The sequence below is a fragment of the Chenopodium album genome, chromosome 27, assembly GCF_948465745.1.
Source record: "Chenopodium album chromosome 27, dcCheAlbu1.1, whole genome shotgun sequence".
Taxonomy (NCBI): domain Eukaryota; kingdom Viridiplantae; phylum Streptophyta; class Magnoliopsida; order Caryophyllales; family Amaranthaceae; genus Chenopodium; species Chenopodium album.
This window is the reverse complement of record NC_137860.1, coordinates 27,638,840-27,754,008: the sequence shown is the minus strand read 5'-3', so window position 1 is coordinate 27,754,008 and position 115,169 is coordinate 27,638,840. Positions and strand designations below refer to the sequence as shown.

Sequence of the window (115,169 nt, the reverse complement as noted above, 5' to 3'; positions counted from 1 at the left end):
TTTATGCAACAAACACAAGTCACGGTTAGAAGAACCTGTGTAATAGTCTTATACCTGTGTAATATAGTCCTTAAAATAAAATTCAAAAAATGAGACTAGAGAGTACAATAATATTTTAACTCACAACTATATTGTACTGATTTTGTATATGCAGAATACTATTTATGCTCTTATAAATTCATACTCCATAGCTACTTAGCTAATTACGAGTAAATTGTACAAAATAATTAGCATAAAGAAATAACATGCAAGTTAGAGTAGAGGTGGTTATTGGACAAGGTAGCCCAATGATAATAGGGTTAGGGCCAAGCTTATAGGGCTTTTAATGGACAGGGTCCATATAGGGCCAACATGTTTTTCCAATTTAGTTGATAAAGAAATTACATAATATAAAAATAATTATATAGATTAATTTGTATTCATATGTATTTAATAATGGCGGGCCAACATGTTTTTCCAATTTAGTTGATAAAGAAAATACATAATGTAAAAATAATTATATAGATTAATTTGTATTCATATGTATTTAATAATGGCTTTGTCCAATATTTATTTTAATTGATATTTTGTAGGCCCGCCCATTATCGACCCGTGACCCGCATTGGCCCAATCCTATATTGACCCTATAAAATGCGACCCTCTTTGACCCTGACCCGCAACCAACCCGCACCGACCCTAACCCGACCCGCCCAATAACCAGGTCTAAGTTAGAAAATTAAAACCTAAATATGAAAGAGACTTGGTAATTGGTATACATTCTAAATTTCTAATTAAGGTTATATTAGTCTTCTAAGTAACATTCGACTTGGTTATTATCCATGAGCTATCCCTTTGTCACATTTTGCTATTAAAAACAATTAACTTGACTGATTTTCCACAAAGGTTAGCAATCCTAAATAAACTACGGAGTACTAATTTAGAAGTCATTTATCACTATAATGATGGAAATTTAAAAGATAGATAATTAGTCTTCAAATTGCCCCAATCCTTCATTATGAAAGACATGACATTTTATATATTTCTAATGGTTACTTACGTCTCCTCTCTCCCGTTATTTAAAAAAGCTCTATCTCCATGTTTATATGTGACTATTAAATCCGGACAGGTACATGGTGTAAAGTTGACACAAATTTACTTTTTTACGATGTAAAATCAAACATAATTGAACTTATGAATTTAAGTAATAGCATCCTAAGCATATTTTGCCTCTATAGTTTCTTGTGAAACGCGAATACCAGTAAAATCAATAAGGTTGTGATTATTGTGAAGAATGTAATCCCCTCTTTTAGTTTTGTTGCTTTTGCATATCTGCAAGTTATCTGAATTCCATTATCTTGGTCTTTGTTATCTGCAAGATCAAGCCTACAGGGCTTACTTACACTTTTTCTCAGGTTCTGTTTCGCATTGTTATCATCTAATCTCATCGAAATGTCTTTATATAGAGTATAGACCGATGAACTATACATTATAAAGGGTCACGACGAAAGAGGGGGCAAAACGGCAAGTATATCAAGGTAGAAATTATGCACACTCTGCATAAATCAAATGATAAAAGTTTAAACACGAGCACGCAACAATCAGAAAAATCATACATCAGAGATAATTTTCTGAAACTATAAAAAAAAAAGGTTTAATTGTAAACTATGTAACAAGACTTATGTAGTAGCAAGCATTTGTAAAACTTTTTAAGTTCTAAAACTATTAAGCCACACTTGAAGCATATCCATCTTCATTCTGAGCTGATACATACACCCTCGCGCATAGCCTTGCTTTGGAAACGACTCACTCTGCAAAATAACAGGACAAACAATGAGAATATATACACTGTATCACTCTATGTATATCTTTAATTGTTGAATCCTTTGAAGAATATATGAATACTGATAAAAAAGATTATAAATATTGAAGATCTACCATAGTCTTGAAGATTAGGATGAGTGGGTTGAAGGCGGTAGGGATAATACTGATGAGGCGATGAAGATGAAGTACCAAGCTGGAGTACAGTACTGCTACTTGGCTGGTCTTCTCCATAGATAAACGGCATCTGCCCCATTAGTTGCTGCTGCTGCTGCTGCTCTTGAAGTTGCCCACCTCCCATCAACTATGAGAATGAGATCAAATTAATTTCTTTATAAAGATAAACGCGGTCTAAAAGAGTAAGTTTTATTGTGACTTGCTTACCCAATGATACATGTTTCCATTGTCAGTCTGCAACAATTGTTCCTGCAGTACAATAATAATAACCCAAAATGAATATATAACAACATTATGTAATTAGTTTTAAGAATATATGGTTAAGAGAATTAATCCTAGCAGAAATGGATTTAACTAGAATTAGTACAAACATAATCATTTATTAATTTGAATAACCTTTCTGCGAAGATTTTCCATTTGCTGTTGCATGAGCTGGTTCTGGAAGACCAGAAATTAAACAGTATTTCAGATAATTTTTTACATGATAATAAAAACATTTTCCTTATCAAACAAAATTCTAAATAAAATCTCAAACTAGTCCATTTCTTCAAGTACATGAAAATAGATATGAAACAGCAGTGAAAGTCAGACTAAAAAGACAACCTTTCGTACTCGAATTACATTCAAGGAGGATTCAAGCTTTTGTTCATGTTTGTGCAGGTCCTCAAGGGGAAGAGGACCCAAATCCTCACCCAAGTAGTTCCTTATGCTTAGCTCGGCGTTGTGAATCGCTTCCCTTAACGCTTGCAGCTCTGAAAATAGTTCTTCCTGTACAAGATATTACCAACATATATCCTTTATGTTAGACTTATAATAATTCATGCAAGTCATGATCAATTTGGATTAAAAACAAGGGATTAAACATCGAGTTTGTAATTAAATATTACCCGATTATCCTGTACTGGAAGCTGAATGCCTTGAACATTCAAATACCTCTGTATGGTTTGCTCTAGACTGCTGTCATGCACACATACATAACACCTTTATAAGCTCAATCACACTAGGTCAAAATTAAGAATACCTTAGCTCGTACGAAAAACACTCGGACCGTGACACTAATGCCATGTAGTCAATATTAAGTTATACACAACTGATTTATAACCATTTCATGAAGTTCTTAAACATAAATAATGCCTTTTTTATTTTTATTTTTTGATAATCAAATGCCTTTTTTATTTAATACTAGGCCAGCTAACGCGCGCGTCAAAGCTAGTCATATCTAGGAAGTTTTTTTTTTTGGTTTGACTTTTAAATCACAAATTTAGTTAAATTAACCATAAGAGAAAATATATAAACACCTATATTTAGGAGGTATAAATGTTCATGATAACTAACATTAAAAACAAAAAAAGTAAATAAATATTTTAGAAGGTATTGTTGTATAAACATTATTCATTAAAATTAACTTGTACATATTAATGAGGGTATGTATGTAAATACACATTTTGAAGGGTATAATTGGCATTACACTATTCATAAGAGTAGCTTTCCACTTTTTATAAGGTAGGGATAAGTACTCATGCATTTTGCTATTTAACACAAAGTAGTTGACAACTCAAATTTGTGCATAACATAAAAACATTTCTCTTGCTTAGTAGAGGGATTATCTCTTTGTCATCCTTACAAGAAACTCGTTGAAAGGTCTACGAATTGAGTAATTAAGAACCGATAATTAATAAAAACACAAAGAGAGGTCAAGAAAGCACTGAGGAAGGTATGCTATTCAACAAATTAATTGAATGTGTGAAAGTTACATGATTATAACATTAAGCTTATAGCAAATTCAACAAATAAAATGAAATTATATAATCATTTTAATTGATTATTAGAGTAATGATCTTCCTACCACCCCATCAAAATTAATATTTGGAAATTGAGTATAGGGAGAAGCATGTAACCTTTTTTCAATATGTTTTATTAAGGCCGATTTATTTTTTTGAGGCCATTTTTAAGGTCGATATTAGACATATAAAACGATTACATATAGCTAGGCAACTAAATTACCAATTGATCGAATTACAACTTAGGTTCATCGCACGGAATAATCATTCTTAAGTCAAGAATCTCAAGATTAACCAAAGTATGCTATCATTACAAAGCGGTATATGCAGTGGCGGATCCAGGATTTTTAAGATGCTGGGTCACTGTCACCTATCGATCATCACCCATCGACCGCATACTGGAGGTGGATGATTTTGTGATAGAGGATGATTTTGTGAAGGAGGAGGATGCATATTGGGGCTAAAGAAACTTGTTACTACCTCCGGTCCAATTTACTCGCAACAAAGGAATATTTTATGTCTCATAAATAATACCCCTTTGTTGCGAGTAAATTGGACCGGAGGTAGTATATCATATGTTTTTTATGAAAATTAAGTCACAATTTCAATTTAATTACAAAATCCAATATTGTCAAAAATAGATTAATTCAATCTTTTTGCAACTTGTCTATTCTATACCCAAGTTAATATTGGTTTTACAAAAATAAAAAAAATACCCAATTTAATTACACAAACATAATATAAACAACACAAATTAGAAAAACCACTTAATGTAATGTCTTAATGTAATGTCTTAACAACATTGAAGGATAATTAAATTAATCACATGATAATCAAATAAGTTCATGATCATTTCAAAAGGAAAACCAAAAAAATAATTCTATTACTAGCTAATAATGTAATGTCTTAACAACACAAACATAACAACATTGAAGGATAATTAAATTAATCACATGATAATCAAATAGTCATAACTCATAAGTTCATAATCATTTCAAAAGGAAAACCAAAAAAAAAAATTATATTACTAGCTAATGCTGCTACAATGAATTAAATGAAAAAAGAAGGAAAAAATTCAAATGATAACATGAAATTCAATAAATCACATAACCATAGGAAGGAGAAAAAAAAACAAAACAAAAAGATATAAGGAATACAAAAACTGCATGTACCAATGCTCGAACCCAAGACCTATGTGACTGGGCCCTTTGCTTATTGGGCTTTGTCTCAATCCCTTCCACCACTATGCTACAAGTTTGTATTGTTAATATATAACCAAAAATAATCATTATATCTTATTTTCAAATGGGTGCCATTTTTTTTAAAAAAAAGTTTTTTTTTTTTTTTTTTTTTTTTTGTGCTAGGTCACGTGACCCAGCAGGACCAAGGCTGGGTCCGCCACTGGGTATATGTATTAGAAAAAAAAATATATAGGGTAAGAAAAATTAGATTAATTATTAGAACATAGTTTTTTTTTTAAAAAAAAAACATCAAAAAATTGGTCAAAGATCTCCAGAGATCTGCAGCTAAATTAAAATAAAACTGAGTAAAAGTAATCATTTCAAAACCACATGAAAAAACATCAGAAAATTAATTGATGAGAGGAAAACCCTAGCTAGCTACATACTTACAATCAGATGCACAAGAAAATCAAGTCAAATTATATCTAATACAATTAAAGTTAAAAAAACTTTGAATTCTACTAACTCTAATTAAATAAGAAAAATCCACATTTTTTGAGATTAACCTGTTGGAAGATTCAGGAAAAGTATGAAGTTTTCCAGTTCCAGAAAAGATGATGAGACCAATTTGAGCATCACAAAGAATGGCAAGTTCTTTAGTCTTCTTCATTAGCCCTTGTCGTCTTTTCGAGTAGGTCACCTGCCTATTAGTCCTGTTCTCTATCCTCTTCATCTCTATTTTTCCCCTTCCCATGGTGTATGTGTTGCTCAATTTTCTTCCTCCAACAAAAAAACAAAAACAAAAAAAAAAAAAATGAAAAAAAAAAAGAAGTCAGAAATGTATGTTATCATTATGTATGTTAATAATTCAAGAAATAAACTTAGCTCTTCACCAAAATAAAAAAAAATTAAAATAAACTTAGCTAGCTTCGTTTCGAATTTATTTGTGGGAAATATAATGTTACTAAGTACATAAAATAATGCTGAGTAAATATGTCAAATATAACCACAAAAAATAACTCACATATTACAAGGTTTAAGACAAAGCCCATGTTAAGTAAATTTGTCAAAAATAACCATCATCCTCCAAAAAAAATTACAAGAAGAAACCACCACATTTAATACCTTACTATATATTATGATCATAAAATGGAAATATAAAGAAACAAATGGTGTTTAGCAAATTAGGCCGCATCTTGTAGTTAATTAAATCACGTCTTGTACTAATGGTGTGATTGATGAAGAATCTTAAAAACAGGAATATAAAGGGAAAGGGATCAAATTCTAGGGTTAAAAAAGGCAAAAATAAACATAACAATAATTAAAAAGCCCTTTCATTAACACCATTTGAAGAGATGATCAAGGTAGCAGAAAAGTCTTAGAAGCTTACTCTTTTTTTCCTGAATTTACACAAATCAGCCCTAATTTGGATTTCTTGATTTCTCTTTCTTACTTCTTAAACTCACTTTCTACTCCTCAAGCAAGAAATCATAACTATATGTAATAAGAAAAAGAGTTTATTTTCATTTATTTTTTTATATAAAAAAGGGTTTTTTTAATAACAATAATTGTATGTGTTATATATAGTTCATATTGTCTATTTTAAGTTAACCAACTTTTAAGTTTCTGAAATATAGTCTTTCTATTATAGGAAAAAGTAGGGTTGAGTTCAATAACCTAAGTTAAATTTAAACCTTTGTTTTGCTTTCACTTTATGTGAGAAACTAAGAATTAACATCCAACCGACCCACTCTTCCCTGACTAATTATGTTAATTTGTGTGATGAAAGACTTATAAATGGAATCATAATCAGACGAGATTGTTCATATATACTATCCTCTTTATAATAAACGCGTAATTTTTGGGTTTACTACTTTATGCTCCGCGTAACTAATAGTCTTATACCTTAGTGCGTTATGACCTGTAACGCAACAAGTCATACTAATTACACTATTTCTATTTATGCAACAAGTCAGTGTATTAACTTGTAATTTTGGGTTCAAAAATATATTCTTGTTGCATATAGTCTTGTACCATAAAAATGTGATCGAAAAAGTTCAAAATACAAAGAAAGTGATTGTTGATTAGAATGAATTTTTATTGAACAACAATGCAAACTACAAAAACATGGAAAGAAACCTCCTAAAATTGGTCTAAGAAACCACTTTAGAGGGGGTATTAAGCTCAGAAGTCTCTTAGAGAAATCACCTTTTTTAGGGGGTTTGTTTGCTTAACATGAGAAACCCCTTTTTCACCCAATTCTGAAATCTTTTTACTGATTCTTTTGGCCATTTTTGTAGTAGTACAATGAGATGAACGAGGTTAAAGAGTACAATCAATTAACTCATAGCTACATAGCTAGTTACAAGTAATTAATTTTAGGTAGCAATAATTAGCATATAAAAATATATAACATATTAACATGCATGTTATAGAGAACTAAAACCAAAATATGAGGATGACTTGGTATACACAATAAAACTTATTAGGCTAAAAACTTATTAAAAGTTTGTACATTATTTTTTTTTTTTTTTAGTTGTTGTTGTAAAGATTTGTACCATGAATTATAATTGATAATTTTGGTTGATAATACACTTTTTTTTTTTAGTTGATTGACGAAGGATATCAGTTTACACCTTTCTTATATTCATCTCCAAATTCCAAGCACGAGACAATAACATGTAATTGTGGTGGGGATTTGCTTATCGTCTTCCACAAAAAAAATATCATCCAAGCCTCTTCACTTACTAATTACATTTTAATCGACTTAATCCTTTATATAGTTTAGGTCTTAATTTAGAGTCAACCAATTTCATTTGATCAATTTTATTGTAATCAAGTAATTTTTATTTTTATTTTTTCAAAAGAGCAATAGTTATACTACCTAATTAATTTATACGCTATGAGTATATGTTTCATTTTATCTTTATAATTACAAAAATTAATCAAAACACACAAAAGACATTACAGAGTATTACTATATCTTGAGAGGGTGAAATTAGGTGAAACATAAGTCAATATCATAAACATGAAAAGCTAGTGGTAACATAATAGTAACATGCATGGTAAAAAATGATTGGAAAATTCAGAAGAGTTAGTGGAGAATAAAGAGGTAAAAAACATGGGACTTTCTAAATTTAGTAATTACAAAAATAAAGGGTGGTCCTTCCAACTAGAGGAAGCTGGCATACATACTTCAACATAATTTGCATTCTATTTGTAGTATGTTTGCTTATCTCTTTTGTCCCTCCAAAACAGTTTTTTCACATGCACCTATCCTAATCTTCTTTTCAAATTTCCATGGCGATAATACTATGGTTAATTACTAAATCGAGTAGCAACAACAATAAGACATCGAAACCTAAATCTCTCAGTGATAGGCCGGGATCGGCTACATAAACCATTATTTTATCATGAAGTCCTTCTAAAGTACTCATTTATTTCAACTAAAATGTCGATAAATTAAATTACATCCAATACAGTTGATTCAATAATCAATAGTCATAGTAGAAGTAGCCTCTGTAACTTGAGTGTACCAATGATATTTAGCGACATTTATAACCAGATCGAAACAAGCTTAATTTTTACTTATCTCAATAAATAAGTATTTGAATGTGAGTAAAATCATAAATATGATTAATTTACTCCATAATAACTAATCAAAATACTGTTTACATATATATAGATAAACCAGGGCAAATAAATAGAATATAAACATTTCTCAGGACACTGCAAATTCCTCGATCATTACTTGAATCCAACAGGTGATAAAGGCCGCTGGAAACTTCTGCAATTTGCACTCAAGTTCAGGCGCTTGAGCAATTCCTCCAAATCTACACTACTTGAATTGAACAGGTGACAGAGGCACGCGGTAAGTTTTGCAATGTGCTCTGAACTGTCATCATTTGATCTACATTTGCACTGGGATCCGGGTATAAGACCAAATTCTCCAGAACTAAAGCATTTGTCAGGAAAAACTGGATCAAATCTATTTCCCTGTCATATCCCAAGAAATTTTTAATCACAATTTTTGTAAGATGATATCTGCAACATGTAGGAACATCTACCAGAGCTGTTCTACAAAACTGTTGTTCTGAAGCAAGTTCCTCCTCGTCATATAACTCAGGATATATAGTTAATCCCTGCAAATTAGATGACAATAAAAGTAAATTTGTTAAACTATTCCTGAATTCAATCCATGTATGTGAAAATATATCAAGTTAGAACAAAGCGACATGTACACTAACCTCAGGGAATACAAGTGTTTCCAAGACAGGCGAACGATTAAGAAATCCCAACAATACACTATCCCAAAAGCTCCCTTCATTGAAACCCAGTTCTAAACACTTCAAATAACAAAAGACGGGCAGTTGATCCTTTAACTCTTTATGGTTTAATTCCTAAAATCAACAGATAACAAGCAGTCAAGTCAGTTAATCAATTAAAATCAAATTGATGACAGAATGGAGGCAAGATCAGAAATTGAGACAAATTAAACCTCTAAGAATGTATCGTTCACAGTCAAATGCTGAACATTAGACAATGGCCTCAAAAGGCTGAGTTTTACTTGGCCAGAAACCTCAAATGCAATCTCCAAGGAGTCATTTTCAATAACAAGGTCTGCTTTGACAAGGCGATCCATGTTTGTGATGTTATAATGTGATGCTAAATCACCACCGTAGTAAAGATACTCCAAATTAGGAGTATGAATAAGCACCAAGTCACTGCTGTGATGCTCCTCATATTTGTTCAACACTTCCAGAAATAGTCTCCTAAGAGAAGGCGAAGAGATACTTATATAAGAGGCATGTTTCCAAGTTGCAAGCAAAGTGAGATCCTCAAGTATAGGGCAGCTTGAAACAAGCCTTGTCACAAGGCCATCATCGGGAATCATAGCAGCATGTAAGGAGAGTAGTTTCAGGCTAGGAAGACGGAAGGATGTATAGGTTGAAGCTTGATCAAGACCAAGGTTAGTATCAAGCTTCAAAATCTCCAATGTCTCACACTTGAAAACTTCTGGTGGCAGCTGAATAACCCCTTCTTCCCTCACATGAATACGGAGGTTGAGCTCCTTGAGTCCAGAAAAGGTTAAAGGAAAAGAAATCCACGCATTAATATGCGTGGATTTCAAGTCTGGACAACAGCCGTTGCAACACCTATATTCTCTATGCTTGGGATTATCCCTGGACCTCTCAAGAAAGGGTGCACCCACTCCGAGACTAAAGCTTGTAAGATAGCGAGAGTGGTATGATTGGAGAACGGAGTCTACAAAGGCGACAAAAGTGGGGAAACGTTCGATTGCATAGGGTGTCACCGAACAATGACTTATAGGCGAATCATCAAAGTTGAGGTGAGTAAGGGAATGGAATATATTGGTAATCATCCTCTTAGAAGAAGCGCAAGCAGCAGCAGCATCCTTAGTAGGAAGTGAAGAAATTATATAAATTAACAATTCATCAGATAGGCAAGTAAGTCTATCAAGGTTTCTATTATCAACGTCCTCTTGCAAGGTAGTAGTGGTGCTGGTACAACGTTTCAACCTCATATCCATATATGTCAGATTGGGTTCGCCTCGTTTAACAACAACAACAACAACAACAAATTAGACAACAATAACAGCAAAAATAAAACAACAAAAAATTCAACATCTTGTGCAATAGCAACCAGAACTATTATACTGTGATTGAGATTGGAGATGAAAGATTAGCAACATTAAACCAAAATTCTGAAATTAAATTTAGAATTTCTACCCCTTTTCTCGAGATACCTTAATCAAGTATAAGATTTAAATCAAACTCAACCACATTATCAATTCCTTATAAAAACTCACAAGATCAAGGTAAAAAAACAAAATCAAAACAATCCAGACCAACATTAGCACAAATTAAACAACCAAGGGAAAAATACATAATTTTAGGGATATTTGATTCGATAATCGAATTAGGCTAATAATTTTGGTTATGATGTTTCATAATCTAAATATTTTAAAGTTTTAAACCCTAAACTTAAAGCACTGATGATTAAATTAGATTGTGAAATTGACATGATGATAACAACAACAAACAAGTTACCTTAGAAGCTGGGATACAAAAATTAGATTCAACGGAGAACGTCAACTGAAATAACTCTGAGAGGTGGCCTTGGATCCCTGTTAAAAGCAATGACCAGCTAGTTATAATTAAATTAGATTAGCACAAATTCAACAACCAATAGGAGAGAGAACAGAACAAGGGCAAAGACTTTAACTTTCCTAAACTCAAACCAAAATTTGATACTTTTAAAAAAAAAAAAAAAAACAACTTTAAATTGATTTTAGGAAAGTTTAGAATCTTTGTCCTTGTTAGAGTCTAACAAAGGCAAAGACTCTAACTTTCCTAAGAAAAAAAACTTTAAATTTCAGATCTGAAATTGAATTAACTTCTTTACTGCTCATATGATGTTGATTATCACCACCTGTTTCAAGTATTTTTTTAAAAAACCAGACAAAATTGCTAATTATCAAATAATTTGATTATCATCACGCCAATTACCTAATTCGATATTCTAGGTACATGGCGTGAATCAACAAATAATTTGATGATTTAAAAAAAAAAAAAAAAAAACCCCAATTCTATAAGACAGTAGCACTAATCGATAATTGTTGATTGAAATGAAAAAAACTCACCAAAAACGGAGAACACGGACAACGTTTCAATGGAGAACCAGCGCGGAAAAATTAAAATGGAGTTTTATTGCTAAAATTAAAATGGAGTTTTTTGACGGGCTTGTTAAATCTTTTCATGCTTAAAATTTTTTTCATGTTCGTAAAACAGGCAATACGGCAAGGTGGGATGCCCGTGATATTTCATAGACTTGGCGGATCTTGACTACTTGAATTAAATGCCTGCTAACGTCTTCCCTAAAAAAAAAAAAAGACATATCAATTTAAATTTTTAAATGAGAAAAATAAATTTTTAAAACACAAAACAAAATTAAATTAGGATATTCAAAAAGAGGTAAGATTTGTGTAAAAAAAAAAAAAAAAAAAAAGTAAGATAAGTCCTTAATTTTTTTTGGTGCTCTAAAACAAGTCCTTAATGTTAGGGTATAGATAAATAAGATAAATTATCATAATATATATTTTTTTTACATCATAAAATTGGTCAACACATAAAGGTCAAGAGATTTGCAATTTTTTTTTAAAAAAAAAAAACTCAAGAGATATACCATTAAATTAAATCAAAACTAATTAAAAGTAATTATTTCAACGCGTAATTTTTGGGTTTACAACTTTCTGTTCCGCGTAACTAATAGTCTTATACCTTAGTGTTACAACCTTTATTGCAACAAGTCATACTAAGACCCTGTTAATAAGTTCAGACAAGATAAGTTTAGGAAAAATAAGTTAAGATAAGTTGTGATAAAGAGTTAATCAGGGTTACCAAGTTTAATGTATAACTATAATAAGTTTTAATAAGGGTTAATAAGATCAGATAAGTAAAATCAGGTAAATAGAACACACCCTAATTACACAATTTCTATTTATGCAACAAGTCATAGTTAGTAGAATAATCAAAGTACCTTGTATAGTGTTTCATCAACCTTCATTCAAAAATAAAAGTTGCTTTTATATTAAATTTAATTACTCGTAGCTTGTAGTCTTGTATTATGAAAATGTGATCGAGAAAGTTGTGATTATTTATTAGAATAATCTTATGGAACAATAAGACAATGAGATGAGCTAGATTAAAGAGCACAATCAATACAATCATGAGTCATAGCTACATAGCTAGTTAAAAGCTAAGTTACCTAATTTGCTAATTTCTAGGTAGCAATAATTAGCACATAGAAATACTACGTATAAAATATGCGGAAGACTTGGTATACACAATAAAAACTTTTTTTGTTTTTTTGTGTTTATTTGACAAAAACAATAAAAAGTTTTTAATAATTACCTCATAATTTTTTATGTACCATGAAATATACGGAGGTAATTAATAATTTTTTTTTTGAGAAAAGGAGGTAATTAATAATTTTGGTAGATAATACACTACTTTTTTCTTTTTTTTTTCTTTTTTTTTTTTCTAACTAGCTAGTTGATCGTTGAAGGATAATGGTTTACGCCTTTCTTATATTCATCTCCAAATTCCAAGCACCAGACAAAAACATGTAATTGTGGTGAGGCTTTGCTTATCGTCTTCCACAGAACAAATATCATCCAAGCCTCTTCACATACTAATTACACTCTATTTGACTTGATGCCTTTAATTGTTTGATTTTGAAATGTTGTAGTCGAATAAATTTATTGTTAAAAAAAAGAGGGATAGTTATACTGCCTTATACGCTACAAGTATATGTTTCATTTTTTAATTAATCTAAACACACAAAAGACATTACGGAGTACTACGGACTACGGAGTATATATATATCTTGAGAGGGTGGGAAATTAGGTGAAACATAAGTCAATATCATAAACATAAAAAGCTAGTGGTAACATAACAGTAACATGCATGGTAAAAACAATGATTGGAAAATTCAGAAGAGTTAGGGGAGAATAAAGAGGTAAAAAACATGGAACTTTCCAAATTTAGGATTTACAAAAATAAAGGGTCCTTCCAGCTAGGGGAAGCAGGCATACATACTCAGTATAATTTGCATTCTATTTTTAGTATGTTTCCTTATCTCTTTTCACATGCACATACTCCTAACTTCTTTTCAATTTTCCATGGAGCTAATACTATGGTTAATTACTACAGAGTATATCAAGTAGCAACAACAATAAGACATGGAAAACTATAACTTAGTGATAGGCCGAGGTCGACTACATAAACCATTATTTTATCATATAGTCCTTTTATTTTTTTTAATTTTTTTAAGGGAATATTGTCCTTTTATTTAAAAGTGCTTAATTATTTTAACTATAATATCGATAAACTACCTACATAGCCAAATAGGGGTGTAGGTAAAAATTTGTAACTATTGTTGGGTCATGGGTTTACAAGCCCACATTTTAAATGACCAATGTGAAATTTGAATCATGAAATACATTTAAAAGGGAAAGGAGCTGGGCTGCTGAGGTATAGTATAAAGCTTCTCTAAGCTACGTAAGCCTGAAAACAAGTGCAATATATTACCGTATCAGCATAATGGCCAACTACACAACTCCAAATAAGATGTAATTAGAGAAGTAAAGGCAACTAACAAGGAAATGAAATCATCCTTATTCCTTAAATAACATTACAAAACCTATTAAAATCGCCTCAATACTACAAAATTAGGATAACTCCCCAGAAAAACACTAAACCCGCACAGGACCTGAAAAAATTGACGTCATAAACTCCTGTTCTTAAGCCAGAGAGTTGATGTGGATACCAACCTTAGCTCTGTTATATGCAGGATCCATGCATTTGACTATGCTACTGAGGATGTCGAATATGAATTGTAATGACTGCCTAATAGCAAGACATTCATTTATCACTGTGGTTTGTCTGGGTTTTCTTGCTCTTCCTTTTCCGGATCTTCCTCTTCCTCTTCCTTCTTTTCTTCCTCATCCTCATCTTCCTCTGGTGGATCAGCAGGCATAGGAGGTGGTAATGGTGTTTTCATAGGGCTGAATTGAGGAAATATATCAGGTCTTCTCCCAGGCTTGGGCCTCTCCCACTCCTGTCAAGCAACAAAATGTTAAACTTGCAGTGATTAACAAGTCTTTAAATGTAAATGTGAAAGTTATAGACAATTTTCCCTTCGACGACACAATTAGAAACAGTGATGTCATGGATTGACATAGTATTATATTAGAAAATAAATAAATAAATAAATAAAATTATACAAGACATAATTGGAGCATACAATTTTCAGTTCTCATCCTTGACTAGGTCTAGGTTCACTTAAAAATGCTAATGAATATGAATATATGACCAATTGAGAGATTTGCATCCAATTTAGTCACACCTTTTACAAAATTACCCATTTGAATTGCAGTATTGCACCATTAACACATTTACCCTTCAGAATTCACACAGCTACACAAAAAAAAAAAAAAAAAAAATAACTACCTTAACAAGGCTCATACTATTGCCCTAATTTGCCTCTTAACCCAACTTCGTGCTCAAAAGCCTCAATGACTACTCTCACAATACCATATAATAAATGAAATTATCAGGAAGCTTTATATTTTCACAGCATCATGGAATCAATGATGATTCAAAACACTTATCTGAAGGCACCAAGTATTCCCTGTCATCACATTTGAACTATGTAATAAAAGTGAATCTTCCTTTTCAGTATTCTAATTCAACTTCCCCTCTCATCCCTTGTACACTCCTCCTTTGTTCTCAGTTTCACTCGAACAGAAGCTAAGGAATTTAATTAGAGCTTATGTACTTATCACTTATTTTCTTAGTTATTTGAATAATTGAAGGTACAAAAAACAACACAGCAAGAGCAAGCATAGGTCTTCTTAGGCTTGTTCTATTCATCAAATTCATCCTCACCCCTTGACACAAAAGACGGTATCCCCATTCTCCTAAGGAAAAATCACCACGGGATCACCTCAAACAAAGAAAATCCTTCTTTTAGGGGAGGGACAAGTAAAATAAAATGCTAGATTTAGAATTAGTAACTAAGATACCTAAATGGCTGGTTGCCAATATTGCCAAAGTCACGTCAAACAAACTTTCAAGACTGCGTGATCAAACTTTGATGCATAAGGACTAAAAAAATGTACGAAAAAAAGAGCACACAAGCGTAATAAATAAATAAATATATATATATATATATAAATAAATAAAACACTGAAGCTACAATCCTATCCTCCTCCTTTCCCCAAGCCACAAAAGAAAGTACAGAAGGCTGTAAAGTAGATTCTAGGCATTAATTAAAAGGATATTGGAGCTAAAGAATGGGAGTGAGTGATTGAGAATTCACTTAATGCAATAACAATCCTATGTTTTGTTTGCAATGTATATATATAGAAATATGTAACAAATTTACCAAATCAAGTGAACAACCTTCATGAATCGTCTCCCCAACTACAAAATTGGCATTTCAAACCACACCAGGAGCGAGGGCAGGGTGAAATCGAAGGTATAAAGAGTCTTATAGTTTGAATCTAATCCCCCATTTGATTCCTAAACCCATCAATGAAATATAGAGCTTGTAATCTTTGAATATCAATACCCATTTTGATATTCTTATAACCTGGAGTAAGACAATACGACAATTACTGCACGGTGCTAGACAAGTTATTGATCACAACCCTAACTAGTAGATAACAGGAAAGGGGGGAAATACCAAAACTAAGGTAATAGAATGATTGCTAAAATTCTAAGACCTAAAACCTTATCCTTTAACCATTCTTCAAAAAGAGAAATCCAGCCATTCTAAGACTTCTAACTATACACCTCAAATTCTTTCAATTGCTTTGTGAACCTTAAAAAAGAAATTTTTAATCATGAAAACTTATTGGAAAAAGCTCAGCAAACAAAAGTGCAGATTTATTATATTCTCAATTCTCAAACCAATAATTTCAACTTATTTTCCCTAAAATCACAAGATTGACATTGTAAAAACAATCAATTATCAAAATCAAAGTACTAGGGCAGCAATTAACATCAGAAAATGCCAGAAATTGAAGCAATTACAACAAATCAATTGTTCCATGATGAAATCAATTCGAATTCAAAACCCTATAACTTGATTCAAATTCTAATATTACCCACAATTCAAAAATTAATCAAAGAAAGAGGAACATACGATAGGAAAATCGAGAGGAGAACGACGAGTCATCTTCTCTTCATCAGGAGCCATACAAACAACCATAGAACGACGAGATTTCACCTTCAAAGAAGAAATACGAGTAAGAGAAAGAGGAGAGAGAAAACATCTGGGCCCAGTAAGCTTGAAACTGCTTGAAGAAGAAGACGACGACGAAGAAGAAGAAGTGGATACGTTTGAGGATGAAGGTGTAGGTAGAAAGGAAGCCATGGGAGCAGTAGTAGAAGCTGAAAAACTCAGCGACGCCATTGTTGAAGTAGCGAAGGTTTTCTCTCTCTAGAAATGGAGGAGTGAATGGGTTGGGGTTTGAGGCAGAGGTTTTGTGGTTGGTTGGTGAAAGGCGAAAAAAGAGATGATGTTGGTGTTGTGTTTGGGGATTTTATGTTTTTTTTACTTTGCCAATTGTGTCAAAGTAGTAAAACCGACTCAAATCCTTGGCAACTTGACTAAGGAATTGGGCTTGTTTTGTTGTGTTTCTTGTATTTGATGCTCGTACTTTGGGGCCGTTTGATGCTCGTACTTTGGGGTCATCTGTTCTCTTCAGATTATTTTCAGTTCAGCTCACTTCAATTTCAATAAAATCTGTTTGCTTTATAATAATCTTTTCTTATAAAATATTCAATTAAGTTCAGTTCCAATAAGTTCAGTTCAGTTCCAATAAGTTCAGTTCAGTCAATCAGAACAGGTGCTTAGAAACTCGTATTATAGTAGTATATTGACAACCTCAAATTTAAGGGCTTATAGCTTGTTAGAGTTTGAATTTTGAGTGGAATGGATTTACAATCTTAGGGGTGCATATGAAATTTTAGGGAGTTGGAATGGATAATGGAGTTAGATACCATTGGTATCAGATTTCATAGCAATAAAATAAATGTTTAACCGGAATGTTAACTACTTTTTTTTAAAGGCCCAACCAAACACCCCCTATCGAAAGGCCCTGAGGAAAAATAGTATAAGCAGTATTGCGACTATTATTGCCGATATTAAATCTCATATTTTCAATTTTGAATAACCTCTAATGACAACTATGCCAAAACTTGAGAAAAATCAAACCTACTTACTCGAGGTTAGAGTTTGTTCCACTTTTTTTCTTAGGCTATTCAACTCAGATAAAGGTAGTTTTCGAGAAATAAATATTGTTTCACTCCCACAATTATTAACTGCAAGTTTAAAATTCTTTATTATTTTCAAGCATATCCTATAAGAGTGCCATTGGAATTACTCTTACTAATGGTTGTAGCTAGGGACTTGATTGCAATTTCAAAGTTCTTAGCTACTAGCTTGACCAATAAAATTACCTTGTGCAAGCTAATTTGCTGGTGAAAATGTTTTCTAAATTTGTAAGATTAACATATTATTATAATTAAATATAAAAAGTCAATCTCATAAGTCAATTTCATTTACAAACCAAGCAAATTGAGGACACAAGCTAGTTACAACCAATGGCGGATCTTGGGCTAAAAAGTTTGGGGGGGCAAGGTTTGATCCTCCAACCTTTTGCTTAAAAATAACAATACTTAACCACTATGTCATAACTTTTTAAGTGTAATTATTAGACATTATATTCCTTAAAACCAATAACTTAGAAAAATTGAGGGGGGCCAGGCCCCGACCCGCCTCAACAAAGGTCCGCCCCTGGTTACAACTTACAAGGGGGTTATGAAAACAATATATGTACCTAATGTTGGGGTGTCAACCTTAAACCCACACATGACACATCAATGAAAAAAAAAAAAAGTTTTTTCAATACCAAACGTTTTGTGCTTTAAACCATAAGTATGTATTAATTTTCAATTTACTTGATTAATTATTTCTTTGACCAAAACTAGCTAACCTTCAAGTAATTAAAAAGATTAATCTCTTTTTATATAAATTAATAGATTACTACATATATAACTTTATTTAAAGCTAAACTTCAAGCTATTTAAAAGAAAAACTTTCTCAACTATCAATTATCTACTTAACTCCACAATAAATTTATGATATATTTTTTTTTTTTTTTTTTTTTTGAGGAACACTAAATTTATGATTAACTATACCCGGGAAAAAAAAAAAAAAAAAAAAAAAAAAAAAAAAAAAGGCACAAATGAGCTAAACTTAAAGTCTTCATTGTATGGTGTTTATTAAAAAAAAGGAGAAAAAAAAATGATCTGTTGGGACCAGGATATTGAACCTGACGTGAATCGAACACGCAACCTTCTGATCTGGAGTCAGACGCGCTACCATTGCGCCACAGATCCCCGTTGTTTAAAATTATACAACATTATATTATTATACGCTTTAGTAACATAGAGCTGTTATCGTGGCATCATAAGACCTTATCCAAATGGGATTTTGGAAGCATCTTTTCATTTTTTTTATTTTTTATTTTAATAGAAGCATCTTAGCTTTGCGTGAAATGTTAAATGAATCGTTTTTGGCATGTTCAATTGATTTTTTTTACTTTTTTTTTTTTTTTTTTTTTTGACAAAAGAAGTATCAAAGAAAAAACAAACTACAACAGAAAGAGACAAAATTAGAAATGAAAAAACAACAACTGCCGTCGTCGAGCACAACGAGCTAACCAATGAGCCGGAGAAACCCAGGATCGAGGAACCTTACGAAGTTCGCACACCAAAAACGAATTAGGTTTGGTGGCTCATTCTGGATTTGTGGGCGGTTGTTGAGTCTTTTTTTTTTTTTTTTTTTTTTTTGATTTTTTTACTTGACAGCATGTTATTGACAATTTAAAATACTATCCCTTTAGGACTTCGCACTCTATATTTTATAAAGTGTTACACTAATTAAGAGGGTGTTTGGTATAAAAATTTGTAAGGTAGAAAACGTAAACGTCTAAACGAATAAGTGTTTCCATTTCTAATAATTTTGTATGATCCACAAGTAACAAATACCATTTTCAAAGGGTACAAAATCCCCTAAATTGTTACCCTTGTTCAACTAGTGGAAACAAAATATGTTTCCCCCTTCAATCACAAACTCCTTAAATTGTTTTCATTCCATCAATATACCAAACATATATTAAAGATAACGTATATCATTACCCTTTCGCCTACTTATATAAATCCTTTCCATTCCATTTACATAATTTATACCAAACGCCCCCTTAATGTACGTGTAAGTTTTTAAATTTACACTGTTTATTTTTTTACAAAAAATCGTGAAGTAGTGTACTTTTTAAGTATTATATATTTCTACTTTCACGGTCATTATTTTTTTTTCACTCACCGTTATAGCCTTATAGGACTATCCATTTCAAGGTATGGAACTTGAGTCCCACATCGGCCATATGGGGGGTTGATGTGGAATTTATATAGGACAATTGGCTCTCCTGCCCTTGAGCTAGCTTTTGGAAAGGCTCTCCTATTGTCCTATATAATTCTCACATCAACCCCCCATATGACCGATGTGGGACTCAAGTCCCATACCTTGCAATGGATAGTTCTATAACACTCAAATTCATTGACAAACTTGAAATAATTAATCTTTTTAGTACAACAAATTTGAAATAATTTTACTATTATTATTAATCTTTTTAGTACAACAAATTTGAAATAATTTAGTGTTACACCTATGAAATTACCTTTTTCGGCCTTTTTTAAACGTTAGAATCAAAATTTGACAAATTATTATTCTGTAAAAGATAATCATGTTACAATTTAGGACTCAAAATATGGTTTACAAAAAGGTTGATGAAGTTACTATAATTTGAGGAAAAATTAAGTAGTTATGATAAGGTATCTAGGTTCGATTAGATCTGAAATAGGTTTTAATACAATCTAACAAGTTGAAATATATTCAAAGAATATGTGAAGTTTATAAAAGTTCACATAAAATAAGATAAATTCAAATAAGTGAAAATTGATTGAATTAAGACAAAATTTCATTTTTTTTTTTAAAATAATGGTCAGGCTTATTTGGTCAAAGGTTATTCACTCGGTCAAGGATTACTTACTCGGGCATGGGTTATCCGGTCAATTAAGGTTTACTCGGTTGGTTAGAAGTTGCTCAACTAGAAGTTACTCGATTAGTCAGAAGTTATTCTGTCAACAATTACATGGTTAGTGATTATTCAGTCGGTCAGGGTTACCTGATTAAGAGTTATTCATGTGTTAGCTGACTAAACGGCGTGACCAGCCACACACAAAAGTTACGGAGTACTGTTGAATTGAATACACACCTTAAGATAGCTTTAATTGAAATATTGTGTACGAATACTAAACATAACTTTAATTGAAACATGATCATCGATATATAGTGAAGGGGTAATAAAGATTTGTGAGTAGCTTACTTAATAAGGAGAATCAAGATCATGACATCTCGTCATCATCAACCCATCAATTCACCCAATCCAATTCAATCACCAAATAAAAAAAGTTTGTGATGGTCATTCTAAATTAATATTTTTTCAAATACTTTGAAGGTCCGTATTATTACGTGTCTTTTACAATTGGTCCACGTGCCACAAATTGTGGTGCCATTTTATTTAAAGAAGAAAATCTTAAATTGGAGCAGTGTCCTAGTCCCAACAAACTTGCACCGTGTGATCAATTTTGGTTTCTTTCATCTTTTTTATTCAAATTCCCAATTAATTTTCACCCTCTTTTGAATGCACTACTCTCACTTTGAACCAATTCCTTCAATAACAATCATTATTTTATATCTCGAATTTTATCGCTTGGAATTGGGATTTATTTTTTTTATAAAAAGCTTGAATCTTTGGGATAAAAGTGAAGAAGATTCACAGAACCCATAACCTAAACAGAGAGGGAAAGTTCTGAAACTTTTTAATTTGGCCAAAAAAATTTAAGTTTGGTGTTCCTTAAATTTGTTGAATTAACTCGGAAAATAAACACCATCTGAAAATTCTATCCGTATTCTCCTTAATTTTGCAAAAAGAGAGATTTTGCAGAATTACATTAATTTTGATTTTTTATTTGTAAGAAAAACACCCTGAATTTTTCAAGGAAAGTAAGGGTGTTTTGATTAGGTGGGTCTTCTGCAATTTGTTAAAATAACTCAAAAGAAAGAATACCCATCTGAAAAATTCAATTGGGTAACCTTTAGATTGAAAAATTCCTACCAAAAAAATAAGATTTTTTTACAGAAAAAAGGAGGATAGATTAAAAATTTGATTTTTTTGAGGATTGGGGGATGCAAAAGGAGATAAAGATGGATTTTTGGCCAGAATTTTTAGCAAGTAATTGGGGAAAAGAATTTGTAGCAGGTGGGTTTGGTGGAATCGCCGGAGTTGTCGCCGGATATCCATTGGATACGCTCAGAATCCGGCAACAGAGCTCAAGTTCCGGCGGTGCAATCAGTATTTTCCGGCGAGTTCTTGCCACCGAAGGACCCTCTGCTTTTTACAGAGGCATGGCTGCTCCCTTGGCCTCTGTCACTTTTCAGGTTTGCATAATTTTTTTATATTTAATTTATGTATTTTGGAGTTTTTTTTTTGGTTTGATTAAAATTATTGCATGTTATTGGTTTTGGGATAATTACTTATTTTGGTGGTTCTTTTAGGATACTAATTGATCCTGGGAAATGGGAATCCACCGTTTTTTGGGGAATCTTATGCCAGTTTCTGGGTAAGAATGGAAAAGGTCCAATCCCCTGTGTTTTAGCAATTGCATACAGTATATTATATTTTCATGTCAAAAGTGTATGCATGACAAGTTGGTTCTTAGGATACTATGATAGGATTTTTATTTCACCTCAAGTATTCGTGTAATTTGTATGTTTCGAATTTGATCCTTAGACGTGGGTATGACACTTAGACGCTTCATTTGGAATAAGAAGCATGCAAACATTTACAAGTTGGTTGTGTTATTGACACTTGTACATGCGCTTGTGGCTGTGTGGGACACCACGGACGCTTATGTATGAGTCCGAGTAACATAGATAGGTTATTATGCATTTTGTTCTGATTTTCAGGCTAGTAAAAAAGTATAGTTTTTGGTTTTGATGTTGTTATCAACCCAATTTCATGCCACTAATTATGAATTTGATAGAATTGAAACTACCACCATAATGTCATAACTATGTGTCTATGTGAGTGTAAATCTAATTGGAGTTTTACATGTTTCTGATGATCTATCTGATTCACTTGGTGTTTTTTGTGACATCCTTAGGCAATTAGAAAAGCTTAATTTGACAGCAAACAGTCTCAAGCATTCAATATTAAGTTCTATCATAACTTGGAGAAAACAAGCTTCATTTGTGGTTGTGATTTTATGTTTCAACTTTAAAGAATCCTGTTTTCATTTGTTTGATAGGTTATATCTTTTAAGTATGTGTTTTCTTACCTTTGGTTTGCAGAATGCCGTGGTTTTCCAAACATATGCAGTCTTATCTCGAGCGTGTGACAAATCTGTTGATCCAAGAGAACCTCCTTCGTATAAGGGGGTGGCCCTGGGAGGATTTGGCACCGGGGCACTCCAAAGTCTTATATTGAGCCCCGTTGAGCTGCTTAAAATCCGTCTTCAATTGAAGCAAAACACCCATTTGGTATCAAACACTGAAAATGGTCCCAAAAAATTAGCCAAAACCATACTTAAAACCGAAGGTCTAAGAGGGTTATATCGTGGTTTATCCATCACGGCCCTCAGAGATGCACCCGCTCATGGGTTATACTTCTGGACATATGAGTACATGAGAGAAAAGCTCCACCCTGGATGCCGAAGGAGTGGCCAAGAGACCCTAAATACAATGCTTGTAGCCGGGGGTTTAGCTGGAGTTGCAAGCTGGGCCACATTATACCCATTAGATGTGATCAAGACTAGACTCCAGGCACAAACGAAAGAGTCAATTAAATACAGTGGAATTGTCGATTGCTTTAGGAAAAGTGTCAAGCAGGATGGTTATGGAGTTCTGTGGAGAGGGCTAGGAACTGCAGTTGCTCGTGCTTTTGTTGTGAATGGAGCGATTTTTGCTGCCTACGAGCTTTCTTTGAGGTGCCTGTTTAGTGGTGTTGGAACTGTTGGTAATGAGAGTCTTCAGACTGAAAGCACATTGAAGGCCTCAGGACCATAAGGTTAATTCCCCTGAAATTCTAGGGTGGCCAACAATTTGGGCAATTGAAGCGAATTATTTCATGGATGATCAAACTTGGCACATCGAATTATATGATTAGTATAGGTAGAGAAGTTCTGTACTTCATTTGCTGCTTGTACAGAAATCTCAGCTGGACCTATTGTCTGTTGTATGAACATGTAAGAAATTGCAAAAGAAAAATATTGATGAACATAACCAGAGAAAGTGGCATATCAACACTTTAGTTGACAACAATGTATGAATTATTGATTCATGAACAACATGCCTAAGACAATTCTGATATCTTAAAATGTTAGTACAGGTTCACAATGAAACTGATAGATTTTACATGTAAGTTTCAAATACTATTACCCTCATCCGTAATTATCATACAAACAAAAACAATTCAAGAAATCCAATCATCAACCATTATACTCTGTAGTAGAAAATAGGAAAAATTAGAAAATAACACCCAAAAATTGTCACGATTTTGATAATAACACCACCAAAAAAAAAACTTTTATTATAACACCACAAAAAAAACCAAAAATTTGGTTTCACCACCACTTAACTTTGCCATCCAAAAAAACCGTTAAGTGGGCCCCACACAGTACACGTGTCACTCAACTATTGGATTAAAAAATTAAAAAAAAAAAAAAAAGAAAACCCCTACAATCCTAACCCAGCCACCACCACCACCACCACCGACGCCAGTTTCCACCGCCGTTAACTCGACCCTACCACGGCCGGCACCCCAACCCAACCCCCTACCGCTGTCTCCTAGACCTGTAATCGTCGCCGAACTACCCAGACCGCAACCCAAACCAGCCCAGCCCCCATCATCGTCTCTCCGACCCGAATCCATCGCCAAACCACCCAAACCTAACCCTAACTAGCCCAGCCACCGTACTCCTCTAACCAACCCCACCAAAAGTCGCCGCCAAATCATAGAAACCCCGACCCACCCATACCCAAAACCACTAATCGCCCTACTCCTCTCACCCACACCTTGAACCAAATCGGGGGTGGTTTATTTCGTGGGTACGTTAGGGCTGATTTCGACAGTCCAAGGGTGGTCAGCTGGCTGGTTTTGTGGGTCGAGGGTGGTCGGTTGGGATTGGTTGACGGCGGTGGAGCTGGGTTGGAGAACGGCGGTGCCGGTGGTGGCTGAGTATTTAAAGGGTTTTCCTTTTTTATTTTTAAAATTTTCTTTTTTTTTTTTGTTTTTTTAATTTATTTTAATCCAATGCATAATTGCCACGTGTACAATGTGGGACCCACTAACGGTTTTTTGGATGGAAAAGTTAAGTGGTGGTGAAACCAAATTTTTGGTTTTTTATGTGGTGTTATAATAAAAGTTTTTTTTTTGGTGGTGTTATTATCAAAATCGTGACAATTTTTGGGTGTTATTTTCTAATTTTTCCTAGAAAATACGATAACTTGTAATGTTGTTTATGAGTAACTTGTAATATACGTAATTACCTATCAAATCATGGGTGTATAAAGATGGTGTGAAATTACCTAGAGATTTATTTTTGACATCAGCTTAAAGATAGCAAATATATCAAGTGCACGTATGGTTGAATGTTTTAAGGACCACAAAAGGGTTGAGAAAGAAGTTGTTTGAAAGTAAACAAGTTCTGCTGACAAGATAAGATCTTTGTTCTTGATGACGCAAGTAAGCTGTTGGTTTCCATGATGTAAGGAGATGTCTAAGATCTAACCTATGCTCAACCGAATCCTGATTGATCTTTCAACTTGGCTCCCATATCATATTCCTCCATACAGATCACCTTCTGAATTTTAAGTGTGGGGAATAAATAAGATATTCAAGAGGACACTCAAAATCTTTTTTGATGGTTGGCTAAAGACTTGAAGTGCCATGCAAGTTATTAGGTGTACATGAGAATATGGCCGTAGATACGTGATGGTAAATAAAGTATGTGGGTAAAATATATAGACATACATGGTTCTTTGTAAGAGTTTAGCATAAAGCATTAAATCTTTAGATAATACGGAGTAATAGATTGATCAAATAATAACGGGGGAATCGACTCCACTCACCTAAGTTACAAATATGGATTGTCAGTTGAATCCTTCATAAAATGCTACTATAATCATCAAAGATTGTCACTTGCACCTATATAATTAGTAATTTCCAAACAAAATACCAAAATGCTCAAAACAAAAGCATAAACCATTGCCTAAAACAAGACCCTTTTTTTTTTTATTTATTTATTTATTTTTATTTTTTTTTTATGTTCTTTTGCCACCCCAGTTGATTGAGAGGATTAAATTCGGCGGAAGTAGATCGATCATTTGCTGCTACTGAAAGGTCTGAAATTGCATGCAAATCCACCAATATCAATACACCATCATCTAACCTCTGCTTCACCACTTAAAGTTGGCCACACTATCTAACCATTCAGAGGCCAATTTCCTAGATATACCGCATTTAATTCTGTAATAGTCTTGCGTTATACGAGTAATACCGAGTACAAGATTTTTATGATGTTCATAAATTAGTGTCCCTAAAATAAAAATAAAAAATGAATAGAGGTTTCTTCGTATAAGCTTATAGTGTTATACTCGGAGTATATACAATTCTTAAAAAAATGCAATTCAATATGGTTTCAAAATCACACATCGATTGATATAATGTTAAGATATCTAATTACTACGTATTAAATGCTTTTAAAAGACATATCTATCTATACTCTATACTTAGTATTTAAAAACACAAACCATCATCCTCATAATGCCACATGTAAATTAAATTTTTCACCAATGCCACAAGTCATCTCATTTAACCTTTCTCATATTAAAAAAATACACTAGCTTTAATTCAACACATGAATGAATGTTTGGTTCACTTTCCCCCAACTTAATATCTTCTACAATTACATTCAATTTTCACCATTTTTCTCCTTTATAAACTATTCATTTTCCAATAAAAAACATATTATAAAATTAAAAATTATATTATATACCTATAAACAATCCGTGCATTGCACGGGCCAGAAAGCTAGTTCTTAAATAATGTAGCAATAATGTAAGAGACGATAGCAATAATGTAATAGACGTACGGTCATCAACTTATTATCTAGGGCAAAGTGTGTCAAGAAAGATCTCTTGTCTGAAAGATTTGGTCCAAAAGTCTCTGAAACTACAAAAATATAAGCTTGTCTTCTTGTGTATAATTCCGGAAGATGCAGAACTACCAACTACCCATGTTACGGAATTCTTCTGGGTTGATCAGCACATTGGACATACCCGACCATACTCACTTAGGACAGACTTCTGAGTACTACTCTACTGAACTTGTAACAAGTTACAAAAACTTGAGAGATCTGACTGTCTTAAGTAATTATTGAAACTTGGAATTTGGATTTTTTTACGGAGTCGTGCTACTGAGGGCACTGACTGACTGAGTATGATTTTTCATACTGCAGATCTGCACCTAATGGCTAATATTTAGAAGATATTTGCAAGTTTCTTATAATGAGGCAAAACCAACAGCAACTACTGTTTCTAGACTAGATCAAAACAAAACGTACCACCAGCTTTTATTATTGGACTAAAAAGTTGTCGTCGACTACAGACAGCAAACTGTACAAGACTACAAGTTACTGCTACATACTAACAATGAGGTGGGAGTGGGAGAGCGTAGTGAAGCTATCAGCAAGATCATAATCCCAATAAACAGATTCTTAGCTGCGGTAGAGAGTTAACTGAGCAAAAGCAAAACAACAATCTCTAGTTCATCATCAAGGGTTTTTCAGAGCGTGTTACAGGCAAAGCATAACAGCAACTGTTTATTAATCCCAATAGGCTTACTCTCACACCATATACAGAGTAAGAAAGAGATGCCACAACGGCCCACAAGAACATTTATCTGCATTACACGGCCATTCCAACTTCCCAGGCACATTAGCTTGACATTTTGACAGCACCAATGCTTACAAGAACTCTACTATCCCTTGCACCCAAAACAGGTAAGCCGTGAAGCAGAAATAAAGAATTCAGAGCCTCTTAACTCAGTGGGTAAATGCCTAAATGGTATTATCACCTAGCTATGTATGCATTTGCATAAAATATGCCAACCTGTCAAAATTCATAAAGTTACATGAGAGACAGCATACAGAATAACAACATGATCTTGATTTTTCTAATATGCTCCTGCACAAGCTCTAAGCCAGCCAGGGTAAAGGAGAGTCCAATATATACAGCCTCAACCTAGAATTCACTCGGTTCAGGATCTGCTGCCACTGGCCAAAGAGGAGAGGGAATATACTTACAAACAATGCATGAGATTATTGGCAAGTATTAAAACAGCTGAACAGACTAAAACACGTGCTAGAGATACAGTAGCCTAAAACAGTCACAAGTCACAATTAACATCATATTGGAGGAAAGAAACATATTTTTCTACATTCTACTAGATTTGAGAGAGTGCTTTTTTTTTTTTTTTTTTTCCCTTCTTCATATAAATTTTGAAATTTCAAAATCAATAATATAACTCCATAGTGAAACCCTTACTATAACTATTTAACAAAACAAGGGTCACCGAACCAACAATTGTTTTCATCAGCTAGTACTTTCAACACGACTCTTCTAATCTCCATCATTGCATCATCAGCAAGTCCTTGTAAAACCACTTCAACATCAAATTAGTCATCAAGGACAAGAAAAAAAAACTCACACATTCTTGACTTGTATGATCGAATTGTTAGTAAGACTATCACCAATCCTCGTTGCTAAGCTCATAGGAATTGAGTAAATCATTGATTGAGAGATACAATCCTTAGCATCTCTGGCCTTTAGATCCAGTTTTATTGCAAAGATCTTCAGCTTAGATTTGTTTATGTTACTCTTATTTTTATTGAACAAGCTAATTTAAATATTCGAGCTCTTTAACTAAACCATTCAAGTATCTACCAAAGATCCCATAAAATTTAACCAAGGATCGTGCTTTCTAAAGGGACAAGGAGCTGGTGTTTTCTGTGTTCATGTTTAAAAGAACAATGTTGTCACAGCAGCCTACAACTAGATGTGCCATTTGGCATCAAAAATCAATGGACTAGTATGTGTAGCAGTTGATAATATCAGTCCTCCAATTGGGGTGGAGACATTACTGGTGAGCTCCCCCCCCCCCCCCCCCCCTCTTTTTCCTTCCTTACCCCACAACCCCCTCGCTGGATGGGGTAAAGATGTTGTTAGTACTGACCATGATGTGATTAGGACAATCTCATCTCCCTATCCCCCACCCTTCAATGGGGTTGAGATGTTATTGGTGAGCTAACCATGATGAAAGTAGGACAACCCCCGTTCCCCGATACTCTATAGGATCTAGGAGATGCCTAAGGAGTAAGGACATTATATAATGGCAAAACTTTTAAGAAATCTATGAAAGGGTAAGATTTAAAAATCAAAGGGGCTCCAACATGGCTCAAATCCTTGAGATGAGCCTGTATCCTAAAACTAATCATATCTTCTTTACACAACATTCCAATGATAAAAATTGCACCACAAAACAAATCCTTTCTGAGCAAGTAAAATAAGTTTCAGCAAAAGAAAATTGAACAAGAACAAAGACAAAGACGGCAACATACACAAAGAGTAACTATTTTATTCATCCATATCTCTATATTTCCTCATATTACAACAACAGTCTCAAAAGTACATAACCAAGTACACAACACAACTACAATATGATTCATGCCTCATGAAACCACATATTTTTCTATAACATCAAACAAGTCAACAAGATCAACATCTATGAATTCTACCATAATATTTCTCAACTCTTGATCAATAAAGTCAGAACAAGATACCTTCCATTCATTCAAACTTCAACCACCCTGTTATCATCATTGATATTCATCCTCGCCATTGCACCACTCAACCCGGTACACGCCTCGGCCAACACAGCCGGATCATTGTAGTTCCTGACCGCCTCCACAATCGCCCGAACACGCTTAAACGGCTCCGCCCCATCGAAAACCTCACCCCCAATAAACACCCCATCACACCCCAATTGCATCATCAGGGCAGCATCAGCAGGAGTAACAATCCCACCAGAAGCGAAATGAACAACCGGAAGCCGACCCATTTGCTTAGTTTGCGCAACCAAATCATAAGGTGCCCCAATTTTCTTAGCAAAGGTGAAAACTTCATCATCATCCATGTTATTCAATACCCTAATATTACCCATTATTTGCCTAACATATCTTACAGTTTGCGCAATATTACCAGACCCAGATAAATCCCCTTGAGTCCGAATCATAGCAGAACCTTCTCGAATTCTTCTCAAAGCTTCACCCAAATCTCTCGACCCACAAACAAATGGGACCCGAAAATTGTGTTTGTTGATGAAATGATCTTCATCTGCAATTGATAAGAGCTCGTTTTCATCGATGTAATCGGATCCAATTGATTCAAGAATCTGGGCTTCGACAAAATGCCCGACCCTAGATTTAGCGATGACAGGAATCGAAACGGTGCGTTTAATCTCTTTGATGATTGATGGGTCTGCCATTCTTCCGATACCCTTTTGATCTCCGGCGACAGAAATGCAGCAAGCGCCTGCACTTTCAGCGATTTTAGCTTGCCGTGGATCGGAGACTTCGACGATTGCGCCACCGCGTAGCATCTGGGTTAACCCGGCTTTGATCGAAAATGGGTTTGGGTTTTTGTTGGCGTCGGTGGTGACAATGGTTCCATCGTAAAACACTACAACGCCGTTGTCCGCCATTGATGCACACTAAGTGTTTGATGAAATGCCTGTGAGAAAAAAAAACAGAGATTGCTGATGGTTGATGGGTTGATGTTGATGGGGTATAAGGGTTTTTTCGAGATTTAATAAAAATAGGGGAATTGAATCTAGAGGAAGAAGATGGTGAGCCCTGGATTGTTCTGGAAAGTTCTTAGGAAATGGGGGTGTTTAGGAGAGAGAGAAAGTTATTGTCATACTTGTAAGGTTGTCCTAGGGTGCTAATTGAGTTGAGCAGCTCGCGAGCAACTCGTACTCGACTCGGTCAACGTTCGGTCAAAACTCGACTCGAATTCGCCTCGACTCGAGATGTTAACGAGCACGAGTTGAGCACGCTCTGACTCGACTCGATAAGCTCGTGAGCAACTCGATAAAATATTATTAATATTAAATTTGCAAACAAAGTTACTATCTTTAAACAAATTTGACATTAATTAAGCCTTAATTTATATCATAAAAAAACAAAGAGTAAATTTTTATTAATATCTATATATAATAAGGATTACAATATAAATTGAACAAAAAATAAATAAAGACATATAATAATAGAAGTACCAAAATTTTAACGATCAAAATGTGAGCTACTCGACTCGAAACTTTAAAGAGCACGAGTCGAGCATGCTTTATTTGCTCGAAACTTTAACGAGCACATGTAAAAAGTTTTCGAGTTGAGTCGAGCACCCCTCAGCTCGTGATCGACTCGCTCGATAAGCACCCCTAGGTTGTCCATGAGAGGAGTGTAGAAACTTCGTGTATTAGGAAGATGATGAATGAATATTACAACGTGCTTAATTACTTTGGTTTGGGCTCTATAATGTAATAATGATGATTTTATTAGGAGTTTGGGATTTGTGAAAATTGATGTCCAAATTGATCAAGGCTTGAATTTTAGTGTACAAACAAGCCCAACCAATTGTCACCAATCTTAGGACAAGTGTTTAGAAAATGTGTTTTTGACTAATAAATTGTTTTGAATTGAGGTGTATAAGCGGGAAGAGTTTTACAAAGCAATTAGATTAAGCACCAAGTAGGACGGTTTAAACTCAAAACAATAATCTACTTTGAAAACTTTATACAAACACATTAATTTTCAATGGAGAGAGCGAATCTACGCATATATAAACTAATTATATTTTGGCACACCTATTTCACACGAAAAATTCCTTATATTTTACTTTTAAATATCAAGTGCATGACCAATATCTCAAAGTTTGACCTCATAATCAACTCTAAAGTACTTTCTTAATCTTCCCATGTTGCAAACTTGCAATCAACAACATACCTGTAATAAATACACAGTAGTCATTAGCTTTGGTTTTCTTGCATTTCACTTCGACTATGCTCTAGGCTTTATGGGTAAGGGTGTATGTTAAAAGAAAAGATTAATAATGACAAACCAAGGCCAAAAAAAAAAAAAAGGAGGAGAAGAAGGGCAAAGTTGGCAACGGTAGTGATGTTAGTTGGTGGGTTTGAGGGAGGTGAAAGAAAGATTGAATTGAAGCATGAAGTTTGCTCTTCACCATTGAAGTAGCTTTTGAGGTAGGTTGATTTTGATTCTCTATGTTACAATATGGTGTTAATAATCGAAGTTTGCTCTCCAAAAGTTTCGTTCATTAACATTCTTGTGGTAATCGTTAATTGGCGAACTTCAATTTCTTAATTTGATAACATAACAACTTCAATCTTGGAGAAGGGAAAGCTAACAAGATAACTTTAGACACCCACCATTATGGGTTAACCCATGGCCTTTATTTCTTTAGTTTTATCTAGGGCTTTTGTTGATTTCGCCGGCAAAGCCGCCAAAAACGAACGTCTGAAATAGCGGTGTTGGGGCTCGTATTTTTTTTGGTGAAAACCGGCCATTATAATTGAGAAAGGAGGGAGGAGGAAGAAAGGGGAAGGAGGGTGACTGGTTCAACAACAAAATTAATAAAATATTGTCAAATTTAATATTATTTACAATTTGTGCCATTTGAGTAACAAATTAAATGTTGTTGCTTAGAATGAGTAATCAGGGCTTGCCCGTTATGTGCAAAGGAGGGTGTAAAAGATCGTGGATAGCTTGGCAACACATCTAAAGTAGCATTTGTGGGATTATATTAAGGAAAGGAGGCTAAAGCCGCAGTTGGTGGTGAAGGTTTGGATTTAATTTGGGAAAGCTAACAAAGGTGGAGAGAAAAGGTGGTTTTGGAGCAATCACAAGAACCTACACATCAAATGTCCAAAATGTTTTTTCCATTTATATTTTTCATTTACGCACAGTCTAAACACAATGTTCGACTGTGATCAAGTACCTCCCCCCCCCCCCAAACCTACCCCCCCACCCCACCCTCGAATTGTTTATAACCTACCTTATTTTGAATCTCATATGCAACCCTATGTAAAACTCTCACTATAAATCTGTTTGGTGCCGAATAAACCCCACAAAGATCATTTAACTTAAATTATGTTTTGAATTCTCTAACTTAAAAATTGATGGTGAAGTAAATATGTAATGCAATCAACTATTTGATGAGAAACTCAATGGGAGAGGCAATTCCAACCAACTCCATTAGTAACGATTTCTGACTATTGGAATCTATATTTGCATTTTGTTGTTGGCTTTTGGTTTGGGCAATTAGTAAGGAAAACAAAGGGCACTAGTAAGGAAAACAAATGTTGAGCTAATTAGGACGGATGACATAGATCATAAAAATACTACGTAGTAAATAAGTAAACATAAAATAATAGCAAATTTTCGCTACATTCAATAAATTTATTATATTAGGTCATATGGAGTACCTTTTATGATTTTGCTACTTAGTTGTGTTATACATGTTATAACAATTACATGCTGAAAAAGTGAAAATATTTAATGATCATAATATCATACTCCGTACTACATAGCATACGGAGTAAGATACAATCTTATAATAATGCTTTTGTAAATTCATCAAGACCAACCCCAAACTTCATATCAAGGCTCTATTCAATGCCTTGTAAGAAAGGAAAGACAAGATTCAAAGATCATGCAAAATTAAAGCTTGATCAAATTAATAATCAAAGTACCCTCAAACACAAGCAATTAGTACATTAAATAAAAATTATTAAATCCCTAAAAAGTCTCAAACTCCATACTTCATAATTTTGGATAATGAACCATCTTAAAACGGTGATTATTTAGCTCAATTTAAAAATTGGACCCCACCATGTGCAACGGTCAATATATGCCAAAAAATTCAAAAAAGTGGGCCCTTTTTCCTCAAGAATGTCTCATTCCCATTTCTCAACCAATCAAAAACCTCACATGTGTGCAATGCATTTCGCACGTGCCACCTCCCCCTCTTCAAATTTTTTTGAATCCTCTTTCTTCTCTCTCCTCCACAAAAGTGAGAGTGAGACTGAAATCTGCAAACAATCAATTGAAATTTGGAGTAAATGCTAAGAAATTTCATGGTATTATTGATTTTCTCTCTCTAGAAAATTTAAGAAGAGAGAAATTTCTTCAGTTGGTTTATACACTGATAAATTGAAGATGAACAACAATAGGCAAACGCAGAGATCTGGGGTTTCAACTGCTCATCATCAGAGACAACATTCTGATAATTTTTTGGATAATGGGTTTTGGGCTCAGTCTAATGGGGCTCAACAGGTTAGATCTGATTCCTACATTTTGCAAATTTGTTAATTTTTCAGTTGAATGTTATGGATGCAAATTTGATATTGTTTGAGTTAATTTTTTATTTTTTTTTATTCCCTTCAAATTTAAGTGGTTTTAAGTTGATTTAAGTTTCTGGGTACTGGATATTTGTGGTTATGTTGAAATTATCTGGGTGTTTGATTTTTTGAATAATTATAAATAAGTAGGATTTGGGGTTTATAATTGTTTGAGTTAGTGCAATGCTATAATTTTAAATTTATGTGATTTTGACTTAATTTAAGTTTCTGGGCACTGAATTGCTGGGTAATTAAGTGTCAATTTTATCTGGGTGTTGGAAATTTTGACTGAATATAGTTAATCAGTAGAAATTAGGTTTTTATGGCTTCAAATATTCTGGGGTAATGTGAATTTTAGGGAAAGTTTAGGGATTTAGTTTGATGATTAGGAATGGTGAATGCAGGACTATGGGTATTATGGGCAAGGAACAAGGGGAAGTAGGAATGGGCAGAGAGGTTATGGCAACGGCAGTGGGGACTTTTATACCGAGCCATCAACGCCACCGGTGAATTCGTCCCGGATTTCGAGGAAGAACAGTGCGGACCAGATTTCGCCGAATGAGTTCAGTCCCGGTCTATTAGATCTTCACTCTCATGATACTGAACTCCTGACCGAGGTGGGTGTGTAATTAATCTCCCTGTCTCTCTCAATGCCGTTTTTGGTTTCGTGTTGGATTGCATTCTACATTTATAAATTACATTGTTTGGTTAAAGAGTGAAATTCAAGTAACCGGGATGTTGCTTTGAGAGATGTGGATGGTGTGTTGTAAGGAGTTATCACATTTCGTAACACCAGTTGGTTGTTTTCCAATGCACACTACTTTACATTATTGATTGATATTGATTATTTTTTAAGGGGATTACCTTATAATCATTTTTAACATTGTTTATTCTAAAATTTGATCTTTTAATTAAAAGGTCAGAAGTTTTAATTGGAAGGTTCATTGGACGACAATTGTAGAGTTTTCTGTAGACTAATTTGCAGGGCATGTGTTTCTTTATTGGTAATCTTTCAGGTCTGCCACCTTGCTTCAGTAGGTGAATTGAGGTCTTTCTTGGTAGTTGGGTGTGTTTGTTAGGGTATTGTAAGTTTGTAACATGGTAGGGCATTAGTTCTGAAGTGATTTATCAAATTTGTTTTTCAAAAGGTCATTCTGAAACCATTAGCTTTCCTGGGTCTACAATCCTTGTTGTCTGAACTCTGCAATTAGGGATAGCAGATCTTTCAAAAACAGCATTTAGAAATACTACGGAGTCAATCAATAGCTGAAATTGTTGTCATTCCTTTTGGCTTCAAGGTTTTGATCCATCCATGCTTGTACAATATGGTTTGTTGTTAGTTGGCTTGCTGAGAGCCTGAGATGTGTTGGTAGTTAGGAAAAACTATTCATGATAACATGCACATTTCTTTTTCATGTTTCTTCCAGTAAATGCTTTATTGTCTGTAATTTTGCAGATGCCTGCTCCTGGTCAGTACAATGGTTCTATGTATCAATCCATCCACAGCCGAAGTTTTGACGACTTTGAAATTTCCACAAGCAAGCAGAATGGGACTAATAGGGCTCGTGGTATGCAAGAGAACAATCTTTTGAAAAGTGTTGCTGTGGAAAAGGATAGAAGTAATTCTGTTGCAAAAATCAAAGTTGTGGTATGCCTTTTTCACCCAACCTTAGTATAAAGATCTCACATAGCTTGGGAGACATGTTTTATAACAAATTGGAAACTGTGAAGTACAATATGAGTGAGTGGAATGCTTGGTGTGTATTGGAAAAATATCTGTTTCACAATGTATTGGTTGAAAATCCCAGAAAGACTGAAGTTCTGGATAATTGACTAATGTATTCATGTAGTATGGTAACCATTATCATTAAACTAGTGAGTATAATGCATGCTTAACAACTTCTGAAATCGATTGGCTATCAACTTGATTAATATTCATACTCTGTTATTAATTAATACAATCAGACAACAAATTTGCAGCACACCTTTTGTTTTCCGGTGTTGGGCTTGTAGAGATGCATGTCTTTTTGTGTTGTTATTGTTTTTATGTTTGGGTGGACTTATTATTTTTTTGCTTTTCCTTATGCATGTGTAGGTTCGGAAGAGGCCTCTTAACAGAAAGGAGCTGACTAAAAATGAGGAAGACATTATTGATACACTTGGCAACTCTTTGACAGTTCATGAAACTAAATTGAAGGTGCATGTTGCTGATAAATTGCAATCTTTGATTGCATTTTTCTTTTTCTGTTTTCTTAAGTAAAGGGTTAAATGCTGTACAATCTGGCCCTATTTATGTTTTTGGCTGGAAAAAGTGATCTTTCATTCACATTAATACATAATCATCTGATGCTGAAATGGCAAAATTTACGGGTCTATAATTGTTCTAAGTTTTCTCTTGTTGTTTACCTCTGCCGTTCTGACCCTGTCTCTTTTATTACTTTGATGAATATTAAGCAGGCTAGATGAACATTATTTTTCATGAAAGTGAAATGATGATTATATTGATCTATGATTGCTCTATATTTTCTTTTGCTGTTCGCCCTCTGCCATTCTGACTCTCTCAATCACTTTGATTACTTTGATGAATATTAAGCAGTCAAGATGAGCATTTTCTTCTGTTTAAGTGAAATGAGGAATTTATTGCACACAATTCATGCATTTATTTAGTAAATATCAAGCGTAACAAAAACAAAGGACATAACGCACTTGATGTTTATTTGCTTTCCACTTTTTTTAAAATTATGGATTTTCAAAGGACAAAGTAAGCATCACTCATCATGCTTCTTCTTGTGTTGCTTGCTTGCTTCCCTATATTAATAAGTATTGCAACCGCTTAATATTCCTTAATGACTTGTGCTTTGTACATTTGACATGTTTGTAGGTTTGTATGCAATTGCTAAATCTGATGTACCAAATGCAAAATTAAACTGTTTTGACAGGTTGACCTGACAGAATATGTGGACAAGCATAATTTTGTCTTTGATGCTGTGCTGGATGAAGAAGTTTCAAATGATGAGGTGAGGTGACACAAGTGAGATGATAGATTATTAATTTATCATATTATACTTGGTGGTGGCTTTGATATCTTTTATAAATCAATCCTATATTTCTTTTTGCTCCAGGTCTACCATGAAACTGTGGAGCCCATTGTGCCTATTATTTTCCAACGCACAAAAGCCACGTGCTTTGCCTATGGACAAACAGGTGAGTTGGTGGTTCCTAGTTTAGGATTGACCGTTTGTCTACTATGTCATACTTGTAAATCCTTGAATTCTAGCTTTATGTTTAGTCTATTGTTTTGAATGAATTTTTTTTATGTTTTATTTTGCTGGAATCAGTTAAGGCATAGTTTTGGTTCTTATGCTTAATAGCTCACTGTGATGAGCATGTGAGATTCAGTAGACATATTGTTCAGTTTCTGCTTGGATGAGAGCTTGATTCTTAAGACCAGCTTTGGAGCTTGAATCTTGTGATATAGTAGTATAAGGAAATATCGAAGGAATATAATATTGTGAAGTATAGAAACTTTATATCTTGAGTCTGAAGACCAGCTTTGGAGCTTAAAATAGTGATGTAGTAGTATAAGGAAATGTTGGAGAAATAGACTTTATATAGCTTTTCATTCTCCACCTTGTCTTGAGTTGATAGGATACTGATTTTATATCTGCAATATGTTCATAGGTAGACTCTGTCTCTGAATTTGCTTGTTTATGTTTAAGTGGCGGTTCAAGGGCTGAACATTCATGTGGATTGTAATGCTGCATTGATACGAGGGTGCTCAACATGAATGTAATCATTCTATGTGCTTCTTTTGCATTCCAGGAAGTGGAAAGACTTATACGATGAAGCCTTTGCCCCTTAGAGCTTCCAGAGATATTCTACGGCTAATGCATCACACTTACAGAGATCAGGGTTTTCATTTGTTTGTCAGCTTCTTTGAGATATATGGTGGAAAGCTTTTCGATCTCCTTAATGAGCGAAAGTGAGTTGCTTCATGTTTTCATTTAAGTTTGCACTTCTTGCATTACCTGCTTAGTTGCTTGAATCTGTTCTAAAGCTAAAGCTCAAATTTGTAGAAAACTTTTCATTAGAGAAGATGGAAAACAACAAGTGTGCATAGTAGGATTGCAAGAATATAAAGTGGCAGATGTGGAGATGATTAAAGAGCTCATAGAGATAGGAAGTGCCACCAGAAGTACTGGGACTACTGGTGCTAACGAAGAGTCCTCCCGCTCACATGCTATACTTCAGCTTGCTATCAAAAGATCAGTTGATAAAGCCGATACAAAGCCTCCACGACTAGTTGGAAAACTTTCTTTCATTGATCTTGCCGGGAGTGAACGAGGTGCAGATACCACAGACAATGATAAACAGACCAGGTAATGCATCTTACGGTCTTACCTCTTATTGATTAGTTATTCTTTCCCTTGTATAACTCAAAGAGCTACCCACTGTTAGTCATTGTTACTCTATCTCTTTTGTGTGTATTTGTTGTACTTTTGAAAGTATGTCAGCTTCCGATTTAGTGATTTACTTGACCGTATTTCTTGTCTCTATGTATGTGGTTGCTTTCAAAAGGATGTCAGATTTTTTATTTACTTGAACAAATTTTTAGTTCTGGTTCAGACCCAAATTGTGCTTCCTTTCAGACTTTGGTGCATTGCATCCATATCTTAGAAAAAAAGCCAGGTCTTACCGATAGCTTGGAGTTATTTGACTTAATAACTCTAGAGGAATTGACCTGAACCTGTTAACCTTAGATTTTTGGCCCAAGTGAATTGATGGAATGGTGTAGGCCCCATTGCATTTTAAATTATTAGTGTAGTATCGTACTGTTGTGTCTTGCAAGCATAACATACTTTCTAGATTTTTGGATTCAAAGCCTATAAAGGTCCTATCATGGCTGGTGGTAACTTCTCGATTGAATTTAGGGCATGTGGATTATATTAATACTTGATTCTTTTTACACCCATAACCATTGTGAGCTGTCAATAGAATAGAGTTGTGTAAGTGGCTAAGCAGCACAATATCATTAAAATCTATGCTACCACTTGATTGATTGGCTGGTTTTTGAGTCTATTCTTATATGAAGCACAACTGTGAGTCAGTGAGTGTGATATAGTTTTGTAATGTCAGATAACACTACTTCAAATGTGCAGTTTTGATGTCCCGAGTTTAAATTTAAAACCATTGGTGACTACGCCATTATATAATCTTAATCTGTTGTATTTCATGCATTTGTTCTCCATCTTTTTTGCTTGTCTCAGTCTTTTTTCCACCCATTCAATTTTACAGGATAGAAGGAGCTGAAATCAATAAAAGCTTGCTTGCCTTGAAGGAATGCATCAGAGCTCTTGACAACGACCAAAATCATATACCTTTCAGAGGGAGTAAATTGACTGAGGTGTTGAGGGACTCTTTTGTTGGAAACTCAAGGACTGTAATGATTTCTTGTATTTCCCCAAGTTCCGGCTCATGTGAACACACTCTTAACACACTGAGATATGCTGACAGGTATTTTTTTCTACAGATAGAATTGCACCCACTAGCATGACTCTCTTCCAATTTTAAATAAACTGGTTTGTTTGATTGAATGGTAAACATCATTTTATATACTTTGTAAATGGTAGATATCATTATAATTAAAAAAAACCGTAATATACTTGTACAAAAAGTAGTATATCCATATAGACAATATACTTTTTCTCAACACTAAAATTTTCTTAGCTTCATCAACCCTATAATACCTTGCCCTGTCTTTTGGCCAAGTAGAGGCAAGTTTGCCAACACAGAACTTTGACTGTCATTATTTACAATTATTCATTAGCAAAAATTATAACAAGTTGATATCTGAAAATATACGTCGAGACTGTATAACAAAATGTCAAAGTAAGGTTCCTTGGGATGCAGGGAATAATTGTTTTGATTTGTTTAATACGGAGTTGTTTAATACTGAGTACTTCAAAAGATTAACTATCTTTAGTATCCTAGGAAGTTAAAAATATTTCCCCTAAACAGAATTAATGTGATTGCACAATTATGTTTTTCACTACAAGAGTCTAATTGGAATCTCCAAAGTTTGCCTCCAGCCACAGGCCCACAGGAGTTTAGTTTAAAAAAACAGAGATAATGTGTATCTGACTCTCTACAGGGTGAAGGGCCTTTCTAAAGGAAACAATGCGAAGAAGGACAATTCACTTCCTACTGCAAATTTAAGGGAATCGACAAATTTTCCATTATCTTCTGGTTTACAAGCAGTGCTCAAGGATGACAGCAATGATGCTTGGCCCCAACCTGTTGAGAGAGATGAGTATGATATTCCTGAAGAAACGTATGATCATCCAAAAGTTGCCATGAAGAAAAATGGAAAGCTTGATTCAAGCGCCTATGCTTCTGAGGATAAAATAAGGACTGTCAAGGGTCAGGCAAAATGGAAAGACATGCCCAAAGTCGAGACAAAGAATCTTGATTCAGATGATGATGACTTGAGTGACCTCTTGCAGGTACAATTAATAATGTTGATGATGGCTCTAAATCTGAAGCGAAAATCTTTTCTTGACCAGAATATGATTTAATTTTATACAGGAAGAAGAGGATCTTGTCAATGCTCACCGAAGACAAGTTGAGGAGACTATGGATATTGTAAGAGAGGTATGTACATGAGCAATGTCATGATCTAGATTGGACCTCTTAACATAATTTGCTATGTTGTTTATGAGCGCTCAAGCCTGAGCCTCATTGCACTATATCTTCTCTACTTTAGACTAGATAAATCCTGAATCCTTCAATATTTTATTTTTTTTGAATCGCAGGAGATGAATTTGTTGGTTGAAGCAGACCAACCAGGGAATCAGCTTGATGATTACATTACTAGACTCAATGCCATTTTATCTCAGAAGGCTTCTGGCATTATGCAGCTGCAGACACGCTTAGCTAATTTCCAAAAACGATTGAAGGAGAATGATATTTTAATGTCATCAACAGCTTATTGATCTCATTGTGTCTATTGAAGAAGCTGGATTTCATGGAGTAGCTTTCTGCATAGTGCAACTCCATCAATTGTTTATCGACAAGCTTCTGATGCAGGATTGTTGTGCCTTGTTGATATGCCTGCTGCCTGCAGGAATTTTTTTAACCCTCCTGCTCATATGTTGCAGCTGCTACCAAGTTGGAAATGATTTTTGCTTTTGGAGAAAGCCTTGCTCATTCTCTTCGTGTTATTGTTGCGAATTATGGCCAGGAGAGGATATGTTACGCATAAACATACTATGAGAAAGAGGTGTTTCATCATAGTTAAGCATGCATTTGTAAAGATTTCTAGTAAAATAACCTCCCTTGACCACTGTATAATATTTGTCAGCTGAGCTTTTTTGCATGATATTTAAGATAGCTGATGATGGTATAGCAAAATAACTTTTAGCCATGGCCATTGGTGATATGGTTCAATGTGTATCATTTCCTACATCACTTTATAATATGAAGTGCTATTTCTCCATGTTTAGCTGAAATTGCTTAGGAGTGCACTCTTTGATTAACTTCTGCTTTATACAATCCCTACAAATTATTTAGGAATGACTTCTCACAAAAACTCTTCTGCAGAGAACTCTGTTTTGAAACATGCATCAGTATTTATTCAACCACTGTTTTTTCTGCCATTTTTAGCACCTGAAGACAATTTGGACAACACAAAAAATTATTCCTGTTATTCGTTCATTCTGAAGTGCCTTGTGCCAATGCCCCATATTCAATAGTTCCCACAGGCTATCCCTTCATCTTTACCCTTATCCACAGTCACTCAGTCAGTCCATCTGCCAAAGAATGTAATGGCATTGCTCACTTGTATGTAATGGCTACAAGTCTACAGCACCTCCGCATGGATCCTATAGGCTATAGTATTGCTTCCCACATCACACCCTTTAGTGTGTATTGTCATCACAATTATCTCAATCTCTTAATTTTGTCGTCACAGTAATTCCTTAAATATATAAACCTGATGTTCAACATAAAGGATCTCTTAAAACGGACATCAGGGGTAGGGCTAGGTTTAGAAAAAGAACTCCAGTCACTCGTTCCTCTGTCCAGGCCTACAATTAAGCCATGGTCGGATGGTCCTAGTTTGGCATCGCTTTCTAAGCCATCCATACATAGCTGTTCCGAAAATTTCTTAGTAGTAGCTCCAATTTTAATATTCCCCTGTGTTCAAACCTTAACTATTATTCCTATTGCAAAACTCTTAATTTGTACCTACTATCCTATGAGGTAGTGACTTCTTCCCTCCACTCCCCTCCTTTGACAGTTGCAAGTACTTAACTTACATCTTTATTACTCGAAATAGGTATACCTCTATCTTCACAACTCAGACCTGACACTAAAATATCTTCATCCCTTTTTCACTCCCTACTTTGACAATTTTGGGGAATATTTAGCATTAGCATCTCATTTCACCATGAGTAGATTTACTCATCACACTGCCCGTCTCCATATTCCCAGATGTCGCTATCAAAACATCATTGAAACTGTCAACCAACTCTGATGCCACCATATGTGAATAGAATGTTCTGATGTCATATAAAAAACAGCAAACTTTCATTTTCTGTAAGTTGAAGAATATATATGAACTTCTTTCTTCTCTTCACTGTATTTGGACAACCACAACGTACCATACACTGAGGACTGAGTTAATGGGCGAATTCAGGCTTTGTGCCTTTGAAATGACATAGTGAAAGTTTCGCGAAAGGATTACACCTTTGTCTAATTGTCTTATCAATTTTGTATCCTGAATCCTGATGTCAAACCCCTTTCTGACCCTTCTAAGAATTATTGGTCCAAGATTTTCAAACCAGACAACAAAGAAATTTGTTATCAAACTCTTATGTGTAAAGTAGCGAAACCAGCTTGTGATTTGAACTTACTTTTTCTGTTTATCTAAAATCCAGGAGAGCTCACAGCATTGAAGAGATTCGCTACACATTCTTCATTAGTAGCCTTTACTATGGAGCTAGTTCGTCTGATTCTTTCGTGTCTATTCAGTTCTTTAACTTCTGAAGTCAGGCTCATTTCTGCTGCAGATAGTTTGACTGTCTGGTATTTATGCCTTATGATTGCAGCTAAGTTTCCATGCTAAAAAAAAAGATCCATATTCGGTCAATTTATTATCAGCAGTGTATTTTAGAGGATTGAGACTTTCTTTTTACACCAAAAAACACAGCTTTTTGTTCATTTTCAGCAAGAAATTTAAATATTTAACAAAAAGCTTTGATTACAGTTTTTTTATTGTAGATTTTCATATCGTTTCCTGCAATACTGAGCACATTATTATCTTAGTACATAATAAAAGTAGTACAATAACATACACTGGACCATTTAGCACACAAAACTCAAGGGGTTGAAATTGAAGGAAAAAAGAGGAAATAGACAATCAGAAGAATATAATGAGACCTTGAGATGAAGATCAGATCATATATATGTAGTAAACAATCTGGTTAAAGTGCTAAGGGACCGAGTCTCCTGCTGCTCGAAGAGCTTATGCTGATTGAAGGTTGTGGGAGGTGAAAATCCGCGTACATGTCCATAAAGAACTTGTTGACAATATCTACATACTCTGGACAAGTAAGGCGTGAATAGTAGTGAAGAGCTTCTTCAACATCCAATGTATGATCCACATCCCTTACATCCATCATATCCAATTCTTTCATTTTTTGTGCTAGTAAGTAAGCATCACCATTTGCAATTGCATACCTAAAAGAAGTTAAAGTTGTAGTAGATGGCTGATTTTTTGTAGGACCTTCAACTTGTTTCGCCGTCTCATCAGCTGTATCCTGTGCATGGCTGATTACTTCATTGCTGTCATGAGCATCAGTGTTGGTAAATTGCTTGATTGAACTGTCTGCATTGGCTCGGTCAGTGTGGCCGGAAACTGATGATTGGTTGCAGTTGAAGAAGTCTGGATAGATGTGATCTAGGTGATGGCTTCTTTGATTAATGCTGCTGCAAGATAAAGGGTTTAAGAATAAGGTTCTGGGTATCTTATCATAGCTTCCAAAGAGGAAGTTTCTGATGTTTTGCAGAGATTTTTGGAAGAAATTTTTAGTTTTTTGCATGGTTTTCTTAAACAACATTTGCTCTCTCTTTTCTTTCTTTCCCTCTCTAACTTCAACTACTGAAGTATTATGCACAAGGCTAAAAGGAAGAATGAGTCCTGTACTAAATAACCATCTAGTCCTCTGGAAATAATGTTATAATTTAACTAGTATAATTCGGAGTATATTGATTTACAGTAACTTATAAAGTTATCGACGTAATAACCCTTTCTAATACATAAGACAAAGTACTCCCTTCGTCTCAAGATACACATTAAAAAAAGATACAATAGGTACACGCGATGACCATGCATCCCAAAAGTTGTATCCGATATTTTCCTATCTACAGTGAATGTTTAGTACTATGTACCGTGTACGTATAGGAAGTTTCATTCGAATTGTTATCTCTATTATAACAAGGGATCATATAATCACCAGTTTTTTACCTGAAGGTTAATAATAAATCTGTTTAGTAAATTTGTAAGGAAAAGATAGTGGCATTGATTAAGGAAGAAAAGCTAAAGGCAATAAGTGGAAGATGGGTAAAAGCTTATAAAGGTTACATAACAGCTCTCAAGCACTAAGTAAATCATGATCAATTATTTGTTGAAACCATGCGATTCCCGAAAATGTAGGGGCAATTTTCATGGATTGAAAGCAACAATGAACAGGGGATTCTGTTAATAATCTGATAGAATTTTAGGATTACAAACTTAATGTTTTATACCTTCTTTTATTGTTTTAAAAGTAGGATTAATTCATTCATTAGATTGGCCTAGTTGTTTGCTGGTCCCAAGATCTTTGTTAACAAAAGGCTTCAATCATCATTCAAGTTTTGTTGATGGGGCTAATTTATCTTGCTCATCTTATAATGTGGTGTCAAGATGTAGATGTTTGCATTTAACCGATGTTAGATGTATAGCTCGTTCATTCAGTTAGTTGATCGATGATATTAAGTGTTTGGTAAAATAGTTGTTTGTTAACACGGGAGTTTTGGGTTTAAAGCTAAGGACGTGTTGTGCAACATTGGTTCCTTACTGATAGAAATCGATCCCATGATCCTGAACCAATCGTACTTGGGATGCTGATAAGATTTTCAATTAGCATGATAACAAGAATGTATGAAATAATGTAATGAGTACATACAATAGGTGCAACATGCTAAGATACTAAGGCTAGTCACCTAATAGATTTTGCAGGCATTATGTAGGATAGTGTTGGCACTAAGCTAAGCATAATTTCATTTTCAGAGTTGTTATTAGCAATATGAAACTCACAGGTTGTAAGGAAATTGGACAAATATGGACCCAAAATTTTGCTAAATTCAGAGGATACACTTTAGAAAAGCAATTTATGGACCTGCAGCATAGTAGTAGTGTGGTCACTTTCTTACACTTGCCATAATCAATTCTTCGTCCGTTCAAATTTGTCACGTATACCATATACTAATATGTCCAGAAAAAGTTGTCACATTTCTTAATTAACCATTAGCTTTAAGTCGGGTGGTTATTTTTATAGGCACTTATGATTATGCAGTGATAGAAGGATTTCAAAAATAACATAGCCATTTCATCATACAGAATATGAATGTTTAGCGAAATCATAGCACACTCCATCTGTCTCTTTTATTAGAAGAGATTGAGACAATGTGACAACTAGTTTTCAACTAAAGAAAGTATTCGAACATTCATTAAAAGATTACTCTGATACATGTTAATCAATGTTCTTGGCAGCTAAAACTAAATTAATGAAACATCAGTACTTAATCAGATAAAAGTGTCTGGTGCATGTCATTTAGTAGACAAAGGAAATTTTAGTACAGTGGAAGAGGCTTCCTATGTCAGTTTTTAGACAGTACACAAAGTGACATTTCAAGTAAGTTTTGGCAGGTGACATTATGTTAAGCTGTTGAGATTGAATTCTTGCTCTGATTTTACAACTGAATTTGTTGAGAATCATAATTAGAATTATGAAAATGGAACCCACTTTGCAATTTAATTTCTAAGTTGACATACATGTGGCCACATGGGATATCACTATACAATTGAATTTAACTCGATAATCTATGCAACACTACAAACTTACAAAGTATACTAGACAAGCCATAAGCGCCGATAATTCCAATAAAAGTTTACATCGGGGCTAATAAATAATAACATTAGAGATTTGTTCAATACGGATTATAAAGGCTGATCATACATAAAGAATATTAGGTCATAGATTTTAGGTTTGACTTTCATGTATACAACTTGAAAATTATCAATCTGCATCATAGGTTAGACTAACAGACATAAATTGAATACATATGCCGATAAGCATAAATAGAATCATAACATATAAAAAACAGTTAAATAGCTACTTTAATGATAAAAACAAGATTAATAAAAAAGAAAATAAAAAATAATATTGGGATTAACAGAGAATTATATTAACAGAGGAATTAACAAGAAAATAACAGATGAGATAAACAAAAAGATTATAAAAGATTAAAGAAAACGGTGTAGAAATTAAGTAGTGGTGTATTACGGTATATTGGAATTAACAGAGAATATAACAAGAAATTATCTAATGTCTCAATACTTTGAACATGACTACATTAACAAATATTAACAACAGAAAACTCTTCAAACTAAATTGCTTTACAATTTGTCAACAAACTAACAAGTTTGACTGAATTATAACTAATCTGCAACATAAATGTGCCTTGCTTAGCACGCCTCGTAATTTCAACACATCGGCCGCTAGTATTTAGGAGACGACGGCGTGTACTCTGGTGAATCCGGTGAGTAATAAAGAGTAGACGATGCAATGTAGCCGTATGAATATTTCGGGGACGCCGGGGTGTACTCTGGTGAATATGTTGGTGATGAGTACGGTGAATATCTTGGAGACGACGGAGTGTACTCTGGTGAATAAGTAGGAGACGACGGAGTAAACTCGGGTGAATCCGGTGAATATGTAGGAGACGACGGAGTATACTCGGGTGAATCCGGTGAGTATTTTGGAGACGACGGAGTGTACTCTGGTGAATAAGTAGGAGACGGCGGAGTATACTCGGGTGAATCCGGTGAATAAGTAGGAGACGACGGAGTGTATTGGGGTGAATCCGGTGAATATTTTGGAGACGACGGAGTGTACTCGGGTGAATATGTAGGAGATGAATAGGGTGAATATTTTGGAGACGACGGGGTGTACTCTGGTGAATCTAATGAATAAGAAGGAGAAGACGGAGTATACTCGGGTGAAGCCGGGGTGTACTCGGTTGAATAAGAAGGAGACGACGCCGACGATACGTGGGATGAGTATGTAGGAGCCAACGAGTTGTACTCGGGTGAATCTGTCAAAGAAGGCATGTAATGAGATGAATAGGGTGAATATTTAGGTGAATCCGGGGTGTACTCGGGTGAACCCAAATAATCAAGAGGAGACGACGGACTGACGGAGACAACGGGGTGTCCTCGGGTGTATATTTGGGAGTACAAGGGGTGTACTCGGGTGAGTAATTAGGAGACGACGTCGATGAATAACGAGTCGAGGGGGTGTACTCCGGTGAATAAGATGGAGGAGACGGCGAGGAGTACTTGTATCGAGGAGTTGAAGGGGTGTACTCCGGTGAATTGCACCGGCAGTAAGGGTGGTAACGACGGTGGTAGGGTTGTTGCGAAGAAGATGATGGAGGGTTTTGAGGTTTCGACATTTTTGAGTGTTTGATTTTGATTTTAGAATAATGATTGATTGAGCTAAAATTGAGGAATAACGTAAACCCTTGTGCATTTGCAGGTTATGTAGGCGACAACAACTAGGAGTAGCCGACTAGAATTGGGATTGTGGCGGTGCCGCGTTATTTTTGTATATTTCTGAATGCTGATTGGCTGATTTTGATACGGGAGTATCTTAAAAATTTTATCTTTTACGCTATTTTGATCTCCTTAGGATATTTCATTCTCTTTGTTAAACTAGTTTGTTGGATAAATTTTGGCATTTTACGCGTATTATTATACATCATAATATCTCCCTTTTGTGTTAAACCAATAATTTTTAGCTTTGTTCAAAATAAATAAATAAATAAAGTTTTTATCTTAAACTTTGTATAATTTTCATTGTTGTAAACTTGTAATAGTTGATTATTTATGTCTTGTCAAAAAAAATACTCGTAGTTGATTATATGTGGAATCTTAGAAGATGAAATATATAGATGAATATCCTCAGGGAAAATATAATTTTATTCTTTAATAAACTAAACTTTAATCTTATCTGTATATTTTTAAGACAATCTGAATCTCTAGCCTTACTTGGTGTTGTTCTTTATTTTAACCTTAATTTAATTTTTAGTAAACAAAAGATAAACATTAAAATTTCAAATTAGGTGTACAAAGTGACAAATACGAGTATTAGATTACTAGTTCATATAAAGGTTACAAAAGTTCAATTCACGACATAAATTTATTCAAATGACTAAATCGACATGTTTGGATTTAGCATACGGTGTAGCTTAAGGTTGAAGATCTTAGCATTGACTTACAATTTTTATACCATGAAATTTATGCAGATTTATAGGCATTAAAGCTTTGTATACTATATCATGAACACTTATACAACCTAGAAGTACAATACTATTCTATCTCATGTAGCTGAATGGGCAAAAATAAAAAAAAATATAAATAAATTCCTAAATTAGGAGTAACAGAGAAAACAATCATGACTAGAGTAACAAACTTGTCGTCGCTGAATCTGGCCAAGAAATCTATTGTCTTACATCTATCTATACAAGGGAATGATCTCAGAGGCAGACAGGTCTTGAGCAGACTTTGGGTGTGCTAGTGGCTGTACTCGGTTTTGCTAAGTTAAAGAATGATTCTCTAGTTTTGAACATTACCTTACTTTATTCTTGTTAATCTTAAAGAACTGATGTAGCAGTCTGTGAACTTCACCATAGTGGGAAGAAGAAGAGATAAGACGGTCTTGAATCCATTGTGGTAGTTTGCTAGCTGGGTGTGAAGAACTTCGCTTCAAAGGGTCAGACACATACCGTGAATCAACCAACAAAATAGCAGCATAATCATTTATGTGACGAATTGCTCTGCCTGCAAGTTGAGAAGAAGTATACATGTATGAGGTTAAAACTGTGTTTGGAATACATGATATAAACAAAGATTGAAAAGCAAGCAACTAATTATAGGTCAAGTTCTAATATTGCTTACCAATTGACTGATTCACAGCTTTCATACAAAGATTTTCATAATACTCCTTGCCTCTTCGCTTGCAACGCCGTAAAATTTCAAACCCAGAGTTAACATTTCCTCCAATATAGGTGTCATTATTTGAAACCTGTAATGAGTTGGTAGCTTCTGTGTCACCAATGCCTTCCATGTGCTTGATTCTCTCAATCAATTCAATATCTGATGGGCTAGGGTAAGGAAGCCCGACCATAACTATACATCTGCCCATTCCATCACTGAAGTTGATGCCTTCTGATATCTTACCACCAACTACAGCCAATAATACTGCACCATTTAGAGATGTTTTGCTTTCACTTAGGGCTTTATTATAAAGCATGTCAATTGTATCTTTGTACTCCTTCAGAACACCTTCAATATCTGAACTGCTTCGAGGTTCTCTGAACAAACGCTTCTTTTTTGTAATCCTGTTTAGAATCCCACTTGTTCTCCATGCCTCATAGACCTTGTCTTCGTAGTCAAATGAAGAGAAAAAGACAACTATTCCTTCAGGAACTATGCTCACCAAATTGCAAAGCATGAGACCAAGCTCCTCAATCTGCACTTCCAAAACACATAAACAAAGAACAACTTTCAGCATTCAAATATTTGGCTTAGTTACTTGTAAGAAGAATGTACACCAACAAGAAAACAAAAGCAACTCCAGAGAATTTAAATTAAGGTCACCAAGAAGACTACACCAGAGCAGCTATGTACTTTAAAGAATCTATATGAATTCCAATTCAGCATAATGTCCTCAGGATTAGAAAAAACACAATATAGCAGTCTTGCGAAATGAAATAGGAGGGCATATGACGGACCACTTTTGGCGAGCTTCTGGATGCATAGCTGAAATCGAATGACAGGCCAGATGGCCCACTTGATACAGCAATTGGTAGAATACTCTCAGGAGGGATGATATGACCACATGAAAAGAATTGCAAACTCTCTGATGGTAGCCTAGGGAAGAGTCTCTCCCTCGTCTCCTCTATAGGTTGCAGAGTTCCTCCAGCCAAGACAACTGCATGAGCTTGATTTACAATCTACAAAAAGGCCAACATTCTTTTAGAGGAGCCAACTAAACCTATACAACCATGAATTCCACCACACAAGGTAACAGTAGAAAGGAATGGAAGGTGGTAAGATAAGCAAACCTCAGAAAAAATCTTTTCACCAGTGAGCATAACATATTTGATGAATCCATCTTGCTCACACTGTCCTTTTGATCTCAGCTTTGATACTATTATCCTACCATCAACATTTTTATTTGTCAATGATAATAGCATATCAAGTAGTGCCCGAAATCCAGACAAAGTACTTCCCCCTTCTTTACTGATAGAACCTCCAGGGATCTGCTTCTCTAAGCATGTTACCTTATCTCCATATCCACTGACCTGAGCATTAAACTATGACAGTAAGCTACACAGAAAATTGCAGGGAAAACAAAAATATCATGCATAAGATAATGCTGCAAACATTTGCGCACCTTGTGAATGATGTTGCTTTCCTTAACGTAATTTATGAGCTTTACAAAATTGATGTTGTCGATATTCAAAGCAAATAGAAAATCATTTATTGTCACTGATGATTCGTTTGGACCTTTTGTAGCTCTTTCAACAGCATTGCTAGTTACATTATCATTTGTTTCATCGTCATCGAATATAGCTTGCATGAAAGCTCGGGTCAAGATCATTAAGATTTGGATATATCTCCTATTTCCAGGCCCCAAACGGTTACGGAATTTTTCAAGGTAATTCTCCAAGCATTGATGCAAGTTTTCCAACTGAATAGAAGACAATCAAAATTAATTGAATTTTACAACCTAAAGCAATTAAACTGATGAGAAAAATTTGTTTTTCTTTTTCATATATATAAAGAGCTCCAGTAGTCCAATTCAAACAATACCAAAGAATGGCCAATTCATGATAGGAATTCTGCTGCTTATACTCTAATAGGGATATGAATGAGGAAAAAGTTACCTGTGACAAAGTAATCTTTGCATCATACATGCCGATAAGTGAATCAGCTAAATTATGAGCCTCATCTATTATAATGATATTATTCTTCAAATTTATACCAAGGGATTCACGAGAAGATTTTGATAATAGAGATTGATAAGGAAGCACAACAAGGTCCGCTGCTGGAACCATACGTCTTGAGCCATAGTATGGACAAGTTCCTAATCTGCTACCAAGATCAACAAGATCTTCAATATCTAAAGCCTCTTGCTGAGAGACATCACTCACGAAATCCTTTTGCAACTTCTGTTTTCTAAGCATTGGGCAGCCTGCTGAAGCCTTTGTCCGCTGTACTCTTCCTCCTGGCTCCAGCTTCTGAAATCAGCAGATGCCATGTCAACAGATTTAAGCATTAAACTGCTGGAGTTATGAAGAGGTTACAAATTAACCTATTTCTATATATGGCTATAGACCTTACAGCCTTACAGGTAACTACAAAAGTGTGCAAAAATGTACAGAACTTTCATTCAAACACAATTCCTGCCAAACAAAAAGGCTGTATATATTGAATTGGAAAGCAGTAAAATGTGCAGCAGGTTCAGACGCTTGCCCCGGACAAAACACAAAAATTGAACATAAAGTAAGAGGCCCTGCAGATTATTGATATTGGAATGATGTTTTATTGTTTCATAGAGAAAAACACACACACGGAACTTTCAAACTAATAATGGATGATTAAATTATCCACAAAGGGGTAAAAATAAACCATACATATAAATCTTATCCAGTAAACTATCTGCAACTTAGTTGATTAATATCAAGTTTGACACAAGTGTACTTAGTATAAATCAAAATGGATATAATATTGGATAAGTCAACTCCGTGATAATCATAGATTCATATCAATCAATCAATCAATCAATCAAAGCCTTAATCCCAAAATTGGGGTCGGCTAACATGAACCAAATTTGATTATTCCGTGTAGTCATCAACATAAATCTTTCTCCTCCATCCCTTACGATCCAAAACTTCATCCTCACGTAAATCCATGCACTTCATATCCTTCCTCACTCCTTCCAACCAAGTATAACCAAGTATAGATTCATAGTGCCATCATAATCTAGATATTCAACGTTAGTACTCTGTAGTAGATTTTTAGAATGAGTATAATTATCATGCTATTTACCACCCTCCTACTCTTAAAATCAAGGAAGAACATTTTAGCCAAATAAACTTTTTCTCTTAAAATCAAGTACCAGAACATTCAAAAGTGAGGTTGTATACCAATGTGACAGTATCTGCTCTAGAAAACCAAGATCATATAGTTGCCTTCCACATATAAATGTAGACTAAACATATGACCAGACAATTGACATGTCCATTACAAGTGACATTCAAATGTTCAAATAATAGAGTACTATAGCGATATTACTATACTACCGATGAGTTGAGGAGGATTAATGACAGCACAAATTAACTGTTCAACGATCTCTAGTGCAGGATCAACAGAAAAAGCAAATCCAAATAAGCAAGGTATCACACACCTTGATCTTAGAACCTCCATTTTTCTTACTATTGTGCAGCTCCAAACAACGTTCATTGATGCTAGCAGGGTTACCAATCTTCAGCACCTCTGAATTAACATAAATAGAGAAAATCCCAAAATGCAAAATATTAAGAAACAGGGAATACAACTTTGCCACCAGGCAGCATGAATGTAACTACAGGCCACAACTAAATATAAAATGAACAAACTTCCTCCCATTATCATGATACAGTTAAAAACACCAATGCCACAAAACTCCATTTAAGAAAAACTGATTCTTATTGATTTTGTAAAAGTGATGATGGCAATTGGCAAGAAATATGTCAATAAATTGTAGGTTTCAACAACATTAGATGGTGCTAGAAACTCATACATATGATGCACAGCTGCTCAATGTAAATTAAAAGAGAAAAACCTTCTCAATTTTTGCCAGGATTCAGGATCAAAAAGTAAATTTTAATAAGAAATTATAAGATGAATATGGATGTAACTCAGAAGATGTAAATAATCATGGACTATATTGTCTATATACCTTGATTGATGCAAAGATTCTTCCTAGAACCTAAAGAGACAACCTTCAACTCAGAACCAAACACAGTCTTATTCAACTCTTTTATAAACTGTGAAAGCTGTGAATGTGTTCTACTACAAAAGAAAACCTTCAACCCCTCGTCCTCTCCATCCAACTTATCCTCTTCATCCTCATCACTCGACGAGTTAATCGAACCCTTCCTCTTACACATCCCACCCTCTTCCCCTTCTTGTTCACTCTCATACTCCTCTACCAAAAACTCATCATCATCATTCAACAATTTTCCATCATTCCCCTCAACATTTCCCCCCTTCTCAACCCTCTCATTCTTCCCAATTCCACTCTCATTGCCGAACAAATCACCCACACCACCTGTTCGACGATTTGCCTCAGTGAACTTTTTTGACTTAACCCCAAATTTCTTCTTCTCCTGAACTGGGTTTTCTTTAACTACCACAAACTCACGCATCCAATCGGGTTCATCATCAGACGGACATGAATTCCCTAAATTGGGTTTTCGCTGATTTTTCCGATCAACTAGCCACTGCAATGCGCTGCAAATAATGCTTAAAGTTTTCCCAGTACCTGTAACACCCGAAATTGTTGAGATTTCGAGAAAATTCTAGGATTATCTAGAAAGAGATGAAAAGGGGTTTTACCAGTGGGGCTTTCGAGCATGGAAATGCCGCCATTGTCGAGAAATTGATAGAGTGAGTTCATGAATTCGAGTTGAATGGAGTAGGGTTTGTATGGAAATGCTGGAAATTTCTGCTTCCATTGTTCTTCCTTAGCTTCTACTCCCATTTCTTCTTCTTCGCTTTTTTATTTGGGAGAATTTCGGGTTAATTTCTCTCTCCTCAAAATCTTATGAGCATTTGGGCAGTGAAAGGCGCCATTTTGGTTGAGTTAAGCTTGAAAGCGCGGGAGATGCCCAAAGTCTAACGTTAATGAAAAAAAAAACAAAAAATTGCAAAAAACCACCTTTTATAACAAATTTTTTGTAAAAAAACACCTTATAAATTTTTTTTTGTAAAGGAACACCTAAAACCGCTTTTTTTTTTTTTTTTGCGATATCACACCTTAGTCCGGTTTCCGTCCTTTGACTTGGTTTTCAGACATTGACTTGCACGTGAGAAGCACGTGTTCTGGTGAGTTCCCCCTTTATTTTTTTTCCCCAATTTACCCTCCATTTCTCCAATTTCACTTTCTCTCTCCTCCCTTCTTCTCCAACAAAATCCCAATTATTCACCATTTATGAAGAAATCTGCATTCTAAAGCATGAATTGTTGCAATTAATCTAATTTCGAGTAGGGTAAGTTGTTGAAATTACTGAAATTTCTTGTAAATTATGTTGGGTTTTCGAATTTTCATAAATTAGGGTTTGTAATTAAAAATTAGGGTTCTTTTTTTTGCCCACAAATGATGAAATTAGGAGTAATTTCAAAAGGCCAGTGTACACCAATGTGGTCTTTAATTCTTTTTTTTTTTTTTTTTTTTGGTATGTGCTTGCTCTATTGGGCTTCAATGGAGGAAGGGGATGAAGAGGTGAAGTGGGGTTTTTGGGTGGATGGGGCTGAATGAACGGGATGGAATTTTCATGGGAGCATATTGGGTGAGATGGTGTTGGTGAGAGTGGTAGTGAATTAGTGGTGGCGGTGAGATGGTGTTGGTGGGGGTGGCAGTAAGATGGTGGTGGCGGTGAGGGAAAAGAGAAAAAAATAAAGGAAGAAGATCACGTGACCCACACGTGCAAAGTCAACGTCGGAAAACTAAGTCAAACACCGGAAACCGGGTTAAGGTGTTACTTTGCAAAAAAAAAAAAAGCGGTTTTAGGTGTTCTTTTACAAAAAAAAAAATTATAAGGTGGTTTTTTACAAAAAAAGTTGTTATAAAATGTGGTTTTTTGCAATTTTTCCAAAAAACAATTGTGACTTTTTCATAACAAAAATCAAACCCATCAACCACTAGATTTTTTTTTTTTTGGTGTTTAACTTGGTTCACCCTTTGGGCTAATCCGGATTCGGGATCAGTTTTGGGTAGTTAGGTTCAGTCCCCTCCCAATTATTGTTGCGAGGGATCGAGTACGGACCCTCCCTACCAAGTGTAGTCTCAATCACCACTACACCAACAATCAATTGATTAGACAACTAGATTGTGGCATGGTTACATATACCAAACTAAAGTTGGTCTAAATGTCTAATGCAAAGAAAAGTGCTATTTAAGGTTCAATCCTTGTGACAATTTGGGAGAGGAGATTCCCTTACCCAGTTACCCTCCTCGCCCAACTCTTCTAAATTGTCTAGTCTTCTTATTTTTTTTATTTTTTATTTTTGTTTTGTTTTTTTTAGAGAAAATTGTCTAGTATATTGTTTTAGGTCGATTGACTACTTTATGGTGGGTGTAATTTGTTCTCTTTGTAGGTCATGGTTAGCCTTATAATCGTATACCTTTTATACCTAATTTGGTGTTGTTGCTCTTCAATCTAGCGAGAAAGTTGAATGGTTGTCTTTTATAATTGTTGAATAGTCAACTTCTTTCAATTATTAAAACCAAATGATTCATGATTGCATCTCTTACTTTAGCCAATGTATTACTCTGTAGGGAGTACACCCTTTGTCCCTAAATGATGGTTTGTTTCTCATATCTTACAGTAATCAAGGAAATAAAAAAAATACATAATATTTTTGAAAGTAGAGGAATATTATATAGAAAAGATTAAAAAAAAATTTAAAAAAATGTAATGATATTTTGGAATATATATATATGTAAATGGGAAATGTTGAAAATCATTTAATGGCACGGAAGTTTATGAATGTGTAATAGAATTTTATATGGGAATGGTAAAAAGAAGTTGTGTGAATTATATTGAGTGTAACATTTTTAGAAACAAGCACATCATTTTATGATACAGTTTTAGGAAAACATACACATTATCTATAGATATAGATAATAGTAACCAATAGGCTGGATTAATTAGCTACACACCTTAAGCATACAAATATATTAAAGGTGATCAAAAGATGGGAAGGGGTAGGCCAAATGTTAAAAAATATGCTGATTGGGTTGAGTCGGGCCGGGATATATATTAGGCCGAAAATGCTTGCTCAAAACCCGCTAAATTAGATAGAGTCTAAAATACTTTTTGGGCTTTTTTGGATTAGGCAGAAGATACTTAAAATTCTTTAATTATATATTCCTACACTAAAAGTGTAGGAAACACTGCCTACACCCCCACTATCCACTTTCCCCCAAAAACACACTGTTATAGTTTACTTTCTACACCCCAAAAAATATAAGATTGAAGTATTGTTTTCTCTCTCCTAAAATTAGTGTACACTTTTAATCTTCACTCTCCATTCTCTCTTATCAAAATTTGCAAAAATATTTACTTAAAAACTCAAAATTCTCTATAAAAATCAAGTGCGATCTTTGATATAAGAGATGAAGTCACACAATTGCAAGGATATAAAATCAAATTGTAAGTTATTTTTTGAAGAAAAAAAAAGTGCAAAACCCTAACTTTTTGCTATATTATTCAATTATTTTCTGTAATCATATCAAAATTTTGATAATAGCTCTTGAATTCTTATACTTTTTTTTATCATAAAAGTGTTTTATTATAATTATATTTAAATAATTTTTGGTATATATATATACACTCTTCTGTGTTGAATTAATTTATAGTGTGTTGTTTGATTACAACATTGTTGGACATAAAAATTGAAAACAGAGTTCAATTGTCCTTAATTTATGGATAATTTGATCTATTTCATAAAATTATATAAATGTAAATTTAGTTCGTAGTGAAAATTATTTTTTATGAATGTTTAGTTTCATTTACATAAACGTTCATTTATATATTAGTAAGCGGTCATTCACATACTAATAGACGATCTATATAATGAATTATAATAATCTCTTAGTGATGTCTATTTTTGGTTGATTTCTTCACATATTTTCTATAGGTATAGTTAATTTAGTTCATAATGAAAACTATTTTTGATGCTCGTTTGACATTTAACACTTGTTCATGTTCATATTGAAAGATGTTCATTGAATTTTAATAATTGTTCATCTTTATATTGCACTGTATATGATCATTTTCTAATAATGGGTTCATATTTGTATGTGTAAATGTTTATTATTGGTTAAAAATTTAGATCTGTTATTACACTGGATAATAATATAAGAAAGTAGAAGACATCAATGTATATATTGAGAAAGGATATGTAATGAAAACAACACACAAGAAAGATGATTTTATATACCTGTTATTTATACGAAATGTATTAAATGACAATGTATAGAAATGGTAATTGAAGTTCATTTTTACATTGATATTATGTTTATATTTACAATAATATATGTTCATTTACATATGGGTAAATGTTCATTCACATATATATGCAGATAATTATTTAAATAGATGTTTATTTAGATTTTATTAAATGTACAATTGCACATTAAAAGATATTCATTCAAGTTTAATACTTGTTCATTTTTTATGTTGTAAAATGTTCTTTGAATATTAATACCACACATCAAATATAAGAGACGATGTTCATCTTAATAGACAGATTTTGACATTTTGAAGCTAAATAAATGCTTATTTCTATTTTATGAATTTCATTCTAATATTGGTAGCTAGATGATACAAAACATCTAGTATGTATATGATATTTCTAATATTGATTGTTCTTCCTTATGAAAAGTAAACAAGTCGTTAATGATCAATGATACAAAATTCAATGCTCATATTAGAAAAGCAATATGTTCATAAACAAAAAACCTAAATGTTCAAACCGACTTCGTGATAGTCTTTCGATTGCCCAAACAATAATGTTCACTTTCGTGTTTATGAAACAATTACATATAATATTTAGCTGTATGGAAATGCATTATTATTGTAATTAAATTGAATTTATTATATATTGGAAATTATTTTTACAACTCTTTATTTATATAAATACAATTCTAAGACGTATGTATTTGCATACATCTTACTATAAAACTTACACATAGCTCTTGAAATGAACATTTAATGATACAAAAATGAGCATATGTTGAAACACGAATAAACAAAAATGTACATTGGATGATGCAATACTTCTAATAATAAAAATGATTTGAACGCAGCAATCCATATAAATAAATTTGCTCTCATTTTTATTGATAAAAAAATTTCTTAAAATTCAATTCATAAAATATACGAAGTATTAATTTGAACAAAAACTCCTTATTATAAAAATGAACAACTAATGATCTATAAATGAACATTTACCAATACAGAAATGAGCATATTGTAAAAAATTTACTGGAAAATTCATAAATGAAAAGGGGCGGGGGCGGGGCACGCGCGGAGGGGGTGTGCAGGCAGTGTTCCCTGCCGTAGAGTGTAGGTAAAATTTGTAAAAATTCTTTGAAATATATGTGTAATGGCCCATGAGAACATAAAAAAATTTGAGTTGTCTCGGGCATGTTTTTGGGTAGATTTTTTTTGTCCAAAACCTATCTAAAATTAGTCCTTGACTACTCCATGGCAGTGTTCAGGGCCATCCCATACCATTACGAGGCCCTGTTCTAATCATTTAAAAGGGCCCTCAACAAAAAAAAATGAAATAGATAAATAAATAAAATTGGCCCCTACTACAATATATATTTGAATTGAAATTCAAAATTTCACTAACAATAAATGAGAATATATACTGAAAATTATACAATGTATATTTTAACTTTAAATCGTTTTGAGTAGTTAGATGTTGATAAAAACAATTAAATTGATTAAAAATTTATAAGAGGTGAATTTGATGATAGCTGGAAATCAAGGGATGTAATTGTTAAGTATGAAATCTTGAAATTTGCCTTCAAAAAAATAGTATGAAATCTTGAAAGTACTATTATATTGAAGATTATTGAATGATTGTGAATATATTATTTACAATGAATATTATTGACATGTCACAATATATGTTACTATGTTAGCTGAAAATTAAAAGAGGTAAGAGGATGGTAAATTGATAAGATAAATAGATAATTATAATTGGGTGAAACAAGAGAGTTAGGAAATGTCCCATAAAAAGAAAAAAAAAACAGAGAAGAAAGTTAGTACGGAGTAAAAGAAATAGTAAAATCCGGAAACTCTTGAATTTCCTACTTCCTAGGCATTAGTGCATTACTGAAGAACATGTGGAAGTTGGAAAGTATGAATAGGATAAAATAATTACTGTAGTAGATTTTACTATACCCAAGAAGTGAGTATACGACAGTAACATCCTACACAATATGCTACAGACAAACTGACAAAGTAAAGGATTGAGCTGCTACCGAAAATTGGGCCCTTTGAGTTTGGGGGCCCTGTGCTGTTGGTCTCTTTGCACAGGGCCATAACCGGGCCTGGCAGTGTTCCTCCTACTTTCTTCCAAGCCAACTGAAACCTAGTTGGTGATGACATGCCTTTTTTAGGGAAGTATTTATGCTGAATGAGACTTAGATTGCACTCATATCAAAGGTGGACAATAATTTCCGAGTTCATATCAGTTAGATCAACCCTTATTTAGTTCGTTATATTCATTTAGTTTGATTATAGGACCATCAAAAAGCATATTACAATTGATAGAGTTTGTGTTGCTCTTGATAGCATGAATGTAATTGGCATGCTTTATTCTTATCCTAGTGAATTTCCAACACATTTGTGCAATTGCTATTATCCTTTATGATCATTATGCATTCATTTCCCGAATTATTATTCATTTTGAATCTAAATTTTCTAAATTTATCAATAAAAATAGGAATAAATACACGAATTATATCATTATTGTCATCATTATCATCAATACTTGAATAATTCAAATGCCACATAAGCGCGTCATGTGGATTATAAATTGAATTTGTAGCCAACTAAATAAGATATTGTTAATTTCTTTTACAATTAAATAATTCAAATGCCACATAAGCAAAATTGACGAATGAGATTTTTAAAGTTTAAATTAATTAAATACAAAATATTATCTTTTGATATTAGGATTTTTATCTAATGTTTTAAAACTAATATGATAACAATTTTAATCACATAAATATGAAAATTATTATTTTAAAAAATATTTCCAAAAATCAAAATTTTTGATCAGTGGAAGAACAATGTCACCATTTTTGTTCAATAAGATACCAAAGTGGATGATTGACTCATTCCATACTAGAAATAATCGCGGGAAATCCTTTGATAACACGGATTCCTATTTCTCAATGATATCCCATGATCAAAACAATTGGTTGAATCCGTAAAATCATTTCATAGAAGTTCATTTATATCTTCTTTTTATAAAACAAATCAATTTCGATTCTTGAATAATCCACATCACTTCTACTTCTATTGTAACAAATAATTCCATTTTATATAGAAAAGGCCCGTATCAATAATTATGATTTTACGTATAGACAATTCTTCAATATCAACCCAACTTTAATTCTATGTACTAGTATAAAACTTATTAAAACACCAAGAAAATATCCTGAAAATTTGGCAAGAATGATAATTTATTCAAAAAGGTAGATACAAATACAAATTTATCTTTTTTTTTCACAAAAAAAAGCAAATTTATCTTTTTAGGGTACTAAAACACAAGCAACCGAGGCCATAATAAACCGTATAGTACGTATTCCTCTCTCTGACTCTGAGTTCCATCCAATTTCCTCATAAGCCATGTCCAACCTTCCGCTGGAACTAATCATCTCAATTCTTGAGAATATACCAATAAAACACTCTTCTGTTTCAAATGCATTTCGAAAACCTGGAATTCTCTGATCTCCAATCCAACCCCTGAATTCACCATCCGTAATTTCAACAATTCAATTATCCCACAACAACACCAATCCCATTGTCATATTCAACAACAACTCGTCACTTGAGGCGAAAGAGTTCAACCCCAGCAACTTCTATAAAGCAATTAACAAATTTGATTTTCGCACCCCTTCTGAATTTTGGTGCAATGCTCGAATTGTTGGTGGTTGTAATGGTATTGTCGCAGTATTTAGACGTTATATGGTCATTAATGATCAAGATTTTTGTCTCGACTTAATTTTGTGGAACCCTTTTGTTAAGACTTATTCTCGTATTCCACTTGTTGAGTTCCCCCGTCAACTTAAGAGTGAATCTGTTTTTGGGTTTGAACGTATTGTTTTGAATGACATTGATTACGATTACAAGATCGTTCGAGTTACCGACTTCTGTAGTCATGGTAATAAAAAGAGGGAAGTTATAGTTCAGCTCTAATAGGAACTCTTGGGGTTTAACTATTTTAAATTTGTAAGAAAACTTCATCATGATAAAGCTAAAGAAAAGCTCAAGGTTTAAAAGAAACCAAAATGTATTACCAATAAAATCCCTCGATAAATTAGCTTTTATAATGGCGATGCATAACAGGATTTGAATTGCATATTATAAAACAAATACTTATGCATGAACAATCCAAGAAAATGTTAAAAGCAGGTAGATAATTTGTCTCGATCAATATATTTATAAAATAGATTTTAGAAATTTTTATTTTATTTATGATGAAAAATAATTCATTTTAGAATACTTTTTGGAGGTCTATAAATTTACTACGGAGTAGTATTTGTAGGATGGTACTGAAACTTGATATCAAACTACAACGGGTGGCTTAATCATCTACCAAAATAAAATAATAATAATAAAAAATTGAAAAAAAAATGGAAAATATCTGAATATGAATACTAAAGATAGTAATGAACTCCTTCAAAAAAAATAAAAAAATAATGAACTCAACATTGGTTTATTGGGCTGAGCATTTCAACAAACCCAAAAACCAAAAACCAAAAACCCAAATATTAAAATAACCCATTAACACAATTTTCAATCAAGATTAAAATTTTTCCATCAAAATCCAACCACCATGATTTTGCCACGTGTACACTTCTTTAATACACTGATTTCCAACATCACTCTCTCAACAAAACCCTAAAGCTTAAGCATTCTTCATAGTCTGCTACAATGGTGAGTTTCTCTCTCCTCTCTTTTCTCTCTCTTCCATTGATATCTAATCCCAAAATCCTCCATTATTTCATGGTTTTACAAGTAATGTTTTGTTGATTTTTGGGTGATGAATTAAACAGGGAAAAGGTACAGGGAGTTTTGGTAAGAGAAGGAACAAGACCCACACACTTTGTGTGCGATGTGGTCGCCGTAGTTTCCATCTTCAGAAGAGCCGTTGCTCTGCCTGTGCTTACCCCGCCGCTCGCACCAGGAAATGTATGCACTTTATTTATATGATTCTGTAATGTTTGATTTTGTACTCTGTGTTTTATTTGAAGAAAAATGATTAAGATTTGAACTGGGTTTTTGATGTTTGGGAATGGGTAGATCTTGATTTTATTTTAGTTGAGTATTTCTGCGTTGCATATTGATTGTTATACTGTTTGTTTGAGTATGGGTTAGTGTTATTTTAGATTAATTGTTGATGTTTTTACAACGTTTCATTGAGATTGATTTGATTATATTGTCCTTTTTATATGGGGTATTTATATTGATAATTTGATTATTATTTGATGATATTATATGTAGTTGGGAACTTGGGATTAATTTAAACACATTGCAATTGGTGGTCATTGTTTGTGTGGTTTAGACTTTGAGCTTTAAGCTATTGATATGTTGGGTATAGGGTATTACTCTGTGTCTATAGCTGCATATATATGTGTTGTGTTATGTTGATTGATTAGGTTTTTATGGTTTTGATTAGTTGGTTTACTGTTGGAATTCTCTATTAATTTAGAGTGAGCTTATATTGATTTGCGGTGTTGGATGTTTGTGGGGTGAGTTTAGATAACTGGAGTCAGAAGGCAATCAGGAGGAAGACAACCGGAACTGGACGTATGAGGTATCTCCGCAATGTTCCACGCCGTTTCAAGACCGGTTTCAGAGAGGGTATGTAGTTTATACTTAAACAAGTAGCTTGTTTGTTTTGCTTTTAGGGTTTATGTTTAATGGTTGTTTTGCTTTGGTTAGGTACTCAAGCAGCACCAAGGAAGCTAGGCACAGCTGCATCTGCTTAAAGAGAGTGAAAGTTTCAGAGGGGTTAATTTGGGTACTTCAAGCATTTAGCTCCATTTTTGAATCTTTAAAGCATTTGACTAGTTCTTTTATAAGAATTTGGAGACATTGTAGTGTGATCAGAGTGAGGCTACTGGATTTTGTTTCTGTTTTCAATGTGTTAGCTTTAAAATTTTTGAGGTTAAATGATGAGATTATTACTAGTTTCAGATTTTAATATTTGGTGAAACGTATTATATTCTATTACTCCGTAATCCATATCAATGTCATTGGTAAGGTTGATTTAGTTTGATACTTCTTCCTTTCTGGATTGATTAGTTGGTGTTGTGGTTTGATTCCACAAAAGTCTAGTGTAACTGTGTATGAAAGAATAGGGAAGTTTGTGTGGCTGATCATTTATCATCTGTCATATTCTTTGATAAAAATTTCACATTGTTTTTCTCTTATCTGACTATGGTGGAAGAAATATGCTTGGAGAGTAATGTCCAACATTTCTCTTTGGGTTGGATAAAAAGATCGTGGCTGGATTGGTTGGTGTTATGTTAACATCTTTTCATACATTTTGAATGTTGAAATGTTTAGAATGTCACCCCATTCTCTGTGCTTGAAAATTGTCATGTACCTCTGAAGTTCATATTCTGCAAGTTTGTTATTTGTGCATTTTGAAAATGTTGGAAGATAGAAGGTAGATTTTGACCTAAAGAAGGCAAGTTCGAGTGCTGGCCTTTATAACTTCAAAACTACAATGCTGTCATGGCTACATAATCCATGGCTATAAGGTAGATTGGAGTTCCTCACTTGGTTGAGCTATACTTGAGAACTCTGTGTGTATGTAACGGTTTGGACTTTGGAGAGGCCAAGAAGGATGGTAGATTAGTTCTAGACGGGGAGTAATAATGTGTTTGTTGGAAACAATATAATGGAGATTAGTACACCCTTTAGTTATTATCATTTTGCTTTTACCTTTAACAAAAGCTTCTATGTAGTTGAATGATGCCATGACCTATTTTTTTATTGAACTAATAATTATTGGCTACCCGTAATAGATAGTAATGTACAAATTGCATTGTTATTCTGAGGTGGTTTTGGGAATGTTTGCATTGTATTTGGAGAAACATGTTTTTATGGTACTGATATTGTGGATGGGAATAGAGTATCAGAGCTTTGTGATGTGAAAATCCTTGTATGCCTAATATGATGAATGAAGTATGCAGTGTTGGTAAATTTATCAAATGACAACTGGTATAAGAACAAGCATAGTGGAGTACTGAAGGTTTTAGGAAGGTTGTTTTGCAATTGGAGAACATTAAACTTTGATCTGTGGAATTATCTTCCTTTTATAGAATTAATCAAGATTTTGAAAAACCAACTATTATTGAGTATTGGTTGGACTTGCAATTCGAGAATTACTATGTACTATCTGATGTGAATTCATCGAGTGTTTATGTTGGTGGCTAATTATCGTTCATTATGCTTCAATCGTGCAATATATGGTACTGATGAACAATTTGTCTCATATGGGACTGCTCTAGAAAAAGCTTTAAGTTGTATGGGTAGTATATAGACTACAAATTTATATTATTACCATGTTGAGCAGGAGTATCGACGTATCGTTATCACCTACTGGTTCAGCACATTTCAAAATTTGTCCTTCAGTTAGGAGAAAATGAATCCCATATAGGAGCAGGAAATTAAATCTAGTGATCAACACAAGGTTTCTGACAATGTATCTGGAACATTTTCAAAATTTACATTACACTTTTTAAGCACAATCCAGTGCTGTAATCAGTGGCTTTCACTTACATTGTTGGGGTAAAGGTAATCCTGTGGTTCATCTGAAACATCCTCAATTTACAGAACTCAGCAGTCCGATCAAAGAAAGAACCAGGGACTCACTTTGTGCTGTCAAGATTTACACATTATAGATGTTCTAGATATGTTCTTGTATGGCTTTCGGCACTCGGCAGATTTTTGCAAAACTTTCATGTAGCCTTGAATTCTCCAAACTTGTGTTTTTCTTCATGTGGCTGCTTAAAAACATGATCTAGCTCTGGAAATGCATACAAAAGCACAAGTTGAAGGAGATTCACGACGAGCTGTTTCAGACATACAGATGACTGCCAAGCACAAACAATATCAGAAAACTTGGGGTTGTGTCATCTACTCCTCTTGCCATATTGATGAAATAGGAACATGATATAAAAATATAGTAATAAATGTTATAAATCAATTACTTGTGCAGCTATTTGGTGCTTAAATATGTCACATGTTTATACTTCTTTCGTTAAATGTTAATTGCAACAAATGAATATGTTATATCTTATAAATAATATTAAAAAACTTAAAATGCATCATATGAATTAGTAGATATTTAGCACAAAATAAAACCCCACAAAAGAAGCAAAACTAACATCCAATAGATAAACACATATTTTTAAATGAACATTTGACATATTAAAATGAACTTGAATTACAACCTCTTTTTGAAATATTCCGAGATGGACAAACTCCTTTAACACCAAAAAATAAAAAACCCTTAAAAATTGCATTTCACCACCACTTAATAAATCCACTTGTACATGTGTGAATAATGCATTGGTTTTTATTTTTTCTTTTTCTTTAAAAAAAATATTAGAAAATCAAAAAGTTAAAAACCCTAATCCAGCCACCACTAACCCACACGGCTACACCGACAGCGATATTTTGCAGTAATATATTTTTGAGCAAAAAAAAGAACAACATAAAGAGCTTGAAATATTTTGGGCTAACTATTTAGCAATAAGTGGACCAGGGTCCATCCAAAAATTTGCATTTTTATTAAAGCTTGAGCCTAGTTTGAAGTCTTGGCCTAAAATGGGTCAAATGAATCAACATTCAGTCTAACCCATGATCATCTCTACTGTCTTTAACTCTATACTCACACATTTTTCGCATTAGGACGTGTTCGCGTGTACGACACTTCTAAAGGTTGAAAAGTTGAAAACACACCCCGATTACAATATTTACACAATGAAGACCAAAACGTCCAAGAGGGGTTGGTCGTAGGTGACCTGCCTAATGTAATACCTATGGTAAGTATGATCATATGACAGATAATCGATATTGCGGCACACCTTCTTCACCTTCTAAAAATTCCTCAAAATTCCATCTTTTTGTTTGGGTCCCCAGATTCACTTTCCCTTAAAATTCCAATCACACCCTTCTTAGTTGGCATCAATTCAATAAAGCCTGTCAAAAGTCGTCAAAACTGCCATAATCACGCTACACTCAAAATTATAAAAAAAATAAAAACTAATTCCACTTTTACAAAACATTAAAACGACACCGTTTTCCACTGTTTCCGACATTATACTCTACACTAGTGTAAACCCACTGTACTAAGAAAAAAAATCAAAAAAAGCAACCAACGTCTCTAAACTTTCATTTTCTCTCTCCTACTTTTCCGACCTCGTTTTCTCTCGATGTCTGCGCCGCCGCCGGAAGTTTCGCCGTTAATTCCGGCGGATAACGCGACGGCTCAGTCGCCCCCTGCGCCGCCGTCGGGTGAAGCCGCCGCTATTCCGCCGGGACCACCCGCTGCTATTCCGCCGGAAAACGCGGGGTTGACTCCGTCAACGCCGTCTTCGGGAATGTCGAAGGAAACGTTGACTGCTTTGGTGGTTGGGATTGGGCTTGGAGGGTTAATTGTTTTGATTGCTGTGGGTATTTTCGTCTTTTTTTACAAGCGGAGGAAGCGGAAGCAGGCGGAGGAAGATCAGTTGATGTTGCCTATTAAACGTATGATTTCACTAATTGTTGGTTTAATTAATAGAATGTGATATTTGTTTGTGTTTAATTTTAGTAATTTTTGAATTTTTTGTATTTATTGATTTGTTTTTTGTTTTGTTTGTTTGTTTAATTGTATGTAATTGTCGTTATTAATGGCTGCTCTGACGGATTTATAAGTATAATTTAATTAAAATATTGACTAGGGTTGTTTGGTTTGGTATTTATTTGTTTATTTGATTATTAATTTGATGTTTGAATTTGTACATTGAAGGAATTTGTACATTGAAGGAATTTGTTGGTGGGTTTTGCATATGGGGGTTTATTTTTAGGGGTGGTGGTGGTATTTGTGAACGTAAATTCGAGTGATTTGGTGATTTGAACGTGGTTAACTGGTATCATGGCGGATTGTGATCCAAATTTAGTAACTTTACGAGATGTGTTATTTAAGACATTTGCTTTGACTAATAATTGTATATGGGTTTTGATGTCCTTGTTATATGAGATGTGTTGATGAAGAATTTGGCTTGGGAAATTCCATGAGATATCCTTGTTGCATAGGTGTCGTATTAGGTTAATTGAGCGACTTGCTTTTGGAGATTAGTTTTTCAACATTGAGTGATTGATATAGGGGTTACTTGCTCATCACTGTTTCCGTCTGCTGTAACCATCAGACTGCATTCTTGCTCTCTGGACTGGAGTCATGTGTCCTTACACGCTTCATAGAATGCAGGAGGAGTAACTACATAAATGCTGCACTGATGCAAGTTTATGAAGTTTACAATGCCTAGCAGCATAGTATTGCATTACCATTATTAAGTAGGAACTTGACGTCAGATCCTTTGACTCAATGGGGTGAAGGGAACTTATGGGAGTTCCTTTTGTGACTGACGAATTGCTTAGGAAATTCCAATTCATGTTGTAATTTGAAGCCATTAAGTTCTGAAGCACTGATTTACTCTCTTTGATTAATAGATCTGTTGCTTTAGTAGCACACTGTTACTTTCCCGCCCCTAATATGTAAGTGTATTTTAAAGAAAAGTAGAAATCCTTCACTTTGGCATTGTGTTTAGTTGAGGCCTTCAGGATTAAGGATAAAGGGGTTTCTGTGGTTTCTTCTGGTGATGTATATTATAATGATATGCTCCTCTCACCTATATGAGGGTTTACTGTTTATCATCTGGTGACTGTATATATGATTAGTGTTACTGTCACGATCATTTTCTAGGCTGTAGTTGTCACATAAATTGACATTGTGACACTAGCTCTTTTCATCATATCTCCTCATGTCTGTCTCACCTTCCATATGTACAAATCCCCAAGTATTGTTCATTGTGATTTATTCTTATAATTTTTTAGAGCATGCCATTTCATATTATTAGTGTATAGATGCATTTATGGCTAAGTGTATTGCAGTTTTACTCTCCAATAACTAAGGGTCAAATGGTTGTTTTATTGTGCTTTACATGAGGTGGCTATCTCATCTTCTTTTGTTTCCCTTTTCTTTTTATTTTTGTACATGCTGTTCTCCCAAGCTTATCAGACTGTTCACTTATTCCAGATAAACCTAGTGGTGGACAGGCCCAACAGTTACAGCACAATATGCCTCCGCCTATGAATAATATACAGTCGCCACAACCCCAAGGTGCTGTAGCACCAATACCACCATCTTCAAGTAGTAGCTTGGGCTCTGATAAGTCACATTCAACACAACCCCCTGGGAAGTCATTGTCCTCGCTGCCCTTCCCTAATGGCACATTTACTTATGAAGAATTAGTTTTGGCAACAGACAACTTTTCAAGTGCCAATCTTCTTGGTCAAGGGGGTTTTGGATATGTCCATAAGGGAGTCCTGCCTAATGGGAAAGAGATTGCAGTCAAACAGTTGAAATCTGGAAGTGTCCAGGGGGAGCGCGAGTTCCAGGCTGAGGTCGAAACAATTAGTCGTGTTCATCACAGGCATCTTGTTTCACTTGTTGGACATTGCATTTCTGGAGAACAACGAATGCTTGTGTATGAGTTCATTTCAAACAAGACCTTGGATTTCCATTTGCATGGTATGTTCTTGTTTGACATCTAACCTATGAAATATTTTTTAAGTATGCAATTTCAACATTGATTCTGCTTTTACATTTTGAGGCTTGCTTTTGAACTTATATTCTACAGCATATGATTAAATTGGAAATTTTGTCAATTTTTTTGATCAGGCTACAAAAATCTGCTCATGTGAACCAAGTATTAAGTAGAACTTTGTTTTAACTCATGAATCATCTAGCAGTTTGAGCCTTGCAGCCTTCTTCCTATGTTTTCAACTTTTTTTGGGCTTGAGGAGGTTTGGGTATTAATTTTAGTTTCTAAATTGCATTCAAGAAAATAAAGAAAATTTGCATTTTTACTGTGAAGTATGTCTAGACCTAATCTTGTTTCCATAAAGATCTATTGAACTTTAGATTAATGTATTGACCTTTTCGTTTTAACATTGATTGAAATCATGGTTACTTTAGTTGGCTCATGAACTTTTTTTGGTCATGTTACAGAAATACAGAGTAAATTAGTAATGCAATTTCAATTACATCTAACCAAATTCTCTATTGGTGTAAAATTGGTTGTAATGCATTTCTTTTTAAAGTGGGATTTTTGTTGTTGTTCAAGGTCTCTCATCTGAACAATGAGGGTTCATGTCTTAACTTTTTACATGTAGTAAAAAAACTTGTAATTTCTCATGTCATGTTATAATGGAGTCTTGTGGTGTTGTAGAAGCAAAACCACCCATGAATTGGGCAACAAGGCTGAAAATTGCTATTGGTGCTGCTAAAGGATTGGCATATCTTCATGAAGACTGTGAGTTCCTTGGTGCTCGTATAATCATTTGGAAGGATCCTGATTTTTTCTCAAAAGGTCGTTGACTTTTGGCTAGTTTATTTTGTATACAGGTCATCCAAAAATCATTCATCGAGATATCAAGGCATCAAATATTCTTATTGATGAGGAGTTTGAAGCCAAGGTCAGGAATTTCATGCAATTTAATCAATCAATCAATCAATCAATCAAAGCCTTAATCCCAAAAGTGGGGTCGGCTAACATGAACCAAATATGATTATTCCGTGTAGTCATCAACATAAATCTTTCTCCTCCATCCCTTACGATCCAAAACTTCATCCTCACGTAAATCCATGCACTTCATATCCTTCCTCACTCCTTCCAACCAAGTCATTTTTGGTCTCCCTCTTCCTCGTTTAATCCCTCCATGATCCCACTCTTCCACTCTTCGCACCGGTGCACCCACGGGTCTCCGTCTTACATGTCCAAACCAACGCAATTTAATACTATATTGTATTTTGGTAAATTTAAGTTGAATTGTTCGATGTGATGTTGTATTTGTGAGAATATGATTCAGACTTATTCATGTGGTTCTGAAGTGCTGATTAGATTATCTACTTTTATGCTCCTAGGTTGCAGACTTTGGACTTGCGAAGTTTTCTTTTGACACAGACACTCATGTGTCCACCAGGGTTATGGGAACTTTTGGGTAAGAAAAATAATTTGCCGTCTGAAATCTTCCGTTGAGACGTTAATTACATCAGTGACTAATATGTTGAGGTGATCTGCAGTTACTTGGCTCCGGAATATGCCTCAAGCGGGAAACTCACTGAAAAATCAGATGTCTTTTCCTTTGGGGTTGTGCTTCTGGAATTGATTACAGGACGTAGACCTGTTGATAAAGCTCGTCCCTTCATGGATGATAGCATGGTTGAATGGGTGAGCTTTCTTTGTCTAACCTCACAAGGTCTCTTAGGCTGTAGGGATTAACAAGTGTAACACTCCAATGCTACATTTTTTGAAGGTTCTTAATGTTGAATTTGTAGGCAAGGCCATTGCTGTCACAAGCCTTAGAAGGTGGAAGCTTTCAGGAACTTGTTGATACAAGATTGGAGGACTACAATTTTACTGAGATGGCTTCCATGATTGCTTGTGCTGCTGTATGTGTTCGTAGCTCTGCAAGACGACGGCCGCAAATGAGTCAGGTAACTGGCTGAGGATTGAGAATAGAATTGCTATTTGGATTATACGTATAATATCAGTCTGTAGACTTAATATTCTGCCTCAAATTTGTGTTGATTTTATTGAAATGTTCCATTGATTGATTCATTACAAGTTTACAACTCCTTGAGCTGGTAATCTGAAACTGCATCTTTCAACTCTTGAGTCCATCCTTCATTTAATGCAGGTTGTAAGAGCTCTGGAAGGTAACTTGTCTGTCGAGGATCTGTTGAAAGAAATTCCACCAGACAACAGAACATTCCACGGAAGCACAGATTATGACTCTAGTGCCCAATACAAGGAGGATTTAAAGAAATTCAGGAAACTAGCACTTGAAAGCCAAGAGCAAAGCACTGGTGAGTACAGCGTATTCACCAATGAGCATGGTGTACCCCCATCAACCTCGAGTACTGAGAATCAACTTGATACCCAGGAGGACGAAACTGGGAAATCTAAAACAGGAACCACAAGTGTTCTTGAAATTCCTGTAGAATGAATAGATTAACCTTTGGATTTTATTAATGTAAGCTTGATTCATTCTTTAAGATGCTCCATTTGGTAATATTGGTGTCAAATAGAGTTAGGTGTACAAAGTTTTTGTCGATTAGTCCTACTATTAACTTAATATTGGCATAGGTCACTGTAAATGTTCACTTGTTCAGATACATGAGCTTGAGACTAACTAGTGCATTCTTTTTTATTTATTTATTTATTTATTTTTTTACTATACATGAACTAGCCAAAAGTTTGCCATGCTTACGCATTTTCGCTTTTTGGAATTACACTAATGTACTTTTACACGAAGTATAACATTGCTAAGGCCTAAGGAGCCTACATTTTTGTAATTTTGTTTTTGGTTTAGTGTATTTGTTCATTATAAAGCTCTTTGCTTTCAAAAAAAAAAAAAAGCTATTAATAATTTGAAAATACAAATACTACTTCTATATCATATTATGTTTTGGGTTGGGTCGGGTCGGGTCGGGTTTAATTTCAAACTTGAATCCTGTTAAATTACTGTGTCTATGCAAGTTAAAATCTAAATCGGATATTTTTCGGGTTGGATTGGGTCAGGTGAAGTTTAAGAAGTCGAAGTTTTGGGGGTATAATAGGAATTATAAATATGAAAATTTATACGGAGTATTTATGAATTACTATAATTAAAGTTGTAACCGCCATAGTCATCCTATATATAGTTAGACTTAAACTCTCAAAAATGTAAAGACTCATTTCATCTCATTTACAATATAAAACGCAGTAATTTGAAGCAAACTCAGAATTCAATGACTTTAAACTTTTGCGTAATAATATGTTTGCTTGGTAACACATTTTATGTTCTTGTTGTCTAACCATTACAGCTACTACTTTTGTGTTTCAATTATGCAGATGTCACCCCTTTCCAATAGTAAAATCATCTTCGTCTTACAATAGGTATTGTCAGTATGCCTCATTCAAGATTAGTAAATTGGCAAAAGTCAAATGCTTAGCTTATTGCTACAAAATTCCCCTAAAAAACATTAGTAAATTGATTTATTTATTTTGTTTTTTAATCTCAGTTGGCGAAAATTCTGTTTCTTGATCCCTATTATGTACTGTAAGTAGTTGACCTACTAGTATAAGACTAAAAGGAGGTGGATTACAGTCATACAGTGTGCACTATACTACGATCTGAGCTATTTGCATTGCACAGCACGAACTTCTCCTCTTATTGCTACCAGGTTTTTAGGTGGACATTTTTTGCGCGTGTAACAGTTGTATGTATGTTATTATTAACAAATGATCTACCATCCTTATTTTACTAGGAGAGAACTTCTATGGAACTGGCCTCTACGAGTACACGCCCACCATATCATTATTTATCATATATTAATCTATGTATACTAGTTTAGTAATAACATAATTAGATGGCTCTGCTGTCATCTGAAATATATTCATAGATTTCTTTTGTTTATTTCAAACAATAGCTGACTTTTCCTTACTTGCTCTCACTTCAAACCATTATTTTAGACTTCTAGTCAATTGTAAACGATGTTAGATTATTGTATAAAAGAAAAATACAAAAAGAAAAGCAATTACAGACTTCATGATCAACTGTCTGATTTGAAGTTGTAAGCAACCATGACATTTCCTGAAGAAATGGTCTTCATAATTTTCCTAATGTTTCAATTATGTTATTTTGGTTACTCAGAGCCCCATTTTGTAAGCTCTTTTTGTGTAGAAAAGAGTGGCTCTTACAGTAAGAATAGCCTGTATCAAGATAATCTGAGTCTCGTTTTCAGCAATCTAACTTCTGCTGCATCAATTAACGGCTTCTCTAACTTCACTGCTGGTGAAGGCGTTGACAAAGTATATGCTCTCTTCTACTGCAGAGGAGACCTGAACCTGTCAGACTGCAGCAACTGTGTTGAAACTGCGACATCTAGAATTGTTTATGAATGCCCCAATGAGAAAGAAGCAATAGTTTTTTTTGAAGAATGTACACTTCGTTATGCCAACCGCTCTATATTCTCTCTCGAGGAGGAAGATCCAAATGATTGGTCTTACAGTGAAGCTAAGGTTTCTGATAAAGATCAGTTCAACGATGTACTAACAGCAGCGATGAGTGGCCCTATGAATGAGGCTGCTTATAATAGTTCCAAACGAGGGTTTTCTACTGGTGTTATTACAAACTCTTCTGCAAATCAGACTGTATATTGCCTTGCACAATGTACTCCGGACATTCTTGGCAGCCCATGCCACAAATGCCTCCTTGCAGCACTTGATAACCTGATTGATGAGGGGAGAACTAAGATGAGTCTTTTTATGCCGAGTTGTCAGGTTATGTATTCTCTTGCTCCTTTCTTCAGTATTAAACAGGAGCCAAATTCTTCGCCGATTGATCCTGGTCTCAAATCTCCTGCAGATGAACCGTCTTCTCAAGTCCCCCCTCCTTCCGGTAAGTAAATCACCAATCTGCACTCAATTCTTACTGCTTTTATTTCTGTAATCAACCACAGTAGAATAATTCTTAATATTTTTTTGGCGGGCAGGAAATAATAAAACATACATAGCTGTAGGAGTCACTGCTGCTTTAGGATTGTGTATCATGCTTTTTGCTCTGTGGTTTTGGTTGTGTAAGAGAAGGGTGAATATTAAACACGAAAAAACCCAACAGTTTTCACATAATGTGCAGAGCACATTTACTTATGAAGAGCTAAGTTTGGCAACAAATAACTTTTCAAGTGCCAATGTTCTTGGTCAAGGCGGTTTTGGATTTGTTTACAAAGGAATCCTGCCTAATAGTATAGCAGTCGCAGTCAAACAGTTGAAAACTGGAAGTGCACAGGGGGAGCGCGAGTTTCAGGCAGAAGTTGAAATTATTAGTCTAGTGCATCATAATAATTTGGTTTCGCTTGTTGGATATTGTATTTCTGGAGATCAGCGATTGCTTGTGTACGAGTTCATTCCCAACAAGACCATGGAATTCCATTTACATGGTAAGTTCTTTGGTGATCAATATAGTACCACCTAATGGTTATTCTTTGATTGCACACTGTATTTCTAGAAAATTAGTAATGATCAAGACAACAAATTCAAAGAAAATTGGGGGAGAATTCAATGTTTCAATATATCTTCAGTATCTTATTTCCGATATTTCAGGACCTAGTTAAATGGATATTGACATTTTTGTAGGTGATGAAATCCCACCTATGAGCTGGCAAACAAGGTTGAAAATTGCTTTAGGTGCAGCAAAAGGATTGACATATCTTCATGAGGAATGTATGTTGACCTTAAATTCTTGTATTCATTTTAAGGATGGTGATTCCTTTTCCTCGACCCTCGTGGACATTAGATGAGTAAAAATTGATGTTTGGCTATAAAGTATAAATATGTGTCTGCAGGTTCTCCAAAAATCATTCACCGAGATATCAAGGCAGCGAATATACTTATTGATGACGAGTTTAATGCTAAGGTCCAAACTTCTTGCTAGCTGATTAATGAACTGAAATTTTTATTTTCCTCTCATGGTCTGTACTCTGTACTTTTGACAGCTTCAAGTTGATTGTAGATGGTATGTTCATCCTGTGTGATTATATTGGTTTTTGAATTGATAATCAGTCCTATCATGTCTTTTCTGTTTTGGTTAGCTGTTTAACAATCCTAAGAACTCACCATACTATAAGACTAAAACAAGCTAGGCAAAGGCCTTAAAAAATTCTCTACGTGTAATGAAACCAGTGTATATACATGTTCTGTTTTCTTTGGAACTGGTAATATATGCTATTTTAGTCTTTACAAATTATTGACTGAGCTCTGAGTTTCTGCTGCCAAACCATCCAAACTGTCCTGTTCTTTTCGTGCCAAAGATAATGAACCACAATTTCTGACTGCTGTAATTGCATATCAATAATTCCTTCTGAAGTTTTTATGTTTTCTGCTTAGTAGTAATTTACTTCAGATTACTAGGGATAAAGAGCACCCTTGCTTCAACACCACTCAGTATCATCACAATATACAATGCACCGCTTTCTATGCTATCAGTCTAAATATAAGTTAGTACTCTGTATTAAATTTGAGTTTCCCTACAATCAGCACATAAACCAATTTATGCATCTTGTTCCTAATCATCAGTCTACCCTTCACAGCAATCCAAAGCACGAACCTGTGTCTAAGGGAGTGTCAATCTGCCCAAACTGCTGCAATCCGAGAAACTTTCTGCTGCCTTGCTCTCACAGAACTTTTTATATGCAACAATATTGAGTTTTTTTTTTTTTTTTTTTTTTTTTTTTTTTTTTTTTTTGGCATCTGACTCACTTTATTTGCAGTATACACTTCTTTTTTGCACTGATGTAAAATTTGCATGTTCTTCACCTTTCCAGGTTGCAGACTTTGGACTTGCAAAATTTTTTTTAGACACAGATACTCACGTCTCTACTAGAGTAGTGGGAACTTTTGGGTAAGACTGATACTTTACCACTTAGTTTTTCTCTTCATGTACTTATACATATTAAGAATATAATCAGCTAATATTATTGTAATTTGCAGTTACCTGGCGCCAGAGTATGCTGCAACTGGGAAACTTACTGAAAAGTCAGATGTATTTTCCTTTGGGGTTGTGCTTCTGGAATTGATTACAGGACGTAGACCTGTTGATAGATTTCGTCGCTTTAAGGATGATGGCATGGTTGAATGGGTGAGGTTTCCTTTCCTACCTTTTAAAAACTTGTAAAATCAAAGTGGGTCACGAATGTTCTTAGACTGCCATCTTTGATATTGGCATATTGCAAAATTTCATCATCTGCTTATGTTCTTTTCTTAAGAATTATCTTTAATGGCTTATAGACAGTCGTAAAGTTGTTTGTCCATGTTGAACTTGTAGGCTAGTCCGTTGCTAAAACAAGCTCTAGAAGGTGGAAGCTTTAGTAATGTCGTTGATCCAAGATTAGAAGAATACAATCTCAGTGAAATGGCACAAATGATTGCTTGTGCAGCTGCATGTGTTCGCATCTCTGCAAGACAACGGCCTCAAATGAGTCAGGTACATGTTGCTTCAAGTGAATATAGAACTCCTTTGTCCGGAAGTAGTTGTCGAACATCCTAATATTTAGCAGTGGTTTATACTTATTAGTTAATAGTTATTATACTTGGTTTTTTCAATATACTCTAAATGCTTGAACTAAGTGATGAGTTGATGCTATATAAGATCTTTTACTCTTTTGTGCAACTGATCATGCCATGTCTTTAATTATGTCAAGTTGAGATAATGTGACTGCTAATTCCTTACGGAAAAAGTTTCCTCTGCAGGATTTGGACCTTGTACTTACATCTGATCTGTTTATTTGGTTGATGCAGGTATTACAAACTCTTGAAGGGAACTTGTCAGCTGAGGATCTTATGAAATTAAGCACAACAGATCCCGATATGCTCCACGAAATTTCAGTAGACGACTCTAGTGGCCAACACAAGGAGGATTTACAGAAACTTGGGAAGTTAGCTCTAATACAAAGCTATGCTCAAAGTACTGATAAGTTCAGTGTAAGCACCAGTGAGCTCTTATCTACCTCGAGTACTGAAAACCAACAAGATACCCTGGAGTATAAAAATTGAATACTGTGAAACAGGAATGATAAATTTTCTGTTGAAATGTATAGATTTACCTTTGGATTTCATCAAAAGTGTGCTTAATTCCCTTAAAAGTACTCCAAGACCAATTATTAAACATTACAAACTTTGTTTACGTGTATATATATATATTAGATGTTATGGAGTATATTGCTACAACATTTTTTCTTTCTAAATTATGTGACACTATATTGTTTTCTTACCGTGTTTTCTTACTATTTTCCTTTTCTTTTAATGAATGAAACTCTTCCAATGATGAGCTCACTTTCTTTCATTTCTTTACCATGGTTGCATCAGAAATTAATGACATTGTAGAAAAACTTAATTTGTCTGAATTTATTTAACTTTATTTTATCTGAAATAAAGTTAGAAAAGTCGCACCAAACAAACCATGTGTCAATATGATTTTAGGATCACTTTTTGTATTAGAGATACGGGGGAGATAATCACCTCAATTAGCACCCTGAACGTAAACGAATAAATGATACTTCGTACATCATTAGATTCAACCTCGAGCTCCATATCCATTTACAAAGTTCTCCCCAGTTAACAAACCAAAAATTGCACCCTCTTAGACTCTTAAGCCTTGTTTGGTTACATCAATAATTCAATATTATGTAGGCACTCAAAATTCCTAGAAAATCCATTGATAGAGTGTTGTTTGGTGAACCAAAAATTAGCAAAATGGAGGAAATAGATATTCCTAGAAATTTCAATTTCCCACAAAATGTGGGAATTTATTTACCTACCTCCCCCTAGGTCATTCAAATTTCCTAGGAATTGTGACTTCCCTAATGCTAACCAAACAAACTAAAGCAACTTCCTAGGAATTTGAGGAGGGAAATGATTTCCCATGAATTGAAAATTACCATGGAAAGTTAATTCCCATTGCAACCAAACAAGTCCTTAGTTGTGAGTAGGCCGGTTCACAAATCCAATATCCGAACCAACTATGATTTTCAATTCGGATATCCGAGGATATCCAAGTACTCGGATATCAAAACTGATATCCAAATCCGATCTGAAAATCTTAGATATTCGATATCTGAAATCATTCGGATCGAATGCTTTGATATCCATTATCTAAATTACATTAATTTTATCGCTTTTTAATGGACAGGCTGTACAACATATTTTAACAAAATAAAAGAAAATACTAGTATATTAAAAATATTATAATGAATTAATGAGTTAATAACACATGGTCAGTTTCATACCGACATTTAAAAAAATTCATACTTTATATATTTCATTATTTCAGCCTTTATTTTTCGGATACGGTTCAAATGTCTGATATCCGATATCCAAATCTTTTGAGTATCAGAAATAGCTAATCAAAATTATTACGAGTAGATCAACTTTTGAAAAAATTAAGTGGGAATGGATTTCATGATACGTAGGATTAAAAAGTAACTTCCAACGTCTCCATTATAAATGTTTTCATTGTGGAGTTTGTTTCCAACTTTCCATCAAAGCAACAACGTAGACTCCACTACTCCACATTGCCGATCATCTCTATCAATAATTACCTTTTAATTAAAAAACTCATGCAATATCGTCCATTGATATACCCTAACGGGCTAACGTAGTAACGTTGTCCTTTCTTCATGTCCCTCCTTCAAATTTTTAATCAATAAATGTCAAGTACAATAATGTTAGCTCTTAGTATTAATTAATTATTTGCAAGACTTGGTCTTAATATATACACTACTTCCTCTCATTGTGATTTTCATGTTTTCTTCATCTTTCTTTAGCTCTTCTTCTAGTAATCCATATCATTTCAGTAAGCAATGAGCTCCTCTAGCCTCCTCATACACGTACCGAAAACAGAAGCCGAGCTAACACAACTCAAGAACTCCCTCCCACAAGAGTCATGGTTCAATGGAAACCCTATGTACCTATACCAAGGGTTTTGGACTCAAAAGTTAGAATCCTTGGTTGCTTTTCAAAACCATTTTGAAGCTCATGATACTGATATCTTTGTTACAAGTGCTCGAAAAGCCGGTACAACTTGGCTTAAAGCTCTTGTGTACGCCATTTGCAACCGCGAAAACCACCCACCTTCTGAAAGCCCCTTGCTCGTCCATAACCCTCATGAGTTAGTCCCTCAATTAGAGTCCAACACGTACTTTAAATCGAAGTGTCCGGATCTTAGTAGCCTTAAGTCTCCTAGGCTTTTCGGCACCCACGTTCCTTACCCTTCATTGCCTAGTTCAATCAAGAACACTAATTGCAAAATCATTTACATATATAGAAACCCATTCGACACCTTGGTGTCGTCGTTGTTGTTTTATCAAAGTGTGGATGATAATAAGACTCTAAAACCGGAGTTATTAGGCCAATATTTTGACATGTTTTGTGAGGGGAGAATTCCATTTGGTCCTTTCGAAGATCATGTGTTGGGATACTGGAAGCAGAGCTTAGAGCGGCCAGATAAGGTGTTATTTGTTAAGTACGAAGATTTGAAGGCGGATCCTAAACCTCGGTTGAAAAAAGTGGCAGAGTTTGTAGGATACCCATTTTCGAAAGAGGAAGAGATGGTAGGTGTTATTGATGGCATTGTCAAGTTGTGTAGCTTAGAGAAGCTGAAAGACGTCGCGACGTTGAATAAGAGTGCTAGGGTTTATTCTTCAACTCAAAATGAGAAGTTCTTTCGGAAAGGGGTTGTTGGAGATTGGGTTAATTATTTGACTCCGTCCATGGCGGAGAGACTTGAGAAGCTCATGCAAGAGAAACTTAGTGGTTCTGGCCTAATGTAAGATTAATTGTTTTATTTCCTCTGTTATAAATGAGTTTTTTGTTTAGTCCTACATGCCCCTAAGAAATTTTGTATCATCCAAGCTTCACGGGTTGTTTGTGTTTTTGATGTAATGTAGCTGTTTTTAGCACTATAAATGTGATCAAGCATGAGTGAGCAAGGAGAAGGTCAATCTTGGTTGATAGAGCAATGGGGGAAGAAGGATGAGTGCCTAAAAGAGAAATGAAAAGCTTTTGGAAAGCCTTGAAGGGTTGTTTGCTCAAGGGTTTACTTCAACTAACTATAACTTCTATTATATTCAACTTTTTGAAGTAATTCAAATTGGAGATTAAATTTCGTCTCAAGAACTTTCCAACTGGTCACAAGTCCATTTTCGACGAGACACGAAGAAGTTACAGCCTCACAAAGTCAAGCTATTCATGCAGGTGTTTCTACACGGTCGTGCAACAAAATGGCACGTCCATGCAGACCTGCTCCAAACTTGGCAATAGGATTTTTACTTCTCTTGCACGTTCGATCGTGCCCAAATTGGCACGTCCTGCAGCCTGTTTTTGGGCTTTTTCTTGTTTTCTCCGTCCTTTTTTTATTTGGGGTAATTTAAATACCCCCTTAGCTTCTATTGTAGGGGAAGATCTTAGTGTAGTTTTAATTTAGGTTAGGGTTTTTAGAGAGAGAAACTCTCATTTTCTAGAGAGAGACAGTGGGAAAAACTTGTTGAAAGGTTGGAATATAAAGAATTGAAGGAAGGAGACTTGAAGATTTGATTACTTCTTGCATTATCAATGAGAATTTCTTACTCTCTCTCTTATCTAATTGCTTTAATTACTTATTTTTGTATCTTTTCTAGTTTTATTACAGTACTTGTTTATGTTAAATTAGTGTTCGGTTTCATGTTCTTAGTTAGTTGTTAACTTCTTTAGTTTTGCAATTTATAATGATTTGTAGTCAAGAGAATGGGAAATTAGTGTTTATGTTAAATTAAACCAAAAAAATCTAAAATCCAACAATTCCCCCTTACCAGTTAGCACCATCACCGACAACCCCCTAACCTTGCACCCCAAAAAAACTCTGCTCAAATCAAATCAAATCTTCTCTGCTCTGCTCTGCTCAAAAGAACTCTGCTCGGCTCTGCTTTGCTCTGTTCTGCTCGGCTCTGCTCTATATTCAAATAATAATTAATAATTATAATAGTTATAATTAATATTTATTAATATAATTAATATTGTATTGATTATAATAATTTATTATTTTGAATAATTATAAATATCATTAATATTAAAAATAAATTTAATAAATTATTAATATTAATAATAATTAAAATATATTAATCATAATAATAATTATCAATAATAATATTTTATAATTCAAACTATTAAAAATTAATATTAAATAATATTATTAACCTTATAATTTCTAATACTTATAACAATTCTTTCAATAAATAAATAATAATAATAATAATAATAATAATAATAATAATAATTAATAACAATTTCTTTATAAACATTTGATATTAGAATCACAATGTGTTGAAACATTTTATGTGGGTATTGATTATTAGTTCATTGAGTTGAATTATTTTTCAAATCTTTCCATACATTTTAAGAATTAAAAAAAAGAGGTTGTTTTCAAGTAGTACTTTGTATATAATTATTATTTTTAGGGTTAAAAATATATGATTAAGACGAATTTATAAGTAAAATCATTATTACTCATTAAATCATTTTATTTTAAATTTTTTTGTGAAATAAATATAAGTAAACCGTTGTCTTTTATCTTTCTACTATCAACATATGTTAAATATGGTACACATATATTTATATTTTCATTCACCTAAATCGTATATGCACTTCTTAATAATAATAATAGTAATAATAATAATAATAATAATAATAATAATAATAACAACAACAACAACAACAACAACAGTAGCAGCAGCAGCAACATTAATGATAATAATAATAATAATAACAACAACAACATTAATAATAATAACATTAATAATAATGTTGAAATCTGCTCTGCTCGGCTCGGCTCAGCTCTGCTCTGCTCTACTCGGCTTTGCTCTGCTCTGCTCTACTCGGCTTTGCTCTGCTATCCTGAAATCTGCTCTGCTGAAATTTAAACTGCTCTGCTCTGTCCAGAAGCTCAAAAAAACAGGGCCTAACTTAGCCATAAATCTTAAAAATATATTCACTAAATAATAACTTTAACATAAATAAGCCTCCCGTCAAAAAAAAAAAAAAAAAAAAAAAAAAAAAAAAAAAAAAAAAACCCTAAATATATCATTCTCTTCATAATATCTATACAGAAAATATATCACACTTATATAATCGAGTTAAGTACATTGTTGGGGTCTAAGTTTTTATTTTTTTTCACCTTTTAGGACCTAAGTTTTTTTGTTCACCTTTTGGGACCTAGAGTTAAGAATCCGGCAACTTAACTCACCTTAAACTCACCTGAGCAAAAACTTAGTCCCTTTGCATTAAATAATGTGTAAAAAAAACATAATTCCTTGATAAAAATATAATCCCTTCATTAATACATGGCAATTTCTTGTAAAAAAACTTAGTCCCTTCATTTAATACATGGCAATTCCAAAAACATATAGGTTCTTATAATTTTTTCTCAGTGCTCGGATTTTATATTTTCACCATAAGGTTTCATTTCAAGGTTTAAAGTGATTTATGTTCTTGGTAACTTCATGTTTTTTTTTTCTTTTGATTTGATTTGTTTTATTTTCTAGATGTGTTGATTATATATGCAAATTTTTTTTTTGTATGTTTTTATGCTCTTCAATTAATTATATGATACAAAGATTTGATTTGTATGTGTTCAACTTAGAAAATTGAATTTTTTTTACGGAGTATTTTATACCGAGTATATAAAAAGAGTTTATTAGAGCTCGTTTTGTGTAGTTTAAATTTCCTTAAAATTTTCAAAAAAAAAAAAAAAATTTGAAAAAGTTTATTTTTTGTTCCAGATTTAAAATTAACAAATTGGCATAGGTATGATTAACTTTATAATCACTGTTATTTTATATTCTTATGAACAGCATTATATATTGAAATTGAATAATGACTCTTGTCAAAAAAAAAAAAGAAATTGAATAATGACAATAATGAAAGTGGAAGCATTAAAAAAATATAAACTTAGTCCCTCAAGTTTTGCTAGGATTACACTTTCTCGTATTTTCCACCTGTATCTGTATGTGGGTTTGGGTGTGGAAATGCTAATTTACCCTTTGTGATTTTATCGGATATGAAATCAGTTCATCATACAAGAGATTTTCCATATGGATGTGGTTCAAATATCCCTTAAATAATCACTCAGATTCGTGGAGAATTGAGTAATTGGAGGAATGTTGTTAGGTGCGGAAATGCAAATTTACCTTTTACTTTTTAGGGAACTAAGTTTTTTAATAGGGGGACTATGTTTTTTAATAGGGTACTATGTTTTTTTAACTAAGGGACTATCTTTTTTTAACTCACCTTAATTAGTTACTTTTTGGCCGGAAAGTGGACTCTAGGTCCCAAACGGTGAAAAAAAAACTGAGGTCCTAAAATGTGAAAAAATTAAAAATTTAGACCCCAACATTATACTTAACTCCATATAATCTGATAATATTGATTATCTCATATCTTTAATACCCTTCCGAAATTGTAACAATTTTTTTTTGTAAGGATGAGAGCATTCATTATGCTTTTCCTTTTTTATATTTAACGTATCTTTGCTTCTCTCTCAACCTACCTAATGACTAATCGCTTTATTTTTCTTAATTTCTTACACAAAATTACACCTAATTTTTTATTTCTCAAATTCACTGAAGTTGACAAATGTTCTCTATAAATATAAATTTGATTGATAGAGTTTTTTTTTAAAACAAAATTAAGGGCTTGTTCTAATTGACTGAACTAAGTTGAACTGAACTGAACTGAATATTTCATGAGAGAAGGACATTAAGAACTAAACGGAACTGAACTGAACTTATTAGAGTTGAACTGAACTAAACTGAAATGAACTGAAGAGAACAGGCCCTAAGTTGCTAAAAAATTTTATAAAAATACATTTTGCTACTCCCTCCGTCCCCCCCTGAAAGAACGGCCCATTTGGCCTAATTTCAGTCCCAAAAAAATGACCCATTTGCATTAAAACACCCCCCAATTTACAATAATATTTGTGCAAAATTAGCTGACTCAACATGCTCTCACTTCAATTGCTGATATGGCATAAAAGATTGACATAGTAAAACAATCAAGAAGATTAACTAGGCATCTCCCAAAGAAAAATCCAAAGTTTTTTTTGACAGGAGGAAAAATCCAAGTTAATCTTCTTAATTGCTATAATATACTCGTATTAATTTAAGGGCTATATTGGTATTTCATCCTATTAAGTTGAGGATGCACTTGTAAATTCCCTCTCATGACATGGACAACTAGCATGACTAAGCAGCCATGTAACGACATAAATTTACAGTTGAAGTTAACGCCATATCACAGCCGTACTTAACGACGGACTAGATTATGAAAACTCCACCTTCAGAGCTCAAATATCCGAAGGTAAAATTTTTGAGCTTAATTATATATTTAAAATTACATATATTGATACATAAAATCCAAAATTGTTTAAGGATATCTTATATTATACTAACCTTTGTAATAACACGTATGTGTATGTATTGTAAGAACAAGGAACCACTAACGAATGAATATTTATATATAATAGTTGAAAAAACATGTGAAATTAAATTATAAATAGATACATAAACAAAAGTAACGATAGCAATATTAGTTTGGGAGAAGATGATATGATGAAAGAGAGATAAACTACTCCCCTCGTTTCACAATTATTTTTCCATTTACATTTATCGATGATGCAAATATCTTTAATTTTACATTAACACAAAAAATAAAATTGGGGCTAAGTATTGACGGTGAATTTTGTTTGATGTTGATCATGATAAACCACAGTACGTGGAAATTAAATAGCAGCTTTAAAACAAAAGAGCGATGATTTTTTATTCTCCAATTTTGTGTATGATGCCGTTAAACTTAGACAATAATGATTTTTTATTTTTATTTTTATTTTTAATCTACACTTTTGACTTTAATGCATTAGAGTGTATATAAAATTCAACTAATCAAGTTTCTCTCCTATATGTTTCACATACCTAATTTGTTTGATGTTGATCGTGGTTTCGATTTTGTATACTCTCCTTTAATGTAAATTATTCTAATATAATTCTAATCTCTATATACAATGTAATGCAACTAAATATAAATTACAAGAAAAGTTAATTTTAAACGTGCATTGCACAGGGATAACTAGTATTCACTAAAAAAAATCTTTAACATAAATAAACCTAAATATATAATTATCCTAATAATAAGATCTATACAGAAAATATATCACATATGTATTTTTCGATAATATTGATTATCTCATATATTTAGCACCTTCCTGCATCGTAAGAATATACTCCCTCCGTCCCCTATTGATGGTCACTTTTGCTAAAAAATCACGGGAATCAAGGAAAAATAAAGAAAGTACATTGAAAAAGTAAATTTACATTGGGTATGCAAAAAAGTAGAGAGATAAAGTAATTAAAGTACATGGAAAAGTAAAATTTACATGGGAAAGTTAAATTTGCACAAATATTTTTGCAAATGTTAGAGAATTTTGGTAAAAAAAAATAATATTAATGATACTTGAAAAAAGCAAATGTGACTAACATTTTGAGTCACCAAAAATTGCAAAAGTGACCATCAATAGGGGAGGGAGGGAGTATATATATATATATATATTTTTTTTTTTTTTTTTTTTTTGTGAATGATGAGAACGTTCATAATGCTTTTTTTTCTCTTATTTATATTTATCGTATCTTTGCTTCTCCCTCATCCTAATGACTAATCTCTTTATTTTTCTTAATTTCTTACCCAAAATTACACCTAATTTTCTATTTCTCAAAATCACCAGTACAACTCGTTAACAAATGTTCTCTTTAAATATAAATTTAATTGATAGAGTTTTTTTAAGACAAAATTAAGTTGCTGAAAATTTCATATTGGCCTTGAAAGTACTACTGTAGTATTGTAAATAAATTAGTATTAATTTATGTAGCATCAGACATCAGTACCTAACTTAATAACTTTGAACAACCACTAATCTTTGATTGGTCTCCAAACCACCTAACTACAATAAATTTATATTGTTGTCTACCACTCTACCGGAGGTAAATCAATAATGCAAGACGATGATAAAGTATTCTGTATTCATCAATAAATAAACTAACACGATTTTTTTTTAAAAAAAAAAAAAAAACCGGCTTCACGAGGGTCTGGTACAGTACGAGGGTCCATGCATGATTACCATTCTATATTGCTGCCACATTGTTGTCCTTGATGGAAAATAATTTTGGCACATCCTTATGTAAGAGCACAGTTTTTTATAGTCTTCTCACATAGGGGTGTGTCAAAATCAATAAAGGGTGTGCCAAAAATCAATTTCCCCCTTGATAAACGTGGTAGGTTTTTCATTGTTATAAATTTGAATTTGCTCATTCTATCAATATCATAGCTCAGTGTGTATGTGTCATTGGAGCAATGGAGACCTCAAGTACCATTATCCCAACATATACAGAAGAAGAGCTAACACAACTAAAAAACTCCTTACCAAAAGAGTTGTGGTTTGATGGTTATCCCTTGTACTTCTACCAAGGCTTTTGGGCTCCAAAACTTGAATGCATAACTGCCTTTCAAAACCATTTTGAAGCTCAACACACTGATATCTTTGCAACCAGCTTTCGCAAAGTAGGCACAACTTGGCTCAAATCTTTGGTGTTTGCCATTTGTGACCGCGCAAATCACCCACCTTCAAAGAGCCCCTTACTCGCTCATAATCCTCATGAGTTAGTCCCCCAATTCGAGTCCAATATTTATGCAAAATCAAAGACTCCAAATCTTAGCACCATCAAGTCTCCTAGGCTTTTTGGTACTCACGTCCCATTTTCGTCGCTACCAAGTTCAATCAAGGACTCTAAGAGCAAGATCATATATATCTTTAGAAACCCGTTTGACACTTTTGTGTCCTCTTGGTTGTTTTATCAAAAATTGGATGATTGCAAGGCTAATATGACATCTAACATGTTTAACCAATTTTTTGACATGTTTTGTGAAGGGAAAATTCCTTTCGGGCCGTACCCTGAGCACGCGTTAGGGTATTGGAGAGAGAGCCTCAAGAGGCCAGAGAAGGTGTTGTTTATTAAGTACGAAGATTTAAAGGCAGATCCTAAACCTCAATTGAAAAGAATTGCGGAATTTATAGGATTCCCATTGTCAAATCAAGAGGAGGAAAGAGGTGTCATTGATGATATTGTGAAGTTGTGCAGCATTGATAATATGAAAAAAGTTGCGGTGAAGAGTGATAGAGTTTATTCTTCTATTCAAAATGATACATTCTTCCGTAAAGGGGTGGTAGGAGATTGGACAAATCATTTGACTCCATCCATGACGGACAAGCTTGGGAAGATTATGGAAGAAAAATTCTATGATACCGGCTTAACATATATGTAAGAATGATTGTCATCATTTTCTTTGGTTACATTAAGTAAAATGTGCTTTGATTTGTATTTTCTTTGTGGATCGAATAAAACACAAATAATAGGTAATCTAGGTACGTATTTCCATCCTTAAATATGTTTCCTAGCATTATTGTTGATGATCATTCATACAAGGTTTGTATGAAAACTCTGTGTGTCCTTGTCATTGTATTGTCATTTTTAATTTGTATTGTTACTATTAGAATTATGCTTTGTATGAAAAACTTTTTTTATTAGTTCAACTCCGTGATTATATAAATAATTTGATCTGATATGAACTTATTAGTTTTCCTAAATCCTAATTATTACATAAATTTTTTATATTGAGTTAGATGACTTGGATCTTCTCAATTATCATTGGTAAAGCCATCAGACCTTAGACATACTCAAAAGTTACAAAACCAAACAAACCCAATAATCGGCTATAAACCGCCTCAAAGCCCAATATAAAACCCAAACCACAATTTCACTTATCCTTTTCCCGAACATTCCACCAAAAACAGAAATTCCTTAAAAATCAAATCCTTCTAAAATCCCCAAATCAAACATCTCTCAAATCAATCAATCAAACCCTAATTCTCTCTCATCGCAAAAATGGAGGTCACCGGAGAAAACCTGACCCTTCTCCACAAAATCCGGCCACCAAATCTCGAAGACGCCGGCTTAGAAGACTGCGCATTACCTCCAGATTTGATCAAAGAAGCTTTTCTCAAAGCAGCCTCCGCCGTTAGCTCACGCGCCGCCTCTGTTTTCGCCGGAGATGATGACGAGATCAACGGCGGATGTGTGAGTGATCCTTGGATTGAAAAACACGCGCCGTCGGATGCGTTGGTGGGGGTTGAACCTGAGAAGTCGCCTCCGGGAGCATGCGCCGCCGGAAAGGGTGGCGCGTTGGTCGGAGATGGTGAGGCGGCGGGTGATGTGGTGGTGGTCGGAGAGAAGAATGGGGTGGAGGTGGAGGATGAGTTGGTGGTGAAGACGGTGGCGAAGGCGAAGGCGGGGATTGTGTGGATGGGTTAAGGGGGTTGGAGATTAAGGGGAAGAAAGAGGAGAAAGAAGATGATGATGGAGAACAAGATGAGAAGAAACCTACTTTGGTTGAGGGGTTTTTCTTGAATACTTGAAAAATTAAAGTTTGGTGTCAACTAGTTTTTTAATGTTGTAGTATTTGTTAATATAAAATAATGTTGTAAAATTTGAGCTTAATGAAATGGTATTTGATTTTGTTTTTATTATGATGTTTTTAAAATGTGGTTGATATTAAAAAAAGTTTAAGTTCAGTGTTTAGAGGAGCGCATAATCCATTATAAATCAATGTTATTCATGAATGCTGTATGATCCAAATAGGGCAGCAAATAACGAATAAAGTTGAAGCCTCAATTGGATCTAAACATATCAAAGCTAAAGGAGGGAAACTAACTGATCAATGTCTTCAAACTTTGACTTATACAAGAAATTGGAGCTTCCTCCGGGGCTAAGTGGTATCTAGTGATGACAAAGGATTTCATTCGGTATATACAAGTGTTCAGGCTAAACTGGTACACAAATTTGCCTTTGCCACTTGAAAAATCAAGTTATGTTGACTTCATATACAAGTATATTGTCTTCCATTGTGTGTAATTGGTACAGTTTCTATACATTATTTTGTAATTAGCATCTTTGATCTATCTACAACAGTCAATGCAACAGTATACGAGTGACAAATCTTCTTCAAACAAAGAATAAAAATATGCTCCCTTTTTTCCACACATTTCAAAGGGAACATAATCGTGTTAGCAAGCAAAACAGTACAATTTCGGTACTCCACATAAGTTTAGAATTAGAATTACTTGTATAGTGCAATTCTACCAATAAGCTATGCATATTTCGACTTGATGAGTAAGGGCCTGTTCTAATACGTTTATTTTCAGTTCAGTTAAGTCCAATTTTGTTTAGCTCTAATCGGTTTAATTAAACTCTAATAATTTCATTTCAGTTTAGCTTCTAATTTTCTTATCTTATAAAATATTCATTTCAATTCAGTTCAACTCTAATAAGTTCAGTTCATCTCCTAATTTCATTCTCTTAGAAAATATTCATTTAAGTGAGAACAAGCCCTAAACTATTATACATCTTGATCATTGTGCTTTCGGCATAGGAAGTACTCCGTAGTCTTTATGGGTTTAAAAAAATTGAAAGTCATTCAATTAAAAGGAAAAAGAACAGAGAAGAAAAGCATTGGAATAGATAAGGGTGTGAATATCTATTATTTGAAATAAAGGGAATTAAATGAGAGATCTTAGACATCCAAGGAAGGATAAAAACAGCATTAGCTCTCAAATCTGCGCAGACGAAAGCTCTTGGGCGGCCACTGCGAATGTTTTGAGAAACAAGCCTTTGGATTTAGCATCATTGACCTCTAATCAAATTAATTATAACTATTAATCAAAATTATTATAACCGCAATCACAAAGTTTAAAGCAGAGTCTGATGTAGCCTCAAAAAGAGAGTCAAGAATCATCAAAAGATCAGACGGTAATTCCAACTTTGATTTTAATTTCATAAATGTAACCGCACAAAACGGCTCTGTTTAATCACTAAAAATAGACCTACAGATTCCTATCAAAATGCAAAACACTAATTAAAGCTTAATCTTGGTCTAATCATAGCATCGATAATCATCGCATTGTATACTATTAACGACGTGGCATCGGACCGTAAGAAATATTTTTGTTTCCAATCACAACAAAGTTCAGATAAATTGATAATCAAAGCCTTAATTTCACCCTTACTCTTAAGTCCATCAACTCACTTGAGTGGTGAGAATTTTGTCCAGGAAAAAGACCATTAATGCCACAAACTCAAGGCTTATTTGAACCAAAATAATAATGTGAGAAAATCTTTTAATGTTCAGAAAACGTATAAATCAAACTCAGTACATTTTACTCTGTAAATTTATCTTAATATCATAACATTTTTTTCAATACCTTATCAATTGGTAAATTAAAAGATAATCGTCATTACACATCAATTGATAAAGACAACCATCATTATTCGATTATGAACCACATTACAGTTCACAAACAGTTTTGACAAATGACAATAGCATCAGCCACAAGGTTTGCTGATGAGATTAATACATTCTTAAGAGCTCTCATGTCTGCGCAGACAAAAGCTCTCAGGCGGCACTGCGAATGTCTTAAGAAACCAGCCTAGTTTATAAATGAATATGTTTGTTCATTATAGAATATCTAAATTCGGAGGTCAAAATTTAGAAAATCAGAAATTGCATGAAAAAGAAAATGTGAGAAGGAATTAGTAGACAAGGAGCATAATTAGCCGCCTCAGCTGTGGATCCATCTCTACGGTTGTCTGGCCGCTGCTGCTTTTTATCAGTTTGATTTTCATCAAAACTAATAAAACCAGCTATTTTTATATGCACCTTGAATAAATATACTCCATTATTGGATTTAATTAGTGGGTAAAAATATCGAACACGGTGCAGTAGCAATGAGACAGAGCATTTCAGAGATTAAGATGATCTAAGTTTATTCTGTAAGCTAAAATTGAAATTTTATTGCATTGCCTAAAACATTTAAGAATGTTGTGTAAACAGTAGATATTTTTTCAGGAAGTTTTGCAAAACCACCAAAATTGGTTTCAAATTAACTACGAGTACTAGTTTTTGGACAAATATGAAGTAAATAGAGGAGTCTCAGACATCCAAGGAAGGATAGGAGCAGCATCAGCTCTCAAGCCTGCGCAGGCGAAAGCTCTTAGGCAGCCACTGCGAATGTCTTGAGAAACAAGCCTTATAAATTTATCGTCATAGACTCATAGACCTCTTCTAAATACTTCTGAATACTGTGAAACTATCAAATGGTCAAATATACACAAACCACCCTCATACTATACTCACAACCTAACCTAGAAATCCGGAATATATGACTCGAATATATGAATGGGTCATTTTAATAGCAGCTTTCGACAATTAAAATGTCCAAATTAATATAGCATACCTAAGAACAATGCAATTAAACCTGACAACTTCATTCTCAATTTTTCAAAATTGATGGAACCTTAATCGAAAGCAAACTTAATCTGAAGGTATTAGACTAGTAACACAATCATAGTTCCTCCACAATACACAGACCAATTCCTTGCTCCTTAGTCCTTACCTAATGCTCTGGCCAACTACCAAGTCTATTGTCAATCATTTCATCCCAAAAATGTATGCTTTGGTAAATTTGAAGTGCTTTGATAATATTCGTATTGAAGTAAACGAAGAAGTCTCAGACATCCAAGGAAGGATAAAGCATCATTAGCTCTCAAGCCTGCGCAGGCGAAAGCTCTTAGGCGGCCACTGCGAATGTTTTGAGAAACAAGCCTTTTGATTTATCATCATCGACCTCTTCGAATACCAAGATCAATTCTCCTAGAAACATTATCAAAATCTGATACAAATTGAGTTATACAACTCGAAAGTTTATTAACCCTTCAACAAATTATCGTTCTTCAATAAAATTAGCCTCAGGAAAAAGAATTTCATCAATATCAGACGGTAATTCCAACATTTTTTAATGTAATTCATCACTGGCCAATTTCCTAACACGCTAAATAATCAATAAAAACACTTAAACTCAATTTAATTTTGAAAATTCGGTAGGCAAATTAAAGAGGTCTCAGACATCCAAGGAAGGATAAAACAGCATTAGCTCTCAAGTCTGCGCAGACGAAAGCTCTTAGGCGGCCACTGCGAATGTTTTGAGAAACAAGCCTTAAAATTTAGCATCATCGACCTCTTTAATCAAATTAATCACAACTCTTAATCAAAATTATTAAAACCACTAATCAAAATTAACTAAGTTTTAAAACAGAGCAATTTGTACTTGTCTATACTATGTAGCCTCAGTAAGAGAGTCAAGAATCATCAAAATATATCAGACGGTAATTCCAACTTTGATTTTAATTTCATCCTTGACTACATAATACTAATTTAATCATAATTTCAAATAATTTAAAATGTAATCGCACAAAACGGCTCCGTTTAATCATGAAAAAAAAAACCAACGGATTCCTATCAAAATGCGAAACACTAATGAAAGCTTAATCTTGGTCTAATCATAGCATCGATAATCATCGCATTATATGCTATTAACGACGTGGCATCGGACCGTAAATTAATAAAAATTAAAAAAAATAATGAAACTTAATTAATTAAATTTTCCCTCAGAGACCCGTTCATAATCACACACAACAGAAGACGAAGAAGAGAATAAAAAATCAGAAGACAAACCAAAAACCGGGGAATGTTGATAAAGCCGACAAAAGACGAGGTTTCCCGACCGAAATGAACGGTGGATGGGAAGATCAACGGCGGATGAAGGAAGAATCAACGGCGGAGATTGGTTAAGTTCTCGAGAGATTTTAGACTTTGTAACTTCGAAATCTGTTTGTTTAAAGTGTCAGACGGCACTTCCTATCTTTTTTTGGGAATCTTTCTTCATTGGGAGAGAGATTTGATTGTTTGAGATTGAAAAACCCTAAAACCCTAAACCATAAACCCTAATTTGGGGAAGAAGATGAGAGGAAGTAGATGAGTGAGAGAATGAGAGGAAGGTGAGGGGTTTTAAGGGATGAGGAGGAGGGTTGGGAAACCCTAATTGTGGAGTGATTTTGGGTTGGGCTGGGGTTTTTATGGGCCCATCAATTTGACCTAAGTTTTTTTTTATGTTGGTCGTCGAGCTTCATCGGTTAGAAATGCCAAGCTAAGCCGACCTAATATGGTGAAGTAGTGAACCACCCGTCAGAAAACAAATGGTAACCCATGACAAATTGTAAATTTGTAAGCATTTTTTAAGGAAAAAAAAAAGGGAAATATCAAAGAGTTAGGAAGTTAGGTGTTAAGTGTATTTGATTTTGTCTAAAATAATTTTGTTTAAATTTTAAAATTTATTTAATGTGAATGTATTAAACATGTAAAAGTAAAATGAATTAAACAGAACCTTAGGGCATGTTCTCTTACGTTGAAATTCAATTCAGTTCAGTTCAGTTCAGCTGAGTTCAGTTCAGCTCAATTCAGTTCAGTTCAGTTCAGCTCCTAATTTCCTTCTCTTATAAAATATTCATTTCAGTTCAGTTCAGTTCAGTTCTTAATTTCCTTCTCTTATAAAATATTCATTTCAGTTCAGTTCAGCTGAGTTCAGTTCAGTTCAGTTCAGCTGAGTTCAGTCAATGAAAACAGGCCCTAATCAATTAATTGAGTAGCATAGAGTTGTTTCACACGGAGTAACATTTTGTCAAGCTTGGGTATTGAAGACATGGAAGGGCAAATAGTTTTTACCGAATATGATTTCACAATAATCTTTGTCAAAAAAATTATATATTTATATCATGTTTCAATTGTCTATTTGATTCGGATTTAAATTGTTTAGGTTCAAATTGTGTCAATTTGATTCAAATTCAAATTGTTAGGAAGTTTATTGCAAGTCAAATAGTCAATGTAATGATCAATTCTAACAAAAAGTATAAGTACATGATCAACAAAGATGAATGTCGATAATTTAGGGTATGTTGAACTGAAGTGATTGGAGCTGAACTAAACTGAATACAGCTGAAATAAATTGTTTATGAGAGAAGGATATTAGGAACGGAACTGAACTGAAATTAAGATGAAGAAATTAGGCCCTTATTTAATTTACCCTCTTAGAAAAATGTATCAATATCAATATCAATATCAATATTGATATTGATATTGATATTGAGGGTTGTGCCTAGTTAAGTCATTCTCCATAGCAATATCCAACCCGTCACAATACATCATTTTTAATTTTTTTATGTATTTCTTTTGAAATACTATGTATTATGTTGGGAGTAAGTTGTGCATTTTTTTTTTCTTATAGGAGCTCCCAAATGTCATTAAACTTTCGAGAAAAATAAGTTGTTTAACCATATAAAGTTTTAAGTTTGGGCCTTAAAATTCATTTCGTTACAAGATAGTCAAAGGAGGATTACCCATTCTACATTTCTACAAACATGACAACAAATTCAAAGTCCTCTTTCATTTAATCATTCTAATAATGTACCCCATAGAAAAGCACGAGTAATTTATACACTTATGTTGAGATATTTATATTTATAATTCTAGTATGCTGACTTGGCATGTTAGTTACATGATTTTCCAGCTGCATGCCTGGATGATCGCCATTAGAGAGGAAGTAAGGATCAGCGAAGTTGACGCTGTTCGAATTCGGAGATGAAGATTCAGTAGAAGGCGCCATTGTAGAGAAGTAATTCAAGAAATCAATTCAAGAAAATCGAATACGAATCGAAGAAAAAATGATCAAAATCGATCAAAATCAACTCAAGAAAAACAGAGGAATCAAGAAATTGAGGAAGAAAACTGCAATTATGCAGAAAACAGAGAAGAAATCATCGCAAAATCGCCTTGCAGCTCTGATACCATGATAGAAACCCAAATTGTAGAGAGAGAAAGAGAGGAAATCAGAAAATGTAGAGAGAGAAAGAGAAATAATATGGAGGATAAAGTTAAGTTTCATTAATGTGAGGAGCAACATATATACAAGCATTTACAGCTGGAAAATCATGTAACTAACATGCCAAGTCAGCATACTAGATTTATAAATATAAATATCTCAACAATTTACGAACTTTTGAATTTTGATCTACTCGTATGTATGTTGTCAAGAAAATTTATACATTATTACAAACTGCTACGAACATGCATCTGATCAAGGATGCAGAAGACCAGTAGACGTACCAAGCGCTATTTCTTTGTTTTGGCCTTGACTTTTTCTACCCCGCCATTTCCTGAACAAGAAAATAAACAAAACAACCAACGTTACCACTACCAAAATGCTACCCCCAACAACAGCTCCCACCGCTACACGATTCCTCGAAGGAGGTGGCGATTGTGTGAACGAGATGGGCGAGGATGCCAGATGTGGTATTGCCGGTGGCAGACGCATTTTTTGATGTGGCAGAAGTGATGGTGCCGAGGCTGGTGGCAGCAATACGAGCAATCTATGTTGTGCTAGTGGTTGTTCTAGAAAATTATTGTCGTGCAACCACTCCTTATGAAAGCTATGAAGATTCATGTTAATTATACAATTTAACCTAGCTGATCAACTTGTTTAAGGATCTAATAAATGTTAACTTTAATGTTGAAGAATTGAAGGGGGATAAAAACACGGGTGTTTGAATGTAGTAGACTAGTAGTTGCGAGCATGTTGCATGTTCAAACATAATTTATTCTTGTAGCCTACCAAGTGCAATTTATTTGGCTCCCACTATCATTTTTTCAAACATTATTGTATCTTGTTACAATTTACAAAGTATTACAAATAAGGTTTTGCTTACAATTATGTTACACACACTAAAAAAAATTTAACTGTACGAGTATTGTTTTTGCTAACTATTAACCGTATATGCATATCTTGAACAAAATTTTTTAAGGCTAGGTCCCAACTTGTCCCATGAAAAATCTGCCCCTATTAAGCACTAACGGTGTACTAAATACTCTTATGAATCTGGAAATTTTTAAAATTGACTTATATAGGGAATTTATTTGTATTTTAACATTATTTAGGACAATCACTCAGAGGAGGGAAAAAAAAATCAGTTCATGCTATCACATATTCACATGTTTTGTTTTTAAGGGATTTGTGTTGTAAGATGAGTAGATGAGTTATACTTTTTTTTTTTTTTTTTCAGAGTGGGTTAGTTATATTGGCTTATGCAAATGATGCAATAAGCCGGCCAATATGGGATACAAAACAGGCCTAACGTGCCCTATTAGAAAGGGGCCGCTAATTTGTGTCTATACTAAATCTATTGAGCTTGGGCCTAAGGTACTAAGACTACCCTTTTTTTTATTTTAGGAAACTAAAAATTAATAGTCTTTTTTTTTTTTTTTTTTTTGACGAGATAATAGTCTTATCTCATTTGACTTAAATGGATGTTATTTTTTACTAGAATGTTAATTAAGTGTTAAACATTTTTCAACAAACAATTTCACATTTCTTTTGCTTGGTATGTAAAAGGGTGAAAATTTTCCTAGAGTTGAACGCATTATTTTGTTTGGATTGAAGGAAATGACGGAAAAGAAAGGAAAGGAAAATGGAGTGAATTCTAGGAATTTTTTTTTTGAGTAAATTCTAAGACATTAATCTCTCTTATAATGTAGAGATTTGGAATAAAAATTATCATTCTTCCCTTCCCTTCTTTTCATCACACTCCTTAATCTTCTTATTCTTTACTCCATCCATCATCTCCTTTCCACCACTATACTTTTATATATATATATATATATATATATATATATATATATATATATATATATATATATATATATATATATATATATATATATATATATAACTTTTTAATGCAACTAATTTGATTTTTTTTTTTTTTTTTTTTTTTTTTTGGGAATTTTTGTTTCAAGTTTAACATTTTTCCACCTAACCAAACCGAGTCTTAAGCACAACGGGGCATTTCCCTTTCCCTTAAATTTTGACTTTTGAGCTTTGCATTTGAAAGGGTTTAACGTGGACTTGGCTTGGTGAGGTTGTACATGGTTGCTATATACTATATACTTCCTCCACTCCCCTAATACTACAGCACGGGGAAAGGACACTTTTAGAAAGAGGAGATACATAGATATCCATGTAAAAAGGAGAGAAAAAGAAAATACATGTGCAAATAGGATGAATAATAAGTATAATTATTTGAGACTACAAACGAGTTAGTTGTGGGCTTGCCTAAGATGGGTAAAGTGACTTTGGGCCAGAGGGAAAACTAGTATTAGGCCTAGCGGCACAACATTTATTACTTCAATAGATGTTGTAAAGGATATAAACAAGGCTACCAACCAAAAGAGAGAAAAGTTAATGGTGAAATAATTATGTGAACTTATGTACATTACTAATTAAAAATGTATTGATTTGTGCAATTTGGGTGCACGATGTTGAATGTGCACCCAATAAACATGGAGTCATTAAAAAAAAAAAAAATTAAAAAAAAAAAGAAAAGAAAAGAAAGAGACTGAATATTACTATATTAGGACTATAACAAAATCTGAACATTATAAGAAAATATAAATGTTAAAATGAAATAATATGAACTCAAAATTTAAAAAGAACATATATTCTAAGGCTCCGTTCTCTTCACCTTATTTTTGCTAAATTGAAATTATTTTTACTGAAACAAAATTATATTTTCTGAACTTAAATTATTTTTACTGAACTTAAATTAATTTTATAGAACTGAAATTATTTTTGCTGAACTGAAATTATTTTTACTGATTTTCTATTATAATTCTTCTTTAAGAAAACTGAATTTTACTAAATTGAACTTATTTTTACTGAACTGAACTTAATTTTACGAACTGAACTTAAATTTACTGAATGAACTTATTTTTATTGAACTGAAACTATTTTTACTTAATATTATTTTTGTAAGGTGAATAGAACAGGGCCTAAACTCAAAAAAAAAACATGTCTAATCTCCACACATAAATAATCTTTTTTAACATATAGTTCCAAAAAATATGTAGTTTAACCCTAATGAACATATAGTAACCCTAAATGAATATAAGTTGTTATTTGATGGGTGCACCATGAACATTGTGCAATCAAGTTTTCCATTAATTTGCACATGGTTGTTCAAAAGAAGTTTACTAATTCAAGGCATATTATAACATCATGCAATCGAGTGTGCCAATTAATTTGCACTTTGATGGTTGTTCGAAAGAGGTTTATCGATATAAGGCATATTCTAACATTATTATAATTATTATTAATTTATTATTATTGAAGATGTCTTGGAAGACATGAATTGTGGGTCCCACCTATGTAAGCTTTTAACATGCTTTATATGCTAGCCACTACAGCTACAGCCAAAATTAAGGAGTATATGACCTCCACAACGTACAATAAATGCAATTAATAGTAACTAATTACTGTAAGTAATAACACATTCAATTTGCTGATAGTTACGTTTAGAGAGAAAGTAATTACTTGCGAGTATATATCTAAAAAATTAGATAAATGGTGGCCATTTATTTATACTTGGTTCATTTTTGTACGAAATAAATATTAAATAATGACGGCATATAAATAACGCGGGAGAATGGAGTATTATACTCGTAGGAAGTACTGTAGTAAAAATTACGAGTAGCCGTTGAAGAAAATTTCAACTCATTGGGTCCTACACGGTGGAGGACGGCGTGATGGCTTCAAATTTAACGCACGTGATTAAAGTCATTTTTTATGAGTTTTAATTGCTAATAATAAGTTCAATTTGATGATGTGAAATCTTAATGATTTGTTGTGCTATGCTCTCATTTTCTTAATGTGTTTTAAATAAATTCACCATGTGTGAAATTATGTGGCTTGATTCTAGATAGATAGACTTGTAATGATATGGAGTATATTTGACTCAAAAACTAAACCTATACAACAACATAAATTAATACAATATAAACTATCTGATTGTCTTTGTTGATATGATGTATACCTTTATGTATTCAATTGTTATAATTTAAACTTATTGATGATTATAAATATTATCAGTCAAAGTTTTGCATTGACATATTTGCACAAAAAAAAAAAATTATTTCACTTATTTAAATATGTTTTGGTTTAGAATATTTTATGACAAACTTTATAAGCATTATTCCAGTGTAATTTATGCTTAATATTCCTACCTATGTTACTATGTTATTACGAAGTATCTTCTTATGAATTATGATTAGTTTTTGAGATGTAAATCAATTAGATCATTTTGTATGTAGTTAGTGATCTTTATGAAAAAAGTACTACATATATTACAAGAAATTAATTAGATCAGAACATTATCTTAACAACTTCCAACTATATACTTAATATAATCATAACTAATTTAAAGATAGGATCTTGCTAATGAACGGTTGAACGTCCTCGGGGCGTTAGATTAGCATTGAAAATATATCCTAAAGTGGTATTAATTGGAAAATACATGTCAAAATCACGCATCGATCGGTTAATTAATGTTCATTTCAATCTAATTTCTACTATTAACTATCTTATCCAATGCCTTCCAGGGTGTTCATTAGTTTTTGCCTTAAAAATAAATAAAGAAAAGGAGAACATATCATAGGACTGCACTAATTAAAATTACTCATTTAAGTCATTCCTAACGTACTCCCTATTCTTTAAAGTTGTTCTGTTGTGCCCTACTCTGCTAAAATCTGCTCCACTTTGCTCCGCAGTGTGTGGAAGTCCTGTTGTGCTGAAATCTGCTCTGCTATGCACTGCTCTTCTCTGCTGAAATCTGCTATGTCCTGCTCTGCCAAGAAGCCGAATAGAACATGGTGCAATTAATGCAATTTTAATCCCTAGTTATTTGAACTTCCCTCTTTTTTTTTTTTTCTTTTTTTTGTTAAACTATGTTCCTATTTACCGCTGAGTATTCATTGGTTTACCTTTAATAACTTTAATCACATTTTGTAATTTTATATATAAGAAATAAATCATTACCATAATGAATGTAATTAGATTCGTTTAAGTACAAAGTGCATATAGTTTCATAATATCAACTTTTAATAATTTAAAATATGATACTGTTTTTAAAAAACATAATTAACAAAGTTGTACATTAAAGATTATAAAAAATATGTACGGAGTATAAAAGATTTTTTAAAAACGAGAAGAAAGTGAAAAATACAGTCCAAGTGTTTATTATCACTCCAAATGCGTAGAACAGCCTTAATTTGATCACTTGTTATTTTGATTTGGACAGGTGCTTATAATTTGATAAATGATTGAATATAATTTAATTAGGTGCATTGAATACTGTGCTTATCTAGTTGCCCAATTTTAAACGTTTCTTGTAGACAACTTATAATTGACCTCTTTAATTGGTGGTGGGATGTCATGGCTCTTATCAATAAGAATTTTTCCAATCTACTTGGGATAGATAAATGCTTCACAAAATAACTACTAATACGAAAACTATGATTAGACTGATTCTTGTGTTATACCCCGAGAGTTTTGATTTCTCAATCGCGGCCCTTCCTATTCTTGTTTTTACGATTAATAGTACTACCTCTGATTGTTTATGAGAGATAAAATATTCCAAAGTTGCAACTAATATGTAATGGAGGTAGTAATATTTTTACCTGCCTCTGATTGTTTGATTCGGAGTCGTATGCAATACTTATTACTTTGTTAAATTTTGTGAATGAAATAAATAAAAGTGAAATTTGATAGGACCAACTGATTAATACATGTGTAGTACAGTAGTTTGTGAGAAAAAAAAAATTAGATAGTCCAGTGGCGGATCCAGGATTTGTGAAATGGGGGTACGAAATGAATTTCAATAAAGAAAAATTTACAAAGTAATGTGAATTGCAATAATTTTTTCCTAACTTAATTATGAGTTAATAAATCATAAATAATTTTACTTTGTATTACTAATTGCGTTTACGATACATCCCATCCTTCGACGATAAGTCTTACTTGTATTATTGAGTAACTAAATACGTTTGTGGGAAAAAAGAGATTATCTAAGAGACCTGTTATTGGAACAACAGGTCTCTTTAATCGAAAAATACTAATCTACTGCTGGAAAAATTTAAAATTTCACCCAAAGAGGCTAAGAGACCTGTTTTTTTAAGTAGGCGGTCTCTTTAATGTTTACACAATAAAGCCGGGCTGATTTGCTGCTTTGGCTTACTGCATAACTGAACCTAAGAGACCACCTATTTGATACAGGCGGTCTCTTTTCTAACCAGACTTTTTTTCCCCTTGAGAATGGGGGTACAACTGTAACTCTATGTACCCCTAGATCCGCCACTGAGATAGTCCCGACTCTCTTAAATTAAACGAACATTATACTCAGTAGTGTGGAGTAAATAATAAGAGATTAAAAAAAAAAACATATTAGGATAAGCAAAAAGAGACAAAGAGAATAGTATGGGAGAATTTTTATACAGTACTTAGCTATATTAGCACCATATAATATGATTTTAATGCCTCTTATAGAAGGTGGTCCATTATGAAAGTGATCCATTACTCACGTGAAGGTTGTAATTCATGGATTACCAATGGAGTAATGAACAAAAAGAAAAAAGAATTATAAATGCATAACATGTGAGATATATACCAAACACCTTATAATGAATGATACATATTATTTTTTTGAGGCAAATGAATGATACATATACATATAAGCATTGTACTATGTATGTATAATAAAAATATAAAAATAAATAAAAAAAAAACCTCTCTAATTTAAATAGATAGTCAAATCATTGAAGTAATTTGCTAGATGAAGATATATACAAGTATGATATAAAAAAGAATTATAAAACTTGTGTTTTACTTTGGTAACACTCTGTTATTATGAGAAAAACTCATAAAGGACATTTGAGCTTTATGTATTAAATTGATTATCATTTTAGAGGAGGAACACTATATTTTTTTTTTTTTTTTTTTTTTTTTTTTTTTTGTGAAGAAAGGACATTAAAATAATTAACTCCAAACATATCAACTTTTTTTTTTTCAATCAAATTTAATTAAAAGTTATGAAATTTGAAAACTAATGACCACCAAAATCGTTGTTGAACTTAACCTGGCCTCTTACGTACCCCCTTTATATAATTATATTCCGAATTAATTACAATGATCCTTAGTTTATTGTATTTGCCTATTTGGAATTTTATAGACCTGGCAAATGGTCATTTGGGTCGGGTCAGCTAACATTCGGGTCGGGTATGGGTCGGGTCGGGTCGATTTGGGTTTCGGGTCAGGAATCGGGTCCAGTTTGGGTCGGGTCTATTTCAGGTCGGGTATGTTCGGGTCGGGTCAATTACGGGTCAAGTATGTTCGGGACATATTCGGGTCAGGTCAAAATCTGTTCGAGTCATGTTCGGGTTGTTTCATTTGTGAATCAAGCTCAAATCAATAATTTTATACGTTGTATATATTTTGTTACTAGTATTATTTTATCAACACTACCAATTCAGTTTATGAGCTTATCTACGATTAAAGATTAACAATTTGAGTTATTTTTGGTACAAAACATTTTAAGTTCAATTATAAGGTAATTTTAGCTCATGTCATTTCAGGTATTGGGTTAGTTCGGGTATTGGGTCTGTTCGGGTCAAACAATTCGGGTCAATTTTGGGTCGGGTCAGTTCGGGTGTCGGGTCAGGATCGGGTCAACTCCATTTCGGGTCGGGTATGGGTCGTGTCGGGTCAATTTTGGGTTTCGAGTCATTTTCGGGTCAATGTTTTTGGGTCAATTTCGGGTCATGGGATGGGTCGGGTCGGGTCAATTTCGGGTTTCGAGTTATTTTCGAGTCAATGTTTTTGGGTCAATTTCGGGTCATGGGTCGGGTCATCGGGTCTGGGTTAGGATTGCCAGGTCTAGAATTTTATAAGTTACAGAAGTGAAAACAAAAGGTGATACACCTACATTAGATGGTTGATTTATTAATATGGACAAGAACAAAAGTTATAATTTACTACACATTAATTTTTTATGATACATGAATTATATAATTTATACATCTCTAATTAGCACCTACTGGTACGTCTTACTCCTTACTTTTTGCTGGTGCAAAGTACGTGTTGCATAAAAAGTCATGATGTGCTTCATAAGAGAACCATAGGCTATGTTCTCTTCCACTTTGATAATTAAAAATTAGAAAATAAACAAAGTAAAGGAAAGATTAGTCAATATTCAGGAAAAAAAAAATAAAAATACAAGTTAAATTTCGACCATTAAAAAATTCAACGAAAATAAGCTCATAAAACATTAGTTAAACACAATGAAACCTAGTAAAAAATTCATCGAAGTAATAATTAGCAAAGTTATTATTAGATCGATTAGTCCCGGTTGCATATTAATCATGACTAAATCTTCCCACTCTCAACTATTTAATCTCTTAATTAATTGTTGTCATTGTCAATTAGTGCTATTAGATCCAAATCAAATTGCATGGCAAGAAACAAATCTATGAATCTCATGATTTTTTTTTATTTTTTTATTTTTTAACTACATATATATGTACATATATGGGGCCAGTGCCAGCTTAATTTTTAGTTAAAAGGGAAAAGAGCTCATGTGAGTAAATGCCTACGTTAAAGTATTTATATTTCTGAAAACAGATCTGGTTAGCCACTAAACAACTTGGGTTTAATTTGCCAGCTCAGACTAAGACTTGTTATCGCATATTCAGTTATTCACACAGCATCATCATTCACCAACCATTATGTGTTGTATTCGCATATACAAAATGACGCAGATAAAGGTTAATTACCGTGTGTTGTTTGTTTCATTTGAATCTTGAGACATTTTACAATCAGTGATTTCTGCGGGCGTCGGTACGCTGCATCGTACAACCGTTTTGCATGAAAGAATATAATACAGAAAAGTGATAGAACATATAACTATTATGAAAAAAACATAATATTAATATGTAATGAACATATACCTTTAGTGAAAAGAACATATTTACACAAAAAAAGAGTGAAAACAGCATATGTTCATATTCTTTGATTATCTGTATAATGTGCTTTTATTTGTGACATAATACTCATTGCTTATTGTTAATGTTCTTTGAATTTTATCCCCAAATTATGGTGGGTATATATAAATAATATTCATTACATAATATTATCATGTTCTTTATTAATACTTCGTATTACACATGTTCTTTAGATTAAAATAAAAAACATAAAACTGGATGTTCTTTACAAAACAGCTATATGTTCCTTACAAAACAGTTGTATGTTCTTTACAAAACAGATACATGTTCATTCCGCTTTTTTGTCTGTACCAAGCATGGTAACAGTTGCCTGTACCTTAAATTTTTCAGACATTTTAATCTAGATGAAATCTTACAATTTAACGACTTTTTCTATAATTTAAAAAATAGTCATATGGGATTTTGATTCACTCATCTCGATTTTTTTTTTATTTCCTAACATATACTAGAAATTTTTTTTTATAAAAAAAAAAATCAAAAAAAACAATTGAGTATGACTTTAGTCCTAGTATAAATTGTCCATTAATGGGCCTTTCAATTGGTTCAAAAAAGAAGAACTATGTACACCTCATTTCTGTAAATTTTGTTTTACCTAAGCCGTCCATACTGTCTTTTTGCTCCATCAGCTTTAAAATATGAAATCGGAAGAAAAGCTCTAACCACTTGAGCTATCCCTCATTCTCATAATTAAAGAATTATTAGTTACACATAAAACTTTACGTGGCAAATATATCATTTGAAATACGGTATTTATTTTAAAATCAGGAGAGTATACATTTTATTTTTTTCGGTTGGTAAGGAGAAGCCCTACCGGATCAGAACCTCTCACAGGCCCTCCCGGCTCGGGTTAGCGGGCTAGATAATTTGAAAGAGTGGGGGAAAGATAAGGGAATTCCACTCCCCAAATTATTACTAGTGGGGATTGAACCCCCAACCTCATGGTTGGAAGGTACTCTTCTTTCCACTATACCAAGCTTGGCTTGGTAATCGAGAGAGTATACATGTCATACAATTTTACTACCTATTTTTTTTGTTGCAAAACTTGCATGTACACAACAGTACAACACACAGCCCCACACACTATAATCCAAATAAAATAAAACAAAATAAAATAAAGTGTACATACTAACTTTCAATCATTATTCTCACTGTTCAGTAAATACGAGTACTATGTTAAGTAAATCCTCAAAATTCTAAAGTTAGAACTAAATTATAATTTACTTGAAGAAAATCACTAATTTTTTTTTTGATCAATACTTATTAATTAATATTAGTAATCAATAATTATTAATTACTACGAGTACTAATTATTATTATTATTTTTTTTTTGAAAGAAACTAATTATTAATTTCTAATCACTAATTAGTACCCCTTCAAAAAAAAAATCACTAATTAGTACTCTTATTAATTACTAACGACAAATTAATAATTACTACGTATCTTACAATAAAATTAACGTATACCCGTCTTATATAAAAGACTTATTTATGGTTTCGAAAAAAAAAAGACTTATTTATGGTTTCGAAAAAAAAAAAAGACTTATTTATTTATTTTTTTTAAGTAGTTGGAACATTGAATAATAATGCCAGGTCATGTTGATCTATGTCATTGTATTTATCTACTCATCATACTGAAATTTGACCCAACCTAGTAAAAAAATGGATTTAAATAGGGAGGATTGCATGAACCACAGCACCCATCGACCCAGAAATCTAGAGTGAGAAAGAGAAAGGGTGGGTCAAATTTTAGAGAGAGAAATTGAGAGAGCGTGATTGCGATCTCTAGAAAACGTGTATTCACAATTATTTACGTGTCAATTAAAATCACCCTCTTTTTCTCTAAAAATTCTCCACCTTTTAAATTATTTTGTTGTTTTAGATCACTTTTTGTTGTTTTGCCCAGAAGGTGTTTGTATAAATTCCTCACTGAAACACAGAGGAGAAAAAAAAAACAAGCAAACAAGTTCCTGGGTTAGGCAGGAGCATCAAGAAAAGTAAAATATTTAAGGGTTTTAGATTTAAGATTAAAAAAAAAAAAATTTGATTTTCATTTCTGGGTTGATTTAATTTTTGAAAAATGGGTAAATCTGGGTTGATGAAGGTGGTTTTGTTTAGCATTCTTTTGTTGGGTTCTTTCCTCATATTTGTTTCAGCAAATGAGGAGACTTTGAAAGAAGTTGCTTCTGCTGAGATTGAAATTGAAGAAATTCATGTTAATTTTCTAAGAAAGGCTGTTAATTTCTTATGGAAAAGTGGTCAAAACACTTATGAACATGTTTGGCCGGTAAGTTAATTTTTTTTTTTTTTAATTATTTGGGTGTTCATAAATTGATTTGATTTGAATGGATTGAATATATGAATGAATTAATGTGATTGAATGTCACAGGACATGGAATTTGATTGGAAAATTGTAGTGGGGTCATTGATTGGATTCTTTGGAGCTTCATTTGGGAGTGTTGGAGGAGTTGGTGGGGGTGGTATCTTTGTTCCTATGCTTACTTTGATTATTGGATTTGATTCCAAATCTTCAACCGCCATTTCAAAGTGTAAGGATTCTCTGACATTCATTTTTCTTAAATTCTTCACTTTTTCAATAATTTCTCAGCACCTTTTTATGTATATTATTATGTTACCTGAGCTATTTACAAAGGATCTGATTTTCATAAAGTTAATTTTTGCTGATTCTGAATATTATGAGTTTATCAATAGTTAATCTTTTACCTGAATTCGTAACATGGATCGGATTCGCTCTAGTAACTGGATGGTCGAGTTCTATGAGTGTTATGAATCAATCAATCTAGTAACTCGATGGTCTAGTAACCGGAGAGAATCCTATCTCGTAGATAGTATTCGAAATTTTAATGGTAGAAGTTGAATTGAGCAAAGTGTGTATAGCTTTTGTGTAGTTTCTAAAATGTTGAGTTGTTTGTTCAGGTATGATTATGGGAGCAGCAATTTCAACTGTTTACTATAACCTTAAGCAAAGGCATCCAACTATGGAGATGCCTGTTATTGATTATGATCTTGCACTTCTCTTCCAACCAGTGTTGGTTCTTGGGATCAGTATTGGAGTTGCCTTCAATGTTATTTTTGCTGATTGGATGATCACAGTTTTGCTTATTATTCTCTTCCTATGTAAGTAAAGAAATCGGTTAAAGTTTAATCATACAAATTAAATACTTTGTATTAAATTTGAGAAAGTTAATAAATTTATCACTTTGAATATGCAGTTACATCTACAAAGGCATTCCTCAAGGGTGTTGATGCTTGGAAGAAAGAAACTATCATGAAAAAGGTCCTTCACTTTACTGATTCCTTCAGCTTTAATTTTAATTTCTTATTTTTTTGTTTGTTACATTTACTAACATTTAACCTTATGTTTTTCAGGAGGCTGCTCAACGTTTGGTGTCAAATGGTAGCTGATTTCTCCCTTTTAAAATTTTTGTTACTTTATCGAATTATTTGCGCCTTTTTTTTTTTTTTTTTGGTTGTTGTTGCTTTTTAATTGAAAAGCTTATCTTGTTATCAGGTGATAATGGTGATTACAAACCTCTTGCATCTGTTCCCAACAAAAGAGAAGAGGTAAGATTAGTACCTCATAAATTAATGAACCCCCTTTTTCTAATATTTATAGTCATATGTACTTTGTATATGTAGTACTCCTATATCTTTTTAAGATGCTGGGAATAATTTGTATCTTTCCTTGTATATAGTACAAAGTAATGGTGACACATAAGTATTATTAAGAGTCTTATTGTACAAAATCATGTTATATTTTTATTATGAGGTCTTTTGTCACTAAGAAACTTAACTCCGAATGGAAGGTGCATTATGGTTGCAAACTTGCACATAGGTAGTTTTACTTCCTAGGAAGTGAGTAAAATTGTTAGATTCATAACTAGGTGGAATGCCCTACAAAGTAGGGACTGTTGCTTACAATTTAAATCCTGTGTAGTTTCTTATGAAATATTGATCTGATACTTCTGCAATTATATCAGGTATCCATCAGAGAAAATGTACACTGGCCATCAGTGGCCATATTGTTTGCCGTCTGGTTTGCAATTCTAGGACTTGAAATTGCCCAGGTCTGTTCTTAACTTTTACTGATTTCCTAAACATTAAATAAAGTCCATGCAACTAAACACTGAGATTTGTATCTTGCAGAAGAACACCTCTACTTGCTCCCCTGCATTCTGGGCAACCAATCTATTGCAGGTACCCTTCCATATTCTACGGTCTATATGTCTATGATCTTGATGTAATAAATCAATTATTTAATCATCGCATTGTCAACAGTATCCTTAGAGCTAATTTTTTATGCCATTTGTGAAGATCCCTGTGGCACTTGGAGCATCAGGCTACGAGGCATATTTGTTGTACACGGGAAAGAGAGTGATTGCTTCAAGAGGCGACGCAGTCGGTGCCTGGAAAGTGCACCAGTTGATTCTCTGCCTCGTTACTGGAGTGGTTGCTGGAATGGTTGGAGGACTTCTTGGTCTTGGTGGAGGATTTATCTTAGGCCCATTGTTTCTAGAGTTGGGCATCCCTCCTCAGGTCAGTTTACCCTCGAACTTGGAAATATGTGGTATTCTTTGCTTTGCTTATTTTAATTTGGACCTGCCTCCTGATTTGTCTCGCATTAGGCTTTAATAGCCAATAATTGTGGGTAGCATTATAAAGGGAGGGGAGGGGTGCTTAGTCTATGTCATTCTTTAATCTTTATTAATACTGTAGGGAGGAAAAAAAGTACTTGTGATGAACTCTCAAATACAGGTGGACTTGCACTATTTGCTTGATTATAGTTAGTGCTGTATGACTTAGTATTTAGTGATGTCAATCTTCATGCTTCCCCATCTAAATTTGAAAGTCACTTTTTCATGTTACATTTCTAAATGTCGTCCCAAGAAGAAATTCTTTCCTAAAGGAAATAAATCAACAAGATTTATTATTATGTTAGAAATGAGGGATAACATAGAATCGTTAGTATAAACATTAGCTACACTAATGGGCATTGGTTTTTTTTTTTGGTAAATAATTTTCACCTTTTCATAAACCTTTAGTAATTAATCAGTTAATTAATAATGGGTGTCGGTTTTGTTTTGTAAATATTTATCTTTGTTGTCAATTATTCAATGCTGTATTGTAAGAAAAATTGAAGTAGTAGTGAACATAATTAAGTGTTTTCGTCATGACTAAGATGTTTAGTAGGATGATTGCTGAATGCTGATAGACAAATTTTTGGTTCAGTCATCACTCATCAGTGTTTTTTTAACCTTTCCTGCCAAATACTAACTGCTCACAACTCCTTTGCTCATATTCTAATGCAAAATCTCATCTTTGGAAAAATAATACAGTAGTGAGAATTTAAGGATGTGGTGGACCCTTGTGGTTGTCGTGTTACAATAGTCGTCTTTTAAAAAGAACAATTGTAGAATAATTGTATCTTTATCTGTTTAATAAAATGCCAAATGTATCAATTATTGGACTCAAGTTGTCAATTGCTGCAATATAATGTTTGTTCCCTTTTCTAATAGGTTTCAAGTGCTACAGCTACCTTTGCCATGATGTTCTCTTCATCAATGTCCGTCATAGAATACTACCTTCTTAAACGATTCCCAGTGCCATATGGTAAGCTCCGGCCTATAATCTGTTGAACACCGACTGAAAATTTGCTTAGTCTTTTTCTTAAGCATGTGGTTCTTCTTGCAGCTGCCTACTTCGTTGCTGTTGCTACGTTTGCTGCCTTATTCGGGCAGATTCTTGTGAGGAAATTGATTGCCGTTATTGGAAGAGCCTCTCTCATCATCTTTATCTTGGCATTCACTATTTTTGTCAGTGCCATTTCACTTGGTAAGTATCGAGTTTAACTATTCCTTTTCTTACACATTGATTTTGGCTTCGTTTATCTCACTCGAAAACCATTATGTGAACCTATCTGAATTCATGTGCTGAATCATTTCTACCTCTGCAGGTGGTGTAGGCATTTCAAACATGATAACCATGATTCAAAATGATGAGTACATGGGATTCGACAGCTTGTGTGCATACGATCCATAGAGAAGCAAAATTATGATTTTTTGGATTGTTTTTGTGCAAGTAAAAGCTCTACAAGGAGGAAGGCGAGGGGTGAAAAGATTATCAGTATGCTGTTAAGAATAGTACCTCCACTCGCTGTCAGAGCGAAAGTGAGTTAAGAGTGTTTGGTGTAATTGTTAAGCTCCTCCTCCAAATGTTTGTCGTTAGGTTTTTAGCAAAAATTTTGTGCTCAAGTCAAATGCACTTGTACCCTTCAGCTTATTCATTCAATAAATTTACAGCAAAAGCTAGTTTTAGCTTTCATTTATACCTATCCTTGGTGCTTTTTTTATTTTTATTTTTATTTTTATTTATTTATTTTTTAATAATTTATTGCCCATCAAAAAAAAAAAAAAAAAAAAAACACTCCGTATATAAGAATAAATGTGTTAAGACGAAATCAGGAGGCAGTATGTAAAGAATGCTACACCTAAATGAAATCAATTCTCTTCGTACAAAACATCAACATAGTATTGCTTATTATTAGGAGCAATTGTAAGTATCAATCTCTATGTTTAGAGTCATATGAAATTATGGAGTACTACGTGGTTCATTAATTTTATAGTTCCAACGCTATTCCAACCATTGTTTGAATTAAAATTTTCTTCATATCTTTTACTAGTACTTTCTCCATTCTTTTGACGAGAAAAATTATCCATTCTATTGACGAGATTAATTATAATCATTTTAAGCACAAACTAGTAAGAGGGATAATTTGGTTAATAAATTCTAATTTATTTTTAATTAACTTTTTAGGTTACTTTATTGAATCTCTTCTAGTCTTCATCATATTTTTTTCACATCCAAAAGAATACATTGCACATTTGCACATCTTATTTTAAAAACTTAATCCGAGAATTATATATTATATCTATTGTTTAAAGTTGGAAAAAAACACTTATGACTTGACAAAAAATGACACAAAGCATGCATATTGTGAAGAAACCTTTTTAATTGAAAAAAAATAGGATTGTATTATATTGCTCAAATACATTGATGTTGAAATCACATAACTAAAATCAAATAATAATTTTTTAAAAAACCTCAAATTTGTTTTTAGCTAAATATCAAATATAAAAATACAATTGACTACTTATACAAGGAATATGGATCTTTGGCACGGAATCGTTGTAGTATACTAGTATCTCTATGTCTCATACAATTGTCTTACATAAAACGAATCAAATTATTAATCAATTTTATAAAACTGAAATAATTATTTTAAAATAAAGGAATCATATTCATGATCTACATTGATTAAATAAATTAATTTCTCAATGAGATCTAGAAAAAATTGTTGACGTCACTAAAAAACCAATAGAAAGTATCTTATCAAAAAGGTAGGCGAGAAGCATGTCTCCAATATAATTTCTGAAAATTAATTAACTGAAAAAAATAATAGTAATATTTTATTTAGAAAATAGTGAGTCAATTTTTTTGATAGGAATATTAGATTGTCATCACATGAGATTATTGAATATTATATATTGTATGATCCAACACGGCTTTATTAATTTATGGAGGCTGATCGATTTGATAATTTGTGTAATTCTATTTTAATTATTAGTAGTTGACGTTTTTGTCATTATTGATCAACTTGTGAATTATCTTATAGTGTATAATTTGTATTCAAATAGACAAGGTCTTTTGTCTTTAGATGTAAACAATGTAATATGTAGACAACGTAGTATTTATATAGATGTTAAAAGTCCTGAAATAAATACTGCAAGTAGCTGAATTGATGTCTACAAAGTTTTTGAAATTGTAGTGTAGGAGAACTAATTTTGAATTAAACACAACAAATTAAAAATCGACTCGATCTAAAATGTGATTCAAAACCGAAGTAAAAATACTGGTTTTGAAGAAAATTCATCATATAAATCCCTATTATACTTTAAATCAAATAAACTTAAAATTATGTTAAATCCGGCTGAACTCATTTTTTACTCAATTGACTGAAAATCAGTACTCGTACTTTGTACTTCCTCCGTTTTCTTTTACTTGCAACACTTCCCTAAAAAGGAAATGTCACAATACTTGCAACACACTATAAAAGGAAAGTTACTTTAGGGAAAAACTATACTATTTTCCTTATTTAAAGCACATGACCCACTAAATTACACTCCTAACAACCACTTAAGTGTATTATATCATGTGAACCCCACATTTCTTAAATACCGTGAAAAAGTATGTGTTGCATCTAAAAGAAAACGAAGGAAGTATATTTTAGTAACAGTAATAATATGAGATTATGAACACTTTTCTATACAATAAATGTTTAACACAAAATTTGGTTATAGTAGATTTAACCATAAATATTTTTTTTTAAACCAATAAATAAAATTGTTTATGATAATTGTTACTTGGTATATAACACAAATTACATTGTATATGCTATTAAGATATGGTTTATACATATATCACGCTAATTATTAGAATAAGCATATTAAATGGTTTTAATATGTTGGGTCCACCTCAACTCGAAGTGGTTGTGTTATGAACAATAAGAGTGATGTGACCTAAGTCACCTAACCCAATATTAACCCAAATTCAAAACTTAACTGACTAACATTTTTTTTTAATAATTTATTAATAAAAAGACATCCGTTATCTACAAATGAAATCTAAATTAATAAATACATAAAATTGAATCAAATAAGATTCCTTCATCAGAGCTACGATTGTTAAAAAGATCTTGCACTGTGGTACATCTCTCAGCTCACACACATCGCTAGAATATACGAAGTATACACATTTCGGAGAGATGGTACGGTCTAACGATTTGTTGTAGCCGTAAGGATGATTTTCATCTGATTCACTTGAACGCATTTGAAAACTTGAAAACCGTTGTGACTCCGAACAAATCTTTACCAACGAATTGACAATAGGGCAAAATAAAGATGATTAATTTTTTTTAATTTTTTTTTTGGTGAAAGTAAAAGATAATTACCTTTTGCTAAACCCTAACACACAAACAAACCATAAACATAAACAAACAACTATACTAACAAAAACTAACGACTCCATTATAGGGAGACACTCCACCATAGGAAGACGGACGAATATCTACACTACTCATGTAGATTTATTGAAACCTAAATTGCAAAACTAAAGAAAATTAAGGGAAAGAAGTAACTGACTAACATAATTTGAATTGACCTGATTGTAAAGTCTACCAAGAATTGCATTTTCTTCTTCTTCTTCTTCTTCAAAAAATAAAAAATAAAAAATAAAAAAATAAAAAATAAAAAAAGAGCATTTTGTTAAATAAACAACATTTTGTCATAAAATTTAATTCCATTTTAAATTTGTACCGTAATAATTGATAATAATAATAATTATTTTGATAAGTAATGTAGAAAGAGAGGGATGATAAAAATTTATTGTAGTTGGTGTGTGCATGGTTGATATGAAAGATCATGTTAATTATGTCAAATTAGTACTACATTACTACGTATTAAGATTGGAATATTTAATTGAAAGAAAAGAGTTGTTTAGTAAGGGCCCCATTAATTAAGGTAACCACTATGAGCCTATAATTTTAAATCACATGATCTTATAGATCAAATAATACTGGTGTAGTTTCTAAACTTTAATGGTGAAGTGATGGGAAGGTTGCCCTAAAAAAAAAGTGATGGGAAGGTTAACTTATGTTTAAAGAATTCAAAGAAATTAATTAATAATTACTGCCTTGATTGAAATTGTTGTCTTTAATCTCATCCTTTCTTCAATCTTGTTCCGCACCATTTTGCATGATATGGAGTAATTGTTTAGTACGTGCAATAAGCGTTTGTTCATCAGTGGTTATTTCACAAGCTCCTTGATTAATTTATTACTCTACTTCCAATAAATCTTCGGTAAAGTGTCATTTATAATACTTTATTTTTTTTTTACTTGCAACGCTTGATCTATAGTTCTATACTCTATTTTTGACTTCATTTGTTGATTATAATTAATGAAAATTTGATTTCAAAAAAAAAAAAAAAAGTTAATGAAAAATTAATATATTTTCGCATTTCATAATAATTGACCATGCTTAAATTTAACCATAAAACTTGATTTTAAAATCCGCAATAACATACTCCAAAAGTATATGATATGGAAATTTAGGGATACTTGTAATTGACTTGACACAAATGATACGGAGTACTTCGTAGTAATTAGATCAAAAGAAACTCATTAAAACAAAGTAAACATCCACAACATATGGATATTTTCCCCCAAAAGTTAAGGAAATTGCTCCAAAATATCAGGAAAAAGTGACGTTTTATGCTTTTGTTACAAGTGTAAGATGCGATATAAATGACAATTGAAAGTGTTAAAAATCAATTAAATTTGTAACACGTGAAATAAAAATCAAATAAAGCTAAGCCATCGTCTCTCTATCAATAGGGAAAGTCAAAAATGATGTACTCGTATAATTGTATAAACTAAGGCCACGTTTATCCTCATTATTATGCTCACATACTAAATAAAGTTGCTTGTACTATTATTCTTATCAACATTACTAGTAACTCTAAGCTACCTTCATTATATTTGTGGTCTCTACTCTATGAAGTAGATGACTAATTATTGATCCCATAGATAACGACTGTTTTTGGGATGTCTCGTGATAGAGTTATGAGAAAGAGAATGTTGGAAAGCTTAATTATATTGATGTGATTCCATGAGTATATATAGTACATGAGTAAGCAATATAATACGACTAGATACATTGGAGT

General features: G+C 33.4%; 13 protein-coding genes, 9 non-coding genes and 3 pseudogenes across 24 annotated transcripts; 9 read left to right on the top strand and 16 right to left on the bottom strand.

Annotated features, from left to right (window-relative positions):
* Window positions 1–1,706: 1,706 nt before the first annotated feature.
* On the bottom strand, window positions 1,707–6,018 carry LOC145621621 (MADS-box protein FBP24-like). Its single transcript, XM_081676343.1, has 7 exons — window positions 5,503–6,018; window positions 2,862–2,928; window positions 2,578–2,742; window positions 2,371–2,412; window positions 2,182–2,223; window positions 1,915–2,101; window positions 1,707–1,787 (listed from the first exon to the last, which is right to left on the bottom strand). Exons 1-7 carry the CDS (start codon window positions 5,688–5,690, stop codon window positions 1,783–1,785), a joined length of 696 nt encoding a protein of 231 aa, XP_081532469.1. The 5' UTR covers window positions 5,691–6,018; the 3' UTR covers window positions 1,707–1,782.
* Window positions 6,019–8,500: 2,482 nt separating this feature from the next.
* Window positions 8,501–11,790, bottom strand: LOC145621445 (F-box/LRR-repeat protein At4g14103-like). 2 transcript variants are annotated; one of them, XM_081676174.1, is made up of 5 exons: window positions 11,601–11,790; window positions 11,008–11,084; window positions 9,435–10,507; window positions 9,184–9,336; window positions 8,501–9,078 (listed from the first exon to the last, which is right to left on the bottom strand). In XM_081676174.1, exons 3-5 carry the CDS (start codon window positions 10,485–10,487, stop codon window positions 8,770–8,772), a joined length of 1,515 nt encoding a protein of 504 aa, XP_081532300.1. In that variant the 5' UTR covers window positions 10,488–10,507; window positions 11,008–11,084; window positions 11,601–11,790; the 3' UTR covers window positions 8,501–8,769. The 2 variants fall into 2 exon arrangements, with proteins under 2 accessions (XP_081532300.1, XP_081532299.1); XM_081676173.1 differs by having other exon boundaries at window positions 9,435–11,084; window positions 11,601–11,789.
* A 2,280-nt stretch (window positions 11,791–14,070) lies between these two features.
* LOC145620374 (uncharacterized) lies at window positions 14,071–17,060 on the bottom strand. Its single transcript, XM_081675044.1, has 2 exons — window positions 16,670–17,060; window positions 14,071–14,578 (listed from the first exon to the last, which is right to left on the bottom strand). The coding sequence occupies exons 1-2, from the start codon at window positions 16,937–16,939 to the stop codon at window positions 14,390–14,392; spliced, it is 459 nt and encodes a 152-aa protein (XP_081531170.1). The 5' UTR covers window positions 16,940–17,060; the 3' UTR covers window positions 14,071–14,389.
* Window positions 17,061–18,858: 1,798 nt separating this feature from the next.
* On the bottom strand, window positions 18,859–18,930 carry TRNAW-CCA (transfer RNA tryptophan (anticodon CCA)). The gene has a single exon. It is a non-coding gene; the product is annotated as a tRNA-Trp (tRNA).
* Window positions 18,931–21,219: 2,289 nt separating this feature from the next.
* LOC145621332 (mitochondrial arginine transporter BAC2-like) lies at window positions 21,220–24,023 on the top strand. Its single transcript, XM_081676072.1, has 2 exons — window positions 21,220–22,093; window positions 23,006–24,023. Exons 1-2 carry the CDS (start codon window positions 21,842–21,844, stop codon window positions 23,717–23,719), a joined length of 966 nt encoding a protein of 321 aa, XP_081532198.1. The 5' UTR covers window positions 21,220–21,841; the 3' UTR covers window positions 23,720–24,023.
* Window positions 24,024–27,698: 3,675 nt separating this feature from the next.
* Window positions 27,699–30,651, bottom strand: LOC145620581 (pyridoxal 5'-phosphate synthase-like subunit PDX1.2 pseudogene; annotated as a pseudogene). The gene is made up of 2 exons (XR_014108258.1): window positions 29,554–30,651; window positions 27,699–27,823 (listed from the first exon to the last, which is right to left on the bottom strand). The product of XR_014108258.1 is annotated as a pyridoxal 5'-phosphate synthase-like subunit PDX1.2 pseudogene (transcript).
* A 3,195-nt stretch (window positions 30,652–33,846) lies between these two features.
* Window positions 33,847–41,695, top strand: LOC145620617 (kinesin-like protein KIN-13B). The gene is made up of 12 exons (XM_081675317.1): window positions 33,847–34,122; window positions 34,592–34,804; window positions 35,644–35,835; window positions 36,283–36,384; window positions 37,127–37,204; window positions 37,310–37,391; window positions 38,010–38,169; window positions 38,264–38,566; window positions 39,483–39,701; window positions 40,339–40,690; window positions 40,773–40,838; window positions 41,000–41,695. The coding sequence occupies exons 1-12, from the start codon at window positions 34,006–34,008 to the stop codon at window positions 41,177–41,179; spliced, it is 2,064 nt and encodes a 687-aa protein (XP_081531443.1). The 5' UTR covers window positions 33,847–34,005; the 3' UTR covers window positions 41,180–41,695.
* A 1,762-nt stretch (window positions 41,696–43,457) lies between these two features.
* On the bottom strand, window positions 43,458–44,359 carry LOC145619525 (uncharacterized). Its single transcript, XM_081674237.1, has one exon. The coding sequence runs from the start codon at window positions 44,303–44,305 to the stop codon at window positions 43,670–43,672; it is 636 nt and encodes a 211-aa protein (XP_081530363.1). The 5' UTR covers window positions 44,306–44,359; the 3' UTR covers window positions 43,458–43,669.
* Window positions 44,360–46,783: 2,424 nt separating this feature from the next.
* LOC145619526 (uncharacterized) lies at window positions 46,784–48,087 on the bottom strand. The gene has a single exon (XM_081674238.1). It carries the CDS (start codon window positions 47,617–47,619, stop codon window positions 47,008–47,010), a length of 612 nt encoding a protein of 203 aa, XP_081530364.1. The 5' UTR covers window positions 47,620–48,087; the 3' UTR covers window positions 46,784–47,007.
* A 956-nt stretch (window positions 48,088–49,043) lies between these two features.
* On the bottom strand, window positions 49,044–54,322 carry LOC145619527 (uncharacterized). The gene is made up of 9 exons (XM_081674239.1): window positions 54,178–54,322; window positions 53,519–54,103; window positions 52,985–53,073; window positions 51,462–51,815; window positions 50,969–51,265; window positions 50,637–50,876; window positions 50,304–50,525; window positions 49,468–50,041; window positions 49,044–49,350 (listed from the first exon to the last, which is right to left on the bottom strand). The coding sequence occupies exons 1-9, from the start codon at window positions 54,320–54,322 to the stop codon at window positions 49,139–49,141; spliced, it is 2,718 nt and encodes a 905-aa protein (XP_081530365.1). The 3' UTR covers window positions 49,044–49,138.
* Window positions 54,323–62,475: 8,153 nt separating this feature from the next.
* Window positions 62,476–63,798, top strand: LOC145620587 (large ribosomal subunit protein eL37x-like). Its single transcript, XM_081675280.1, has 4 exons — window positions 62,476–62,528; window positions 62,648–62,783; window positions 63,354–63,455; window positions 63,537–63,798. Exons 1-4 carry the CDS (start codon window positions 62,526–62,528, stop codon window positions 63,581–63,583), a joined length of 288 nt encoding a protein of 95 aa, XP_081531406.1. The 5' UTR covers window positions 62,476–62,525; the 3' UTR covers window positions 63,584–63,798.
* Window positions 63,799–66,860: 3,062 nt separating this feature from the next.
* On the top strand, window positions 66,861–72,110 carry LOC145621439 (proline-rich receptor-like protein kinase PERK15). The gene is made up of 8 exons (XM_081676168.1): window positions 66,861–67,358; window positions 68,908–69,402; window positions 70,103–70,186; window positions 70,279–70,349; window positions 70,798–70,874; window positions 70,957–71,104; window positions 71,212–71,370; window positions 71,574–72,110. Exons 1-8 carry the CDS (start codon window positions 67,043–67,045, stop codon window positions 71,880–71,882), a joined length of 1,659 nt encoding a protein of 552 aa, XP_081532294.1. The 5' UTR covers window positions 66,861–67,042; the 3' UTR covers window positions 71,883–72,110.
* Window positions 72,111–73,501: 1,391 nt separating this feature from the next.
* LOC145619924 (proline-rich receptor-like protein kinase PERK3) lies at window positions 73,502–77,548 on the top strand. The gene is made up of 9 exons (XM_081674603.1): window positions 73,502–74,318; window positions 74,413–74,859; window positions 75,056–75,142; window positions 75,265–75,335; window positions 76,243–76,319; window positions 76,409–76,556; window positions 76,743–76,901; window positions 77,216–77,457; window positions 77,515–77,548. The coding sequence occupies exons 1-9, from the start codon at window positions 73,502–73,504 to the stop codon at window positions 77,546–77,548; spliced, it is 2,082 nt and encodes a 693-aa protein (XP_081530729.1).
* Window positions 77,549–79,275: 1,727 nt separating this feature from the next.
* On the top strand, window positions 79,276–80,244 carry LOC145619923 (cytosolic sulfotransferase 15 pseudogene; annotated as a pseudogene).
* Window positions 80,245–86,845: 6,601 nt separating this feature from the next.
* Window positions 86,846–87,986, top strand: LOC145621479 (cytosolic sulfotransferase 15 pseudogene; annotated as a pseudogene).
* A 448-nt stretch (window positions 87,987–88,434) lies between these two features.
* On the top strand, window positions 88,435–88,860 carry LOC145619922 (uncharacterized). The gene has a single exon (XM_081674602.1). It carries the CDS (start codon window positions 88,435–88,437, stop codon window positions 88,858–88,860), a length of 426 nt encoding a protein of 141 aa, XP_081530728.1.
* Window positions 88,861–90,114: 1,254 nt separating this feature from the next.
* Window positions 90,115–90,237, bottom strand: LOC145621780 (small nucleolar RNA SNORD14). Its single transcript, XR_014108577.1, has one exon. It is a non-coding gene; the product is annotated as a small nucleolar RNA SNORD14 (small nucleolar RNA).
* Window positions 90,238–90,382: 145 nt separating this feature from the next.
* Window positions 90,383–90,536, bottom strand: LOC145621785 (small nucleolar RNA snoR2/U65). The gene has a single exon (XR_014108582.1). It is a non-coding gene; the product is annotated as a small nucleolar RNA snoR2/U65 (small nucleolar RNA).
* Window positions 90,537–91,119: 583 nt separating this feature from the next.
* Window positions 91,120–91,268, bottom strand: LOC145621793 (small nucleolar RNA snoR143). The gene has a single exon (XR_014108590.1). It is a non-coding gene; the product is annotated as a small nucleolar RNA snoR143 (small nucleolar RNA).
* Window positions 91,269–91,530: 262 nt separating this feature from the next.
* LOC145621770 (small nucleolar RNA SNORD14) lies at window positions 91,531–91,654 on the bottom strand. Its single transcript, XR_014108568.1, has one exon. It is a non-coding gene; the product is annotated as a small nucleolar RNA SNORD14 (small nucleolar RNA).
* A 453-nt stretch (window positions 91,655–92,107) lies between these two features.
* On the bottom strand, window positions 92,108–92,229 carry LOC145621759 (small nucleolar RNA SNORD14). The gene has a single exon (XR_014108558.1). It is a non-coding gene; the product is annotated as a small nucleolar RNA SNORD14 (small nucleolar RNA).
* Window positions 92,230–92,497: 268 nt separating this feature from the next.
* LOC145621747 (small nucleolar RNA SNORD14) lies at window positions 92,498–92,619 on the bottom strand. Its single transcript, XR_014108547.1, has one exon. It is a non-coding gene; the product is annotated as a small nucleolar RNA SNORD14 (small nucleolar RNA).
* Window positions 92,620–92,839: 220 nt separating this feature from the next.
* Window positions 92,840–92,994, bottom strand: LOC145621784 (small nucleolar RNA snoR2/U65). The gene has a single exon (XR_014108581.1). It is a non-coding gene; the product is annotated as a small nucleolar RNA snoR2/U65 (small nucleolar RNA).
* Window positions 92,995–93,264: 270 nt separating this feature from the next.
* LOC145621786 (small nucleolar RNA U49) lies at window positions 93,265–93,331 on the bottom strand. The gene has a single exon (XR_014108583.1). It is a non-coding gene; the product is annotated as a small nucleolar RNA U49 (small nucleolar RNA).
* Window positions 93,332–106,070: 12,739 nt separating this feature from the next.
* LOC145621582 (sulfite exporter TauE/SafE family protein 3-like) lies at window positions 106,071–110,716 on the top strand. Its single transcript, XM_081676305.1, has 12 exons — window positions 106,071–106,657; window positions 106,760–106,919; window positions 107,308–107,508; window positions 107,604–107,668; window positions 107,761–107,788; window positions 107,903–107,955; window positions 108,372–108,458; window positions 108,538–108,588; window positions 108,706–108,927; window positions 109,908–110,001; window positions 110,083–110,223; window positions 110,345–110,716. Exons 1-12 carry the CDS (start codon window positions 106,451–106,453, stop codon window positions 110,428–110,430), a joined length of 1,395 nt encoding a protein of 464 aa, XP_081532431.1. The 5' UTR covers window positions 106,071–106,450; the 3' UTR covers window positions 110,431–110,716.
* Window positions 110,717–115,169: the final 4,453 nt, after the last annotated feature.

Coding starts and splice junctions, on each gene's coding strand:
- LOC145621621 (XM_081676343.1), bottom strand. CDS start 5,690: ATGGGAAGGGGAAAAATAGAGATGAAGAGGATAGAGAACAGGACTAAT. Junction 2,743..2,861: donor TTCCAGTACAGGATAATCGG/GTAATATTTAAT, acceptor TATCTTGTACAG/GAAGAACTATTTTCAGAGCT. Junction 2,224..2,370: donor TGGAAAATCTTCGCAGAAAG/GTTATTCAAATT, acceptor ATTGTACTGCAG/GAACAATTGTTGCAGACTGA.
- LOC145621445 (XM_081676174.1), bottom strand. CDS start 10,487: ATGGATATGAGGTTGAAACGTTGTACCAGCACCACTACTACCTTGCAA. Junction 9,337..9,434: donor TGAACGATACATTCTTAGAG/GTTTAATTTGTC, acceptor TGTTGATTTTAG/GAATTAAACCATAAAGAGTT. Junction 9,079..9,183: donor AAACACTTGTATTCCCTGAG/GTTAGTGTACAT, acceptor TCTAATTTGCAG/GGATTAACTATATATCCTGA.
- LOC145620374 (XM_081675044.1), bottom strand. CDS start 16,939: ATGGCGTCGCTGAGTTTTTCAGCTTCTACTACTGCTCCCATGGCTTCC. Junction 14,579..16,669: donor CTCCTCTCGATTTTCCTATC/GTATGTTCCTCT, acceptor GTTGCTTGACAG/GAGTGGGAGAGGCCCAAGCC.
- LOC145621332 (XM_081676072.1), top strand. CDS start 21,842: ATGCAAAAGGAGATAAAGATGGATTTTTGGCCAGAATTTTTAGCAAGT. Junction 22,094..23,005: donor TGGCCTCTGTCACTTTTCAG/GTTTGCATAATT, acceptor TTTGGTTTGCAG/AATGCCGTGGTTTTCCAAAC.
- LOC145620617 (XM_081675317.1), top strand. CDS start 34,006: ATGAACAACAATAGGCAAACGCAGAGATCTGGGGTTTCAACTGCTCAT. Junction 38,567..39,482: donor GACAATGATAAACAGACCAG/GTAATGCATCTT, acceptor TCAATTTTACAG/GATAGAAGGAGCTGAAATCA. Junction 39,702..40,338: donor ACACTGAGATATGCTGACAG/GTATTTTTTTCT, acceptor GACTCTCTACAG/GGTGAAGGGCCTTTCTAAAG.
- LOC145619525 (XM_081674237.1), bottom strand. CDS start 44,305: ATGTTGTTTAAGAAAACCATGCAAAAAACTAAAAATTTCTTCCAAAAA.
- LOC145619526 (XM_081674238.1), bottom strand. CDS start 47,619: ATGCCTTCTTTGACAGATTCACCCGAGTACAACTCGTTGGCTCCTACA.
- LOC145619527 (XM_081674239.1), bottom strand. CDS start 54,322: ATGGGAGTAGAAGCTAAGGAAGAACAATGGAAGCAGAAATTTCCAGCA. Junction 53,074..53,518: donor GAATCTTTGCATCAATCAAG/GTATATAGACAA, acceptor ATGTTAATTCAG/AGGTGCTGAAGATTGGTAAC. Junction 51,266..51,461: donor CAAAGATTACTTTGTCACAG/GTAACTTTTTCC, acceptor TCTTCTATTCAG/TTGGAAAACTTGCATCAATG.
- LOC145620587 (XM_081675280.1), top strand. Junction 62,784..63,353: donor CGCCGCTCGCACCAGGAAAT/GTATGCACTTTA, acceptor GGGTGAGTTTAG/ATAACTGGAGTCAGAAGGCA. Junction 63,456..63,536: donor CAAGACCGGTTTCAGAGAGG/GTATGTAGTTTA, acceptor TGCTTTGGTTAG/GTACTCAAGCAGCACCAAGG.
- LOC145621439 (XM_081676168.1), top strand. CDS start 67,043: ATGTCTGCGCCGCCGCCGGAAGTTTCGCCGTTAATTCCGGCGGATAAC. Junction 70,187..70,278: donor GGCATATCTTCATGAAGACT/GTGAGTTCCTTG, acceptor TTTTGTATACAG/GTCATCCAAAAATCATTCAT. Junction 70,350..70,797: donor ATGAGGAGTTTGAAGCCAAG/GTCAGGAATTTC, acceptor TTATGCTCCTAG/GTTGCAGACTTTGGACTTGC.
- LOC145619924 (XM_081674603.1), top strand. CDS start 73,502: ATGACATTTCCTGAAGAAATGGTCTTCATAATTTTCCTAATGTTTCAA. Junction 74,319..74,412: donor TCAAGTCCCCCCTCCTTCCG/GTAAGTAAATCA, acceptor TTTGGCGGGCAG/GAAATAATAAAACATACATA. Junction 76,902..77,215: donor AACGGCCTCAAATGAGTCAG/GTACATGTTGCT, acceptor TGGTTGATGCAG/GTATTACAAACTCTTGAAGG.
- LOC145619922 (XM_081674602.1), top strand. CDS start 88,435: ATGGAGGTCACCGGAGAAAACCTGACCCTTCTCCACAAAATCCGGCCA.
- LOC145621582 (XM_081676305.1), top strand. CDS start 106,451: ATGGGTAAATCTGGGTTGATGAAGGTGGTTTTGTTTAGCATTCTTTTG. Junction 107,789..107,902: donor TCAACGTTTGGTGTCAAATG/GTAGCTGATTTC, acceptor TCTTGTTATCAG/GTGATAATGGTGATTACAAA. Junction 107,956..108,371: donor TTCCCAACAAAAGAGAAGAG/GTAAGATTAGTA, acceptor CAATTATATCAG/GTATCCATCAGAGAAAATGT.